This window comes from Muscardinus avellanarius (genome assembly GCF_963383645.1).
Source record: "Muscardinus avellanarius genome assembly, chromosome: 10".
Taxonomy (NCBI): domain Eukaryota; kingdom Metazoa; phylum Chordata; class Mammalia; order Rodentia; family Gliridae; genus Muscardinus; species Muscardinus avellanarius.
The window spans coordinates 66,181,403-66,289,131 of NC_137796.1; the positions used below are offsets into that span (position 1 = coordinate 66,181,403).

General features: G+C 49.5%; 6 protein-coding genes across 10 annotated transcripts in view; 2 read left to right on the forward strand and 4 right to left on the reverse strand.

Annotated features, from left to right (window-relative positions):
- HSPBP1 (HSPA (Hsp70) binding protein 1) overlaps window positions 1-5,264 on the reverse strand; it is a gene marked incomplete at both ends in the record, with an annotated part of 19,372 nt that extends 14,108 nt beyond the window's left edge. The window contains 3 exons of one of the 2 annotated variants that reach the window (XM_080704526.1): window positions 524-728; window positions 4,511-4,811; window positions 5,139-5,264. In XM_080704526.1, the coding sequence (XP_080560652.1) occupies window positions 524-728; window positions 4,511-4,714 (409 nt within the window). Of the gene's footprint in view, window positions 1-523; window positions 729-4,510; window positions 4,853-5,138 lie in introns of those variants that run through there. The other variant, XM_080704525.1, reaches the window with a different exon arrangement.
- A 6,239-nt stretch (window positions 5,265-11,503) lies between these two features.
- Window positions 11,504-46,502, forward strand: BRSK1 (BR serine/threonine kinase 1; the record flags this gene model as incomplete). The annotated part of the gene is made up of 19 exons (XM_080704517.1): window positions 11,504-12,084; window positions 15,030-15,124; window positions 15,219-15,304; window positions 16,938-17,078; window positions 21,588-21,704; window positions 21,820-21,853; window positions 21,940-22,008; window positions 29,416-29,562; window positions 30,024-30,055; window positions 30,329-30,499; window positions 32,136-32,233; window positions 32,429-32,588; window positions 32,817-32,877; window positions 33,253-33,622; window positions 34,309-34,357; window positions 34,440-34,563; window positions 35,840-36,038; window positions 41,844-41,933; window positions 46,345-46,502. Exons 1-19 carry the CDS (start codon window positions 11,949-11,951, stop codon window positions 46,500-46,502), a joined length of 2,337 nt encoding a protein of 778 aa, XP_080560643.1. The 5' UTR covers window positions 11,504-11,948.
- Window positions 46,503-47,271: 769 nt separating this feature from the next.
- Window positions 47,272-58,980, reverse strand: TMEM150B (transmembrane protein 150B; the record flags this gene model as incomplete). The annotated part of the gene is made up of 6 exons (XM_080704528.1): window positions 47,272-47,480; window positions 52,931-53,114; window positions 57,829-57,956; window positions 58,240-58,307; window positions 58,392-58,451; window positions 58,913-58,980. 6 exons carry the CDS (start codon window positions 58,978-58,980, stop codon window positions 47,272-47,274), a joined length of 717 nt encoding a protein of 238 aa, XP_080560654.1.
- A 26,423-nt stretch (window positions 58,981-85,403) lies between these two features.
- Window positions 85,404-89,637, forward strand: KMT5C (lysine methyltransferase 5C; the record flags this gene model as incomplete). Of its 4 annotated transcripts, none has more annotated exons than XM_080704521.1 (8): window positions 85,404-85,513; window positions 85,643-85,826; window positions 86,171-86,280; window positions 86,473-86,636; window positions 86,739-86,758; window positions 88,484-88,620; window positions 88,743-88,927; window positions 89,135-89,637. In XM_080704521.1, 8 exons carry the CDS (start codon window positions 85,404-85,406, stop codon window positions 89,635-89,637), a joined length of 1,413 nt encoding a protein of 470 aa, XP_080560647.1. The 4 variants fall into 4 exon arrangements, with proteins under 4 accessions (XP_080560647.1, XP_080560648.1, XP_080560649.1 ...); XM_080704522.1 differs by having other exon boundaries at window positions 85,661-85,826; XM_080704523.1 differs by having other exon boundaries at window positions 85,661-85,826; window positions 88,743-88,924.
- A 4,908-nt stretch (window positions 89,638-94,545) lies between these two features.
- On the reverse strand, window positions 94,546-95,631 carry COX6B2 (cytochrome c oxidase subunit 6B2; the record flags this gene model as incomplete). Its single annotated transcript, XM_080704533.1, has 3 exons — window positions 94,546-94,599; window positions 94,687-94,787; window positions 95,520-95,631. 3 exons carry the CDS (start codon window positions 95,629-95,631, stop codon window positions 94,546-94,548), a joined length of 267 nt encoding a protein of 88 aa, XP_080560659.1.
- A 545-nt stretch (window positions 95,632-96,176) lies between these two features.
- Window positions 96,177-105,087, reverse strand: GARIN5B (golgi associated RAB2 interactor family member 5B; the record flags this gene model as incomplete). Its single annotated transcript, XM_080703750.1, has 9 exons — window positions 96,177-96,221; window positions 96,311-96,399; window positions 99,771-101,469; window positions 102,059-102,254; window positions 102,345-102,448; window positions 102,533-102,619; window positions 104,105-104,363; window positions 104,438-104,592; window positions 104,938-105,087. The coding sequence occupies 9 exons, from the start codon at window positions 105,085-105,087 to the stop codon at window positions 96,177-96,179; spliced, it is 2,784 nt and encodes a 927-aa protein (XP_080559876.1).
- Window positions 105,088-107,729: the final 2,642 nt, after the last annotated feature.

Genomic DNA, 107,729 nt, shown 5'->3' on the forward strand with positions numbered 1-107,729 from the left:
AACTACTTTATTGAGGATCTCAGCAACTTAGTGAGACCCTGCTTTCAAATAAAATATTTGGAATATAAATATTTAAAATATAAAATAGGTCTGGGAGTATAGCCTGGAGGTAGAAAGCCTCTGGGTTCCACCCCCAGTACCACCAGAAAAAGTTGCCAAGGCTGGTTTTGAACCTCCAATCCTCCTGCCTCGGCCTCCCCAAGTACAGGGATTACAGGTACCACCATGCCCAGCTTTTCTGGAATACTTTCTCCAGAGATAATCTCATGACTCGCACCCCTACTTCAGGTCTTTGACCAAATGTCAACCCTTGGGGAGGCGTTCCCTCACCACTCAACCCCAAACTGCCTCTCCTCTCGGAAGTAGCAGTCGATGCTGGCAGAGAAGGAAAAAAATGACCAATAGAGGGGAAAGGCTGGAGGTGGGGCGGGGCCATCGGTGTGAACCTGGAGAGGACGACAAGGACTGAACTGTTGGGCTGTGAGCAGACAGGAAGCCCTGGGAGAGACGTGCGTTTGGTTACCTGTGGCATTATCCATGTTCTCACACAGGTCAGCCAGCAGCTCCAGGGCCCCCTCCCGCTCTTGCTGGTCAGTGGCCAGTTCGGCTTCAGCGGCCGCGGAAGGTGTAGGCTGGGACAGCACTCGGAGGCAGCTCTTCATCTGCTCCACCTCCTCCCGCTGGCCCCGGAAGGCAGCAGACATGGCCTCCTGCAACCACTGCCGTCTCTAGGGATAGGGTGGGGAGAAAAGCAGCTGTCTATCAGTAACCAACTAGGGAGTAACAGCATTCGTAAAGTCAGCCAGCATGTGAGGGCCAACAGTTCCTTCCATCAGTAAATATCTACAGCATCTTTCTTATTCACAGACCCTTTTCTGGACACTAGGGACTTGCTCCTATGCCAAACAGGCAGAAACTCCTCCCCACCCCCAGGGAACAAGGGGTCTTGTTCTGGTGGGGGAGCAGATAAGAGAGAAAATAAGCAAAGCATATTGTGTGTGATATGGTGGTAGGACAAGCAGCGGCACAATGGTGTTAAGGTTAAACAGTGGAGAATCAGCCGGGTGTGGTGCGCACACTTGTAATCCCCACGCTTGGGAGGCTGAGACAGGATCGCACAGGTTCTAAGCCAGCCTCAGCTACTTAGTGAGGCTCTCAGCAACTTAGTGAGACCCTGTTTCCAAATAAAATATAAAATAGGTCTGGGAGTATAGCCCAGAGGTAGAAAGCCTCTGGGTTTCACCTCCAGTACCACCAAAAATAAAAATAAAAATAGAAAAAAAAATATACAGTTGGAGAATCAGGAGATCCGAGTTGGGGGCTGTAAAATTAAATGGGGTGAGCTGGGCGTAGTGACACACACTCATAATCCCAGCATTCAGGAGGCTGAAACCGGAGGATCGTGGTACTTAGTGAGGCCCTCCACAACTTAGTGAGACCCTGTTCCAAAATAAAGAATAAAAAATAGGGCAGGAAGTATAGCTCGGAGATCGAATGCCCCTGGGTTCCATTCCCAAACCCACAAAAAAATTATTTTAAAAATTAATTAATGCCGGGCATGGTGGCGCACGCTTGTAATCCCCGCGCTTGGGAGGCAGAGAAAGGAGGATCGCGCAGGTTCGAAGCCAGCCGCGCGCGCTGGCTTAGGAGACCCTGTTTCCAAATACAAAATGTAAAAAGAGGTCTGGGAGTGTAGCCCGGAGGTAGAAGGGCTTCCAGGAACCCCAGTACCACCAAAAAAAAAAAAAAAAATTAATTAATGGGGCAGTCTCGGGGAGGCCATATGTGAGTTAAGTAGGTATTTGAGAAAAGAATAGTCCAAGCAAAGGGAACGGCCAGGAGGCCTACATGGCTGATGCAGAGTGAGCAAGGGGGAAGGGACAGGTGAGAAGAGACAGATAAGAAGATCGGGCTGGGTCCTGTGGTCAGTTGTGAAAACCTGAGACTTAGCCAGGCGTGGTGGTGCACGCTTGTAATCCCAGCATTTGGGAGGCTGAGACTGAAGGATCGCAGTTCGCAGACAGCCTCAGCTACTTAGTGAGGCCCTTTGCAACTCAGTGAGACCCTGTTTCAAATTAAAAATAAAAAATAGGGCAGGGGATGTAGCTCGAAGGTCAAATGCCCCTGGGTTCCATCCCCAGACCCATTTAAAAAAAAAAAAAAAAACTGAGACTTCATCATGAATAAGGGTGGGGCAGCTGCCACAGGGCTCTGAGCAGAGGGGTGGGGAGAGCAGTGAGGGGAGGCAGGGACAGGGCAGGAAGTCTTGGGAGTCTAAGGTGGTGATGTGGGAAAGGGAGAAGGTGAAGAGAAAGAGCAGGGTGGGAGTGCTGGAGAGGTGAGAAAGTCAGATCCTGGACTTATTTAGAAAAGAGACAGCCAGGCATGGTGGCACATGCCTGTAATCCAGTACTTGGGAGGCTGAGACAAAAGGATGGCAGGTTTAAAGCCACCCTCGGCAACTTAGTAAGACCCTGTTTCCAAATCAAAAATAGGGCTGGGGTGTAGCTCAGAGGTAGGATGCCCCTGGGTTCAATCCCCAGTACCACACACACACACACACACACACACACACACACACACACACACAAGGAGACAATATGATTAGCTGAGATGTGGGGTTCAAGAGAGAGGAGACCAGGAGGATGCCAGGGTTTCTGTCTTGAGCAATGAGACAGGAAGGGGCAGGCACGGCAGGTTTGGAGTGAGAGCAGCAAAGATGAGAATTTACTCTGCAACCTAACTGCTACGTTTAAAGGCTCTATTACACATCCAGGGAAATTACTGAACAGGCTGCCTAAAGTTCAGAATGGAGGTCCAGCTTAGACAAATTTCTCAACCCCAACTCTGCTGACACTCTGACCTGGATGCTTCTATATGGTGGGGGCTGTCCTGCATACTACTGGGTGTTGCACAGGGTCCGGCACCTGCGAGATGCCAGCAGCTCCCTCCTCCCAGTTGTGAAAACCAAGAATGTCTCCAACCTTTGACAACTATCCCTTGGGGAGACAGCCCATTGGAAAGCCACTGGCTCAAGATATAAATCTGAGAGTTCTCAGGCCTAAGCTTCAACACAACATCACAAAAGAGAGTATGGATGAGAGAAGAGAGCCCAGGACTGGTCCTGCATGCTCCATCATTATGAGGCTGGGGAATGAGGAAGAACCAACAAAGGAGTAAGAGGAAGGTTGGTTAGTGAAGATGAAAACCAGGAGACTATGTCATCCTGAAAATCAAACGAAGGAAGATTCAAGGAGAAGGACATAACCAACTGCTTTTATTAGGTCAAGCGGGATAAGAGCTGAGAATATTTAATTTTTTTGGGGGGGTGGGGCAAGCCCTGAGTTAAATATTCATAAGAGGGCTCTGTAGTCACAGTCTTAGATAAAACTTATAATCTTTCTGTGCCCGTTTCCCACCTTATTGTCATAAAGGCTCCATAGCACAATGCAAAAGGATTACCACAAAGTTCTATATACAGTAATTGCCAATTAAACATTACATGTAATAAATATTGCTAACAGTCTTCAAAACAGTTCTACGGGGTGTTACTGTTATCCACAATTCACAGATGAGAAAACAGTGACCAGAAAGGGTGTGACTTGCCCAAGGCAAGGTCACACAGTGGCCACTGACAGAAATTAAATCAAACTGCAATATTGCCCATATATATGTGTATGTTCATACATACATATACATACACACACACATATGTGTAGCATGGTGCACAGCCCTACTTAAAACAGAACCTCAGGACCACCCTAACAAGTACTGTTATTAAGCCAGGAGTGATGGCACATGCCATCTAATACTTGGGAGGCTGGGACAGGAAGACTGCAGATTTGAGGTCAGCTTCAGCAACCTACCCAGACTGTTTCAAAACCAAAAAATAGGGCTGATGATGTGGCTCAGTGATAGGGCATTTGCCCTACATGCACAAGGTCTTGGGTTCAACTCCCAGTATCAAAAAACAAAAGACAAAACCAAAAAATAAAAAAGGACTGGGGTTGCAGCTTGGAGGTAGAATGCACTTAGGTTCAATGTTCAATCCCAAGTACCCTTCTAAAAAGAAAAAAAAAAAAAAAAAGAGCTGTTATTCTTCTTAACATCAACAATTTGCAAATAAATGAATAAAAGTTTAGAAAGATTAAGTAATATATCCAAGTATACCCAAGGTCACACAGCTGGACAATGCTGAATCCAGGTCTTTCAAGCCCTGGATAGTCCTCCTTATTCTTTTTCTTTAAAAAAAGAAAGAAAGAAAGAAAAATCAGGAGGCTATTCTACATCCCAGAACACTGCAGGGAAACAAGGATCTGTCCCCTCAGACACTTGACATCTGACCTTCAGCCTATGGCTACTCTATCAAGCACAAAAATGTCTATATGTCTCCATATCTGGGCTCCTGCCCCCACATCCTGGAAGACCCCAGCTTCTAGCTTAAGCCACACTTTTCAAAACACCTTGTCCCCAGTTGCCTTAACCCACTCCTTGGGTCCCCATACTTTACCTCTTCACTCATGGGTTCCGGAGGGGGGTCTGGCTCCTCAGATCCCGCGGTGATGGCCATCTGCAGCAGCCCTTGGAGGTTGCGTGGGGGCCGGGGATTGCCTGAGCCCCCCGCGGAGGAGCCACTGCCCCCTGACGAGCAACCCTGGGACGCCGGGGGCAGCGCCAGGGGGAGACGACTGCTCCCTGAGCCTTTGTCTGCCATTGACCTCTTGTGAAGAAGGGAACAATATGTTGGGGGGAGAGGGTGGTCACCGCTGAGGCAGCTCTGGCGTCCTGGTGGGTCGATTCCTGGGGGTCTGCTGAGAAGGTGGCATTTTAGGGGAGCTCGACGCCACTTCATGACCCCAAACCACTCTACCTCACCCCCTAAACCAAAGCCCGCTTTCCTTCCTTCATACCAACAAGACCCTTCCCCAAAGCCAAAAGCCCCTCCTTCCTCCCCAGCAACAGGCCCCACCCACTCTCTCTGGCAACAAATCCCCTCCCCCATCTCCACTGCATGCGTTCCCGTCTCTTAGCAACCTCACTGCTGGTCTCCACTGCACTTAGCTGACCCTTCGTTCTCCTTAGCAACAAGTACCCTCCCTCTTCTCCAAAGAGGGGCGCCACGGCGAGGCAGATCTCACCTTCCCGAGCCTCGAGTTGCCGCCACGCCTAAAGACAGAGTCGCCCGCACCTGATTCTGCTGGGCGCGGCCATCTTGACCGGAAATACGCACAGTCACACCCGGAAGTGCCCGACGCACCCACCGAACTTCGCGTCCTAGAGGCTGAAGCCGCTTGCCCGGCTCTCTGCCCTTTCCCTAGTCAGATACCGCATCCGGCCCCGCCCCCGCAGCCAGGCCACGCCTTCGTGTGGGCCCGCCCCTTTTATTCGCGCTCCTGGCCTCAGCCCCGCCCCTCCGGCCCAGTTTGCAAACCTAAGCCCCGCCCCTCCGGCCCAGTTTAAGTCCCGCCTCCTCATCCTTATTGCAAACTCCACCCATGCGCGGCGTAGGCCCCGCCCACGCCCATGTTTCCCGCCCCTCTTCTAGGCCTTTCGGCCTCTCCCAGTTAAGCCCCGCCTCTTACCCGAGACCCGCCTCAGAGCCGGACTTATCAGAGGCACCTGCGGAGCCTCGCCCTCCATAGGCCACGCCCCTTCGTTGTTCATTGTGTGGTTGGTCCCTGGAGCTCTGCCAGGTTGGCGCCTAGTCCCCCAAATCTGATTTTTTAAAATCGTATACAGTGCTGGGAATGGAACTCCAAATGCTAGGCAAACACTGTACCACTGTGCTGCATCCCCAGCCCTTTTTATTTTATTTTGCGACAGAGCACTACCAGGGTGCCCCAGCTAGCCTGGAACATGAGATCCTCCTGCCTCAGTCTTCACAGTATCTGGCATTATACGTGTGTACCACCGTGTCCACCCCCAAATCTGATTTACGCTCGACCTGTGCAGTCTTCGGCCCAGCCCCATGCCCTTCTTGGCCTAAGTGTTCTCATCTATCAAATGGGGCTGAAGTGTGGACCTCTCTTATCATTCCTCATGGGCTCTTCCCCGTGGCCTGCCAGGTGGAAAGGAGGCCCAAAGCCAGAAGAAAAATGCCCCAGAACCTGAGTCAAGATTCAGAGAGCCAAGGAAATGGGGTTGTTTAGGAGGCCCTACACCTTTGTGCACCAGATGTGGCCCTAGTTGTGTTCTAGGATGGTATTTTCCTTGGGCTGGGCTTAAAGGAACCACAGTTGGTCAACTTCAGGTGGGCCCCAGTCACAGAGATACAGCGTATCTGCTAGCCTTGGGTTGTGCAGAGGGATATTTTGGGCAGAGATGAAAAGAGCAAGCAGGCCAGGCATGTGTGATGCTCCTACCTGTGTCGTGTAGATAGAGAGTCTGAGCTTATGGATAGTCTATTTTATTCATTTCCTATTACACTAACAAATTACCCAAAACTAGGAGTTTGTATGGGTTTTTTTGTTTGTTGTTTTGTTTTGTTTTTCTGTACTGGGGTTGGAACCCAGGGGCATTCTACCTCCGAGCTCCACCTCAGCCCTAGTTTTTACTCTTTATTTTGAAACAGGGTCTCACTGAGTTAGGGCCTCACTAAGTAGCTGAGGCTGTCCGCGAACCGTGATCCTCCTGTCTCAGCCTCCTGAATGCCGGGATTACAAGCATGCGCCACCACGCCTGACTCTAAAACTTGGAGTCTTAAAACAACACACATTTATTATCTTGCCATTCTGGGGACAGAAGTCCAAAAATGAGTGTCTGTGGGCTGAAATCAAGGCACTGGCAGAATTTCTTCTGGAGGATACTGGGAAGAATCTGTTTTTCTTGCCTTTTCCAGCCTCTAAAAAGCACCTTAACCCTTTAGCTTGTGGCTACATCACTCCTGCTTCTGCTTTCATCTTCTCATCTATTTCTCTGATTCTGACCCTTCTTTATCCCTCCTTTTTTTTTTTTTTTTCCGGGTCTGGGGATGGAACCCAGGGGCATTTGACCTCCGAGCTACACCTCCTGTCCTGCCCTATTTTGTATTCTTTATTTTAAAACCAAGTCTCACTGAGTTGCAGAGGGCCTCACTAAGTAGCTAAGGCTGTCTGCGAACCGCGATCCTCAGGTCTCAGCCTCCCGAATTCTGGGATTACAAGTGTGCGCCACCATGTCCGGCTTCTTTATCCCTCTTACTAGGACCTGTGACAACAACCAAGATACTTTCCCAGTCTCAAGATCTGTACGTCAACTGGGCATGGTGGCCCACATCGTAATCCTAGTACTGGGAAGGGGGAGACTGGTTCAAAGCCAGTCTTAGCAACTTAGTGAAGCTCTCAGCAAAGCAGTGAGACCCCGTTTCAAAATAAAAAATAAAATAGGGCTGGGAGTGTAGCTTGGAGGCAGAATGTCCCTGAGTTCAATTCCCAGTACCACACAGGCACACAAAAAAAACCTGTAACTCAGTTACATCTGCAAAGTTTCTTTTGCTGTATATGATGATGTTGTTGACAGGTCCTGAGAATTAGGGCATCGGTTTAAAGGTCTATGTGTATGTATGTATATGTGTGTGTGTGTGTATATATATATATATATATATATATATATATATATATATATATATAATTATGTGTGATATAAACATACATTAACATATAATCATTTATGATATATGTGAACATATAAATACTATGCTGGTGACCTAGTTGAAAGCTCATGTATCATGTATCCTATAAAAAGCCTTGGGCTGTGTGTGTGTGTGTGTGTGTGTGTGTGTGGTACTGGGGGTGGAACCCAAAGGGTTTCTACCTCCAGGCTATACTCCCAGCCCTATTTTACATTTTATTTGGAAACAGGGTCTCACTAAGTTGTTGAGAGCCTCACTAAGTAGCTGAGGCTGGCTTCAAACCTGTGTGATCCTTCTCTCTCAGCCTCCCAAGTGTGGGGATTACAAGCGTGCGCCAACACACCTGGCTTAAGCCTTGGGCTTTAAAACGAACTACAAGGCTGGGCTTGGTGGAGAACACCTATAATCCCAGTACTTGGGCGGCTGAGACAGGAGGACCACAGGTTAGAGGACAGCCTCAGCAAGTAGTGGGATTCTCATCAACCTAGTGAAACCCTATATCAAAATAAAAATAAAGGCCGGACGTGATGGTGCGTGCTTGTAATCCCAGTACTTGGGAGGCTGAGACAAGAGAATCACAGGTTCACAGCCAGCCTCTGCTACTTAGTGAGGCCCTCCAAAACTTAGTGAGACCCTGTTTTAAAATAAAGAATAAAAAATAGGGCTGGTGGTGTAGCTCAGAGTTAGAATGCCCCTGGGTTCTATCCCCAGTATCACAAAAAATAAAGAATAAAAATAAAAATAAAAATAAGCTGGGCATGGTGGTGCATGCTTATAATTCCAGTACTTGGGAAGCTGAGATAGGAGGATCACAGGTTCTTGACCAACCTCAGCTACTTAGTGAGGCCCTCTGCAACTTAGTGAGATACTGTTTCAGAAATAAAGAATTAAATAGGGCTGAGGGTATAGCTAGGAAGTAGAATGCCCCTGAGTTCAATCTCTGGTGCCACAAAAAATAAAATTAAAATTAAATACATACATACATACATACATACATACAATAGGGCTGGAGATAAAATGCCCCCATGTGCAATTCCCAGTACCACCCACAGAGACACACAAAAAATGACCTATAGGAGTGTGATTGTGAGAACATATATTTCCTTCTGTAGTGAAAAGGGGCCCTGCAAGCCGGGCGTGGCGGCGCATGCTTGTAATTGCAGCATTTGGGAGACTGAGATCAGAGGATCATAGTTTGCAGACAGCCTCAGCTACTTAGTGAGGCCCTCTGCAACTCAGTGTGACCCGGTTTCAAAATAAAGAATAAAAAATAGGGCAGGGGGTGTAGCTCAGAGGTCGAATGCCCCTGGGTTCCATCTCCAGACCCGCAAAAAAAAAAAAAAAAAAAATAGGACAGGGAGCCCAGCGTGGTGGCACACACTTGTAATCCCAGGGCTTGGGAGGCTGAGACAGGAGAATCACACAGGTTTCAAAGCCAGCTTCAGCTACTTAGTGAGGCTCTTGGCAACTTAGTGAAGACCCTGTTTCCAAATAAAGTATAAATAGGTTTGGGAGTATAGCTCAGAGGTTGAATGCCCCTGGGTTCCATCCCCAGAACTGAGAAAGAAAGAAAGAAAGAAAGAAAGAAAGAAAGAAAGAAAGAAAGAAAGAAAGAAAGAAAGAAAGAAAGAAAGGGCCCTGCTAAAACTTATAGAATACCAGGCATAATCCAGAAACTATGGTCCTCCTGCTTCAAAAGCCCTATAGACCTGCTTCCTCATCTCATCCCCCCTCCCTTCTCACTCCTTGCTGGCCACACTGGCCTCTTTAATGTCCCTACAGCATCCCAGGTACACTCCTGCCTCAGGAACTTTACACTTGCTGTTTCCTCTGCCTAACCTGCTCTTGGCCCTTTATTTATGTGGTTCATTTAGCTTTCTGGTTGCCTTATCTAAAATCATTCCCCACTCAACAGACACTTCCTTACTCCTCTCCTGTACTAGTCACTCTTCAGCACAGATCATGGCTGTCTGACATGTCCAAGGACTATTTCGCTTTTATTTATATTATTGATTAGCCTCCCCAGTCATGGAGAATGGAAGCTCTAAAGGGCAGGGATTTTTTTATCAGTTTAGTTCCCTACCATATCCTTACCAACTGGAACAGTGTCTGGCTTAGATTTGGCACTTAATAAAGACTCATGGAATGAAGGTAGTTGAATAGAGTTGGGAATCTCAGAGGAAACTAAAGGCTCATGGGTACACTCTATAAAGAACTTAGGGTTGCTTTTGTTTGTGTGTTTTGTTTTGTTTGCGGTACAGGGAATGGAACCCAGCAGCATTCTACCTTCAAGCTGCACCCCAGCCCTATTTTTTATTCTTTATTTTGAAACAGGGTCTCACTGAGTTGCAGAGGACCTCACTAAGTAGCTGAGGCTGTTCGCGAACCCCAATGCTCCTTTGCCAGCCTCCCAAATGCTGGGATTACAAGCGTGCGCCACCACACCCAGCAGATTTAGGGTTTAAATGGATGCATAATAACTTTTGGTGCCTGTCATAGAGGAGTCTGTGGATTATGTGGAAATGTAAAGAAGCATTGTGGATTGAGCACAGATCTGTGGATATGCCCAGTGGGTATTTATGGATTATACTGGGGGCCACAGAAAGGTTCATGGGCTGAGCATGGTGGCACATCTGTAATCCCAGTACTTGAGAAGCTGGGACAGGAGAATCAAATGTTTGAGACCAATGCACACTAACTTAAACAGACCCTTTTGTTTTAGAATTTAAAATAACATAGAGTTTTTTTTTTTGTTTTGTTTTGTTTTGTTTTGTTGGCGGGTCTGGGGATGGAACCCAGGGGCATTTGACCTCCAAGCTACACCCTCTGCCCTATTTTTTATCCTTAATTTTGAAACTGGGTCTCACTGAGTTGCAGAGGGCCTCACTAAGTAGCTGAGGCTGTCTGCGAACCGCGATCCTCCAGGTCTCAGCCTCCCGAATGCTGGGATTACAAGCATGCGCCACCACGCCCGGCTAACATAGGGTTTGGAATATAGCTCTGTAGGAGAATGCTCCTGGGTTCAATCTCCAGTACCTTAAAACATCCCCCCCCCCCGTGGGGGGAAAAATTCTATGGCAAGCACAGAACGCATAAGAATGCATATATATGAGATTCTGAAAGTTTCTCTGTTAGAGTAGGAGAATCTGAAATTACACTGGGCTTCGGGTAGATATGAGGCCTCAATGCTGGTGGAGACTCACCCAAGAAGATTGGGCGGATGAGCTCAGGGGATCTGGGAAAACAAAGATAAGTCTTGGGTCAAGCAACCCCCAAAATTCTTTCCCTTCTCTGCCTCCAACTCCCAAATCCTCTGCCCCTCAGTCTGTCTCCATCTGTCCCCAGCATGGGTCCATCCACCTCCGTGTATCTTCTTGGTTCCCTAGCAGTCCTCACATGTATCCCTCTCTTTGTCTCTCTCTGCATTTCTGGCTTGCGATCCAACTCCATTTCTCCACCTCTCCTTCCCATCTCTGCCTGCCGCCACCCCCCCCCCCCGCCTCTCAACAGCATTCACCTTCTCCCAGTCTCTATGCCCTTCCTGCTCACCACTTCTCTTCTGTCTGTGCCCCTGTCTCCGATGCCCCCCCTTCACCCCCACCTATGGTAGTCTGCATCTCGCTGGCCATATCAGTCTTTATCGGTCTTCTTCTTTGTGTATCTCCACCTCTGCCTCTATCTGTTGACTCTGGATCTCTCTCCATCCTTCCCTCTATCCTCTCTCCTGCATCCCTGCTCCTCCAGCATCCCTCTTCTCCAGCATCCCTCTCCTCCCGCATCCTCCACCCCTCCCAGCATCTTCCTACCTCCTCCCTCCAGCTCCCGGACCCGCCCCTCGCCACCCCCTCCCCCCTCCGAAAGGGTTAACTTTGGGGAAGGGCCCGGAGTCCCCGGATGGTGATGTCAGCGTGCCGGAGAGAAAGGACGAGGTGGCGGGGGGAGGCGGAGAGGAGGAGGAGGCGGAGGAGAGAGGGCGCGTGGGGGGGCGGGGGGGACCTCGGCCTGCAGCATCCGCCGGCCCGCACTTCAGACCCCCCCGGTAGGGGGAGGCGCAGGAAGGGGGGGGCCGGCCAGGGACGTGCTGGGGAGGGGGGGCCGTGCAGCCCCCCCGGGCCATGCTGACTCCCGGGGCCTGACCCCCCCTGGGCCAGCCCCCCCTCCCCCAGCTCTGCGGCCCGCCGACTGGGGGGCCCAGCCTAGCCCCCTGGGGACCCCCGGAGAGGTGGGGAATAGCCGGGGGGGCCGGGACGGAGCTGTCGCCGGCCCCCACCGGAGGAACGGGGCGACCGGCCGCAGGGGGGCCGGCCGGGGGGCCGGTCGGGCTGGGACCAAGGGCACCATGTCGTCCGGGGCCAAGGAGGGTGGTGGGGGCTCACCCGCCTACCACCTCCCCCACCCCCACCCCCACCCACCCCAGCACGCCCAATATGTGGGCCCCTATCGGCTGGAGAAGACGCTGGGCAAAGGACAGACAGGTGAGCCTAGCGGGCGGGGACACCTGGGGCGGGGGCAGGGTGCAGGTAGGGGCAGAGGGAGGGACCTCAGGTATTTAAAGGCCAGGGGCCGGCTTCCGAGCCTCTGGGGCCCTCAGAGAGGAGGGACTTGGTGTCCAGACTTGCCAGTCCATAGAATGGATCGGGTGGGGACTCAGACTCTGGGGGCCTGGAGGAGCTGAGGTCCAGGGCCTGGACTCGGGTTTGGGGAAGGAGGAGGGGTCTGGACTCCTGGATCCATGGAATTTAGGGTCCAAACGCTCCAGCCCCACTGGGGCAGGGTTTGGAGGGGCTCCAGGGCACGTGGGCAAGGAAGTGGTTGCAGGCATGGGGCTGGCTGGTTCTGGAGCTCCAGCCGGTAGGTGCTGCAGTACCGGCGCAGGGCGGGTGGAGGTGCGTCCATCCTGGGGAGCCTCTGCCCTCCTGGTTCCCTCTGGCCTGGACTGCCTGTGCCCTGGGCCGGAGGTTGAAGTGACAAGAGGCATGGGGTTTGCTTCCGTCTTCCTGTCTCTGATATACCGCTCAGTATAGAAATGGGATAGAGAGGTGGGCTGTAGGGGGCACACTTTCCAGGAGTGGCCCTGGAAAGAGGGGGTCATCCTTGGCTGTTGCTAAGCACTGGCTGCTGCCCGCAGTCTCCTTCCTGCTGGATGGATAGTGGATGGAAGTGAGCCCTAGTGTCCCAGGGTAGTGGGTCCAGGGTCCTTGTGAAACTGAGGTCCAGGGCCCAATATAGGCAGAGAAGGAGGTCAGAACCCCAGATCCCCAGCGCTAAGAGTGTGAAGGTTGCTGACCTGAATTCCAGAGCCCTTGAGGGAGGAAAGAGGGGTCAGGAGCCTGGACACCTGGTCTGAAGGAGGAGGGGCCAGGCCTGGACTTTGGGCTCTGAGGGAGGAGGGCTGGGACCTGGACCCCTGGGGTCAAAGGGAGGAATAGCTGGGGCCTGGACTCCTGAGTTTGAGGGAGAATGGCTGAGGACTAAACTGGGGTCTGCACACCTGAATCATGGGAGGAGGTACAAGGTCATGATTCCGGGGGCTTTAGTCCTAGAGTTAAGTATTCTGGGCTGGAGCTGAACATACTCTTGGAGTTGGCATGATTCAAACTATGTCTACTATTAAAGGATCATAAAAAGCCAGGCATAGTGGCCACACTTTTGCCACCCTAGTACTTGGGAGGCTGAGACAGGAGGATCACAGGTTTGCAGCCAGCCTCAGCTACTTAGTGAGGCCCTGTTTTAAAATAAAGAATAAAAAAATATTACTAGATGGTGTAGCTCAGAGATTGAATGCCCCTGGGCTCAATCACCAGTAACACACACACACACACACACACACACACATAGTATAAAAGAAAATTGAAAGCCAGGTGTGGTGACACACGCCTGTGATTCCAGTACGTAGAAGGCTGAGACAAGATGAATGCAGGAGGCCAGCCTCAAAAATTGAGTGAGGCCCTTCCCAGCTTAGTGAGACATGTGTCAAAATAATAAAAAATAATGCCGGGCGTGATGGCGCACGCTTGTAATCCCCGCACTTGGGAGGATGAGACAGGAGGATCACACAGGTTCGAAGCCAGCCTCAGCTACTTAGTGAGGCTCTGAGCAACTTAGTGAGACCCTGTTTCCAAATAAAGTATAAAATAGGTCTGGGAGTGTAGCCTGGAGGTGGAAAGCCCTTGGGTTCCACCCCCAGTACCACCACCAAAAAAAATTTTTTTTAATTTAAAAATAAAAAATAAATAGGGGTTGGGGTTGTATCTCAGAGGTGGAATGCCACTAGGTTCACTCCCCAATACCAAAAAATCATAATAATAAATAAAAGACAAAGTGCTAGCAGAATAGTTCAGAAGTAGAATGCTCCTGGGTTCAATCCACGGTACCACAGAAAAAAGAGAGACAGACAGAAAGAGGGAGACAGAATTAGGGATCGAGATTTAGGAGAGATAAAGGAGTAGGGGAAAGGGAAATACTAGATTTTATTCTTTGTGAAAAGTATGGCCTTTAAAGATTTCTTTTTTAAGTATGGCCTTCAAAGACCATATATATATATATATATATATATATATATATATATATATATATATATATACTAGGATTGAACCCAGAGGCATTCTACTACTGAGTTACCTCCCTGGTCCAATTTTTTATTTTATTTCTTATTTGGAAACAGTCTCACTAGGTTGCTGAGAGTCTCGCTAAATTGCTGGGGTTGGCTTTGAACCTGCAATCCTCCTGTCTCAACCTCCCAAGTACTGAGATTACAAACATGCACCACCGTGCTCAACATCAAAGACACGAAAGTCAAATAATTCAAGGAAGTGTTTGTTGAGTTGAGAGCTAGAGAGGTTTGATGGGGGAAAGAAAACAGTGGAGACAGTGGAGGAAGGAAATATGGAAGGGTGAACTTAAGCAGGCAGACCAGGAGGACAGAGATTGAGGGTGAGAATCTAGGGGAGGCTGGTGGAGGGGTTGGGCAGATGGGGGACAATCAGAAAGGAATTAGCCAGAAGGGAGGTGGCTGGAGTGCATTTTGTGGAAATGGTGGCTGTCAGCCCCCAAGAGTTCAGATGAAGGTGACTCTCACTACTGTCAAATATCCCTCAGGGGAAGGAGAGGAAAACAAAGTGGAAAAGGAGAACTTAGAAGCTGGAGAGAACACCCTTCAGGAGAACACCCCACATTTTCTTTCATTTTGTAATACTGGGGATGGAACCCATGGGCTTTCAACCTCCGGGCTACGCCCCTATACCTATTTCATATTTTATTTGGAAACAGAGTCTCGCTAAGTTGCTGAGAGCCTCACTAAGTAGCTGAAGCTGACTTCGAACCCGTGCGATCCTCCTGTCTCAGCCTCCCAAGTACTGGAATTACAAGCGTGCACCACCATGCCCAGCTAACACCCCACATTTTCAACCTACTTCCCCAGGGCTGGTTAAACTCGGGATCCACTGCATCACCGGTCAGAAGGTCGCCATCAAGATTGTAAACCGGGAGAAGTTGTCAGAGTCGGTGCTGATGAAGGTGGGTGTAGGTTTGGGTGTGGTGGGGGACCCTTCGGGGCTGGAGGCAGGCAGGGAGGCCCTGCTGACCTGTCACTGCATCCCTGGCCCTTCAGGTGGAACGGGAGATTGCCATCCTGAAACTCATTGAGCACCCACACGTCCTCAAGCTTCACGACGTCTACGAGAACAAGAAATATTTGTAGGTATTTATAGACACCCAGCCCCTTTACCCCAGCCTCCCTCCCCAAGTTACCAGGGTGAGAATTTTCCAGAAACAGGGCCTAGAAGGGGACTGGGGACACTCAAGCTCTCAAGCTGGACTACCCAGGGCCCAATCACTACTACACAGGAACACCCCGCAGCACGCACACACATGACCCTCGTGGTTCCCATGCTGTCTTGGGGTTGATGCCAGAAAGAGGACAGCCAGGCCTGAGTGTCGAGGGCTGGGGAGGGCAGAGGCTGAGCCTGCGCTGCTTCACTAACCCTGGCCAATCGCCCTGCTGCACTGCAGGGAACCCTCTATACTGGGCGATCTGGGTGCTCTCACACAAAGCCAGCTTACCAAGAACCCCTCATTTGCTAAGACAGCACTGGTAGCAAAGCCCAAAGGATCTTCCCAAACTCCCACCCTGGAGCATCGGAGGACCCCTCTCCTTCCCTCACAAAACTCCAGGTGCCATGGCTAGACACCCCAACAATGGGCCTCCTTGGGAATTCTAAGTCAGTATCTCAAAGTCGATTACCCCCCAGAAAGGATGGGGATAGGGTCCAGCTGTCCAGGCTCCAGAGAATGGGCTTCTTTGTCCAGATGCTAGTGGCCCAAAGGACAGCTGGGTTGGGCAGCAGGAGCGGGGACAGACATCCTGTATCCACCACCCAATGCCCAGGATAAAGTGTTGCCCACATCCATCCAGATGCTGAAGTAGGTTTCCCCAGACAGGAAGCCATCTGGCCCCAAGAGCTCATGGGAATTGTCATTCTTAGGCTCCCCAGGTGTGGAGGTGGGGACAGGCCATTGTCTCCACAGGTGCAGTTATCACCCTGGCTCCACTCTCAGTGTTGGGAGGGAGAACCTTCAGAGTTTGTACTTCACACTGGAATCTCAAGTGTCCAAGAGCTCCGAGAAACCCGAGCTTTTGTTTTTGAGGAGCTGAAGGGAGTGTAAATCTGCTAGAGTCCAATGGGATTTGGAGTCTGTAGGCTTCAGGTGGCTGATGAGAATAGGGACTCTCTGCGTCCCAGAGGTTCATGGGAGTTGAGCGTTGTTAACCTCGCATGGTAGATGGGAGTGGTAGTCTCCCAGTGGTGCACACTGCAGTCATTAATTGCCCAAGAACAAATGAGGATTGGGGTTTCTTCTACTCAGAGACTTGTGGCTTTCCAGATGCTAATGGGAGTGGAGTCTTTATTTCCCAGGGATCTCTGACCTCCAGGTACCAATGGGGTTGCCTTATCTCCTGGAACAACCAAGAGTCAAAATGTTTATAAAGTTGACTTGAGAGTCTCAGCTGCCCAGGGGCAATGGAAATTGAGTTTTGGCTTCCTAAAGATTGATGGAAATTCAAATCTCTTTTCTCCCAGAAATCCATGAGAATTGGAGTCACTTTCTCCCAGGGACTCATGGAAAACTGGACTGTCTTTTTCCCAGAGAATCATGAAAATTGGAGTGTACTTCTCCAGGGACTCATGGGATTTAGGAGTCTCTACTTCCCAGGGACTCAGAAGAACTGGGGTTTTCTGCCTTGTGGGGGATCAATATAAGAGGGAGAACAGGTCCTTTGGTCCACCACGTGCCCCTTCCAGCCCTCTGTCCCCTTCATATCTTTTAGGTACCTGGTTCTGGAGCATGTCTCTGGAGGGGAGCTGTTCGACTACCTGGTAAAGAAGGGGAGACTGACACCCAAGGAGGCCCGGAAGTTCTTCCGCCAGATAGTGTCGGCCCTGGATTTCTGCCATAGTTACTCCATATGGTGAGGGGGAGCTTGAGGGGGAGTCTGGGCTGAGAGTGGCCCAGGAGGCTCTTGGCAGGCTGAGTTTAGAAGCCAGTGTGGTCAACCCCAAGACAAACCATTTACCCTTTTTTAATTTCTTGAGATAGTAAGGCCCTCTGCAACTTAGTGAGACCCTGTTTCAAAATAAAGAGTAAAATAGGGCTTAAAGAGTAAAATAGCTTGGAGGTAAAATGCCCCTGGGTTCCATCGCCAGTACCCCCCAAACATACACACACAAATATGTATGAAGTATAATTAAAATTATAATATATACTATATAATATAAAATATATGATATAACAATTAAATATATATGCATATATAATGAACCATAAAACCATAAAGTTCACCTGTTTTTTTGTTTAGTTTTGTTTTGTTCTTGTGGTACTGGGGATGGAACCCAGGGGCCTTCTACCTCCAGGCAACACTCCCAGACATATTTTATATATATATATATATTTTTTTTAATATATAATATATATATTATATATATATTTTATTTTTTTTTTTTATTTTTTTTTAAACAGGGTCTCTTAAGCCAGCTGAGGCTGGCTTTGAACCTGCGTGAGCCTCCTGTCTCAGCCACCCAAGTGGGGAGATTACAAGCGTGCCACCATGCCTGGCTTTTTAAAAATTTTTATTTGGAAACAGTATCTCACAAAGTTGCAGAGGGCTTTCCTAAGTTACTGAGACTGGCCATGAACCTGTGATCCTCCTGGTTCAATCTCCCAAGCATTGGGAATACAAGTGGACAACCTTAGCTACTTAGTGAGGCCCTTCACACACACACACACAAAGTGGTGTGCACCACCACACCCAGCTAAAAATCTTTTTTTTAAAATTTTGGTGGTACTGGGGGTGGGACCCAGGGGATTTTCTACCTCCAGGTTATACTCCCAGACCTATTTTTATATTTTATTTGGAAACGGTCTCACTAAGTAGCTGAGGCTGGCTTTGAACCTGTGCGATCCTCCTGTCTTAGCCTCCCAAGCGCTGTGATTACAAGTGTGTGCCACCACACCCAGCTAAAATTTAAATCTTTTTTTTTTTTTTTTTTTTCTTGGCAGTACTGGGGATGGAACCCAGGGGCATTCTACCTCTGAGCTATACCCCCAGCCCAACTTTTTTTATTCTTAATTTTGAAACAGGGTCTCACTGAGTTGCAAAGGTCCTCACTAAGTAGCTGAGGCTGTCCACAAACCCGGATCCTCCTGTTTCAGTCTCCCAAAAGCTGGGATTATAAGCGTGTGCCAACACGCCCGGCTTTAGAATTTATATTCTTGATGACAAACTCATTTTTTTTGTTTGTTTGTTTTTTGGGTTTTTTGTTTGTTTGTTTTTGGTGGTACTGGGGTTCCTGGAAACCCTTCTACCTCTGGGCTACACTCCCAAACCTATTTTTATACTTTTTTATTTGGAAACAGGGTCTCTTAAGCCAGCACGGCTGGCTTTGAACCTGCGCAATCATCCTTGTCTCTGCCTCCCAAGCGCAGGGATTACAAGCATGAGCCACCACGCCCGGCTGAACTCTAGTTTTTACTTTTTTTTAAACAGTTCATTTTTTTTTTTAATTCAAGAAATCCTTTTATTTTCAATACTGGGGGTAGAACCCAGAGGCATTCTGCCTCCGAGCTATACCCCCAGCCCTGTTTTTATTTATTTATTATTTATTTATTTATTTATTTATTTATTTATTTATTTGTGGGTCTAGGGATGGAGCGCAGGGACATTCAACTTTACAGGAAAAGATAATCTCCTCAAATGGGCATTTTCCCCAATCTACACCCCCCTGCCCTGCTTTTTATTCTTTATTTTGAAGCAGGGTCTCACTAAGTTGCAGAGGGCCTCACTAAGTAGCTGAGGCTGGCGGAGAACCATGATCCCCTGGCCTCAGCCTCCGGATGCTGGGATTACAAACCTGCACCACCATGCTCGGCAGGTCATTTCAATCTTCAGCACTTCCCTATTGACAGGACAGTCTCAGAAACCCTGACATTGAGAATTCTGGCCTCTAGGGGGAGATAGTCAGTGTATTTAACAGTCAGTCTGACCCAGTTACTGGGCCTCCAAATAGGAACTGCAGAATCCTGCAGCCCTGGTGCCGGGTGTGGTAGCACACGCCTGTAATCCCACGACTTGGGAATTGAAGACAGGAGGATAGCAGGCTCAAGACCAGCCTCAGTAATTTAGACCCTGTTACAAAATAAAAGATAAAAAGGGCTAGAGGGTAGCCAGGCATAGTGGCATATGCTCGTAATCCCAATACTTGGGAGGCTGAGACAGGAGGATTGCAGGTTCGCAGGCAGCCTCAGCTACTATTAGTGAGGCCCTCTGCAACTTAGTGAGACCCTGTTTTAAAATTAAGAATATTAAAAAAAAAAATAGAACTGGGGGTTGTAGCTCAAAGGCAGAATGCCCCTGGATCCTATCCCCAGTACTGCAAAAAAAAAAAAAAAAAAAAAAAACCTGCTCAATATTAGCACTGCTTACTCCAAAGTATCTTGCTTTGTACCTACTCAAATATTGTGGATAAAATGATAGTGATGTCTGTGTTTACTGGCAAAGTAATCCCAGCAAGAGTAGGAATATGGCTGAGCGTGGTGGCGCACGCTTGTAATCCCAGCATTCGGGAGGCTGAGACTGGAGGATCGCGGTTCGCGAACAGCCTCAGCTACTTAGTGAGCCCCTTTGCAACTCAGTGAGACCCTGTTTCAAAATAAAAGAATAAAAAATGGGCAAGGGGTGTAGTTTGGAGGTCAAATGCCTCTGGGTTCCAACCCCAGACCCACACACACACAAAAAAAGAGTAGGAATATGTACGGACATGAGCGACATAAGATTTGCCCAGTGGTGATGATGATGGGGGATGGAAGATGGACACATGGGGGTTCTTTAGACTTTGGGGCATGTTTGTGATTGTCATAAAATGGCGTCATAGCTGGACATAGTGGTTGGTGCATGACACACCTGTGACCTCAATACTTGGGAGGCTGAGACAGTAGAAACACAGATTGGAGGCCATGCAATAATTTTTTTTTCTTTGTACTGCTGGAGATGGAACCCAGGGGCATTCTGCCTCCAAGCTACACCCCCAGCCCTATTTTTATTTCTTTTTTATTTCTTTTTTGTGTGTGTGTGGTACTGGGGTTCCTGGAAGCCCTTCTACCTCCGGGCTACACTCCCAGACCTATTTTATGCTTTTTAAATTTGGAAACAGGGTCTCTTAAGCCAGCACGGCTGGCTTCAAACCTGCGCGATCCTTCTGTCTCCGCCTCGCAAGCACGGGGATTACAAGCGTGCGCCACCACATCTGGCAGCCCTATTTTTTATTCTTTATTTTGAAACAGGGTCTCACTGAGTTGCAAAGAGCCTCACTAAGTAGTAACTGAGGCCGTCCACAAACTGCGATTCTCCTGTCTCAGCCTCCCAAATGTTAGGATTACAAGCATGCACCACCACATCCGGCTCCAATTTTTTATTCTTTTTTTTTTTTGTGTGTGTGTGGTACTGGGGGTGGAACCCAGGGACTTTTCTACCTCCGGGCTATACTCCTAGACCTATTTTATATTTTATTTGGAAACAAGGTCCACTAAGTTGCTGAGAGCCTCACTAAGTAGCTGAGGCTGGTTTTGAACCTGTGAGATCCTCCTGTCTCAGTCTCCCAAGTGCTGGGATAACAAGCGTGCACCACCACACCCGGGTTCAATTTTTTATTCTTTATTGTGAAACAGGGTTTCACTAAATTGCAGAGAAGGGCCTCACTAAGTAACTGAGGCTGGCCACAAACCTGGATTCTCCTGCCTCAGCCTCCCAAGTACTGGGATTACAAGCGTGTGCCACCATGCCCAGCTCCGTGCAATAATTTAACAAGACCCTGTTTTAGAATAAAAAGGACTGGGGGTGGAACTCAGTGGTAGAATGCCCCTGAGTTCATTCTCCTGAGCCACACAAAAAAAAAGTGGGGAGGGGAGAACATAAAAAGGTGCCAGAGCCAGGTATGGTGGCACAGTGGCACATACCTATGATCTCAGTAGTTGGGAGGATAAAACAAGAGGATCGCAGGTTGGAGGCCAGCCTCAGCAACATAGATCCAAAGTAAAAAATGAAAAGGTCTGGGTGTGTAGCTCACAGGCAGAATGCCCCTGGGTTCAACCCCGGTACCACAAAAATAAATAAATAAGCCAGGCATAGTGGCTCACATTTGTAATCTCAGCATTTGGGAGGCTGAGACAGGAGGATCTGGCTTCGCAGACAGCCTCAGCTACTCAGTGAGGCCCTTTGCAACTCGGTGAGACCAAGTTTCCAAAATAAAGAATAAAAAATAGGGCTGGGAGTGCCGCTCGGAGATAGAATGCCTCTGGGTTCCATCCACAGTACCGCAAATAAATAAATAAATAAATATCCTGAAGTATCCCACCCTGAGAGCTAGTGAGCAGAGTCTGGGCTTCCCTGGAGGCAGCGGAAGCTGAGCTCCACTGCCCCTCTCAGCCACAGAGACCTGAAGCCGGAGAATTTGCTGTTGGATGAGAAGAACAACATCCGAATCGCAGACTTCGGCATGGCGTCCCTGCAGGTGGGCGACAGCCTCCTGGAGACCAGTTGCGGGTAAGTGGAGGCCCAGCCTCCCAGGTCCTGGGCAGGGGTCAGCAGCTAGCTGGAGCTCACATCTCTCTCTCCCTCTCTCTCTCTCTCTCTCTCTCTCTCTCTCTCTCTCTCTCAGGTCTCCCCACTATGCCTGTCCAGAGGTGATCAAGGTGAGTGCGGGCAGGAGGGCGGGGAGGGGACCGTAGGCCACAGCGGCAGAGATGACGTCCTAAGGTTCCCGCTTTCTCCCTTCTAGGGGGAAAAGTACGACGGCCGCCGGGCAGACATGTGGAGCTGTGGCGTCATCCTCTTTGCCCTGCTCGTGGTAAGGCATCCCTTGCTGCTCCTGTCCCATTTCCAGAACATTCTGGCCCAGTGGGGGCACAGAACCCCTCACCCCTGCGGGTCTTCTCCCAAATATTTAACCCGTGTTGGGAAGGTATCACGTTAATCAGAAGACCAAGGCCCCCTAGCACCTGCCGTATGCTAAAGCCAGCCTTCCAGTCAGAGGTCTGAGACCGTTGAGGGAAGTCCCCAGAAGGGATAGGGCACCTAGGGGCACCTGGAGGGCTTGGGACAATAGCTGTTTTCCAGCCAGTTCTTGGTATTGCAATATTGTAGTAATTGACATAACTGGGCCGGGGATGGGGGAATCAGCCTGGATCCTACCACAGGGCCTTTACGCCTGCTCTTCTCTCAGCCTAGAACACTCTCTCATTTACTGCTAGTTCTGTTACTCACCTGGGGAATGTGCAGACTTCATTAAACTGTTGATTCCTTTTTTTTTTTTTTTTTTTTTTTGGTGATACTAGGGATGGGACCCAGGAGCATTCTACCCCCAAGCTACATCCTCAGTCCTATTTTTTTTTCTTTCTTTCTTTCTTTCTTTCTTTCTTTCTTTCTTTCTTTCTTTCTTTTTTTCTTTCTTTCTTTCTTTTGTTCTTTCTCTCTCTCTCTCTTTCCCTTTCTTTCTTTCTTTCTTTCTTTCTTTCTTTCTTTCTTTCTTTCTTTCTTTCTTGTGGTACTAGGGGTGGAACCCAGGGGCTTTTCTACCTCGGGGCTATACTCCCAAACCTATTTTATACTTTATTTGGAAACAGGGTCTCTCTAAGTTGCTGAGAGCCTCCCTCAGTAGTTGAGGCTGGCTTTGAACCTGTGCCATCCTCCTGCCTCAGCCTCCCAAGCTCAGGGATTAGAAGTGCGCCACCACGCCCAGCCTTATTTTTTATTCTGAAACAGGGTCTCACTGAGTTGCAAAGGGCCTCATCTGAGGCTGTCCTTGAATCACGCTCCTCCTGTCTCAGCCTCCCAAATGCTGGGATTACAAGCGTGCTCCACCACGCCTGGCCCTGACTCCATTATCACTTCTCCTGGACGCGTCTCTCGGCCTCCCTCTTTCCTCTCTGTGAGGTCAGATCTCCCTATGGTGGGCAGCCCTCTTCCTGGCAACTCTCAGAGCTGTCACTGTGCATTTCGTTGGGTAATTCCCGGAGCAGTGCCTCCCTTCCCTTCTCTAGCAGAAGCTCCCTGAGGTCAGGGCCCGTGTCAGGGACCTTTTGCCTTTGTTTTTGGTACTGGAGATTGAACCCAGGACCCTTCTACCTCCAAGCTACACCCCCACCCTTTTCATTTTTTCATTTTGAAACAGGATCTTGCTAAGTTGCTGAAGCTGTTCTTGAATCTGCTATTCTCCTGTCTCAGCCTCCCAAGCAGTGGGACTGCAGACGTAGGCTCCCATACCTGGCTTGTCTTGGTATGTTTTGTTCTGTTTTTTGGCTCATCTCTGTAACTCTGGGGCTGGCACATTCTAAGCCCCAGTGTAGCATGAATAAAAATAAATAAATATTTTTCAAAAGCCCTTGACTTCAATTCCCAGTACCAAAAAAAAGTAAATTAATAAATAAGCAACTTACACTCTCTCGGTACTGTTCAGAACACATTACCTCTCTAGAGAGGGCCCATGAGCACACAGCTGAATAGTGGCAGGCCTGGTCTACCCCGCCCTCCCTCTCCTTTCCTTCCTTCACTAGGGATGGAACTTGGGGGCATTCGACCTCCAAGATACACTCCCAGCCCCAGTTTTTATTCTTTATTTTGAAATAGGGTCTCACTGAGTTGCAAAGGGCCTCACTAAGTAGCCGAGGCTGGCTGCAAACCTGGATCTTCCTGTCTCAGCCTCCTGAATGCTGGGATTACAAGTGTGTGCCACCATGCCTGGATTATTATTTTTGAAATAGGGTCTCCCTAAGTTGCTGAGGCTGGCTGCACACCAACAACTTTGGTGAGACCCAATAAAAAGGGCTGGGTTGTTGAAGCGGGCCTCAAATCTGTGATCCTCACTTCTCACCCTCCCAAGTACTGGGATTACAGACATGTGCCACCACTCTGGTCTCCTAACTACTATGCTTTGTGACCAACACTAAGGTAAAAGAGGCCACTCGGGCACTGCCAGCCCGAGGCTCAGAGCCTATGGAGAGCTCAGCAGAGGCACTAAGGAGGTCACGGAGGACATCCCGGACCTCAGCCTTCTGTAGTCAGTGGTGAGAAGCAAGTTCAAATCCTTGCTTCTACTTAGTAAAACCCTGTTTCAAATTAAAAAATAAAATAGGAGAGCCTTGCATGGTGGAGCATGCTTGTAATCCCAGCATTTGGGAGACTGAGACCGGAGGATGGTGGTTCATAGATAGCCTCAGCTACTTATGAGGCCCTTTGCAACTCTGTGAGAACCTGTTGGAAATAAGAATAAAAAATAGGGATGGGGGTGTAGCTTTGAGGTAGAATGCCCCTGGGTTCCATCCACAGGACTGTAAAAAATAATAATAATAATTAAATGTTGCACAGTAAGCCTTTGGAGCAGTGCCTAGTAATTATTACTAGTAGTTTATTTTCATCACAGCTGCCCTCATTATTCACAGATTGCATATTGGCAAATTCACCTCCAAGTTTTTTTTTTGTTTTTTTTTTACGGGTCTGGGGATGGAACCCAGGGGTACTTGACCTCTGAGCTATACCCACTGCCCTATTTTTATTCTTTATTTTAAAACAGGGTCTCACTGAGTTGTAGAGGGCCTCACTAAGTAGCTGAGGCTGTTCGCGAACCGTGATCCTCCGGTCTCAGCCTTCTGAATGGTGGGATTACAAGCGTGCGCCACCACACCCGGCTTTCTCAAGTTTTAACTATAACCCAAAAGCGATACTGGAGGGGCTTTTACAGCCATTGGTAGGCGGGGCAGAGTAGAAACTGGAGTTGCCCAACCAAGGTACAAGTTACCTGCGGAGGCCACATCAGGCCACTTCTGCCTTATTTCAGCTCTTACCCTCCAAACAGAGTCCTTTCTGCAGCCTGTATGATTTTATTCTTTCATTTTGAAACAGGCTCTCACTAAGTAGCTGAGGCTGGCCACCAACCTGCAATTCTCCTGTCTCAGTCTCCCAAGTATGGGGATTACAAGAGTGCACCACAAAAAAATAAAAATAAAATTATCTGGGTATGGTGGGTGCATGCCTGTGATCTCAGTACTTGGGAACCTGAGATAGGAGGATCACAAATACAAGGACAGCCTCAGCAACTTAGAAAGACCCTGTTTCCAAACAAAAAATAAAATCAGGCTGGGAGTGTAGCTAGAAGGTAGAAGGTTCCTGAGTTCCTGGGATCCCTAGCACCAACCACGAAAAAATTAAATAAATAAATAAATAAATAACTTTTATTTATTTATTTGGTATTAGAGGTTAAACCCAGAGGCTTTCTACCTCTGGACTACACCCCAAACCTTTCTCTTCTTTTCTTATCTTTTCTTTCTTTCCTTTCTTCCTTCCTTCCTTTCTGTCTTGTTTTTGTGTTTGTCTGGATCTAGACATTGAACCCAGCGGCATTCTACCTCCAAGCTACACCCCCAGCCCTATTTTATTTTTATTTTAAAACATACTCTCACTAAGTTGCAGAGGGCCTCACTTAATTAGCTGAGGCTAGCAGTGAACCTTCGATCCCCAGTCTCAGCCTCCCAAGTACTGGGATTACAAGGGTACACCACCATGCCCATTACACCCCAAGCCCTTCTTACTTATTATTTATTAATTAATTAATTTATTTATTTATACTGAATATTGAACTCAGAAGCTTTCTACCTCCAAGCAATGCCTACAGCCCTTTTTATTTTTTATTTATTTATTTTTCTGGTGCTAGGGATGGAACCCAGGGGCATTCTACCTCTGAACTACACCTCATCCCTATTTTATTTTATTTTATTTTATTTTATTTTATTTTATTTTATTTTATTTTATTTTATTTTATTTTTTGTGGTACTGGGGATGGAACCCAGGGGCATTCTATCTCTGAGCTACACTCCCAGCCCTATTTTATTCTTTATTTTGAAACAGGGTCTTACTAAGTTGCAGATAGCCTCAACAAGTAGCTGAGGCTAGCAGTGAATCTGTGATCCTCCTGTTTCAGTCTCCCAAGTATTAGGATTACAAACATGCACCATCACACCCGGTTTTTTATTTTTATTTGTCTATTACTTATTTTTATTTTTTGGTGATACTGGGGATTGAACCCAAGGGCATTCTACCTCTGAGCTACACCCCCAACCCTATTCTTTATTCTTTATTTTGAAACAGAGTCTCACTACGTTGCAGAGGGCCTCACTAAGTAGCTGAGGCTGGCCATGAACCCATGATCCTCCTGTCTCGGCCTCCCAAGTACTGGGATTACAAGCGTGCACCACCATACCTGGCTTTTTATTTTTTGTTTTGAAATAGGGTCTTACTAGGCTGCTGAGGCTGATCTTGAAACTATTATCTTTTTTTTTTTTTTTTTTTGTGGTACTGGGGTTCCTGGAAGCTCTTCTACCTCCGGGCTACACTCCCAGACCTATTTTTACATTTTTTATTTGGAAACAGGGTCTCCTAAGCCAGCGCGCGCAGCTGGCTTCGAACCTGCGCGATCCTCCTGTCTCTGCCTCCCAAGCGTGGGGATTACAAGCGTGCGCCACCACGCCCGGCCGAAACTATTATCTTTTTATGTCAGTTGCTCAAGTACTGGGATTACAATGTGTGTATGTTCCCATGTCTGTCTTTCTCGTATTTATGTAAATTTTTTTTGTATGTGTTTGGGTCTAGGAATGGAACACAGGGACATTCAACCTCCGAGCTATACCCCCAGCCCTGTTTTTTATTCTTTATTTTGAAACAGGGTCTCACTGAGTTGCAGAGGGCCTCACTAAGTAGTTGAGGCTGTCCACGAACCGCCATGCTCTAGTCTCAGCCTCCCAAATGCTGGGGTTACAAGCATATGCCAACACGCCTGGCTAAGTTTTTTTATTTGGGTACTAGGGATTGAACTCAAAGGCATTTTACCTCAGAGCTACACCCCAGGCTTTATTTATTTATTTATTTATTTATGTATTTATTTACTTATTTATGCAGTACTAGATATTGAGCCTAGGAGCATTCTCCCCGCCCCCCCCAGCTACACCCCCAGCCCTATTTTTAATTTATTTTGAAACAGGGTTTTATTTTTAATTTATTTTGAAACTAAGTTTCTGACAGCCTCACTAAGTAGCTAAGGCCGGCTGCAAACCTGTGATCCTCCAGTCTCAGCCTCCCAAGTACTGGGATTATCCACCACATTCAGCTCATTTTTATTTTTTGTTTTGAAACAGGGTCTTGCTAGTCTCACTAAGGTGCTAAGGCTAGTCTTGAACCTGCAATCCTCCTGTCTCAGCTTCTCAGGTACTGGGATTACAGATGTGCACCATCATACCCAGCTCCCTTGTTATATATTTATTATTTGTTTGTTTCTTTGTTTAAGTACTAGGATGGAACCCAGAGGATTCTACCTCTGAGCTATACCTTAGACTTTTTTTTTTTTTTTTTTTTTTTTTGCAGTACTGGGTATGGAACCCAGGAGCATTCTACCTCTGAGTGACACCCAGCCCTATTTTTTATTCTTTATTTGAAACAGGGTCTCACTGAGTGGCAGAGGGCCTCACTAAGTAGCTTAGGCTGTCTGTGAACCATGATCCTCCCATCTCAGCCTCCCGAATGCTGGGATTACAAGCTTGCGCCACCACGCCCGGCCACTCTGAAGATTTTAGAAACAGTCCTTGGGTGCCTCTCCCTAGTTTCTAGAGGATCCTGTAGATGCACAGCTCCAAGCACTGCATCTGTGGTCACGTGACTCCTCTCTGTCTCTCTCTGCGAAGACACTGGTTATGGGACCAAGGGCTCAGCCTCATTCGGGTCTCTTCTCCAGTGATCCCCCCCCCCCCCCGTGAGAAACCTCACTCACCCCCCTGTCATTAAGCAGTCATTTGCCCATTCACCTGCCGTCTCCTCGTCTGCAGGGTGAGCTGTAGAAGTGCAAGGGCTTGTTTTATTCACTACGGGATCCTTGACCCATACAGTCTACCTTCCCATGAATGAAAAAAGTTTATCCTTCCCAAAATGGTCTAGGAGAAACCTGTATTTAGAAATGGTCTTGCAACCCAGACTCTTTATTTTATTTTATTATTATTTTTTTTTTTTTGCTGGGCTGGGGATGGAATCCAGGGGCATTCAACCTCTGAGCTGCACCCCCTGCCCTATTTTTTATTCTTTATTTTGAAACAGGGTCTCACTGAGTTGTGGAGTACCTACCTCACTAAGTAGCTGAGGCTGTCCTCTAACCCGGATCATCCTGTCTCAGCCTCCCAAATGCTGGGATTACAAGTGTGCACCACCACCCCGGGCTCAACCCAGACTCTTAGGCACCCGGCCAAGTTGTCTTTTTCAAATCCCTCCTCTGCCACTTACACACTAGGTGGCCTTGGACAGTCTATAAGATTGAAGAATGCAGTGTGCCCCATTAGCATAGAAACACGCCGAGATCCATAATAAGTCTTACGGATATCTTTATTCGTGGGAGATTGGTCTCCAACCCCCGCGTGGCCGTGGGCCGGCTGGTGGCGGGCGGGAGAATGCCTCCCTCCCTCTCGGGATCCTCTCTGAACTCTGCACTGAACTCTCTTCTTCTGGACCGGGAGGCCTGGTCCCCTCTGGAATTGCAGAGCTCCACCTCCTAGCTTCCGGCCCTGCCCCCTGTGGGGCAGGGGGGGGCGACTCACACCTTACACAGTCCACCAATCCTCTCTGTGCTTCAGTTCCCTACCCATAAAGTGGGAATAGGAAGACTCCCGCATTGCACTGGTGGTGACGGTGAAATGTGTCAACGTGTGTGGAGCATTTAGCAGCTCACCTGGTGAGCAGAGCACCCTGGCACATACCTGTAATCCCAGTACTTGGGAGGCTGAGACAGGAGGATTGAAAGTTCAAGGCCAGCCTGGGCAGTTTAGAGAGACCTTGTTTCAAAACAAAAATAAAAAGGGCAGGGGGAAGCCTGGTGTGGTGGTGCACGCTTATAATCCCAGTACTTGGGAGGCTGAGCCAGGAGGCACCCAGGCTCCCAGCCTGCCTCAGCAATTTAGCTAGGCTCTCAGCAACTTAGCAAGACCTTGTTTCAAAATAAAACAGGGCTGGGCCTGTAGCTCAGAGATAAGAGTGATCCTGGGTTCATTTCCCAGTGCAACAAAGGGTGGGGGTGGGGGCTGGTGATGTAGCTGGGAGGTAAAAAATGCCTCTGGGGTCAATCCCTAGTAACACACACACACACACACACACACACACACACACACACACTCTCACTCGCCTGGCAGATCGTAAGCTCTGTAAGGGGGCCTGGTTATTTGTTGCGCAGGGGGCTCTGCCCTTCGATGACGACAACCTACGCCAGCTTCTGGAGAAGGTGAAACGGGGTGTCTTCCACATGCCCCACTTCATTCCTCCAGACTGCCAGAGCCTGCTGAGAGGGATGATCGAAGTGGAGCCCGAAAAAAGGCTTAGTGTGAGTTCGGGGTACCGAATTTAGGGCCCAGTGGGGGATAAGACAGCCTCTAGGGGAATCTTGGAGAGGGGTTTCCAGTACCTGCCTATCAATCCCTGGTGTGAAAGATTCGCAGCCTGAGGGCTGGCAAAACCTGCCTCCCAAATCGGGGAGAATCCACTTAAAGTTTGGACTTCGGAGCCCCAGGCAGCAAAAGGGCGCGTGCGTGGACTGGCCCAGCTGCATCAAGGTGGGGGGGGGGGTGCTGGATAGGATAACATTGCGCATGCGGGAACCTGTAGGGCTGCGGACGCTCGGTGAGTTTCGCTCGGCAGCCGCTAGGGGGAGACATGCTACGTCATTCTGCCCCTGGTTTGCATCCCAATGGTTGGGATCTCCCAGAGCCATCCCAATCGATTTTAATTGCGCGCCTACTGTGTGCATACTACCTCAATTCTTCTCTCTGATTCCTCCCTCAACAGCTGGAGCAAATTCAGAAACATCCTTGGTACCTGTGAGTAAGGGGAACTGTATAGTTGGGTCCCTGCGGGCAGAAAGGGTAGGGACCAAAGCAGAGGAGGCTGGGAGGTGGGGGACTAGGACTTCTGGGTCCTGGGGGAGGAGGACACAGCTGGAGAAAAGGCAGAATACAGAATACCTGGGCCAAAGGGAGGAGGGCCTGGGGACCCAGATTCTTGGGACCCTAAAAGAAGAGCAGGCTGGAGCCCGAGATTCTGAATCTAGGATGAAGAAAGCGCCATCACGAATTCTTTCTCAACCTCTCCAGAGGGGGGAAACACGAGCCGGACCCATGCTTGGAGCCAGCCCCAGGCCGCAGGGTAGCCATGCGAAGCCTGCCTTCCAATGGAGAGCTGGACCCCGATGTCCTGGAGAGCATGGCGTCTCTGGGCTGCTTCAGGGACCGCGAGCGGCTACACCGCGAGCTGCGAAGCGAAGAGTAAGCCCCGCACCACCCCTGGCCACAAGTACCTGGTCCAGGTGGAGCGAGCTCCAGCAGTTCCCCTGACAGCCGACAGGAGGCGCGTGGCGCCAGAGAGCACTAGAAGGGGCATGGCTTACAGCTCGCTGGTGCGAGCAGAGGGACCAGCCTGGGAAGGTGTCAATAGATAATGAACAGGACAGGCTTAGGTGATGCCTCCTAAACCGAGTGTGGTGGTGCATGCTTGTAATCCCAGTATGTGGGAGGCTGAGACAAGAGGGTCTCAGGTTTGCGGCCAAACTCAGCAACTTGTGAGGCCTTCCGCAACTTAGTGAGACCCTGTTTCAAAATAAGGAATAAAGCCGGGCGTGGTGGCGCACGCTGGTAATCCTCACACTTGGGAGGCTAAGACAGGAGGATTGCGTAGGAGGATCGCGTAGGTTCGATGCCAGCCTCGCTGGCTTAAGAGACCCTGTATCCAAATTTAAAAAAATATAAAATAGGTCTGGGAGTGTAGCCCGGAGGTAGAAGGGTTTCCAGGAACCCCAGTACCACCAAAAAAAAAAAAAAAAAAGGAATAAAATAGGGCTAGGGGTCTATAGCTCAGAGGTAGAATGCCCCTGGTTTCAATCCTTAGTACCAAAGGAAAATAAAGAGAAAAAAAAAAAAAAGGAGCTTCCATATGTAGTACTTGCAAGTACTTAGTAAGTGCCCAAGTGTTAAATGGTGTCGTTATTGATTAAAATGAAGCTTCAGAGCCTGGCTAGTCCTCATCCCTGTACTTGGGAGGCTGAGACAGGAAGATTGCAAGTTGCGGCCAGCCTCAGCCACTTGGGCCCTCTGCAACTTAGTGAGAACTTGTTTCAAAATAAAGAATAAAAAAATAGGGCTGGAGCTGGGCATGGTGGCACACGACTGTAATCCCAGCATTCTGGAGGCTGAGACTGGAGGACTGTGGTTCACCGACAGCCTCAGCCACTTGGGCCCTCGGCAGCTTAGTGACACCCTGTTTCAAAATAAAGAATAAAAAATAGGGCAGGGAGTGTAGCCCAGAGGTTGAATGCCCCTGGGTTCCATCCCTAGACCTGCAAAAAAAAAGAATAAAAAATAGAGCTGGGAGTATAGCTCAGAGGTCGAATGCCCCAGGGTTGTATCCCCAGTACCAAAAAAAAAACAAAGAACAAAAACAAAAAACAAAGCTTCAGAACCATAAGAAACCAAACATAAGTATTTTTCTAGAAATTGATACCAGAGGCAGAAATTCTGTCTGGGACTGAACTCCAAAGGCCACAGCAAGCCAGGAGTGGTGGAGTGCTCCAGTACTTGGGAGGCTGAGACAGAAGGATCACAGGTTCAGCAGCTTAGCAAGGCCCTCAGCAAGTTAGACCCTGTTAAAATAGAAAGGGCCAGAGGTGTAGCTTGGAGATAGAATGTTCCTAAGTTCAGTCCTCAGTACCGAAAGAAAGAAAGAAAGAAAGAAAGAAAGAAAGAAAGAAAGAAAGAAAGAAAGAAAGAAAGAAAGAAAGAAAGGAAGAAAGAAAGAAAGAAAGAAAGAAAGCCGGCCACAGCAGCAGGAAGCAGATGAGACCTCCTCCTGGCACTAATTTCTGATCTCTGTCCTCTCTAACCCTTCCCTTTCTCCTCCCTATTTTAGGGAAAACCAAGAAAAGATGATATATTACCTGCTTTTGGATCGAAAAGAGCGGTACCCTAGCTGTGAAGATCAGGACTTGCCTCCCCGGAATGATGTTGGTGAGAAGCCCAGACCCCAGTATTCCCAGGGAGCAGCAGGTGCTACAGATCCTGAGCCTGGGTTTAGACAGCTGGACATTTATCAGAACCCTTCTCTGTCCTGAGCCTCAGTTTTTTCTGTCTGTGCAGTTGTATGAATGTTGTGTATGGATGGGCAAATACAGATTCTGATTGAGTTGAAACTCTGGCCCTCAGACCCGCCACGGAAGCGTGTGGATTCCCCCATGCTGAGCCGGCACGGGAAGCGGAGACCAGAGCGCAAGTCCATGGAAGTTCTGAGCATCACAGATGCCGGGGGTGGTGGCTCACCTGTGCCCACCCGACGGGCCTTGGAAATGGCCCAGCACAGCCAGAGGTGGGAGCGTCTATACCCTCCAGGAGGACCCTGGGCCCCTGGTGTGAAAGTAGTATAGAGTCTGGCCCTCATGCCACCTGAGATGGACTGTGTGCTGGGGACAAGTCATCTCCCCTCTCTGGGCCTCGTTCTTCATCTGGAAGACCTAAGTGAGAAGATTTCTGGGCCTTTTGCAGCCCTCCCGGCTTTAATTTTTTTTTTTCTTTTTTTAATTTATCCTGGAAACAGATCCCGAAGTGTCAGTGGAGCCTCCACCGGTCTCTCCTCTAGCCCACTAAGCAGCCCAAGGGTAAGTCCAGGTCTCCAGAGCATTAAGAGGGGTTGGAGATGAGCAGAAGCAACTGTAATTCCCATCAGACTGCAAGGCCAAAGACCCAAAATTTTATGAGAGTTCGTCCTTGCATTTCCTTGCTTAAGAATTGAGCTTTCAGTGCATCTGAGGGGCTCACCTATTTAAGCAGAAGTAACTGGGCGCCTATTAAATGCCAAGTTATGCCCGGGCTTGGGTTATTGTCAGGAATCCCAAGCTCTGGGCAAGGGACTGAGTGGAATACAAGTCCCAGTGTGCGTCGGGGCTGGCCCAAGCAGGTGTGCATGAGCCGCGTTCCTGGAGCCTCCTGGGAGTTGTAGTCTGTCTTCATCGCCCCCTCCCTCTCCTCTGCAGAGTCCAGTCTTTTCCTTCTCGCCAGAACCTGGAACTGGAGATGAGGCCCGAGGAGGGGGCTCCCCGACTTCCAAAACTCAGACGCTGCCTTCTCGGGGCCCCAGGGGTGGGGGCGCCGGGGAGCAGCCCCCGCCCCCCAGTGCCCGCTCCACACCCCTCCCCGGACCTCCAGGCTCCCCGCGATCCTCTGGGGGCACCCCCTTGCACTCACCCCTGCACACGCCCCGAGCCAGCCCTACAGGGACCCCAGGGACGACGCCGCCCCCCAGCCCTGGCGGTGGCGTTGGGGGAGCTGCCTGGAGGAGTCGTCTCAACTCTATCCGAAACAGCTTTCTGGGCTCCCCTCGCTTCCACCGGCGCAAGATGCAGGGTAAGGGTCTCTGGGGGCGCCAACTACTGACTCTTAATGTGGGGAGGGCATTGAGGGCAGAACAGGTAGCCCTCCGGGAGACATCCCCTCTACCACCTAAACTCCAGGTAGAAAGGATGCGGGCTTCCCACATTGAAATAGAAGCTCGAGTTCCCAATAAAAGGTGCAGGTGCTGGGGAAAGAGGAAACCAGCATACACTGTAACCCCATACTTGGGAGGCTGACAGGTGGATCGAAGGTTTGAGGCTAGCCTCAGCAATTTAGCAAGACCCTGTTTCAAAATAAAATAAAAAGAGCTGGGGATGTAGCTCAGATGTAGCACAACCCTGGTTCAACCTCCAGTGCCAGTACCAAAAATAAAATAAATAATACAATAATAAAATATATATATATATATATATATATATATATATATATATATATATATATATATGAGGCCAGCCTCCAGCTCCGGAAGAGGAACCCACCTGGTGAACACGCCCCTTTGTGCTTTGGGCCACCTCCCCATTGGTCCTGACCCCCTGGTCGTAGCCTACCCAGGGAATCCTTCCTGGGAGGATGAGGCAGGTTGGGGATTTAGGCTGAGAGAGGAATTGGCCTCCCCTGGGGTCTGGAACTGTCTGGAAGCAGGTGACTGCTGGTAATGGATGGTGAACAAGTATTGACCGTGTTCTCCGCCCTTACAGTCCCCACCGCTGAGGAGATGTCCAGTTTGACGCCAGAATCCTCCCCAGAGTGAGTCGAACAGGGAAGGGAAGGGCGGGATGTAGGAAAGTCCTCCCTCGGCACCCTCCTCCTACTCTCTCCTCCCATGCAGGCTGGCCAAACGCTCCTGGTTCGGGAACTTCATCTCCTTGGACAAAGAAGAACAAATATTCCTCGTGCTAAAGGACAAACCTCTCAGCAGCATCAAAGCGGACATTGTCCATGCCTTCCTGTCGGTGAGCGGCCTGGGCCCGTGGGCCCTGGCTGCCACAGAGCTTCAGGTCCTAGGGGCTCACCACCCTGGCACTGGCCTGACTTCTTCTGGGACTCATGGGTTTTGTGGTTTTCAAGCCAGAGTTGGGTTTGGTCAGTGTGAAGCAGGGAGACAGGAAGGATTATTGGATTCAGAGACCTGGAGATGGTGACCCATGATCCCCAATGACAACTTCCCACGTAGCAGTGGAGAATGAGTTGCTAGTCTGAGATGGCAAAAGAAGCTACTCTTTCCAGTAGATTTTAGTGCAGCCTGCTGCTGGACCTGTGGGTCTATGGGGCTGATGATATTAAGAATTTCTGAACCAGGTGTGATGGTACACACTTGTAATCCCACTACTTGGGAGGCTGAGGCAGAAGATAGCAGGTTTGAAGCCACTGCAACTTAGCAAAACCCTGTTTCCAAGTAAGAAATAAAAAAAAATTTAAAAATTGAGCTGATAGTATAACTTGGAGGTAGAATGCCTCTGGGTTCAATCTCCAATACCACACACACACACACAAAAAAAAAAAAAAAAAAAAAAAGGAAAAAAGAATTTTTGAAGCTGGGCATGGTGGTACATACCTATAATTCCAGTTCTTGGAAAGCTGAGACAGAAGGCTTTTTTTTTTTTTTTTTTTTTTTGGTGATACTGGGGATAGAACCCTTCTACTTCCGGGCTACACTCCCAGACCTATTTTATATATTTTTTTGGAAACAAGGTCTCTTAAGCCAGCAAGGGGCTTCGAACCTATGCGATCCTCCTGTCTCCGCCTCCCAAGCTTGGGGATTACAAGAGTGTGCCACCACGCCTGGCAGGATCACACTTTTGAGGCCAGCCTTAGCAACCTAGTGAGACTCTCAGCAACCTAGTGAGACCCTGTTTCAAAATAAATAAAAAGGGCTGAGATGTAATCTAGAGGTAGAATGCCCCTGGGTTTGATTCCAATATCCCCTTCCCTTCCCCGCAAAAAAAAAGTTTCTGAGATGTGTGGAGGGAAGAAAACATGAGTTTTATGCGATCCTGAGTCCTGGGGCTGTGGCACAAATATCAGAGTCTTCATAAAGATGGTATTCAGTTATTCAGCCACTCCTCTGACACTTTATTATAAGGCAGAGGAAACCACAAGCCCCAGCAGACAATGGGGCCTCCTATTTCTGTTAGTCCTTCCCCCAGTGGTTGATGGGACTTGTAGTTCCTTGAGCAGAGCTGGCCATCCAATCCTAGACTCACTCCGTATTGTGTCCTTAATTTTCAGATACCCAGCCTGAGTCACAGTGTGCTGTCACAGACCAGCTTTAGGGCTGAGTACAAGGCCAGCGGCGGCCCCTCCGTCTTCCAGAAGCCTGTCCGCTTCCAGGTGGACATCAGCTCCTCTGAGGGCCCAGAACCCTCCCCACGACGGGATGGTAGCAGTGGAGGTGGTATCTACTCCGTCACCTTCACCCTCATTTCCGGTGAGTCTTTCTCTACCAAACTCCTGCCAACCCAGTGTTTGGGATTTTTTGAGATTCCCAACATAGGCAGCAAGCATAGTGGCCCAGAGGGATAGCAAGAGGGAGACAGAGATGGCCCTCAGCAGTTACTGTCTCCATGAGCCCCTTTCATTCATTTATTCATTTATTCATTCAGTGTGTGTGTGTGTGTGTGTGTGTGTGTGTGTGTGTGTGTGTGTTATTGGAGATGGAACCTAGGGGCATTCTACCTCTGAGCTGCAGCCCCAGCCCCATTTTATTCTTTTGAAACAAGGTCTCACTAAGTTGCAGAGGGCCTCACTAAGTAGCTGAGGCTGGCTGCAAACTTGTGATCCTCCTGTCTCAGCCTCCCAAGTACTAGGATGACAAGCATGTGTGGTGCCCTCTTTGAATAAGCCCCTTTCTCACACAGACCTTAGGTCCTTTCCTTCCCCATTTCCCCCATGGGGTATTTACAATGTAAATAATGAACAAATTGTTTTGTGGAAGTTTCCAAGAAGCCTCTGAGGTATCAGTAACCTCCCATTTTACAAAGAGGAAAATTGAGTCCTAGAGAGATTAGTTGGACTTGACCACAGCCACATGGTAAGCTATGGCAGAGCTGGGGCCCGATCTAGACCTCCTGACTTCATAGGACACAGCAGAGCTCTTCCTGCTAGTTTAAGGTGATCTACTGGGATTGCACATACTTGTAATCTCAGTACTTGAGAGGCTGAGACAGGAGGATCACAGGTTCGAGTCTAGCCTCAGCTACTTAGTGAGGTCCTCTGCAACTTAGTGAGACCCTGTTTCAAAATAACGAATAAAAATTAGAGCTGGAGGTGTAGTTAATTAGTAAAATGTCCCTCGGTTCAATCCCTAGTACTGAAAGAACATAAAAAATTCTAGGTCAGAGCCAGGTGTGGTGGCCCACACTTATAATCCCAGTACTTGGGAGGCTAAGACAGAAGTATCACAAGTTCAGAACCAGCTTCAGCAACTTAATGAGACTCTCAGTAACTTAGCGAGACCTAGTTTCCAAATAATGGTAGTGTAGCTTGGAATTAAAAGTGCCCCTGAATTCAATCCCAATAGCACACACACACATACAAAAAGATTCTAGATGACAGGAGCAAAGACAAAGCATGCTGTCCTCCAATATCAACCCCCCCACTCAGAGCAGACATCACCAGTCAATCACACTGTCACCACTTCTTCCTTCCAAGGTCAACTGCATCCTCAGGAACTTTAATTCCAGGCAGCCATGACCAATCAATACCTGGCAGCAGAGATGAAAACCATACAAAAGCTTTGCTTTCCATTCTATTTGGTTCCTGAGTCCTCACAGCAGGATTAGATACTGAAGAATACTGAAGAATATCTGTTTCCTTCCCTTATTATCAATTTTTTTTTTTTTTTTTTTTTGTACTAGGGGTTAAATTGCCAGGGCCATTCTATACCCAGCCTTTTTTTTTTTTTTTTTTTTTTTTCGGGACTGGGGATGGAACCCAGGGGCATTCATTCTACCTCCGAGCTACACCCCTCAGCTCTATTTTTTTTTCCTTTTTTTTTTTTTTTTTTTTTTTTTGTGGTACTGGGGGTGGGACCCAGGGGCTTTCTGCCTCCAGGCTATACTCCCAGACCTATTTTATACTTTATTTGTAAACAGGGTCTCACTAAGTTGCTGAGAGCCTCACTAAGTAGCTGAGGCTGGCTTTGAACCTGTGCGATCCTCCTCTCTCAGCCTCCCAAGCTCGGGGATTACAAGCGTGCGCCACCACGCCCAGCTTTTATTCCTTATTTTGAAACAGGGTCTCACTAAGTTGCCAAGGGCTTCACTAAGTAGCTGAGGCTGGCTGTAAACCCGATCCTCCAGTCTCAGCCTCCCAAATGCTGGGATTACAAGAATGCACCACCACGCCCACCCGGCTATTTTTTTTTTTTAATATGTGTGGTACTGGGGGGTGGAACCCAGGGGCTTTTCTACCTCCAGGCTATACTCCCAGACCTATTTTTTTTTATATTTTATTTAGAAATGGGTCTCACTAAGTTGCTGAGAGCCTCACTAAGTAGCTAAAGCTGGCTTCGAGCCTGTGCTTTCTCCTGTCTCAGCCTCCCAAGCGCGGGGATTAAAAGCGTGCGCCACCATGTCTGGCTATTTTTTGTTTTTTTGAAACATGGTCTCACTAGGTGGCTGAGAGTCTTCCTAAACTGCTGAGGCTTTCCTCAAACCTGAGCTCCTCCTGTCTCAGCCTCCCCAAAACTTGAGATTATAAGTGTGCAGTGTGCGCCACCATTATTCCTGGCTCACTCTTATCCCTTTTTATACTGTGTGTGTGTGTGTGTGTGTGTGTGTGTGTGTGTGAGTGAGACAGACAGACAGACAGACAGACAGACAGACACTGGGGATTGAACCCAGGGGCATGCTACTTCTGAATACACCCCAGCCATTTTTGTGCCTGTGTGTGGTACTGGGGATAGAACCTGGGAGCATTTTACCTACAAGCTATACCCCCGGCCCTATTTTTATTTATTTATTTTTTAACCAGGGATTGAAACCAGGGCATTTTACTTCTAAGCTATCCCCAGCACTTTTTTTTTTTTTTTTTTTTTTTTTGGTGGCACTGGGGATGGAACCCAGGGACATTCTACCTCTGAGCGACACCTCCAGCCCTGTTTTTTTTTTTTTGGGGGGGGGGGTCGAAGTATGGAACCCAGGGGCATTCGGCCTCCGAGCTATACCCCCTGCCCTATTTTTTTTTTATTCTTTATTTGAAACAGGGTCTCACTGAGTTGCAAAGGGCCTCATTAAGTAGCTGAGGCTGTTCACGAACCATGATCCTCCTATCTCAGCCTCCCAAATGCTGGGATTACAAGCATGCACCACCAAGCCTGGCTCTCAGCACTATTTTTTATTGTTTATTTTGAAACAGGGTCTCACTGAGTTGCAGAGGGCCTGAGGCTGGCCATGAACCCAGATCCTTCTGTAATCAGCCTCCTAAGTACTGGAATCACAAGTGTGCACCACCACGCTCAGTTCATTCTTTATTTTGAAACAGGTCTTGTTCAGTTGCTGAGGACCTCGCGGAGTTATTGAGGCTAGACTCAAATCTTCAGTTCTCCTGTTTTAGCGTCCCAAAATCTGGGATTGTAGGTGTGTGCCACCACACCCAATACTTGTCACAGATTTTTATAGCACAGCCAGAAGATGAGCTGGTTCTAGCAGTTTCTAGATCAGGCTGTAGTATAACACTGGGGTTTTGTAAAACCAAAAACAATTAGAGTGCTGGGTACAGTGCACACCTGTAATCCCAGCCCTAACTAGGCTGAGACAGGAAAAAGGTCCAATTTAGCAAGACCCTGTTTCAAAACTAAAAAAAGAATTAGAGCTCTTTTAATTATTTTTTTCCCCTTTAAGACTAATATGGAACCAGGTGTGGTGGTGCACACTTGTAATCCCAGTACTTGGGAGGCTGAGACAGGAAAATAGAAGGTTTGCAGCCAGCCTCAGCTACTTAGTGAGGTCCTCTGCAACTTAGTGAGACCCTGTTTCAAAATAAAGAATAAAAATAGGGCGGGGGCCAGGCATGGTGGCGCATGCTTGTGATCCCAGCATTTGGGAGGCTGATAGTGGAGGATCACGGTTTGTGGACAGCCTCAGCTACTTAGTGAGGCCCTCCGAAACTCAGTGAGACCCTGTTTCAAAATAAAGAATAAAAATTGGGCAGGGGGTGTAGCTTGGAGGTCAAATCAAATGCCTCTGCGTTCCATCCCCAGACCCTCAAAAAAAAAAAAAAAAAAAAAATAGGGCTGGGGCCAGGCGTGGTCACGCACGCTTGTAATCCCAGCACTTGGGAGGCTGAGATAGGAGGTTCATGGTTCACGGACAGCCTCAGCTACTACTTAGTGAGGCTCTCTCCAACTCAGTGAGACCCTGTTTCAAAATAAAGAGAATAAAACATAGGACTGAGGGTGTAGCTCGGAGGTAGAATTCCCTTGGTTTCCATCCCCAGTACCGAAAAAAAAAAAAAGTAGGGCTGGGATGTAGCTTGGAGGGAGAATGGCCATGGCTTCCATCCCTAATACCCAACCCCCCATAAAAGACTAATATCTGAGCTGGGTATGGTGGTGCACACCTGTAATCCTAGGGTTTGGGAAGCTGAGACAGAAGGATCAAAGGTTCATGACCAGCCTCAGCAATTTAGAGAGCCCTCAGCAACTTAGTGAGACCCTGTTTCAAAATAAAAAATAAAATAGGGCTGGGAGTGTTGCTCAGAAGTTGAGCACCCCTGGGTTTAATCCCCAGTACCCCCCCCACAAACACACTTCTAATAATAAATAGACCTGTCTCCATATTAAGTATTTTTTCTCCCACTTATATTTCTTACATTCTTGGCTTTTTGTAGCATTAACCAGCAAAAAATAAGCAACAGAACCAACATCTGTTGTTAAGTTGAAGCAGTCTGAGTTTGAAAGCGTTTTTTTTTTTTTGGTGGTGGTCTGAGGATGGAACCCAGGGGCATTTGGCCTCCGAACTACACCCCCTGCCCTATTTTTTATCCTTTATTTTGAAACCGGGTCTCACTGAGTTGCAGAGGGCCTAAGTAGCTGAGGCTGTCCGCGAACCGCGATCCTCCGGTCTCAGCCTCCCGAATGCTGGGATTACAAGCGTGTGCCACCACGCCCGGCTTGAAAGTGTTTCTTAAATAGCAAAGTGGAAGCCGGGTGGGGCAGTGCCAGAGCTAGCCGGCAAAAGTACGGGTTCTGAAGAGGGGCGTGAGGATGAAGAATTTTTAATTTTAACGTGGGGGAGCCGCCAGCCTTCTATGTCTACTGGCCAACCCCTGTCCTTGGGTCAATATTTCCTACGGGTCGATGACTATGCCTGGGTCAGTATTCTCTATTGCGCTGACGCTCCTGGCCGGCACCTACTTCTGGGTCAATCTCATCTTTATTGCGCCCACACCAGGTTTGTTTTTCCAGAGGTATTTATACAGTCATAGGTCAATCAATATCCTCATGCTACCACCACCAGAATACAATAAAGACCAATACAAAACACATACATTACAGATAGGTTAATCAGTACCCTCGTGTCATCACCTTCTGATCCTCTCCCCAAACCTTGTTGACTCTGGGTGAAGGACAGTCAGCTGAGTCAGAGACACTTATCTAAGGGAAAGCCTTAATGGCTCCCCACATGGCAGCACACACCTGTAATCCCAGTACTTGGGAGGCTAAAACAGGAGGATTGCAGGTTCAAGCACAGCCTCAGCAAGTAGTGAGACTCTCATTAAAGAATAGGGCTGGGTTGTAGCTCAGAGGTAGAATGCCCAGGGTACAATACAAGTACCAAAAAAAAAAAAAAAAAGCCAGTCTCAGCAACTTTGTGAGACTCTATTTCAAAATTTAAAAAGGCCAGATGTTGTGGCGCACACCTGTAATCCCTGTACTTGGGAGGCTGAGACAGAAGGATCACAAGTTTGAGGACAGCCTCAGCAAGTAGTGAGACAGACTTTCATCAGCTTAGTGAGACCGTTTTCAAATAAATAAAATTGGGCTAGGAGAAATAAAATCAGGTTGGTGGTATAGCTGGAAAGTAGAATGCCCCTGGGTTTGATCCCCAGTACCAAAAAAAAAAAATCAAGGCGGGTACTCCTTGCAAACCATGGTGTGACACCGGTCTCAGGAGAGCAGAGGAAATCTGGGCTCCCAGGAGGAGAGTCTTGGTTGGTGGAGGAGCCGGGGTTTGCAGGCCTTCCCTGCCTCCATCCTCGAGCCAGTGTGTCCTTCTGCTTGCCCCTCCAGGTCCCAGCCGTCGTTTCAAACGAGTGGTGGAAACCATCCAGGCACAGCTACTAAGCACTCACGACCAGCCCTCCGTGCAGGCCCTGGCAGGTGCGTGGCAGGGGCTATGGGTGGCGGGCAGACGTCTAGGGTGGCTAGGTGCCCTCTGCGTGGGGAAGCCAGGCCCACCTGGGGATCTCCTTGTCCCTCACCCTGCTGAAGCCTTACCTGCAGGGCTGTGAGCAAGATCACCAAGAGGCAGGGCCTGAAGGGGGCCCCTGGCAATCTGGAGAATGGCCTCCAGAGGGGTCTGTGTGAGCAAGGTGGGCTCTGCGTTGAGGGAAGTGGACCATCTGGCCAACAGAGGTCCTGGACCTCTGCTCTGGAGAATAATGACCAGCCACCCTGGTTAGCCTGGGACTAAGGGGGAGGTTTCTGGAATATACATCTTTTAGTCTAAAACTGGGACAAATTGGTTGTCCTCTTTGAGGGGCTCAGATGGCACTGCCATTCAAGGCCTGCTGGTTCCCTAGCAACCGGCAGCAGAGCAGAGGCCAAGCTTCAGCAAGATTTGTTGCCAAAGTGTCTTACTCCGTTCGAGCTGTGATAAGAAAATGCCGTAAACTGGGTGACATTGAAACAACAGAAATTTATTCTTCCCAGTCTAGCTGGAAGTCTGAGACAGAGGCACCGGCAGATTCAGTGTCCGGCTAGGCTGTCTCCTGGTCCACAGGTGGCACCTTTGTGCTGCGTCTTCACTGGTAGAAAGGGCGAGGGAGCTCTCTCAAGGCCCTCTCTCCTTTTTATTTATTTATTTATTTATTTATTTATTTATTTATTTATTTATTTTTTCCCTGTAGTACAGGGAATTGAACCCAGGGCATTCTACCACTGAGCCACACACCAAGTCCTACTTTGTTATTATTTTATTTAGAAACAGGATCTCACTAAGTTGGGGAGGGCCTCACTAAGTTGCTGAGACTGGCTGCAAACCTGTGATCCTCCTGTCTCAGCCTCCCAAGTACTGGGATTATTTTATTTATTTATTTATTTTGTGTGTGGGGGTGGTACTGGTGATGGAGCCCAGGGCGTTCTACCTTTAAGATACACCCCTAGCCCTGTTTTTTTTTTTGTTATTTATTTATTTATTTATTTATTTATTTATTTATTTTGGCAGGACTGGGGATGAAACTGAGGATCATTCTACCTCCAAGCTACACCCCAGTCCTATTTTTTTTTTTTTTTTTTGTGGTACCAGGGATAGAACCCAGGGTCACTGTACCTCCAAGCTACACCCCAAGCCCTATTTTTGAGTCTTTTTTATTTTTATTTATTTATTTTTGTGGTATTGGGGATGGAACCCAGGGGCTTTTCTACATCCGGGCTATACTCCCAGACCTATTTTATACTTTACTAAGCTGCTGAGAGCCTCACTAAGTAACTGAGGCTGGCTTCAAACCTGCATGATCCTCCTGTCTCCGCCTCCCAAGCGTGGGGATTACCATCTTGTGCCACCACACCCAGCTTTATTCTTTATTTTGAAACCGGGTCTCACTGAGTTGCAGAGGCATTCTACCTTCAAGATACCCCTAGCCCTATTTTTTTTAGTCTTTATTTTGAAACAGGGTTTCACTGAGTTACAAAGGACCTCATTAAGGAGCTGAGGCTATCCGCAAACCACTATCCTCCGGTCACCGCCTCCTGAATGCTGGAATTACAAGCGTACTCCACCAGTCCCGGCCTCAATTTTTTTTTTTTTTTTTTTTTTTTGGTGGCACTAGGTGTAGAACCCAGAGGCTTTCTACCTCCGGGCTATACTCCCAGACCTTTTTTAAAATATTTTATTTGGAAACAGGGTCTCACTAAGTTGCTGAAAGCCTCACTAAGTAGCTGAGGCTGGCTTCGAACCCATGTGATCCTCCTGTCTCAGCCTCCCAAGCGCGGGGATTACAAGCATGTGCCACCACACCTGCAGTTCTTTTAATTTTGAAACAGGGCCTTACTAAATCCTCCTGTCTCAGCTTCCCAAGTACTGAGATTACAACCATGCGATACCACACCTATCTCCAGTTTTCATTTTGAAACAGGGTCTCATGAAGTTTCTGAGGATTTCCCTAAATTGCTGAGGCTAGTCTCAAACCTACGATCCTCCTATCTCAGCCTCAGGAGTATTGGAATGTAGGCTATCCTGCCCTTGGAAAAGTTGTTTTTTTGTTTTGTTTTGTTTCTTTCTTTTTTTTTTTTTTTTTTTTTTTTTTTTTTGTGGTACTGAGGGTGGAACCCAGAGGCTTTCTACCTCCGGGCTATACGCCCAGACCCATTTTTATATTTTATTTAGAAATAGGGTCTCACTAAGTTGCTGAGAGCCTCACTAAGTAGCTGAGGCTGGCTTCGAACCTGTGTGATCCTCCTGTCTCAGCCTCCCAAGTGCGGGGATTACAAGCGTGCGCCACCATGCCCGGCTTGTTTTGTTTTTTTAAGGACTCATGTGACTAAATTAGACCTACCCAGATAATCTGAGATAATTTCCCCACCTAAGGTCCTTAACTTTAGTCATAGCACCTGGCATGAGGATGTGGACATCTTTGGAGTTGTTATCATTCAGCCTCCAGCCCTCCAGGGGACACCTGGCAGCGTCTGGAGACAATTTTTACTTGTCTCAACTGGGAGGGCAGAGAACACTCCTGGCATCTTACAGGCAGAGTTCAGGGATGCTGAGAAATTTACTGTAAGTCACAGGACACCCCTCACAACAAAGGGTTATACTGACTCCAAATGTCAATAGTGTCCAGGTGAGAAGCCCTGTTTTCCCTTATGGTTGCTAGGGGCAATCAGAAAGCAAATTAGGAGCTGGGCATGATGGCGCACATTTGTAATCCCAGCATTTGGGAGGCTGAGACCGGAGAATCACAGTTCGCGGACAGCCTCACCTACTTAGTGAGGCCCTCCGCAACTCAGTGAGACCCTGTTTCAAAAATAAAGAATAAAAAATTGGGCAGGGGGTATAGCTCGGAGGTTGATGCCTCTGGGTTCCATCCCATAAAAAAGGGCTGGGCATGGTGGTGTACGCTTGTAATCCCAGCATTTGGGAGGCTGAGACAGGAGGATTGAACAGGTTCAAAGCCAGACTCAGCTATTTAGTGAAGCCCTCTGCAACTCAGTGAGAGAGACCTTGTTTCAAAATAAAAATTAGGGCTGGGGGTGTAGCTCAGAGGTAGAATGCCCCTGGGTTCCATCCTTAGTATCACACACACACAAAAAAAGTCAAAACACAAAATAAAGAATAAAAAAAATAGGGCTGAGGATGTCACTCAGAGGTAGAATGCCCCTAGGTTCCATCCCCAGTACCGCAAAAAATAAAAATAAATAAATAAAACAAAAATTAAAAAGGGCTGGGCGTGGTGGCACACACTTGAAATCCTAGTACTTGGGAGGGTGAGACAGGAAGAGCACAGGTCCGTGGACAGTCTCAGCTATTTAGTGAGGCCCTCTGCAACTTAGTGAGACCCTGTTTTAAAACAAAGAATAAAATAGGACTGGAGGTGTACTTCGGAGGTAAAATGCCTCTGGGTTCAATCCCTAGTACCACCAAAAAAAAAAAAAAAAAGAAAAAGAAAAAGAAAAAGAAAGAAAGAAAAAGGGCTGGGGGTGTAGCTTAGTGGTAGAGCATCCCTGAGTTTAACCTAAGTGCCACCAAAAATAAAGTATGGGTACCTTGAAGCAGAGCCATACCGGTTGTTACAGCACTGAGCCAGCCAACAGCCTTCCTCCCACCAGCACTGAGCATCTCTTAGAGGGGCCTGGTCTACATCAGGGGATTCAGGCAATGCTTTCCCCTCCCCTTGGAAATCACTGGACAACCATTTGGCACCCAAGGGTCTCCACCAAAGTCCCTGAGAGCAAGTAGCCTCAGTCTGGGGAAGTCAAGCCCCATGGGAGGACAGAGGTCAGGCAGGCCCAACGGGGGCCCTGAGACCCCAAACAACACACAGTTGGCTCCTCTGGGCCCCATTTCCATGGAATCAGTGAAAAGTAGGGGTGACATCTGACTGTGTGCCATCTCTGCCCCCCCACAAGCTGTCCCTGAGAACTTCCTGAAGTCAGGCCAGCCCAGGTCTCAATAACTTGGCCAGTTTCTAAAGCTACATGGGCTACAGAGGTCTAGGGTGCCTCCCCACCTAGGGAAGCCAGGCCTGTTGGTAGGGCACGTGGCCCCTGGCAGAAACCTATTTAGCCTCTCCTGCCGGACGTGGTGGTACGTGCCTGTAATCCTAGTACTTGGGAGGCTGAGACAAGTCTGAGGCCAATCTCAGCTATTTACTGAGAACCTGCTTCAAAAAGAAAACAAATTTTAAGGGGCTGTGGGTGTAGCTCAGAGGTAGAATGTTCCTGGACTCAAGCCCTGCTACCTAAAAAAATAGATTTGGCCAAAGTTTGGGGCTCACTGAAACCAACTGATAGGAATTCCAGCCTTGCACTTGGCAGGCTAAAAGCCCACACGAAACCTTTTTCTCCCTCACAGATGAGAAGAATGGGGCTCAGCCCCGGCCTGCTGGTACCCCACCCCGAAGCCTGCAGCCCCCACCTGGCCGCCCAGACCCTGAGCTGAGCAGCTCTCCCCGCCGATGCCCCCCCAAGGACAAGAAGCTCTTGGCCACCAATGGGGCCCCTTTGCCCTGACCCCAGGGGGCCGGGGAAGGAGGGGAGTCCCCTCCACCCCCCTTCCCTGCCCCCCCAACTGTGAATCTGTAAATAAGGCCCAAGGAGTATGTTGGGAGGGGAGGGATACAAAAACCGGCCTTACCCTGCAGGGATAGGGACCTAGGGGCCGTGCCCAATGGGGGGAGGTTCTAGGGAGAAAAGGGGGCGGGGAGCTGTTTCTATTTTATTTATTGATTAATTTATTATTTTATTTATTGATCAAACTCTCTGCGGGTCGGGTGGGGGAGGGATGGGAGCTGGTTGGGGTGGCTTAGCAGATCCGGACAGGGCCCTCTGTCCCCCTGTGTCGTCCCCAACTCCCCATTCCCGGGCACCCTCCTCCCCGCTGGCCCTTCAACCTCCCCACCACCTTCTGTACGGATTTGCTCTCCCCGGAAGGAATTCTGGTTTCACGTGATCCTGCCTGCGTCCGTGTCTCTGATTCCGCCGGCGGCAACAACAACAAAATAATAATAAATAGCCTTGATCAGGGACAGCTGGCTGGCCTCGGCCTCTCGATTCCTGGGTGCCTCTGACTGCCGGGCCAGATGGCAGGGACAGGCGGACACCAAGATGCTGGCTGGCGGCTGCTCCAGACCTCCAAACACAAACATCCCCTGGGCTGGAGGATGTGAAGGGTGAGCAGCCGCCAGATGGAGCCAGCTAGAGTGACACCTGATGGCTCATCTTGGGGGACACCAGGGATCAGCCCCATCTTTCATCCTCCATTGGTAAGAGCAAGGCCTCGTCACAGTGGCTGAGACAGCTGGACCTGCAAGGACCCGGGGGAGGCCGGTGGCGGGCTGAGATCCTGCCGTGGCCGAAGGCACAGGACACAGCTGTCCAGGTAGGAAAAATCCACAGTAAAGAGGCCAAAGAGCGTGAAGAGCATCATGGCCACTGCCCACTCGCAGGCGGCAGAGGCAGAACGCAGTCCCTGGGAGTGGAGGACAATCACTTCGCATCAGAGTCAAGGGCCACTCGGCTGCCAAGAAGAATCGGGGACCTGGCTCAGTTGCTGTGTGGCCCAGAGTGGGGCTGAGGCCATCTCTGCATCCTTTTGGGAGCTGTACATCCTGCCCCAGCTCAAGGACACCTTGCTGGCCGCCACCCTCAGCTCCCATTTTCTTATCTGTTCCTCTCAAATGACTTGAGTCCTTGTCACCAATGGCCCCGGTCCATATCTGTCTGAATCCCAGGAATTTTTTCTAGCGTATACTTCCATTAGAATTGTGTCCCCAGTGTCTTAACACATGTTTCTTGTTCCATCGACCTTTCCTGATCCCTAATGGCCTTGCCCTGGAGGGATGCCATAGCTGCCACCTCCATATATGCAGTTGCTTTTTGTTTTTTTGTTTGTTTGTTTTGGTACTAGGCATTGAACCCTGTGGCCGGTCTACCTCTAAGCTCCACCCTCAGCCCGATTTTACTTTATTTTGAAACAGTCTCATTAAGGTGCTGAGGGTCTCACTAAGTTGCTGAAGCTGGCCTTGAACCTGTGATCCTTCTGTCTCAGCCTTCCAAGTACTAGGATTACAAACAGGAGCCACAATACCCAGCTCACAAATGCAGTTCCCTAAACACATTTCCAGACCCTGCCAGCCTCAGGTTGTTTACAACTTTCTCCCAAGCATCCTCTCCCACCCAGTGGTGCCATCCACCACTCCCAAACAGAACCTAATGTCCTCCCCCCCAAATCTCTTCTTTCTGGGTATCCCCATCCCCATGGCAACTCCATCATCCACTGATGTACCCAAGTAGACGCTTGGGAATCCCCCTTGCCTTCCTCCTCTGTCTTGACCAGCTGATCACCTCTAATTCTGCCTTCTCTACCTTCTCTTCTACTCTGCCCCATCCCATCTCTTACTTTCCAGATCCAGCTCCTTAAGACCTTTCCCTAGTCGGGTACAATGGCACAATTTAGTGAAACTCAGCATCTTAGCAAGATGCCGTTTAAATTCAGGAAATTAGCCAGGCATGGTGGCACACGCTTGTAATCCCAGCATTTGGGAGGCTGAGACTGGAGGATCGTGGTTCGCGGACAGCCTCAGCTACTTAGTGAGGCCCTTTGCAACTCAGTGAGACCCTGTTTCAAAATAAAAAATAAAAAATTGGTCAGGGGATGTAGCTTGGAGGTCAAATACCTCTGGGTTCCATCCCCAGACCCGCAAAAAATAAATAAATAAATAAATTCAGGAAATTAGAGCTGGGCGTGGTGGCACCCACTTGTAATCCCAGCATTTAGGAGGCTGAGACAGGAGGATCGTGGTTCACAGACAGCCTCAGCAACTTAGGCCTTTTGCAACTCAACCCTGATTCAAAATAAAGAATAAAATATAGGGCTGGGGATGTCAGTCGGGGGTAGAATGCCCCTGGGTTCCATCCCCGGTACCACCAAAAAAAAAAAAAAAAAGGTTGTTTTTTTTTTCCCCCCGGAAATTAAACTGGGCATGGTGGCACACGCTTGTAATCCCCAAGCTTGGGAGGCAGAGACAGGAGGATCGTGCTGGTTCGAAGCCAGCTGCGCTGGCTTAAGATACCCTGTTTCCAAATAAAAATATAAAATTAGGTCTGGGAGTGTAGCCCAGAGGTGGAAGGGCTTCCAGGAACCCCAGTTTCCAAATATAAAATTAGGTCTGGGAGTGTAGCCCAGAGGTAGAAGGGCTTCCAGGAACCCCAGTACCACCACCACTAAAAAAATATAAAATAAATAAAATAAAAAATAAGCAGACACCGACGTAGTGGCGCACGCTTGTAAACCCAGCAGTTGGGAGGCTGAGAAGGAGGATCGCACAGGTTCAAAGCCAGCCTCAGCTACTTAGGCTCTCAGCAACTTAGTGAGACCCTGTTTCCAAATAAAGTATAAAAAATAGGTCTGGAAGTATAGCTCAGAGGTAGAAAAGCACCTGGGTTCCACCCTCAGTACCACAATAAAATAAAATAAATAAATAGACTAAAAATTAGGGCTGGGGGTATGGCTCAGAGGTTACAATGCCCCTAGGTTTCATCCCTAGTACTGCAAAAAAAATTTCAGGAAATAAAAAAAAGAAGGGTGGGTGTGGCTCAGAGGTAGAACACCCCTGGGTTCAATTACCAGTAACACACACACAGACGCACACACACCTTCTATACCACCAGCCCATGCACCCTCCAAGCACCAGCCTCAGAGCAACAGTTCTTGTTTCCTGGAACTTCTCAAGAGAGTCCCCTCTTCCTTTCATCAACACTAGCTCCAACTTGCCCCTCCTAGATCAGCTTAGACGTTATTTTGTGTGTGCATTTTTTTTTCCCAAGGATTCCTAAGCTCCTCATGTGTCAGGCCATGGGGATACATGGTAAATATGGCTGTCATCATCCCTGACCCTGGGATCTTCCACCAAGGGAGAAATGGGAGCTACCAAATGGAAACTGCTTAGCCCCAGGACTGACCTTGTTCCTTCTCTGCTCACAGCTTTCCATGGCTCCCCATTGCCCAGGTAGGCCTGACCCCTCATCTTGGAGGTCCTCAGTTCTGATCCCACCAGAAGCCTCATTTCCTCCCGTAAGCTTGTTTTTTTTTTTTTTTTTTTTTTTTTTTGTGTGTGTGTGTGTGTGTGGATTGACTCCAGGGGTATTCTATCTCTGAGCTATGTTCCCAGCCCTGTTTTATTTTTTATTTTGAAAAAGAATTTCACTAGGTTGCAGTAGGCCTCACTAAATTGCTGAGACTAGCTTCGATCCTCCTATCACAGCCCCTCAAGTACCAGTATTACAAGTGTGCGCCACCACGCCCACCCGGCCCCTTAGCTTTTTTCTATCTTCTGCAGGATCAAGTTCAGGTTCCCACCAGGTCGCAGAACTAGCTCTGCAGACTTCCAGCCCTTATCATACTCTACTGGCCCTTTATGACCCCTGCCCCAGCCAAACTGGTTATATCAGCCATTAGAGAAAATACTTTTTTTTTTTTTTTTTTTTTTTTTACTAGAGGTTGCACCCAGGAGTGGTCTACCTCTGAGCTATACCCACCAGCCCTGTTTTTTATTCTTTATTTTGAAACAGGGTCTCACTAAGTTGCTGAGGCTGGTGGTGAATCTGCAGTCGTCCCATCTCAGCCTCCCAAGCCCTGGGATTATAAGGCTCTACCACCACGCCTTGCTCAGAAGTTTTTTTAAAGAACCAGGCAGAGCCTGGCATGGTGGCACAAGCTTGTAATCCCAGTACTCGGGAGGCTGAGAGGGGAAGATAGCTCAGGTTTGCAGCCAGCCTCAGCAACTTGTGAGACCCTCCGTAACTTAGTGAGACCCTGTTTCCAAATAAAGAATAAAATACAGCTGGGGGTATAGCTCAAAGGTGGAATGCCCTTGGGTTCCATCTCTAGTACCACCAAAAAAAAAAAAAAAAAAAAAGCCAGTGAGAAGTTGGAGTTACCCAAAACAAGGCTGAGCCGGGTGCGGTGGCGCACGCTTGTAATCCCAGCGCTTGGGAGGCTGAGACAGGAGGATTGCACAGGTTCTAAGCCAGCCTCAGCTACTTAGTGAGGCTCTCAGCAATTTAGTTTCAAAATGTATTAAAAAAAAAATAGGTCTGGTGGGGCGTAGTGACCATGTTTGTAATCCCAGCATTTGGGAGGCTGAGACCGGAGGATCACGGTTCGCGGACAGCCTCAGCTACCTAGAGAGGCCCTCTACAACTCAGTGAGACCCTGTTTCAAATTAAAAAAAAAAAGTAGGGCAGGGAATGTAGCTCAGAGGTCAAATGCCCCTGGGTTCCATCCCCAGACCCACATAAAATAAATAAATAAATAAAAATAGGTCTGGGAGTATAGCCTGGAGGTAGAAAAGCCCCTGGGTTCCACCTACAGTACCACCAAAACAAGGCTGAGGGGGCAGCCCTTCCCATCTATTCCCCGGGATTCCTTGTGCTTTTTTTTTTTTTTTTTTTTTTTTCCTATTGGTGATTGAACCCAGGGGCATTCCGGCTCCCAGCTACGACCCTAACCCTTTTTAACTAAATTGCCGAGGTTGACAAACTTGCAGTACTCAGATCTCAGCCTCCCAATACTGGGTTTACCAGCCTGGGGCCCCACACCCAGTCCACTCTGCTCACTTAATGCCGCCAGCCGGGGTCTCGACTGATTTTCTTCCACCTCCCTGAATGCTGGTGAACCTCTGAGCCTCTCTCCCTCCTCCTCACTCAGGAGACAGTCACTCAAGGTGGTTGCCGCCCCTTCTCTCCCTCAGCGCACTCAGCACTACCTATCACAATTAATCATTATTCTGATAAAGGCAACTCCATTTCCTGGATATGGAAAGAGGCTCAGAGAGTGACTTGACCCACCCAGAGGCCCGCCAGGCTGGTGGACTTCTCGGGTGACTCAGAAATGAGTTGGAGCCAGGAATGGTGAGTATGCCTATAATCCTAGTACTTGGGAGACCGAGATCGGAGGATCACAGGTTCAAGGCCACCCTTAGCAATTTTGCAAGACTCTCTGCAACTTAGCAAGGCCCTGTTTCAAAAAAAAAAAAAAAAAAATAGGGCTGGGGGTATAGCTCAGAGGTAGAAAAATCCTGGGTTCAATTTTTGGCACAGAAAGAAAGAAAGAAAGGAAGGAAGGAAGAAAGAAAGAAAGAGAGAGAGGAAGGAAGGGAGGGGAAGGAAGGAAGGAAGGAGAGAGGAAGGAAGGAAGAAAAGAAGGAAGGTGGAATTGAGTCCCCATGCAGTGATTAACTGGTCATTGTTTAACAGCTGACTTTCCTTGATAGCATTTGACAATTATCGTGGTGTATGTTGTAAAGACTCTCTCCGTGGCTACCACACGCCACTTATGTGAAGTCATTTAACATGGAGTTGGGAAAAGACACGTAAACAGTCTGAGAGCTGCCCTGGCTACCTGCAACCCACCACTGATTCCAAGGACGAAGACCTCCCCCATGGGGCTTAGCCAAGAGGCCCCCTGTCTAAACCTGTTTCCACTCTTCAACACCGACACAATGCCTGGGACAAGGTGGGAGCCCCAAGCCAACTGCTATTAATAGATGGTTCTCCCAAGATTCATTGCCAAGCACCTGCAGATCTAAGCACCTCATGGACCAAAATTCATTGCCAAGCACCTGCATTCTAAGCACCTCATGGACATCGTCCTACGTAGTCCTCACAACCCTGAGCTCTCAGTAACCGCATTTGATAAGAGAGGAAATAGGCACTGAGGATTTAAGAACTGCCCAGCTAATATGTGGAAAAGATGGAGCTCCACCCTGGGCAAGCTGACCTCAAAGTCAGCACTTTCCACTCTGAATCTGTGACCCTGTGGGAGACGGAGGACCCCGGACATGAAGGGACATCTGCAGTGGTACACAGCAAGGGCCCAGGAGGCTGACCCCAGTGCAAACCCACCACCCAGGCCCAGTCCCAGGCACCAATAAGGATACTGGCCACTATGAGGAGGCTGCAGAGGCTACAGAGACTCAGGCGCAGAGGCCCGATCCAGGGCGCCCCGGGCTGGGGCAGGCCCCTCGTCCGCCAGGAGAGAAACAGTTGCAGCCAGAAGTAGAGGTTGCCCAGGATGAAGGCGAGGAAAGCCCCCGCCAGGTGTGTGGGCTTCTGGTTCTTTTCCTGGGAGAAGGGAAAAAGGAAAACTGAGAGAATAACTACGGCAGGGGAAGGGAAATAACACTGCAAGGAGACCTTTGGCCAACCCAGCAGTCTGAGTCTGACAGCTGTCCAATGTAACTGGCTTTTGGCCTAGGTATCTTGGTTGTTGTCAGCTCCATGATAGGGCAGGCATTTAAATCAGTTGTTCATTACCACAGCCTCAAGGCCCAGAATAGTGCTTCACACAAAGCAGATGCTCAGGAAACGTGCGTGGAATAAACATCACATTCTCAAAGGAGGGGGACTGGTATGGCCCCCAAGGAGATAAAAACTGGTTCTTGAAGAGTAAAAATTTTCAGACATTACAATGGTTTGTGTTTAAAGTAAGCCAGGCATGGTGGCACAGGCCTGTAATTCCAATACTTGGGAGGCAGAGACAGGAAAATCATAGATTTGAGGCCAGCCTCAGCAACTTAGTAGGCTCTCAACAACTTAGCAAGACCCTGTTTCAAAATTAAAAAAGAAGCCGGGCCAGGCATGGTGGCGCACACTTGCTATCCCAGCACTTGGGAGGCTGAGACCGGAGGATCGCGATTCGTGGACAGCCTCAGCTACTTAGTGAGGCCCTCTGCAACTCAGTGAGACCCTGTTTCAAATTAAAGAATAAAAAATAGGGCTGGGGGTGTAGCTTGGAGGTCAAATGCCCCTGGGTTCCATCCCCAGATCTGCCAAAAAAAAAAAAAAAAAGAAAAAGAAGAAGAAAAAGAAGCCAGGAGTGATGGCACATGTTTATAATCCCAGTATTTGGGAGGCTGAGACAAAAGGATATGGGTTCACAGCCAGCCTCAGCTACTTAGGCCCTCCGAAACTTAGTGAAAACCTGTTTCAAAATAAAGAATAAAAAAAAAAAAGGTCTGGGGGGGGGTGGTGTACCATGGAGGTAGAATGCCCTTGGGTTCAATTCCTGGTACCGCAAAAAAAAAAAAAAAAAAAAAAAAAAAAAATCAAAGTATTGGTGGTGTAGTTCAGAGGTAGAAGGTCCCTGGGTTCAATGCTCATTACCACTAAATAAATAAATAGAGCTAGGAGCATAGCTCAAAGGTAAAATGCCTCTGTGTTCAATGCCTAGTACTACAAATAAATAAATAAATAAATAATAAATAAATAAAAATATATTTAAAAATTTTAGCTTAAAAATTTCATGCTGGGTGTGGTAGCACACTCGTGTAATCCCAGTACTTGAGAGGCTGAGACAGTATTGTAGGTTTATAGCCAACCTCAGCAATTTAGTGAGGACCTCAGCAATTTAGTGAGACCCTGTTTCTTTTCTTTTTTTTTTTTTTTTGCAGGTCTGGGGATGGAACTCAGGGGCATTCGACCTCCAAGCTACACCCCCTGCACTATTTTTTTTATTCTTTATTTTGAAACAGGGTCTCACTAAGTTGCAGAGGGCCTCACTAAGTAGCTGAGGCTGGCTTTGAACCTGTGCGATCCTCCTGTCTCAGCCTCCCAAGAACTGGGATTACAAGCGTGCGCCACCACACCCAGCTCGAGACCCTGTTTCAAAATCAAGAATAAAACACAAGGCGGGGTGGGTGTAGCTCAGAGTTAGAATGCCCCTGGGTTCCATCCCCAGTACCGAAAGAAAGAAAAAGAAAGAAAGAAAGAGAGAGAGAGAGAGAGAGAGAGAGAGAGAGAGAGAGAGAAAGAAAGAAAGAAAAGGAAGGAAGGAAGGAAGGAAGGAAGGAAGGAAGGAAGGAAGAAAAGAACTGGGTGTAGCTCAGAGGTAAAATGTCTCTGGGTTCCATTAGCAGTAGGACAGAAAAATTTATAGTTGGGGAGATAATTAGGGAAATATTTTTAAGAAAAACTCCTTAGGGTTTATAACCATCTTATTGTACTAACTTGAGGAATGTAGGAATGGATGAATTGCAAATGAGTTGGGGAGATAGCCTCTCATCTGGACATCCGGTGATCTACCTCTAGTTTCCCTTAATTCAGCAAGACAGGCTGGGCATCAGAGACATGACAGTAAAATAAAATAGCAAAATAAACCAGTAAGACTTCTTTTACCACCAGGCATGGTGGAGCACATACTTGTAATCCCAGTACTTTGGAGGCTGAGGCAGGAGGATTGCAGGTTAGAAGCCAACCTCGGCTACTCAGGCCCTCTGCAACCTAGTGAGACCCTGTTTCAAAAATAAAGATTAAGCCAGGCGTGGTGGCTCACGCTTGTAATCCCAGCACTTAGGAGGCTGAGACGGGAGGATTGCACAGGTTCGAAGCCAGCCTCAGCTACTTAGTGAGGCTCTCAACAACTTAGTGAGACCCTGTTTCCAAATAAAATATAAAATAGGTCTGGGAGTATAGCCTGGAGGTAGAAAGCCTCTGGGTTCCACCCCCAGTACCACCACAAAAAAATAAAATAAAATAAAATAAACAAAAATAAAGATTAAGCTGGACATGGTGGCACATGCTTGTAATCCAGCATTCAGGAGGCTGAGACAGGAGGATTGTGGTTCGCGGATAGCCTCAGCTACTTAGTGAGGCCCTTTGCAACTCAGTGAGACTCTATTTCAAGATAAAGAATAAAAAATAGGGATAGGATTAGAGCATGGAGGTACAATGCTCCTGGGTTCCATTCTAGCAACACACACACACACACACACACACACACACACACACACACACACAAATAGGGCGTGCAACTCGAAGGTAGAATGCTCCTGGGCTCAGTTTCCAGTACTACAAATAAAATAATATAAAAATAAAAACTCCAGGAGCTGGGCATGGCGGCACACACTTGTAATCCCAGCATTTGAGAGGCTGAGACTAGAGGACCTCAGTTCACAGCCAGCCTCAGCTACTTAGTAATGCCCTTTGCAACTCAGTTCAACCCTATTTCAAAATAAATAATAAGCCGGGCATGGTGGCACATGCTTGTAATCCCCGTGCTTGGGAGGCTGAGACAGGAGGATCACACGGGTTCAAAGCCAGCCTCAGCTACTTCGTGAGGCTCTCAGCAACTTAGTGAGACCCTGTTTCCAAATAAAATATAAAATAGGTCTGAGAGTATAGCCCAAAGGTAGAAAGCCTCTGGGTTCCACCCCCATTACTGAGGAGATAGAAAGGAAGTAGGCAGATAGGGAAGAGGGCTCCGTAGAAAAAACTCAATTTCCTGAGGGGTGAGGGGCCAAGGTTCAGAGATAAGAAGGACCAAAGCTTCACAAAACCATCTGGTTACTAATCAACAAACCCAGGAGACATCACTGGAGCAAGTCTGACACTTCTGAAAGGAGACTCTTCAAAGGACTTGCAAATACCCTATGCAAATTCTGAGAGCTGCTTCATAGAATTCCCAAAATCCCAAACTCACCACAACCAAACAGAGGACATGCAGACATCTGGCAAAACCCCTAGCGCAGACACCAAATTGGTTTTTTCTCTCTCGGGGACCCCCTCCCCTTTTGAGGAGTCTCTCTCTCTCTCTCTCTCTCTCTCTCTCTCTCTCTCTCTCTCTCTCTCTCTTTCTTTCTCTGTCTCTGTCTCTGTCTCTCCCTCCCTCTCTCTTCTCTTCTCTTCCCTTCCCTTCCCTTCCCTTCCCCCCTCCTCCTCCTCCTCTTCCTCCTCCTCCTCCTCCTCCTCCTCCTCCTCCTCCTCCTCCTCCTCTTCTTCTTCTTCTTCTTCTTCCTCTCTCTTTCTCTTTCTCTCTCTCTCTCTCTCTCTCTCTCTCTCTCTCTCTCTCTCTCGTCGAATTAGCCTTGAGAGAAGGCAGAGTGCAATTGAGGACACGTGACTCTGACTACTCTCGGATAGTGACCTGAAGGCCTCTGCTGGACATCAAGGCCGACCAGGGCCCCTAGGGGTGACCTGCACCTCTTTTCTGGCAGATCGCGTGGGCCCTGGGAGAAAGTAGTTTGCAATTGACGGCACTTGGCTTTGGCGACACTCGGGTAGTGACCTGAAGGCAGCTACTGGACACCAGAGCCCCGACAGCCCCTTTGGGGTGTTCTGCCACTTTCCTATTCCTTTCTGGCAGATCGCGTGGACTCTGAAAGAAAGCAGCTTGTAATCGAAGGCATTCGGCTTGGGCTACTCTCAAGTATTGTCCTGAAGGCAGCTGCTGGACCCCAGAGTTCCGACAGCCCCTTGGGGTGTTCAGCCACCTTCCCCCATTCCCTGCTGCTTCCAATAAACCTTTTACTCCCCTTCCTGCGGTCTGCAGGTGTCATTCTTCGCTCACCGTAGACAAGAACCTGGTAAGGAAACGCCGAGTTTCTTCTCAAGAAACTCCATTTCATCTTTGATGAAACTCCAGGTTTATTCTCAAGAAACCCCCCGTTTCATCTTGGCAACCACGAAGGGACCCCCGTTTCATTACCACCAAAAAAAATAAAGAATAAAAATATGGAGCCGGGGGTGTAGCTCAGAGGTAGAATGCCCCTGGGTTCCATCCCCAGTACCAAAAAAAAAAAAAAAAAAAAAGACAACATAGTGGGTAGGAGATTGGTACAAAATTCTCCAAGCTTCTTGGAGCCTATGAAGTCCTGTAGACAAGGCACTCAATACAGATTAAGGACCTCACCCACCAAGTCATGTGGAACTACAAGTACCAGGAGGCCATGTGAGCTGAGCCCCAGAAACAAGCGATTAAAGTCAAGAGGGATGCTGGGAGTTGTAGTCCAGACTGTGCTGGCCAAACCCGGGCAGGTAGTGAACACCCACTAGGTCTCACCTGGAAGTTGCCTACTATGGAGGTCCCCAGGGCACAGAGGAGCCCCGACCACAGAACCAGCTGGTTCAACCTCGTACCGACGCCCCAGTCCCGGAGCTGGTGATAACGCACAATGCAGATCCAGGCAGCTAGGAGGACAGGGAAGTGGGCAGGAGTCCCAGAAAATCCCAGGTAACCCCAACACAGGTAGTGGTGCAGAGTTCAGCAGGAGACCAGGGCTGGGGCAAGGGGCCAGTTCTTGGATTTGAGGGAAATGGGGATGGAGCCTGTACTCCTGACTCCAAGGGAAGAGGGCTGAGTCTGGACCCTTGGGTCTGAAGGAGGAGGGCTGGGACCTGGATCCCTGAGTCTGAGGGAGGAGGGCTTGACTAGGTGGGCTTTAGTGGAAGAAAAGGGCTGGGAAATATTTACCCATAACAGCTCCCATATTAAGTATCTGGCTGAAGATGCAGCTCTGAGGAGGGTAAGATCCGCAGAAACTACAGAGATAAAGGGTCATCCTGTGGCTCCTGTAAGCCAAAGCCCACCACTTTTCTCCTGCAGGAGCCGTCATCCATAACTACCTGATGTAGGGGAAGCCTTTGCTGAGGTCCACAGTCCTGTTGAACACGGCAATCGCAAAACTGGTGGGAGGGGCACACCAAAGTTAGAGTAAGGGATTTTAAGGACAGCTTTTCTTTCTGTTACATAAGTACTTTATTCTGTTATAAAAATCTGGACTTTTTTTTGGGGGGGGCACTGGGGATGGAACCCAGGGGGCATTCTACCTCTGAGCTATACCCCAGCTCTATTTTTTATTTTGAAACAGGGTCCCCCTGAGTTGCAAGGAGCCTTACTAAGTAGTAGCTAAGGCTGTCCTTGAACTGGGTTCCTCCTGTCTCAGCCTCCTAAATGCTGGGATTACAAGCATGTGCCACCACGCCTGGCAAAATCTGGACTCCTCCCTCAGACTCAGGGGTCCAGACCACAGCCCTCCACCCTCAGATCTAAGAGTCCAGGACCCTGACCCCCCTCCTCTTTACACCTGGGCGTCTAGACCCCCATTCCCTCAGATGCAGGCATTCATCCTGCCTGTAACACTCACATGATCCAGATACCAGTGGTAGCCCAGAGTGCCAGGAAGACCGGCAGAAGGGGCAGGTAGCTGCACATGCTGGTCCTGCAAGGGAAAGAGAGGGGCTGGGGCTGGGGCTGAGGCTGGGGCTGGAACTGTCAACCGCCCTCAGTTTTGCCAGAGAAGCAACCTGTAGGTGTGTGAGATTGTGGCCACCTGCCTCTGAGACCCTATTGGCTCCCAGGCAAACGTAAGGACAGGAGTGTGACTAAACCAGCCCAACTCTTGCTAGGAGCACTTTCCCTATCTTCCCTGTCTCTCCTTTGGTCCTTTGCTCCTAGTTTCTCCAGGTCTTCCCTACCCCTCCCCCACCTCAGGAAGCAGGACCCTCACCTCGCCCAGCCCCCTCCAGGTCCTTCTCCAGCTCCTATTAGGTTCTGGCTGGTGACAGCTGCTGGAAAGAAAGGTTGGGATTCCGGGTGGGGCTAGGGCAGGGCGACATTCACCTTTCCACAAAGGCAAAGTCCAGGCTCCAAGCACCTGGAGGACACTGTTCCTCTGGCTTCGGTCTGACTGGACACTTTCTAAGAAACCTCGCTTTCAAACCACGATTCCTTGCTGGGCATGGTGGCGCACGCTTGTAATCCCAGCATTCAGGAGCCTGAGACCGGAGGATCGCGGTTTGCGGACAGCCTCAACTACTTAGTGAGGCCCTCTGCAACTCAGTCAGACCCTGTTTCAAAATAAAAAATAAAAAATAGGGCAAGGGGTGTAGCTCGGAGGTCAAATGCCCCTGGGTTCCATCCCCAGACCCACAAAAACAAAAACAAAAACAAAAACAAAAACAAAAACAAAAAAATCACAGATTCCTACCTCCTCAGAACCCAGCAGGCAGCCCTCAAACTTCAAGGAGCCCTTAACTTCCTCCAGCTCATGGTTTCAACTTCCAAACTTCCAGTCCTTATCTCCCCCCCAGACCCAGAAATCAGAGCCTCCAGCTCCTGCTTTGGGGACAGATGAATCAAGACCCCCCAACCCTTCTCCTCTTCTAACCCAAGAGTCCATCTGGAGCCACAGTCCCTTCTGGAATACCTGCATTTCTTTTAGTCCTTGAGGTCCAAACTCCCTTACCTGCTTAGGGACAGGAATCCAGTCCCCTGTTTTCTGGGTATAGTTTCTGTTCATGGGATGCTGGGTGTGGGGCTCTGAGGGTCTTCTCCTCCCCCTTGCATTTTCTGCTACACTGGAGTTCCCCAAGAAGACGGACCGTGGGTGGAAAACAGGACCTTAGTTATGAAATCCACATCTGAAGTCCTCACCCAGACAGCAAGTACTTCCTCTTCTTGGGCCATTTCCATCTCTCTTCCACAGGGCAACTCTCAACTTTTTGTGGTTAACTCATGCCTTAGGGTCAGGCCTACTTCTTCTGAGGACCCAAGAGTCCAAGCCCCAGCCCCCTCCCTCAGACCCAGGGATCCAGCCCCAGCCCTCCTCCCTTAGACCCAGGGTTCAGGTCCAGCCCTCCTCCCTTAGACCCAGGGATCCAGGCCCCAGCCCTCCTCCCTCAGATCTAGGTATCCAGATTCAGCCCTCCTCCCTCAGATCCAGAAGTCTACAGCCCAAATCTCCTCTCTTAGCATACCAGTTTTTTATTTTTTAATTTAGGTAAAATTCACATAACACATATTTAACCATTTTATTTTATTTTATTTTATTTTATTTTATTTTATTTTATTTTATTTTGGGTCTGGGGATGGAACCCAGGGACATTCGACCTCCGGGCTACACCCCCTGCCCTATTTTTATTCTTTATTTTGAAACAGGGTCTCACTCAGTTGCTGAGGGCCTCACTTAGTAGCTGAGGCTGCCTGCGAACCGCGTTCCTCCGGTTTCAGCTTCCCGAATGCTGGGATTACAAGTGTGCGCCAGTTTATTTAACCATTTTAAAGTTCACAGTTAGCCGGGTGTGGTGGCACGCACTTGTAATCCCAGCATTTGGGAGGCTGAGTCAGGAGGATTGGGGTTCTCAGACAGCCTCAGCTACTACTTAGTGAGGCCCTTTGCAACTCAGTGAGACCCTGTTTCAAAATAATGACTAAAAAATTGGGCTTGGGGTGTAGCTTAGAGGTAGAATGCTTCTGGGTTCCATCCCCAGTACTGCAATAAAATAAAATAAAACAAAAATAAAATAAAGTTTACAGTTCAGCCAGGCATGGTGGTGCACACCTATAATCCCAGTACTTGAAAGGCTGAGACAGGAAAATTACAGGTTCAAGGTCAACCTCTGAAACGTAGTGACTCTCAGCAACCTAGCAAGATCCTGTTTCAAAACAGAAACTCAAAAAGGGCCAGGTTGGGGATGTAGTTCAGAGGTAGAATGCCTCTGGGTTTAATCCTCAGTACCACACACACATACACACACAAAAAGTTCATGGTTCAGGAGCATTTAGCATGTTTACAGCCAGTGCTACCATCACCTCTATCTAGTTCAGAATTTCTCTGTCACTTCTAAAGGAGCCCGGATCCATGGATCTGTCCTGCAGTCATTACAGGTTTCTCCCTCTCTCTCCCTCTCCCTTTCCTCCTCTTTATTTCTTTTTTTTCTCTTTCTTTTCCTTCCTTCTTCCTTCCTTCCTTCCTTCCTTCCTTCCTTCCTTCCTTCCTTTCTTTCTTTCCTTCTTTTTCTTTCTTTCACAAATGAGGCCATTTATTAACCCAGCATCCTTTATTCTAATACTTCTTGTTAGTAGCGGCCACCTATCCGTCGATTCTGTCAAGATCTCTCTGTCCCTGAGGTCTCCACCTGTGGCCCCCTTTTCCACCTCTCCAGGGCTCAGAGGACCCGGTGGGCTATACTCTTCAAGTCTAAAGTGCTAAAGTATCTGGGCATGACACCATTTCTCTAATGTCCCCCATAGATTTTTTTTTTTTTTTTTTTTTTTTTGGCGGTACTCCAGATGGAACTCAGGGGCATTCTACCTCCGAGCTACACCCCCAGCCCTATTTTTTTATTCTTTATTTTGAAACAGGGTCTCACTGAGTTGCAAAGGGCCTCACTAAGTAGCTGAGGCTGTCTGCAAACATGATCCTCCGGTCTCAGCCTCCCGAATGCTGGGATGACAAGCGTGCGCCACCATGCCCGGCTCCCCCATAGATTTTGTTCATGGAGCCAATCCCAGTGCGACCTCAGAGGTACAGGCACCACGCTGTGGAAGCAGCTCACGTGTAGAACCAGTTCTTCTCTTATGCTCGGCCAACTTGACTGTGTCTACCCATTCGGGGACTTTCAGCTTCCCGGACTTGTTGAGGAAGGCTGCCACAGGGCTCTGATGAACTTCCGTTGGTTTACGTCTTTTACTGTAACTCAGGCATCCTGTGGCCTCCATGTGCCAGCCAGGGGAAGGGAAGGCTGGACTTTGATTTTCTTTTCTTTTCTTTTTTTTTTTTTTTTGGCAGTACTGGAAATGAAACCCAGGGACATTCTACCTCCAAGCTACACCCCCAGCCCTATTTTTATTCTTTATTTTGAAACAGGGTTTCACTGAGTTGCAAAGTTGCCTCAGCTACTCAGTAAGTAGGGAAGCTGCTCACCTGTGTCGACCAGGAACTGGGGACACGCACACAAGGACCTACTTCTGTCAGGTGCGATGGCACACGCTGGTAATCTCAGTACTTAGCAAGGCTCTTAACAATTTAGAGAAACCGTTTCCAAATAAAAAATAAAATAAGCTGGGGTTTTGTTCAGAGGCAGAATGCCCCTGGGTTCAATGCCCAGTACAGAAAAAGAAAAAAGCAGAAAAAGACCCACTTTCTTCAACCTTCTGCAGTTCTCACTAATAATCTATTTAGTCATGAACCAATGAATAGGTTAATCCATTGATAAAGTCAGAGACCTGATGATCTAATCATTTCTCAAAAGTTCTACCTCTTTTTTTTTTTTTTGTAATAGGAAACTTCTTATACCTTCGGGCTATACCCCCAAGCTTTTTATTTTTTATTTGGAAACACAATGTCACACATAGGTTCGAAGCCAGCCTCAGCTACTTAGTGAGGCCTCAGCAACTTAGTGAGACCCTGTTTCCAAATAAAGTATAAAAAACAGGACTGCGGGTGTATCCTGGAGGTAGAAAGCCCCTAGGTTCCATCCCCAGTACCACACACACACACACACACACACACACAAAAAAAAAAAAAAAAAAAAAAAAAAATAGGGTCTTACTGAGTTGCAAAAGGCTTCACTAAGTAGTAGCTGAGGCTGTCCAGGAACCGCGATCCTGCTGGGATTACGAATGTGTGCTACCACGCCCTGATTCAAGACTTTTTTCAAAATAAAAAATATAGCCAGGCATGGTGGCACATACTTGTAATTGCAGTACTTGGGAGGCTGAGACAGGAGGATCACAAGTTTGTGGCCAGCCTCAGCTACTTAGTGAGGCCCTCTACAACTTAGTAAGACCCTACTTCAAAATAAAAAATAAAAAGAGGAGTACTTGGGAGGCTGAGACAGGAGAATCAGAGGTTCAAGGCCAGCCTCAGCTACTTAGTGAGGCTCTCCAAAACTTAGTGAGACCCTGTTTCAAAATAAAGAATAAAGCCGGGTGTGGTGGCACACGCTTGTAATCTCCGCGCTTGGGAGGCTGAGACAGGAGGATCACACAGGTTCGAAGCCAACCTCAGCTACTTAGTGAGGCTCTCAGCAACTTAGTGAGACCCTGTTTCCAAATAAAATATAAAATAGGTCTGGGAGTATCGCCCGGAGGTAGAAAGCCTCTGGATTCCACCCCCAGTACCACCAAAAAGAAAGAAAGAAAGAAAGAAAGAAAGAAAGAAAGAAAGAAAGAAAGAAAGAAAGAGGAAGGAAGGAAGGAAGGAAGGAAGGAAGGAAGGAAGGAAGGGAAGAAAACAGGGCTGGGGGTGTAGCTCAAAGGTAGAATGCCTCCGGGTTCCATCCTCACCCAGTACCACAAAATAAATAATGGCCATAGCTCAGAGTTAGAAAACCCCTGGGCTCAATCCCCAATTCCAGAAAGAAAGGAAGGGAGGGAGAGAGAGAAAAGAAATGAAAAGAGAAAAGAAAAAAAGAGGAAGGGAGGACAGGGTGTGGTAATGAGAGAGCTCAAGGCATAGAGAGGAGGTTGCTAAGTAGCAGTGCTGGCCAGTGTGTGCTCAGCTGGTGTGTAGGGAAGGTCAGGGAATTTCACGGAGGGCCTCATGAGTTACACTTAGAAAGAGGGTGTGTGGCGGTTGGCACGCAGCAAGAAGGCATTCCTGGTAGAGCGGAGGTGGTCCCTGAAACCCAGCCCCGGGAAGTAGAATGCGTTTGTCTGCTGGGTTATAGCGTATAGCACCCACTAGGAAAAGTAGATCAGGACCCACAACCCTCAGATTGCCACACTGGAATTGGACATTATCCTGAGAGTGCAGGGAAAACATGGAAGCTTCTTCAACAGGAGATAGCAGGAGGAGTGACACTGATGATGTGTAGACAGGAAAAGATGATGACCGCGGACACCCTTATAGGTCCAGGCAGTGTTCAGGTTCTCCGTGTGTCCTAGCTAGTTCCCACGAGAGCGCACAGTTGGCATGGCCTTTTTTTTTTTTTTTTAACAGTACACAGTACTGAAACCCAGGGGCATTTTACCTAATAGCTACATCCACAGCCCTATTTTTATTCTCTGCTTTTCTTTCTCCAAGCGACACCCCCAGCCCTATTTTTTATTCTTTATTTTAAAACAGGGTCTCACTGAGTTGTGGAGGGCCTCACTAAGTAGCTGAGGCTGGCTGTGAACCAGATCCTCCTGTCTCAGCCTCCCAATAGCTGGGATTACAAGTGTGCACCACCACACCCAGATTTATTATTTTATTTATTTATTTATTTGTGTGTGTGTGTGTGTGTGTGTGTGTGTGTGTGTGTGTGTGGTTCTGGGGGTGGAACCCAGGGGCTTTTCTATTTCTGGCCTATATTCCCAGACCTATTTTATACTTTATTTGGAAACAGGGTCTAAGTTGCCAAGTACTGGGATTACAAGCGTGCACCACCACGCCCAGTTTATTCTTTTATTTTTGAAATAGGGTCTCACTATGTTGTGAGGGGCCTCATTAAGTAATAGAGGCTGGCTATGAACCTGTGATCCTCCTGTCTCAGCCTCCCAAGTGCTGGGATTATAGGTATTTACCACCGTACCTGGCTGCTGTGGGCTTTTTTTTTTTTTTTTTTTTTTTTGCGGGTCTGGGGATGGAACCCAGGGGCATTCGACCTCCAAGCTACACCCCCTGCCCTATTTTTTATTCTTTACTTTGAAACTGGGTCTCACTGAGTTGCAGAGGGCCTCACTAAGTAGCTGAGGCTGTCCACGAACCGCGATCCTCTGGTCTCAGCCTCCCGAATGCTGGGATTACAGGTGTGCACCACCACACCCGGCCCATTTTTTATTTTTATTTTGAAACAAGGACTTGTTAGGTTGGTGAGAGTCTAATTAAAAGCGTGTGCCACCATAATTGTAATCCCAGCATTTGGGAGGCTGAGACAGATCAAGGTTTGACAGCCTCAGCTACTTAGAGAGGCCATTTGCAACTCAGTGAGACCCTGTTTCAAAATAAAGAATAAAAAATAGGGCTGGGGGTGTAGCTCAGAGGTAGACTGTCCCTGGGTTCCATCTCCAGTACCACCCACAAAAAAAGTGAGCCATTATGTCCAGCTGCTCTGGTATCTGTGTGTGTGTGTGTGTGTGTGTGTGTGTGTGTGTGTTAGTGGAACCCAGGGGCTTTCTACATTTGGGTATACCCCCAGACCTATTTTCTATTTTATTTGGAAACAGGGTCTCACTAAGTTGCTAAGAGCCTCACTCAGCTTCTGAGGCTGGCTTCGAACCTGTGATCTTCTGTCTCAGCCTCCCAAGTACTGGGATTATTACTGTGCGCCACCATGTCCAATCCAGCTGCTTTGGCATCTTCATGGACCAGATTTGCTCTTCCTCATGGAAACAGAATTCCTGGTTGGTTGGTTTGTTTTGTTGTTGTTATTGTGTTGTTGTTTTGGTGGTACTGGGGTTCCTGGAAACCCTTCTACCTCCGAGCTACACTCACAGACCCATTTTTTAAAAAATATATTTCTAATTGGAAACAGGCTCTGATCCTCTTTTCTCCACCTCCCAAGCACGGGGATTACAAGCGTGTGCCACCACTCTCGGGTGTGTGTGTGTGTGTGTGTGTGTGTGTGTGTGTGTGTGTTGCTGGGGATTGGACCCAGGGGCATTCTACCCCCAAGCTACACCCCCAGCCCTACTTTATTTTTATTTTAAAACAGTCTTGAGCTGGGCCTGGTGGCACACATTTGTAATCCTAGTTCTTGGGAGGCTGAGAAGGAGAATCACAAGTCTGTGGCCAGCCTCAACTACTTAGTGAGGCCCTCTGCAACTCAGTGAGACCCTGTTTCAAATATAAAAAAACAAGACTAGAAAATAGGGCTGGGGGTGTAACTCGGAGGTGCAATATCCCTAGGTTCCATCCCCAGTATTTCAATTTTAAAAAAAGGGTCTTTCTAGGTGGATGCAAATCTCACTACTTGCCCAGGCTGTCCTTGAACCCGAGACCCTCCTGTCTCAGCCTCCTAAGTACTAGGATCACAGGTGCCACTAAGCCTGGCTGTGAGACCCTATATCAAAATAAAAAAATAAAAAATGAGGCTTTCAGCCACTTAGCGAGACCCTGTTCTCAAATAAGAAATAAAAATCAAGCCCAGACAGACATGACAGCTCAAAAAATTAGTGAGGCTCTCAGCAACTTAGTGAGACCCTCTTTCCAAATAAATAAATAAATAAATAAATAAATAAATAAATAAATAAATAAGGTTGAGCTTTGAGGTAGAATGCCCTTAGATTCAATTTCCAGTACCACACACACACACACACACACAAAAAGTCATGTGTGGTGGTACATGCCTGTGGTCCCAGTACTTGGGAGGCTGAAACAAGAGAATTAGAGATTCAAGGCCAGCCTTAGCAACTTGGCAAGAACATTAACAACTTAGCAAGACCATTAATTTATTCTATGGTACTGGGGATGGAATCCAGGGGCATTCTTCCCCGAGCTACACCCCGGCCCTATTTTTTATTCTTTATTTTGAAACAGGGTCTCAGTAAGTTGTGGAGGGCCTCATTAAGTAGCTCAGGCTAGTTGTGAACCCACGATCCTCTCATTTCAGCCTCCCAAATGCTGGGATTACAAGGTACACCATCATGCAGAGCTCTTATTTATTTATTTATTTATTTATTTATTTATTTATTTATTTATATTTTTGCAGGTCTAGGGATGGAACCCAGGGGCATTTGGACTCCGAGCTACATCCCCTGCCTATTTTTTATTCTTTATTTTGAAACAGGGCCTCACTAAGTAGCTGAGGCTGTCCATGAACCGTGATTCTCCTGTCTTAGCCTCCCAAACAAGTGTGTGCCACCATGCCCGGCTTTTATTTTTATTTTGAAAGAGTCTTGCTAGGTCGATGAGAGTCTCAATACTTGTTCTCGAACTTGTGCTCCCCCATCTCAGCCTCCCAAATACTGGAATTACAGGTGTACACTACCACTCCCAGCTTTGGCCCAGCTTTTTGTCATGGTCCACCTCTGCCCCTTGCTGGTGATGTGACCTGGTGCAGATGTCTTTATCTTTCTGTGCCTTGGTTTCCTGTGAAATGGAGATAATAAGATGGATAACATCAAAATGGGGCATGGTGGTGAAACGGGGGGTTTCTTCTGAGCCCCCAAGATGAAGCAGAGGGTTTCTTGAGAAGAAACCTGGAGTTTCATCAAAGATGAAACGGAGTTTCTTGAGAAGAAACTTGGCATTTCCTTACCGAGTTCTTGTCTACAGTGAGTGAAGAATGACACCCGCAGACTGCAGGAAGGCAGGGAATAGGGAAAGGTGGCTGAACACCCCAAAGGGGCTGTCAGAACTCTGGGGTCCAGCAGCTGCCTTCAGGACAATACTTGGGAGTAGCCCAAGCCAAATGCCTTCAATTACAGGCTGCTTTCTTCCAGAGTCCATGTGATCAGCCAGAAAGGAGGTGCAGGTCACCCCTAGGGGCCCTGGCCAGCCTTGATGTCCAGCAGAGGCCTTCAGGTCACTACCTGAGAGTTACCCTATCCCCGTGCCCTCAGTTGCACTCCACCTTCTCTCAAGGCTAACACAACCTGCGAGAGAGAAGCTCCTCATAAGGGGAGGGGGGTCCCTGAGAGGGAAAAACCCATTTGGTGGCTGCACTAGGGGTTTTGCCAGATGTCTGCATGTCCTCTGTTTGGTTGTGGTGAGTTTGGGATCCTGGGAATTCTGGGAAACAGCTCTCAGAATTTGCATAGGGTATTTGCAAGTCCTTTGAAGGGTCTCCTTTCAGAAGTGTCAGACTTGCTCCAGTGATGTCTCCTGGGTTTGTTGATTAGTAACGAGATGGTTTTGTGAAGATTTGGTCCTTCTTATCTCTGAACCTTGGCCCCTCGCCCCTCAGGAAATTAGGTTTTTTCTACGGAGGCCTCTTCCCTATCTGCCTATTTCCTTTCTATCCCTTCAGTGGCACACTAGAGGTTAAGACAGGAAAATAGGGGGTTTGAGGACAGCCTCAGCAACTTAGAAAGACCCTGTTTCTTTTTGTTTTCTTTCTTTCTTCTTTCTTTCTTTCTTTCTTTCTTTCTTTCTTTCTTTCTTTCTTTTATAATACTGGGGGTGGAACCCTGGGCATTCTACCTCCAAACTATACCCTCAGCCTTATTTCATTCTTTTATTTTGAAATAAGGTCTCACTGAGTTACAGATAGCCTCACTTAGTTGCTGAGACTGGCTGGAAACCTGAGAGCCTCATGTCTCTACCCCAAGTACACCACGCCAGACTTTAAGAGCCTGTTTCAAAATAAAAAGGTCTAGAGCTGGGCATGGTGGCGCATGTTTGTAATACCAGCACTTGGGAGGCAGAGACAGGAGGATTACACAGGTTCAAAGCAAGCCTCTGCTACTTTTTTTTTTTTTTTTTTGCAGGTCTGGGGATGGAACCCAGAGGCATTCGACCTCCGAGCTACACTCCCTGCCCTATTTTTTTTTTTTAATTCTTTATTTTGAAACCGGGTCTCACTGAGTTGCAAAGGACCTCTCTAAGTAGCTGAGGCTGTCCGCAAACCGTGATCCTCTGGTCTCAGCCTCCTGTAGCCTCTGCTACTTAGTGAGGCTCTCAGCAACTTTGTGAGACCCTGTTTCCAAATAAAATATATAAATAGGTCTGGAAGTATAGCCCAGAGGTAGAAAGCCTCTGGGTTCCACCCCCAGTACCACTAAATACATAAATACATAAATACATAAATACATTTTAAAAAATAGGGCTTGGGGTGTCACTGGGAGGTGGATGCCCCTGGGTTTTATCCCCAGTACCGCAAAAAAAAATTTTTAAAGGTCTAGGAGTATAGCTTGGAGGTAGAATGTACCTGGGTTTAATCCCCAGTACCATATAAGAGAGAGAGGAGAGGAGAGGAGAGGAGAGGAGAGGAGAGGAGAGGAGAGGAGAGGAGAGGAGAGGAGAGGAGAGGAGAGGAGAGAAGAAAGGCAGTTACTTGGAACCCTCAGGGAGCCCATGGGAGGGAGGGACTGACTGTTCAGCCGACCATTCACAGTGTCCCCCTGCCCCAACCCTGTCTGCTGCCTAGCCAATCCTTACACCTCTTTCCAAAGGAAATACAGATGCTAACCTCCTGGTGACCCTAAATAGGACTTTTCCCCAATGCGAGTCTTGATACCCGTACCAGTATTGGAATGGCCTAGAAAGATTTGGGAAAGCTATGATTATTAATATATTTCAAAAATTGGGTGAGGGGCAAATCTGTGCAAGGACTTGGTTTCTGCCTAAAAGCAGGCAACTATTCCAATGTAAATTAACCTAGCTAAAAGCAATTAACCAGTCTATAGGAGAGGAGAACTAGGCCTGTCTCTATCTAAAGACAGATCTTAGTTGAGGAGAACTAGGCCTTTATCTAAAGACAGATCTACATGATTGGATAAGCTAGCTAAGATGGTAGGAGGGGTCGACCTTCACGAAAGGAGAGACCCTGCCACACCTTGTTGGGGGAGGTACCTTACAGGGTAAGGGGAGGTACCTTACAGGGACGTTCACTACGTCAGAATTACGTAAACAAGATGAAGGTCATGGGTATAAAAAGTCCGGTCCACGCGTAATTCCTTTTGGTGTATTCATTTCGAGTCACCCCTCCATGCCAGTCTGGTATGGAGCTGTATTTCTATTTTCTGTATTTCTATCTTTCTAATAAACTTCTTTAAATCTTCAGCAACTGTCCAAGCTATGCATATTTATTCTTAGCTCGGACAAGAACCCGCGGTAATTTTCTGGTTTTGGTCGTTTGGGATTTTGTTATAGGTTGGGGGAAAGTGTGTCCGGGACCCTTGCAGGGGTTCCCGGGGAACAGTTTTCTCAAACCATATTCTCCTAATCCATAACAATACCCATTTCCCTGCACTGGCACAAAGCCAAGCTTGGCTCACTGGGGTCCCCATGGTGCTTTGGTGACATCTCCAGGACACCCCTGAGAGGACTAGGGACACCTGGCCAGTGGGGAACTTGCCACTTAGGAAATTAGACTTCACTCACTTGGCCAAGAGCAGCAGGGGGCCTGAACGCGCGTCTGGAACTCGCCTGCTGAGGGGAAGAGCTACCCTCCATTGTCCTCCATTGTCCTAATGAATGGGAATGTGGTGTGTGTGTGTGTGTGTGTGTGTGTGTGTGTGTGTGTGTGTGTATAGTTTTATTTGTTTGTTTTGTTATGCTGGGGATGAAACCCAGGCCATTCTACCTCTGAGCTACAACCCCAGCCCTATGTGTGCGTGTGTGTGGGGTAGAACCCAGGTGCTTTCTTCCTCCGGGCTACACCCCAGCGCTGTTTTCTATTTTATTCGGAAACAGGGTCTCGCTAAGTTGCTGAGAGGCTCACTAAGTAGCTGAGGCTGGCTTCGAACCTGTGCGATCCTCCTGTCTCAGCCTCCCAAGCGCGGGGATTACAAGCGTGCATTACCATGCCTGGCTTATTCTTTATTTTGAAATAGGGTCTCACTGAGTTGCAAAGGGCCTCACTAAGTAGGTGAGGCTGTCTGCGAACCAGGATCCTCGATCCTCCTGTTTCAGCCTTCAGAATGCTTGGATTACAAGTGAGCACCGTGCTCCGTTGACAATGCACTTTGATACTTAGGAAGCTGCTTCTAATTGGCGATGTGGATTTTTTTTTTTTCCTGAGAGGGAAACCTTCCTCAGTTTAGGACATAGGCATCTAGGGATCTAGTTTTCTTTTTCTTTTTCTCTTCTTTCTTTTTTTCTTCCTTCCTTCCTTCCTTCCTTTTTTTTTTTTTTTTTTTTTTTTGTGGTATCCCAGGGGCATTCTACCCCTCCTTTTTCTTTTTTCTTTGGAAATGGCCTTGCTAAATTGCTGATAGCCTCACTAAGTTGTTGAGGCTGGCCTATAATACTCCTATCTCAGCCTCCTAAGTACTGGAATTATAAGCATTTACTCCTTTTTTTTTTTCCTCAGTACTAGGGATGGAACCCAGGGATATTCTACCTCTGAGCTACACCTCCAGCCCTATTTTATTTTTATTTTTGAAACAGAATGTCCTTTGGTTAATGAGTCTCAATACTTGCTGAGGCTATCATTGAACCTGCGATCCTCCTGTTTAAGCCTCCCAAGTACTAGGATTACAAGTGAGTTCCATTTCACCCAGCTTCCCTTCTCTCTTTTATCCTTGCGGTAAAACACACAACATCTAATTCACCATTACATTTAAAAACAACGCTGAGCCGGGCATGGTGGTGCACACTTGTAATCCCAGTACTTGGGAGGCTGAGACAGGAGGATTGCACAGGTGATCAGCCAGCCTCAGCTACTTAGTGAGGCTCTCCACGATTTAGTGAAACCCTGTTTCAAAACAAAGAATAAACTGGGCGGGCTGGCACACACTTGTAATCCCAGTGAAACGGGGCGGGTGGGGGGGTTCTTGAGAGGAAACCCGGCGAGTTCTTGTCTATGGTGAGCGAAGAATGACACCCCTGCAGACCTCAGGAAGGGGAGTAAAAGGTTTATTGGAAGCATCAGGGAATGGGGGGAGAGTGGCTGAACGCCCCCAAAGGGGCTGGAACTCTGGGTCCAGCAGCTGCCTTCAGGACAATACTTGAGAGTAGCCCATGCTGAATTGCCTTCAGGTGCAGGCTGCTTTCTTCCAGAGTCCACGCGATCTTCTAGAAGGGAAAAGAGAAAAGTGGTCAAACATCCCAAAGGGGCTGGACTCCGGAGTCCAGTAGCTGCCTTCAGGGTCACTACCTGAGTGTCGCCCGAGCCAAGTGCCCATCAATTGCAAACTACTTTCTCCAGAGTCCACGCGATCTGCCAGAAAAGAGGTGCAGGTCACCCCTAGGGGCCTGGCCGGCCATGATGTCCAGCAGAGGCCTTCAGGTCACTACTCAAGAGTCGCCTGAGCCACGTGCCCTCAGATGCACTCTGCCTTCTCTCAGAGCCAACATGATCTGCGAGAGAGAAAACAGCTCCCCAAAAGGGGAGGGGATCCTAAGCGGGGAAAGTCCCCCTTTTGCCATTGAGTAAGGCAAAGGCCTGACCGCTTGCAAGTCCGTTTTGGTTAGGGTGACTTCCAAGGAGAATTCTGGGAAGTAGATCTCAGAATTTGCATAGGGTATTTGCAAGTCCTTGAAGAATCTCCTTTCAGTGAAGTGTCAGCCTTGCTCCTGGGTTTGGGCTCCTGGGTTTGTTGATTAGTAAACTGATGGCTTTGTGAAGCTCTGGTCCTTCTTATCTCTGAGCCTTTGGAGTTTCAGGCATTTGTCGCCCCTCAGGAAACTCAGGAAATTAACTTTTTTCTACCAAGGCCTTTTCCCTATCTGCCTTTTTCCTTTCTATCTCCTCACCAGCATTTGGGAGGCTGAGACAGGAGGATCCCGGTTTGCAGACAGCCTCAGCTACTTAGTGGGGCCCTTTGCAACTCAGTGAGACCCTGTTTCAAAATAAAGATTAAAAGCCAGGCGTGGTGGTGAACGCTTGTAATCCCAGCATTCGGGAGTCTGAGACCAGAGGATTGCAGCTCATGGACAGCCTCAGATACTTAGGAGCCCTCTGCAACTCAGTGAGACCCTGTTTCAAAATAAAGAATAAAAAATAGGGCAGGGGATATATCTCAGAGGCCAAATGCCTGTGGGTTCCATCTCCAGACCCGCAAAAAAAAAAAAAAAAAAAAAAAGAATAAAGCCGGGCGTGGTGGCACATGCTTGTAATCCCAGCATTCAGGAGGCTGAAATCCAGAGGATCACGGTTCGTGGACAACCTCAGCTACTTAGTGAGGCCCTCTGCAACTCAGTGAGACCCAGTTTCAAAATAAAGGATAAAAAGGCAGGGGATATAGCTCGGAGGTCAAATGCCTCTGGGTTCCATCCCCAGACTGGCAAAAAAGAAAGAAAGAAAGAAAGGAAGGAAGGAAGGAAGGAAGGAAGGAATAAAAATAGGGTTGTGGATGAAGCTCAGAGGTAGAATGTAGTAGGTTAAATCCTAGTACCAGCTGGGCGTGGTGGCGCACGCTTGTAATCCCTGTGCTTGGGAGGCTGAGACAGGAGGATCGCACAGGTTCAAAGCCAGCCTCAGCTACTGAGTGAGGCTCTCAGCAACTTAGTGAGACCCTGTTTCTAAATAAAGTATAAAAAATAAGTCTGGGAGTATAGCCCGGAGGTAGAAAAACCCCTGGGTTCCACCCTCAGTACCACAAATAAATAAATAAATCCTCAGTACCGCAAAAAAAAAAGTAAAAGTGCACAACTCTGTGGCATTTAGTACTTGTGCAATGTTACACAACCATTGCCACTATCTAGTTCCAGAATTGCATCATCATCCCAAAAGGAAACTGCACGCCCATTAGCATGATTCCCCACTCTTCCCCCACTGGGCCCCATCTGCCCTCCCCATCCCTGCCTCTGGCAATCAGTAATTTGCTTTCTGTCTCTATGGATTTACCAATTCTAGGTTATTTCATAGAAATGGACTCATACAATGTGTAAAATAGAAATGGACTCATACAAAGTGTGACTTTTGGTGTATGGCTCCCAGCAGCCAGCTTCAAGGTTCATACATTTTATTTTTTGGTACTAGAGGCTGAACCCAAGGGCATTCTACCTCTGAGCTACACCCCCAATCCTGCTTTATTTTATTTTATTTTGTAGTAGAAATTGGACCCAGGGGCATTGTGCTTCCAAGCTACACTCCAGGCCTTTTTTTTTTTTTTTTTTTTTTTTTCAGGTCTGGGGATGGAACCCAGGGGCATTTGACCTCTGAGCTACACCCCCTGCCCTGATTTTTATTCTTTATTTTGAAACAGGGTCTAACTAAGTTTTAGAGGGCCTCACTAAGTACCTGAGGCTGTCCACGAACCACAATCTTCAGGTCTCAGCCTCCCAAATGTTGGGATTACGGAGTGTGCATCACCATGCCCGGTCCTGGCCCTTTTTTTATTTTTTATTTTTATTTATTTATTTATTTATTTTTGTGGTACTGGGGTTCCTGGAAGCCCTTCTATCTCCGGGCTACACTCCCAGACCTATTTTTACATTTTTATTTGGAAACAGGGTCTCCTAAGCCAGCGCACGTGGCTGGCTTCGAACCTGCGCGATCCTCCTGTCTCTGCCTCCCAAGCGCGGGGATTACAAGCGTGCGCCACCACGCCCGGCTTATTTTTTATTTTGAAACAGGGTCTGGCTAAATTCCAGGAGGCTGGCCTCAAACCTGCAATTCTCCTCTCTCAGCTTCCCAAGTATTGGGATTACAGGCATGAGCCACCCACCCAACTTCAGGGTCCATAGACTGGCGAGGTTGGCCTTGAACCTATGAACCTCCTGTCTCAAGCCTCTCAAGTACTAGGATTACAGGCATGCACCAGCGCATCCAGCTAGGTTCCTCCTGGATATGCCACTCAGGTTGTTGCCTCAGCGCTTCCCTCTCGTCCCTGGTGACTCTTACCATGCTTGTGTTCAGCAGCTATGGTCTGCCTGGGCAACGAGGCCAAAAGGCTGAGTGCAAGCTCTGGAATCTGGTGTCTTCTGGGTTAAGGGAGCCAGGTACAGCTTGTTTACAAGCCTCACTTTGCTAATTCTGCAACGTGGGCATAATAACTGTCCCTCCCTCTCAGGGCTGTTTACAAATAGTATGTGTTAAGAGCTTAGTCATAAGGGCTGGGACTGTAGCTGGGTGGTAAAAAAAAAAAACCTTTCCTAGCGTGCATGAGGCTCTGTGTTTGACATCCAGCTAGCTACACGCACACAATAGCTCAGTAACTGGATAAGAAAGATAAATTCCCACGTCTACAGAAGTCATTCAGCTACCGACTGCTGAGCAAGTGACAGTGGTTCTGCTGGTCTCCACACGGCTGGGTGATGACTGTTGGGGTCAGGTGGGCAAATGGATTTCTTGCTCACACCACAGCCAGCTGGTGGCACTCTGAATATTCCTGACATGTGGGAAAAGAACAGATGGTAAATATACTGAGTTTGTGAACAAGGTCCTCTGCTGTGTTTTTCCTTCCCACTTCCAAGAGTCACCCCTCCTACCCTACTTTTGAATCCTTCTGCAGCATGTATCTACATGCAGACCCTGTTTTATGTGTTTTAAAACTTTGTAAAGCCAGACATGGTGGAGCATGCTTGTAAGCCCAGCATTCAGGAGGCTGAGACAGGAGGATCACGGTTTGCTGCCGGCCTCAGCTACTTAGTGAGGCTCTTTGCAACTCAGTGAGACCCTGTTTCAAAATAAAAAATAAAAAGCCGGGCGTGGCGACGCACACTTGTAATCCCAGCATTCGGGAGGCTGAGACCAGAGGATCGCGGTTCACAGACAGCCTCAGCTACTTAGTGAGGCCCTTTGCAACTCACTGAGACCTGGTTTCAAAATAAAGAATTAAAAAAAGGGCAGGAGATGTAGCTTGGAGGTCAAATGCCTCTGTGTTCCATCCCCAGACTCGCTAATAATAATAATAATAATAATAATAATAATAAAGAATAAAAAATAGTGCTGGGAGTGTAGCTCTGATGTAGAATGCTCCTGGGTTCCATTCCCCCGTACCTCCCACACACACACTCAAAAACATTGTAGATAGCATTTCATTGTGTAGATAATTGCATGTAGACACATTGTGCTGGGGGGGGGGTTTGCTGGCCAGGTGCATAAAGGGAGTGCTGGCTGAGCTATTTACACTGGCCTTTGGTGTTGCTGTGTAAAGACACACCATAGCCGGGCCTGGTGGTGCATGCTTATAATCCCTGCGCTTGGGAGGCTGAGACAGGAGGATCGCACAGGTTTGAAGCCAACCTCAGCTACTTAGTGAGGCTCTCAGCAATTTAGTGAGACCCTGTTTCAAAATAAAATAGAAAATAGGTCTGGGAGTATAGCCCGGAGGTAGAAAGCCTCTGGGTTCCACCCCCAGTACCACCAAAAAAAAAAAAAAATGACACGCCACTTCATGTGAGAGACTGGGACCTTTCCTTTTTTCACTGTTATAAACACTGGAGCCTTTATTCTTGTGCTTATTTCTTTGTTCTATGTAAGAGCTTCTCTAGGGTGTTTGCTCCCAAATTGAAGGACTGTGCTTTTTCTTTCTTTTTTTTTTCTTTTTTCTTTTTCTTGCGGTACTAGTGATTGAACCCAGAGGTATACTTTGAGCTACATCCCCAGCCCTATTTTTTATTTTTTATTCTTTATTCTGAAACAAGATCTTATTAAGTGGCAGAGGGCCTTTACTAAGTAGCTGAACCTGGCCTTGAACCTGTGTTCCTCCAGTCTCCACCTCCCAAGTATTGGAATTACAAGCATGCGCCACCACACCCAGTTAGGACTGTGCTTTTAAGATTCAAACATACTAGCTGGGTGTGGTGGCACTTGCTTGTAATCCCCCCCTCCCAACTCTTGGGAGGCTGAGACAGGAGGATCGCACAGGTTCGAAGCCAGCCTCAACTAATTAGTGAGGCTCTCAGCAACTTAGTGAGACCCTGTTTCCAAATAAAATAGAAAATAGGTCTGGGAGGATAGTCCGGAGGTAGGAAACCCCTGGGTTCACAAAATGAAACAGGGCCTCACTAGTCTTGCTAAATTTTTGAGACTGGCCTAGAACCTGCAATCATCCTATCTCAGCTTCCCAGTTACTGGAATTACAGGTGTGCGGCACCACACCCAGCTTTTTCATTATTTATTTATTTTCTGGCACTGGGAAATAAACCCAGGGGCATTCTATCTCCTAGTGTGTGTGTGTTTTGCTGGGGATTGAATATTTATTTATTTATTTATTTATTTATTTATTTATTTTTGCGGGTCTGGGGATGGAACCCAGGGGCATTTAACCTCCGAGTTACATCCCTTGCCCTATTTCTTATTCTTTATTTTGAAACTGGGTCTCACTGAGTTGCAAAGGGCCTCACTAAGTAGCTGAGTCTGTCCGCGAACCGCGATTCTCCGGTCTCAGCCTCCCAAATGCTGGGATTACAAGCGTGTGCCACCACGCACGGTTTATTTTTTTATTTTTTTATGGGTCTAGGGATGGAACCCAGGGGCATTTGCCCTCTGAGCTATAGCCCCTGCCCTATTTTTTATTCTTTGTTTTGAAACAGGGTCTCACTGAGTTGCAGAAGGCTTCACTAAGTTGTCGCGTCCCTAGGGCTCCGGCCCGCAGAGCCCCAAGAAAGAAGACACAAACACCGAGTCTGTTGACGATGCTTCCTCTTTAATGCTTCCCTTTAATGCTTCCCCGGCGTGCCCCTGCGTTCCCCGGCGTTTTTTCTCAATGCGCACAGGAGGCAAATATATCAGTCTCATAACCCCTCCCTCATCACTCCACCAACCCCAAGCTTCCCACAGCTAGGGCATGCGCATTTCTAACCCTCCCATAGGCGGGCTGGTGGTAGCACGAGGCGCTGCATCACTAATCATCCGTAGGACGCCTGATAGGGCTCACTTCACAGGCTCGGGGCACTGCCAGCCTCGTGAGCCTCGTGACTTGGCAACATGCCTAGGCGCTATCTTGAGTCCACACTGGCAACAAGCCTGGGTGCCATCTCGGTCCAGCCGAGTGGGCCCCGACACTAAGTAGCTGAGGCTGTCTGCGAACTGTGATCATCAGGTCTCAGCCTCTCAAATGCTGGGATTAGGACTTCCGGGAAGATGGCGATGGAGAAAAGTGGGGTTTACGAGCCCCACTAACAACCAATCTCTATTACCACAAAATCAGCACCTTTCATAGCCAGAAAACACCATCAGCAGAGAAACAAAAAATGTAATTACAAGGGACAGAGAAAAAGAGGGCTGGAAAAACGAGACACCAGAAAGAAAACAGATCTCAGTGCTGTGGCTGGAGCCATGACGCGGAGCGGCAGGCGCCATCTTCCCTTGCAGCACCAGGCTCCAGAGAGGAGGGGAACTCATAATGGAGCTCAGAACCAGAGAGGAGATAAGCCGGCCTCACGCCCGAGGACGTGACAGCAGCAACCTCACCGGACGGCACCAGATCAATGCACTCAACAGCCCACCAGGCTCCAGAGAGGAGCAGCGGACAGTGAGCCAAGGTGAGCCGCTGTGGAACAGCTGGGCGGGATTCGGCAGGTTTCTTGGCGCAGGGAGCATCTAAAGCTCCCAGAGGCTGGGCTCAGAACACCCTGCAGGGACTCAGAGTGGAGCTCAAAAACAGAAAAGAAATACGCCAGCCTCACGGCCGAGGGCGGTACAGCAGTGCCATATTGCCACCAGCGGAGGCAGCAGCTAATTCACCGAGTCCACTACAGCTCCATCTGCGCACTCAACAACAGTGAGTCAAATTGTGGCCCCTAGAGGAGAAATCCCAGTACTGTACTCCCAGGGACTTGACCCAGTGGGGGAGTGGTGGTGGCAGAGATATCACACCATAGGAGAACGCCCAACCTGTCACCCTCCATGGTCTAAAGCAGCCTCGATTGACTCCCAGGGTCTGAGACTCTGTGATACAACCCAGTAAAGGAGTAGTGGGGACCGAGATACCACAGACTCGAGATCCAGAGCACCTTAAGTGAAGTCGTAGTGACCCAAGGGAAGAACCCAGAGAAGGCACAAACTTACTAAATCATGGGAAAGAGGAATAACAATGGAGCAGTGAATGCCCACAACCCCACAACATCAGAACCCGATAAAACAGAAAATCAGAGATTTCTAGAAGATCAAATCAGGAAAATAACTGTAGAAATAATAGAGGTGTTTCAAAAAGAATTCAGAGAGAGATAAAGAGAGATAAAGGATACAATTAATGAAGTAAAGGCCTCAATTCAAAGTACAAACAACCGATTAGACCACGTGGAGAATAGAATCTCGCTCTTAGAAGATGATCAATCCAAAAATGAATGCATAGTTTCTAATCTTGAAAAAAATATCCAACAGCAGGAATCTGACATTGAAAAAATATGGGCCCATTTTAAGAGAGCTAACCTAAGAATAATTGGAATAGAGGAGGGAAAAGAAGGTGAAACCAAAGGGATCAATAATCTCTTCAAGGAAGTAATAGCAGAAAATTTCCAAACATAGAGCAAGAGGTTGATACACAGGTCCAGGAAACTTATAGAACTCCCTTTAAACAGGATCGGAGAAGAGGATCCCCATGCCACATAATTGTCAAAATGACCAATGTGGAAACCAAGCAGAGAATCTTAAAGGTAATAAAAACAAAGGGCCAAGTGACATTTAGAGGCAAACCAATTAGAATCACTCCAGACTTCCCAAACCAAGTCATGAGAGCCAGAAGGGCTTGGAGTAACATATTCCCAACTCTGAAAAAAAAAACAACTTCCAGCCAAAAATTTCCTAACCAGCAAAACTTTCTATCAAATTAGATGGGGAAATAAGAAGCTTCCACGACAAACAGAACAGAAACTGAAGGAATTTATGTCTTCAAAACCAGCGCTAGAGAAAATACTCAAAGAGATTAACTACAAAGAAGAAATAGGTAACACACACCAGAACCAGAGAAACAAGATTTTCCATCCAACAGACAACTAAGATTGGTTATCTGTGGAGATTCATTATTTATGTTAGTCTTTTACCTATCTCTAAATTGTATTGTTTGCCTTTATTGTTGTTAATTTCTAGGATTTCTAGTTGGAATATTAATATACCCTCAGATATAGCATTTGGAAATATTTTATCCCATTCTATCAGTAACTTTTAACTCTGTTTACATTGTCTTTGGATATACAATATTTTTTTATTTTTTAGGGAGTTTGTTTACACTTTTGTTGCCTGTGCCATTGACATCCTATCCAAGAAATCACTGCCAATTTCAATGTTGTGAGGTTTTATGACCCAGATTTTCTTCTAAAAATTTATAGTCTTAAGATTTATATTTAGGTCTTTTATCTATTTTGAGTTAATATTTGTATATGGTGTTAGGTAAGGGTCCAATTTTATTTTTTTATGTAATTATTATTTTTCAACAATATTTAGTTAAAAGATTATTATTTCCACCACCAAATGTTCGTGGAAACCTTGTCAAAAATAACTTGACAATATATGGAAGAATTTATCTCTAGGCTTTTATTTAATTCCATTGGTTTATATATCTGCCTTTAGAACAGTACTACACTGTTTCAATTACTGTAGCTTTATATGGTTTGAAATCAGAAAATATACATCTTCTAGCTTTGTTCTTCTTCGAGATTGTTTTGGGTATCTAGAGTCCATATTCCATATCAGGATAGATTTTTTTTCTGAAAAATGAATAAATAAATGTATGATAGTTTCACCTAAAAAATATTCTCTGGTAAGAAAGAAAGCAAAAAGAAATATTGAAATGTTACCTTTAAGTCATCAAAAACTTGGTATCAGACAAATGAAACTGTTATGTGAGATTATCATCGTTAATATTGGATAAATTGCTATAAAACTAGGTGTCAACCACTAAGCCAAGCATGGGAAGGAGGGATGGGGAGGGAACAGGGCGGGGATCGGGTAGGGGCTAACTGGGCGATGTGTGCATGTATGTCTACAAAAGTATTTTCTTTATACCATTATTATGTATGAATACAGTACACCAATAAAAAAATAAAATAAATAAAATTCTTACAACTAAAAAAAATAAAAATTAAAAATAAAAACTCCAAAAAAAAAAAATGCTGGGATTACAAATGTGCGCCACCACGACCGGCTTTATTTTTATTTTGAAATAGTGTGTTGTTGGGTTGTTAAGTCTCTCTACTTGCTGAGACTGTCTTTGAACCTTCAATCCTCCTGCTCAACCTCCCAAGTACTGGGATTACAGGCAGGTGACACCATACCTGGTGTCTTTGTCTTGTAGTTGTATTTGTGTGTGTGTGTGTGGGGGGGGGTCTGGGGATGGAACCCAGGGGCATTTTACCTCCAAGCTACACCCCCTGTCCTATTTTTATTCTTTATTTTGAAACAGGGTCTCAGTAAATTGCGGAGGTCCTCACTAAGTAGCTGAGGCCATTAACTGCCATTCTCTGGTCTCAGCCTCCTGAATGCTGGGATTACAAGGGTATGCCACCACGCCCGGCTTTGTCTTATAGTGTTTTTATTTATTTATTTATTTATTTTTTTGGTGGTACTGGGGTTCCTGGAAGCCCTTCTACCTCCGGGCTACACTCCCAGAACTATTTTTACATTTTTTTATATTTGGAAACAGGGTCTCCTAAGCCAGCGCACGCGGCTGGCTTCGAACCTGCGCGAACCTCCTGTCTCTGCCTCCCAAGCGCGGGGATTACAAGGGTGCGCCACCACGCCCGGCCTTATAGTGTTTTTATTTTGTTTGTTTTTGGTGGGTTTTTTTGGTGGCTTTTTTTTTTTTTTTTTTTTTTTTGTGGTAATGTAGTTCTCGGAAGCCATTCTACCTCCGGGCTACATTCCCAGACCTATTTTTTATATTTTTATTTGGAAACAGGGTCTTTTAAACCAGCGCAGCTGGCTTCGAACCTACCCGATCCTCCTGTCTCTGCCTCCCAAGCGCTGGGATTACAAGCCTGCGCCACCACGCCCGGCTTTGTTTTAGTTTTATAGATGGTAATCTGAAGCTCAGAGATCGCAAGCCACTTCCCCGAGGTCACATAGCAATGCAGAAACATTCAGACTCATCTCCATTGGTTGGTCATTAACTCAATGCACATTAACAAAGCATTTATTCTGTGCAATGCATTGTTCTAAGCACTTGGAATATATAGCTATAATAGAAAAAAAAAAAAGACTGCCTGCTCTGAGTGTGGAGTTTATTATTCTGGATGTAATTATGATGAACTGCTAATGATGTTTGCCTCTAGGATTGAAGGGGGTGATCCTAATTAGAGGGGGTTCTCTGGAGGGCATCCCGTGAGTCAGGGCTTGTCCTCAAAGCTCTACTTCTTAGTCTCCCCTGTATCTCACCAGTTCGTATCACATGAAAACCCCACAGAGTTCTTGTATCGATAATAAAGCCTATTTCCAAAGTGAAACGGGGTTACTGGAAGAGTGTAAGGGTGGTCTGGAAGGAAGGGAGAAGCGTCCTTTGTGGCCAGGCAGAGCTGTCAATAAAGTCTGTCGCCTTGGCAACCGCAGGCCTCACAGGGCGGAGCAATGGAGGCGCGCGCTTCTTCTCCACCGGCGGGCTCCGGATTTCTCCCTCTTGCGGTGGAAAAAGAAATAGAATACGGAGGTTAGGAGTCTACATTGACGGGCAAAAGCCTTAGCCAATGGGCGGGTGGGTCTTCCTAAGACCAGCCAATAATATACGAGTTCTGGAGCCGGCAGAGCCCGTCCTCTTTCCACTTGGACCTGGATAACCCGACCCTACCAGAGTTTCTCTGAGAGAGACCGCGCTTTCGTCCAATGAAGGGACTGGCTTCCGGCAGTAACAGAGGAGGCGGGATACGTCTCCATGGTAGTAACTGAAGGACAGGAACTTGAGCCAATGGTAGTAGTTCGCAACGCTTGTAGGCGGGGCGGGTGTGGCGGGGTTTTGTCAGGGCAGTGAAGAGGGGCCGAGAGGGGAGGAGAAGAGTGGGACTCGACCAATGGGAATGGCGCTAGCTCCATAGCAACGATAGAGTGGCGGGGAGGTGACCAATAGGAAGCCAGAGCGTCTGGTGGGGCGGGACCATAGAGCTGAGGGGTGGTGCAGCGACTGTTTCTGACGAGAGCTGGAGGAGGCAGTGGGAGGTGGTGGCGGCGGCAACGCGGGCGCCTGAAGAAGAGGAGAAGCCGGTGAGGGGCGGCGCGGGGCCCGACCTCTGAGCCCCCTCCCGGCCCCTGTCCCGCGCTGCCTTGGCTCCCAGTCGTCCCCCGCCCCCGATGTCCTCTGGCCCTTGCTCACGCCCAGGCGCCCACGTCTCCCGGATCTCGGGCTCCTCGGCGCGCGGCCCCTTCCCCGTGGTTCCACACTCAGGGCCTTTCCCGCACCCCCAGAGCCTTTCCCTGACGCCTCTCTCCCAGTTCTCTCCACCCCAGGGCCCCTTCCGGCCCCCCTCACCTCACAGGCCGCTCCCTCTGATTCCTCTTCCTGCACCCCCCAGGGCCCTCCCGGACCCCTTTCTCAAACCTCAGGCTTCTCCCTGCACCACCACCACCCTGCCTTTCCCTGACTTCTCTCACTCTTCTGTCCTCTCAGATCTTCCTCTAACCCTCCACTTCCCTTTGCCCATATTTCTCACTGCCTACCCAGATCCCTCCCTAGCAAGGATATTCCCCAGGCCCTTCCTTAGGTCCTTGATTCCTGAGCATTCAGGACTTCCCCAAACCCTGTTCTGGATACTCCAGGCTTTCTCGTTCCCCTCTCTAGACCCCAGGCCCTTCTCTGCTTTCCCTGGCCTGCCTGGGATCCCAGGTCTCCTCCAGGCCTTGCTTTGCTTTCTCAGATCCTTCCCAAGCCCCCAGGGCTTTCCTTTTGCTTTTCTGGGTTCCTCCCTGAGCCCCCAGGCCTTCTCCCGGCCCTTTCTGTCTTCCTCATGCTCCTCCCCCTCATCCCCCTCATCCCCCTCATCCCTCCTTGCTCCCTAGGCCCTGTCTGTAGCTCTTCTCTCTAGCACCGGGCCATTATGTTCTGGGCTGTATGTGTGTGTGTGTGTGTTATCCTATACTCTTTTTAATTTTTTTTCGGGTCTGGGGATGGAACCCAGGTGTGTGCGTGTGTGTGTGTGTGTGTGTGTGTGTGTGTGTGTGTGTGTTATCCTATACTCTTTAATTTTTTTTTTCGGGTCTGGGGATGGAACCCAGGTGTGTGTGTGTGTGTGTGTGTGTGTGTTATCCTATACTCTTTAATTTTTTTTTTCGGGTCTGGGGATGGAACCCAGGGGCATTCTACCTCAGATACACCCCCTGCCCTATTTTTTATTCTTTATTTTGAAATCGTGTCTCACTGAGTTGCAAAGGGCCTCACTAAGTAGCTGAGGCTGTCTGTGAACCTCTGGTCTCAGCCTCCAAATGCTGGGATTATAAATGTGCGCCACCACGCCCGGCTTATCCTATACTCTTTATCTTCTGTGTTTTCCGCAGAACTCTCCTGCAGTGGCCCCTCATTTGCCTCAGCCTTCCTGTCTTTTCCAGATCCCTCCTCCAGCTGAAGTAGTTTCTGATGTCTCTGCCCATCCCCCTTTACCGGTTCTCATCTACTCCTCTCCAGAGACACTGATAAGCCTTAGGCTCCATAATATAGTACACAGCAGCAGACCCTTCTTCAGTGATAGGTTTCGTTTCATTTTGTCATTTTCTTAATCGTTTCATTTTTCTGTCCTCGCTCCTTTTTTCCATCATTTTACCTATTCTACCTCTCCACGCTGTTCCCTTTCTCTCCCCTACCCCATTTTTGTCCTTCAGTCCCCTCTTCTCTACAATCCTTGGAGAGGGACCAGGTGCTGGGATCCCTTCTCTAGGCTGCTTGGGGCTTCACCCAGAACCTCTTGACCCCCACCCCCAGGACTGCTGAGGAGGGAAAGGGTAGAGATCAAGGCCCAGTGTAGGGAGGTGAGGCCAAGCTTTCTGCTGACTCCCACCTGCCTCCGGTGGTGCTAAGCAGCTTTGGAGCTATCCCAGACTGCCAATTAATCAGCTTTCCCTAGGCTGATAGAGACTTATGTGCACTTGTACCAGGGGGTTTGCATGTGCCTGGTACACATGCACAGGAGGGTGTGCATATGCAGGACAGGTGTGTGTATTTGGGGGATTTGCAGGCACTGCAGAGAAGGGAATGGGGGTGCTAAGCTGACACTGGGCTGTATTTTTTAGGAGGTTTCCCCACTGTCAGAATACCTGTTGCATCTCGTCTTCCCCCAAAGCCCTGTGAAGTCAGTATTACTTTTTTCCCATTGCCGTTCTACAGATGAGCAGACTGCAGGGCCACCTCAGCATCCCACACAGTTTCTAAGTGGCACTGAGCACACCCCCTCACTGTACTCCTGCTGTGCCCTCAGGCCCCCTGATCTCTGCCAGAGGCAGCATGCTCTGCACAGCACTATGGGCCCAGACAGAGTGACAGCCCGAGAACTTTGTGAGAACGATGACCTAGCCACCAGCCTCGTCCTAGACCCCTACCTTGGCTTCCGCACCCATAAGATGAACATCAGGTGAGGTGACCCAGGGGCAAGGTGGGCCCGGATGGGACCCCTCTTCTTGCACCTTGGCACCCCTCAGCCCATCCTCCCTGCAGCTCCTGGTGGGGTTGGAGGCAGGGCCAAGAAGGCCCTGGGACCCAGGTGTGCCCTCTCCCCCAGCCCGGTGCCCCCCCTGCGGCGACAGCATCACCTGCGCTCAGCGCTGGAAGCTTTCCTGAGGCAGCGGGACCTGGAGGCTGCGTACCGGGCCCTGACGCTGGGAGGCTGGATGGCCCACTACTTCCAGAGCCGGGGCCCGCGGCAGGAGACTGCCCTCAAGACCCACGTGAGGGAGCCCCTCTCTTGCCCTGTGTGTGCCCTCCCCTCTCCTCACCTGGCTTGTAGATGTGTGCTCTAGGTCCCTCGATAGAGCAGCCCCCCCAGGGGTCCTGACAGCCTAGCCCTTGGGACACCTAAGGTGAGGCTTAGAGAATCCTAGGAGAATTAGGATTCCTCTGAGATGGAGTCTGCCTTCTTAACAGAGGAGGACACTGAGGCCCCCTGAGAAGGGGGTGCTGGGCCCCGGACCACATAGCCAGCGAGTCAGTGGCAGAGCAGGCCTATTCCCCAAGAGAGATCCCCCACAGCTGGCCCTGCCCACCTCTTCATCCTGCACCCCACACTCTGCAGGTCTTTCGCTACCTCCGTGCCTTCCTGCCCGAAAGTGGCTTCACCATCCTGCCCTGCACCCGCTACTCCATGGAGACCAACGGGGCCAAGATTGTGTCCACCCGTGCTTGGTAAAGGGCTGCACAGGGAGGCAAGACCCAGTTTCTATGGGGGAGGTGAGGCCCAGAGGGGTGGGGGGTGGGGAGGCAAAGGGACCTGGCAGGTTTGACAAAGACCAGAGCCAATGTGGTGGCCAGCACCATCCCCTGGAGTCTGCCCTCGGGAGGCAGTGCTCAGAGCCTCAGGCCCTGGCCTTTTGGCAGGAAAAAGAATGAAAAGCTGGAGATGCTGGTGGGCTGCATTGCAGAACTGCGGGAGGCGGATGAGGAGCTACTGAGGGCTGGCGAGAATGACTTTAGCATTATGTATTCCACCCGCAAGAGGAGCACACAGCTCTGGCTTGGACCAGCCGCCTTCATCAACCACGGTGAGGGTGGGGCCTGGGGACTACTGTGTCTGGGGAGGGGCAGCCCCACCCTCTCACTTGCTCACCACCTCTCTTCTCTCCTCCTCACCTGACTGGCTCCAGACTGCATACCCAACTGCAAGGTAAGAGCTGCAGACGCCAGGAGGAGTGGGGGTATGGGAAATGAGGGGCTGTGGATAGGGAGGAATGCTGGGGAGTCTCAGAGCGCCCCAAATCATCCCACCTGACCAAGCAGCTTCCTGGCCTGGCAGCCCCTCTGTTTGGCTGCAGCATCCAGAACAGGCAAGAGCAAGGTGTGTATTTCCGAGGCTGTCAGGAGGAGGGCCTTCTGCCTGACCCTTTGAGCAGTCGCTAGAACCCAGGCTGCCAGCTGAAATGCTCTGAAATGGAGCCTGGGTGTGATGGGAAGACAGCTCAGGCCCCTCCCATGAGCATAGCCCCATGTGGATATTTGTGATGACCAGAGAGAACCCTCCCCCTCACACACTAGTGACCAAGGACAAGGACCAAGTACTCCATAGGAAACCCTCCGGGTGGTGGGGCAGGGTGAGAGGGAAGTGCAGCTGACATGACCATTGCTGGGAATCCCTGGGACCGAAAGGGGGCAAGCTCAGACTCCAGGCAGAACTGGGGTTTGAGTCCTGGCTTCATTGCTTAGCCTTGGGTTTCTCCTCTCAGACACCCCTAGGACTGGTGAGGGACACCTGAGACTGCTCTGGTTATGAGTATCAGAGGATCCTGGAATGAGTGACACACAGCCCTCGTCTGGCCATCTAACCCTGCACACAGACAATGGGTGGGGTGGAAAAGCAGAGAGGCACAGGCAAAAGTGGCCAGCTCAGAGATCTGGAACGGCCAGCTTCACAGAGGCAACACCACCACTCTGAGTGTTGAAGGAAATCGACGGCATGAGAGGGCATCCCAGGCAGGACATGCCGTGCCAAGGGGCTGAGGCTCTGCCGAGGCACAGAATGCCCAAGGATGACATGGGCCCAGCCCGGGAACCCTGAGTACTCCTACCAGGGTTCATAATGGAAGAGTGGGTTTCCAGACAGCTATGACAGCTGGCTTGCAGGAGGTTTGGTGGGGAGGGAAGAGGATAGACGCAGCCAGCCGCAGGCAGGCTGATGTGTGACTGAACTTGAGGTGACATGGGGAGGGGTTCCAGGTAGGATGTGGGAGGAGGGAAGGATGAGGACTCAGGAGGTGCTGGCCACTTGGCATGGAGACTGTCAGGCAGGGAGGTATCAAGGGCCACTTTAGACAAGTGTTAGGCTTGAGTGGACAGGTGGGTGGATGGGTGGAAGGGGGCAGATGTTGGTTGTGCCCTCTCCCAGATGGGGAATGCAGAGGCAAGCACAGGTATGGGGGAAGGCTAGGAGGATGAGGAGTCCCATGGGACAGCCACTGGGCAAGTGATCCCCGAGATGGGGATAGAGGAGATGCAGATTGTACTGTAGAATGGACACAGGCCTCCAGGAAGGGAGGCAGCCCTAAGCTGGGGAGCAGGGAGTGGGCAGCCCAGAGGGGAGGGGCTTGCATGTGTCAGAGGGGGTGGAGCTTGGCACCAGCCTCAGAAGCCTGAGGAAGAATGCGGGAGGAAGCAGCAGTCACTGCTGCGAGGAGGTCAGGTTAACTTGTCCTGCAGAGGGGTGGACACCAGCCAGCAGGTAGATTGCAGAGGACAGGCCCTGGGCAGGGTGGCTGCCCGAGAATGGTGTTTCTCAGGGGCTCTGTGGCCCATCCTAGGAAAAGACACTTGGGCTGGGGTGCCTAGCCAGGTCCGGGGAACAAGTCAGCTCCGGCCCTGTGCCCTAGGCTAGGGTGCTGAGCAGGCATGGCCCCAGTTTGTGCCTGCAGATGGGAACACGGCCTGTGTGAAGGTTCTCCGGGACATTGAGCCAGGGGATGAAGTGACATGTTTCTACGGTGATGGCTTCTTCGGTGAGAAGAATGAACACTGTGAATGCTATACCTGCGAAAGGTGGGCACAGGGCGGAGGGCAGGCAGGGCTGGACAGGCCAGCCAGCTGGGAGTCTGGAGTCCCTGAGCACGTCCAACCCCAGCCTTTCCCTTCTCCTTGTCTCCCCCCGCCCTACCTCCCAGGAAAGGCGAAGGAGCCTTCCGACTGAGGCCCAAGGAGCCTGAACTGCTGCCACAGCCCCTGGACAAGTACGAGCTCCGGGAGACCAAGCAGCGGCTGCAGCAGAGCATGGACAGCAGTCGGCAGAACCTACTGGTCCCGCGGGCCTGCAGCCACCTGTCCCCACTGCTCCGGGACCCATTCTGTGGTGAGCACAGGCTGTTGGGACCTTTCCCCACCTGCCTTCTCCTACATCCTGCCTCAATCCCTGACAGGCCTTGCTGTTGAATGCAATTCCTTGTGTTGATTCTTTCTGAAGAGCTTGGTGCAGAACTGTCCCCTTCTTCAGAGAATCTGCTCAGGCCCTGCCAACACAGCCTCTGCTCTCTTCCTCTTTCCCTCTGGATCCCCACAGCCGCCTGCCAGCCCCTGCACCTGCCACCCTGCGGGCCCCACCTAGACAGTTCGCCCCTCTGGCTCCAGTGGCTGCCTCAGCCCCAGCCCCGAGTACGGCCCCGGAAGCGACGACGACGTCCCCGGCCCCATCAGACCCCAGACCCCCCTGTCCTCCGTGCTGCCTACATCTCCCTGCACCGGTGGGGGGGCTGTGGCCCCCACTGCCGCCTACGGGCTGAGGCCGTGGTGGCCCTTGGCCTCCCCGCTCGCACCCACTGGGCCCCTCAGCAGGACTGGCACTGGGCCCGGCGCTATGGGCTGCCTTACGTGGTGCGTGTGGACCTTAGCCGCCTGGCCCCAACCTCACCAGCCACCCCTGCCCGGGCTGGGATCCCAGGCCCTATCCCCGTCCCCATCCCTAAGCAGGCCCTTGCCTTTGCCCCCTTCTCCCCACCCAAGCGCCTGCGGCTGGTGGTCAACCATGGTTCCATTGACCTGGATGTCAAAAGTGATGAGCCATGATGAACTGGGTAGGGAGGCCTAGACCAGGAGAGAGGAGCAGCCTCCTCCTGGGCCCCTCTCCAGAAGGAACCCTTGGGCCTCAGAGAGGGAGCTAGCTGCTCTTTGACCCCAGCACAGCTCTAATCCCGGGAGGGAGTTGGTTAGGACATCCCCGGGGATCTGACCCCTGACTCTCTGTGACTGCTGACCCCTGAGCCACCCTACCCCAGCAGGGAGCCCTGGCCATTTGCTGCCCTCCCACACCCACCTCAGGACTGCAGGAGCCATCCCCGTCCCCTCGGCCCCTTCCTACCCAGGGAGCAAAGCCATTAAGGGGGTAGGGCTGCCCCGTGGTGTCTCCCCAGAAGCCCAGGCCTTGTGAGGAGGTGGAACTGACTTGGGGGTAGCCTCCTAGAGGTTACCCCCTGATGGGGAGGGGTGTGCTCGGCTCTGAGGGAAGGGCAGGATGGGTGGGTGGTATCTGGGGGCGCGTCCTCCTCACCACCCCTGTAGGTCTCAGGGAGGCCGGGTGCGACCTCATCTTTTTCATGGTGCTATCCCTGGTGCTACTGGGGTGTGGGGACTCCCTCCCCTCCACACCAGAATGGGATATGCTAGGGGATTGGAAGCACTTGAACTTTTTTTTTTTTAATTAAAATCTTGTTATAAGCAGTGCCCTTGGAAAGTTATTGTTTCAGTTGATGTTTCAGAGGCTATCAGGACAGCGAGGCTTCAGGCAGGGGTGAGGGGGTGGCCCAGGCTGGAGGTCCATGAGCTATGCTGAAACCTCGGGGAGGGTGAAGGGCAGTCGAATTTGAGGCCTGTGAGGTACCAATGCCCCACCACCCTTCAAACTGTGATTGTAGGAAATGTCTCTGGCCAGGTATAGTGGTACATGCCTATATACTTGGGAGGATCAAAAATTTGAGGACAGCAACTTAGCCAAACTCTCCACAACCTAGCAAGACTGTTTCAAAACAAAAACTAAAAGAGACTGGGAGTGTACTCAGAGGTAGGTAGAATGCCCCTAGGTTCAATCCCCAGTACCCTTCCCAATTTTTTTTTTGTGTGTGTGTGTATGTGTGTGTGTGTGTGTGCGCGCTACTGGAGGTGGAACCCAGAGGCTTTCTACCTCCAGGCTATACTCCCATACCTTTTTTTATATTTTATTTGGAAACAGGGTCTCACTAAGTTGCTGAAAGCCTCACTAAGTAGCTGAGGCTGGCTTCGAACCCATGTGATCCTCCTGTCTCAGCCTCCCAAGCGCAGGGATTACAAGCGTGTGCCACCACGCCCAGCTTTCTAATTTTTTAAATTAAAAAAAAAGTAAATTGGGCATGGTGGTTCGTGCCTATAATTCCAGTACTTGGGAAGTTGAGACAGGAGGATCACAGGTTCGAGACCAGCCTCAGCAACTTAGCAAAACCCTGTTTCAGAATAAAATAATAAGCTGGGTGTGATGGTATATGCTTGTAATCCCAGTACTTGGGAATCTGAAAAAGGAGGATCACAGGTTCATGGCTAGCCTCAGCTACTTAGTGAGACCCTCTTTCAAAATAAAGAATAAAAAATAGGGCTGGGGTTGTAGCTTGGAGTAGAATTCTCCTGGGTTCAATTGCCAGTACCGCAAAATAAACTAAAATAGGGCTGGGTGGCTGGGTGTGGTGGCCCATGCTTGAAATTCCTGAGCTTGGGAGGCTGAGACAGGAGGATCACACAGATTTGAGCTAGCCTCTCTGGCTTAAGAGACCCTGTTTCCAAATAAAATATAAAATAGGTCTGGGAGTGTATCTCGGAGGTAGAAGGATTCCGTCTCCAGTACCACCAAAAAAAAAAAAGGGCTGGGGGTGTAGCTCAGGGACAGAATGCTTCTGGGTTCAACTTTTAGTGCCAAAAAAAAAAAAAAAAAGTAAAAACCAGTGGTTAGAACATTAAAAAGCAATAGCTAGCCGGGCGTGGTGGTGCACACTTGTAATCCCAGCATTCAGGAGGCTGAGACCAGAGAATCGCGGTTCGCGGACAGCCTCAGCTACTTAGGCCCTCTGTAACTTAGTGAGACCCTGTTTCAAAATAAAGAATAAAAAATAGGGCAGGGGGTGTAGCTTGGTGGTCGAATGCTCCTGGGTTCCATCCCCAGACCCACAAAGAATAAAATAAAAACCAATAGCTATCCCTGGCAGTGGTAGAGCATTGGTTAGCATGCTAGAAGCCCTGGGTTTGATCCGCAGCACACACACAATAAAACAGTGGTTCAAAGGTTTCTTGGCCTCGGCACTCTTGCCATTTCCAGTTGGCTCTTTCTGTGGTGGGGGCTGCCCTGTGCAGCCTTCCTGGTCTCTACCCATCCACCTCTCCCCAGTAATAACCAAGAACACCTTCAGATGCTGTCCAGTGTCCCCGTCCCCACGGAGCCAACATCAGCTTGGGCTGGGAGGCACCAGCTGGAATGATGCAGGACAGTCCTGAGCGCTGACACACCTGTGCACTCCATAGGGGTCTCCACATGGGTGCTCAGACACAGGCCTCTGAAGAGGTGCTTGCCAGGGCCCTTCCTTGTATGAAAAGGCACAGGCCCGGGAAGGTAGGTATTCTGCCCAGTGTCTCTTGGATGCGTGTGGACAGAGCCCAGCTGGCCACCTGGGACTGACCCCGGGAACAACAGGGAAGCTTGAGTTGGCGCCGGCCAGCCGGTGGGACTGGGGATCATCCTGGTGGGCTGGGGCTCAGAACCCCAGTGAGGAAGAGTGCCTGTCAGGAGGGCTTTCTGAGGGCTGAAGGGTCAAGTCCTGGGCTGGAAGACCCTGTCATATACTGGGAAGAATGGGACGCTGGGAAGGAAGACAGAGACTGTGATAACCATAAGCAAAAGCAGATGGGAATTGAAGAGAAAATAAGGAAAGCCACCAGTGGAAACCAGGTGCTTATCACAAGTTTATCAGGACTGCTCTCAGCTCAGCAGTTGGGGCCCTTATCACAAGGACTCCCCATTTCAGACCCTGTTTCTCCACTTAGGGTGCTCTCTGGCACTTTATGCTGAGCACAGGTGGACCAGATGCCTCCAGGAACTACAGGACTGCCCTTCTAATCCCTTCCACTGCCCAGCACAGCTATATGCACCAGAATTGGGCTAGCAGCTAGTCCAGACACTGTTTGTGGTGGGAAGAATTATGGACCCAAGAGGGGAGAGGGGAGGAGGAAGGAAGGAGGCCAGCCATGAGGAAGAAAGGGCTCTAGGCTCTGGGCTCTGGGGAGGGTAAGAGGTGGCCATGGCCGCACAGGTGATGGCCCTGTGCTCTGAATACTGCCTGGGTGACCTCGCCAAGTCCACAGACAGCCTTTGGCCCCTTCCAGTGACTCAGAGTTCTTCCCCATGACTTCTCTTCTGGCAACAGTGGCACTTCTATGGCTCTGGGGTGACTACAGGAAAGGGACCAGCTACAGCTCCCTTTCTTGTAGTCACATCCAAGCCCTGTACCTCTGCCCACTCTCAGCCTTTCAGGTCGTGGCCAGAGACAGAGCTAGGAGCCCATGGTCTCAGAGGTGGAACCATCCCCTGGGATGGCTCCTCACATGTGCCCTGGGTGTGGTGGGGTGGGCAACACTGTGGGACTGTGGTGGACAGGTCATCACAGGGCAAGGGTGGGTGGAGCCGGTCCTCCTCTGAGCTCACTCAGCCCTTCCCACCCTGCTTATCCTGATAACGGACCCTAAGCCATCTCACTTTACAGTTGGAGTCACCAGCAAGTAGTCATGACTAGATTAGTCATAGTTACCTTTGAGCCTCAGGGTTAAAGAGGGCCTTAGGAGGCCACCTGCGTCAGGGGTGGGGCCTTAGAAGGTCAGGGGTGGGGTCTTAGGAGGCCACCTTCGTCAGGGGTGGGGCCTTAGAAGGCCACCTGCGTCAGGGGGGGGCGCTCCCCCTCTGAGAGTCACTCCAGGAGGCTTCTAGCCTTGGGCAGCAACAGGTTTCAGGACTAGGACCAGCCTAGAACTCCTGGGATCTGTCAAGGGTCACTCCTTGGCCTGGGGAGAGGCAACAATTCAAGGAACATCTGGAATCCTAATGCACCAGCTCAGTGCTGTGACTGCTGGGTAGGGAAAGAGCAAGGTCCAGGCTCTAAGCATCCTGAAGGAGACATTGGGAGAAACCTAAGTGCCCATGTCAGGAGAGGGACAGAGGACAGGATGCGTGTGCTGGGGTGGAGTCAGGCCTGTTGGCTTAGAGAAAAGAAAGGGAGTCTGCTCCTGCCCTGGGGTTGCTATACTGAAAGGATGGAGATGAGAAGTCCCAGGAACCCCGCTGGGAAAGAGGCTCACAGGAAAGGGCCAGGTGGAGTGGGGCGTGGTGGAAAGGGAGAGGAAGAGAGCAGGGTGAGCAGAGAGGACTGGGTTTAGCCCTGGGGTATGAGGAGGATTCTTCAGGACTGGAGGCTGGTTGGACCAGGATGGGATGGGGCGGAGGCCAGGCAGAGGGCCCAGGCAGGAGGAGAGGAGGCTGAGGTCGCGGGTATAAAGATCTGGTGGCAGGAAGGTGTAGGGATTGAGAAGCAGGACCCTTGGAGCCATCTGGATGGAGAAGTGTCAGGATCTGGGACCTTGGTGGAACCTCGGATGGAACCTTGGCTGGATCGGAGGAGGAGTACCAACGCTTACTCCTGCCTTCCGGCCTCCTCCAGGGAGCTGTATTCCTCCCTCTGCCCCCATTATCAGAAACAACAGTGTTAGGCGCAGGCACGGGGAGAACCCCGGCCCCACCCCCATGAATCACTTGGCCAGGCATTAAGAAACATTAGCAACAACATAACTTTATTTGTGGTTTAGAGCCAGGGGTGGGGCGGGGCTGGTAACCAAGGCCGGGGTTTCTCGAGACGGGAAGGTGGGGCGGAGAGTCTCTGGGGCCGAGGCCTCCGCGAAGCAGCGCTCGGGCAGTCAGATTTTGCCGGCGAATGTCCCTTGCTTGATCTGCTCGTTCCAGCGCTGTACCTGTGGAGGCGGGGAGCTGGGTGCGCGCTCAGCCTCAGCTGCAGCCGTCTGCGCTCCCGTCTGGCGCCCCCGCCCGGGCCCGCTCACCCAGCTGATGGGGCACAGAGAGTGGTACACGCGGAAGTAGTACTCGCAGGGCTGCGTGCTCTTCCCACGGCGGCTCATGTTCTTAATACAGCGGTGGTAATCTGAGGAGTGCAGCAGGGCGGGAGGGGCGGAGTCACACAAGCCACGCCCACCAAGAGCCCCAGCCTGGCCCACCCCTACCTCCCTCGCTCCGCCCCTCCACAGCTCGGGCCCAACCCCTTAGCTCTCAGCCCTGCCCCTCACTGGCCAAGCCCTGCCCCCTGCAGCTTCACACCTGGCACGGCGTGTGTGTGTGTGCGGGGGGGGGGGGGTACTGGGGAGTGAGCCTAGAGGCAGTCTACCTCCGAGCTACACTCCCAGCCCGATTTTTTATTCTTTATTTTGAAACAGGGTCTCACTAAGTTGCGGAGTGCCTCACTAAGTAGCTGAGGCTGGCCTCGAACCCGGATCTTCCTGTCGTTGTCTCCCAAGTACTGGGATTAAAAGCGTGCACTACCACGCCCGCCTTTTTTTTTTTTTTTTTTTTTGAAACAGGGTCCTCTAGGTTGATGAGAGTCTCACTATTGGCTGAAGCTGTCCTCGAACCTGAGATCCTCCTATCTCAGCCTCCCAAGTACTGGGATTACAAGCGGGAGCCGCCACGCCCGGCTCTGGCACTGCCTATGCTGACCAGTCCACGTCCCTCCTGGCTGTGGGCTCCCGACCTACCTTCCGGACTCTTCCCACCCGCCTGAGGTCAGGCCCGCGGGCCCACCTCCCGCCCAACGGTCTCTGCGGGCGTCAGGTGGGCGCCCCCTTCCCACCTCCTCTCTACCTGGCCCCGGGGGTCTCACCCAGGAAGTTCTGGTAGCAGTTACGGGTCTGGTTCTGGTTGGGGAAACGCGGGTCGAAGGGCGGCGTTGTCCATTTGCCCTTGGGGGACTTCTGGCCCTCAAAATCCAGCATCCACGGAGGTGGCAGCTCCTGCGGGGTGGGAGGGAGGCTCGGGAGGGTGCGGGGTCTGTCCCCGCTCTGACCCCCGGCCCCTGAGCCCACCCTGAACCCCACGGTCCTGTCCTCACCAGGCTGAAGTCGACGTTGCCGGACGGCTGTGCTGTGGCTCCTGGGAGGCGTCTCTGGCTTCTGATTCTGGGGGGGGAGGGGGGTCTCCCTCCCTTCTGAGTCTGAGGGGTCCCTCCCAGCCCAGGCTCTAACCCTCCGGCCCATTGGCTGAGACTCCTGGGGCCCCAGCCAATGGGAGCCGCTGGGCTGCGGGGGCCTCTGGAACTCGGGGAGAGACCCCCATCCAGTCTCCAGCCCGAAGCCCACTCTCGAGCCGCGCGCACACACACTCACAGGCAGGACTCTGAGTTTCAAACTCAGGCTTTCTTTTAATCTCTGCAAAATTGAGCTGCTCCGTGGGCTCGCCCCGCCCCCTCCCCAATATATAAATGTATAGATAGCTCTGATCTCTACCGAGAGGGAAAATTCACCCCCCCAACACCACCTTTTCAGCACTCTGCTTTCTGTAGCAGGGTGCACAGCACCCTGGGAGCCTGTGGGGGAAGACCGGAAAGGGGAGGGTAAGGTCCTGGCTTCTAGGACACATCAGGGCTAGGGTCAGAGTCGGGGGTTTCAAGGATACCTGGCCCCTGCTGGGTTCCTCAGGACAGTTTGCCCACCGAGGACGAGTCTCTTGCAACCTGTTATTTAAAGTCCTGGGAAAGATGCCTGCTGCAGAAGAGAGGACCAGAGAGCGGGTTAGGGGACCCTCGGGAGATCCATGCCCAAGGCTCTAAGTATAGAGTGGTGAAATATACGTTATATATAATTTACCACTATCATTTAACATGTACCCTTAAAATATAAAATGTCACTCGGTACAGTCACGATGTGCAGTCACCACCTCTAGTTCCAGAGCGTCCTCATCATTCCTAAAGAAATCCCCAGCCAGGAGTGGTGGTGCACTACGCTTGTAATCCCAGTACTTGGGAGGCTGAGACAGAAGGACCTCGGTTCGAGGATAACCTCAGCTACTAAGGCCCTTGGCAACTCAGTGTGACCCTGTTTCAAAATAAAGAGAATAAAAAATAGGGCTGGGTTCCATCCCCAGTACCGCAAAAAAAAAAAAAAAAAGAAAAAAAAGAAACGCCCAATCCATTAGCTGTCTCTCTCCCTTTATTTCTTCTTTCTTTCTCTCTTTCTTTTCTTTTCTTCCCTTTTTTCTTTTCTTTTCTTTTTCAGTACTAAAGATTAAACCCAGGGCCATTCTACCTCCAAGTTACATCCCAGCCCTATTTTATTCTTTATTTTGAAACACGGTCTCACTGAATTGTAGAAGGCTTCACTAACCTGAGGCTGCATTCCTCCTGTCTCAGCCTCCCAAGTCCCGGGATTTGAAGCATGCACCACCATGCCCAGCTCGCTTCCCAGTCTTGCACATCCTGCCCCTGAGAACTACCAGCCAGGCCACTTTCTGCCTGATGGATTTGACTATTTGAGACATTTTGTGGGGTTCTATACCATGTGACTTTTTTTGGCAGGGGCATTCTGAGCTACACCCCCAACCCTATTTTTTATTCTTTATTTTGAAACAGGGTCTCACTGAGTTGCAGAGGGCCTCACTAAGTAGCTGAGGCTGGCTGTGAACCACGAATCCTTCTAAATGCTGGGATTACAAGCATGCCACACCACGCCCGGCCTTCATTTATTTTATTTTATTTTACTTTATTATTTATTTATTATTTATTTATTTATTTATTTATTTGTGGTACTAGGGGTGGAACCCAGAGGCTTTCTACCTCCGGGCTATACTCCCAGACCTTTTTTTAATATTTTATTTGGAAACAGGGTCTCACTAAGTTGCTGAGAGCCTCACTAAGTAACTGAGGCTGGCTTCAAACCTGTGCGATCCTCCTGTCTCAGCCTCCCAAGGGCAGGGATTACAAGTGTGCACCACCATGCCCGGCTATTTTATTTTATATTATTGTGGGTCTGGGGATAGAACCCAGAGGCATTCAACCTCCAAGCTATACCCCCTGCCCAATGTTTTATTCTTTTTTTTTTTTTTTTTTTGAGGGTCTGGGGATGGAACCCAGGGGCATTTGCCCTCTGAGCTACGCCCCCTGCCCTATTTTTTATTCTTTATTTTGAAACTGGGTCTCACTGAGTTGCAGAAGGCCTCACTAAGTAGCTGAGTCTGTCCGCAAACCACAATCCTCCAGTTTTAGCCTCCCAAATGCTGGGATTACAAGCGTGTGCCACCACGCCCGTCTTTTTTTTTTTTTTTAACAAGGTTTTGCTAAGTTGCTGAGGGTCTCATAAGAAGTGTGTGTGTGTGTGTGTGTGTGTGTGTGTGTGTGTGTGTGTGTGTTTTACTAGGGATTGACCCCTGGGGCATTCTACCTTCCCAGCTACACTCCTAGCCTTATTTTATTTTTATTTTGAAACAGAGCCTCACTAGATTAATGAGAGTTTCACGTGTGTGTGTGTGTGTGTGTGTGTGTGTGTGTGTGTGTGTGTGTGTGATACTGGGGGTGGAACCCAAAGTCTTTCTTCCTCCTGGCTATACTTCCAGACTTATTTTGTACTTTATTTGGAAACAGAGTCTCACTAAGTTGCGGAGAGCCTCACTAAGTAGCTGAGGCTGGCTGAGAACCTGTGCGATCCTCCTGTCTCAGCCTCCCAAGTGCTGGGATTACAGGTGTGCGCCACCACGCCCAGCAGAATTTCACTATTTGCTGAGGCTGTCCTTGCACCTACAGTCATCCCTCTCTCAGCTTCCCAAGTACTGGGACTACAGGCATGCACTACCATACCCAGCTTGTTCCATCATCATCATCATCATCATCATCATCATCATCATCATCATCATCATCATTATTTGCGGTACTGGGGATGGAACCCAAGAGTATTCTACCTCTGAGATACACTCCCAGCCCTATTTTTTTATTCTTTATTATTATTATTATTATTTTGGTGGAACCCAGAGGCTTCCTACCTCCGGGCTATACTCCCAGACCTATTTTATATTTTATTTGGAAACAGGTCTCACTAAATTGCTGAGAGCCTCATTAGGTAGCTGAGGCTGGCTTCAAACCTGTGCGATGCTCCTTTCTCAGCCTCCTAAGTGCAGGGATTACAAGTGTGCGCCACCACGCCCGGTTTATTCTTTATTTTGAAACAGGGTTTCAGTGAGTTGCAAAGGGCCTCACTAAGTAGCTGAGGCTGGCCGCAAAACCGCGATCCTCTGGTCTCAGCCTCCCAAATGCTGGGATTACAAGTGTGGGCCACCACGCCTAGCTATCCCGCTTGTTTCTGATGACTCTCCAGATCACCTCCCCAAAACTGCAGACTCACGTACGTAACTGCCTGCCCTGTGCCTTTCCTGGCCATCTCAGAATTGAGATGTGCAAGATAGAATTCTCACCTTCTCCCTGAAACTTTCTCCACTCATATCACCCATTGCTGCCTCTCTTAGACCCCCAAACCTCCCAGCCATCCTCAGTGTGGCTCCTCAGACATCACACGCTCACTAGCAAGAAAATCTGTTGATTTAGCCTTCATAAAATATCTGCAGAAGCCAGGCACGGTGGCACACGCTTGTAATCCCCGCACTTGGGAGGCTGAGACAGGAGGATCGCGCAGGTTCAAAGCCACCCTCAGCTACTTAGTGAGGCTCTCAGAACATAGTGAGACCCTATTTCCAAATAAAATCTAAAAAATACGTCTGGGAGTATAGCCCGGAGGTAGAAAGGCCCTGGGTTCCACCCCCAGTACCGAAAAAAAAAAAAAAAAAAAAAAGAATTCAAAGCCAGTCTGAGCAACATAGTGAGTCCATCAGTGTAGAAGATCCTGGGCCAAAATAAAAAATAAATAAAATAGGACTGGGGCTATCACTCAAAGGTGGAGTGACTGGGTTCAATTCTAGGAGAGAGAGACAGAGACACGAAGAGAAAGAGAGAGAGAGAGAGAGAGAGAGAGAGAGAGAGAGAGAGAGAGAGAGAAATGAAATGAGGGAATGATGTCTCTACTTTGCAGATGATGGAGTTGACAATAAACATTAGCTACTAGCCTCAAATACCTGTGCAGAGGATGAAAGACACCTCGTTCCTCCTTTGTTATTTCTGCGTTGGTGGCCAGATCCCCCATGCTCTCAATTTCCAGGAGCAAGGGCAGGAGGATTTTCGAGGATGACCCCTCCGTGGCCAGAGGATGCTGATTCGGCAGCCTCATGGGCTCTTGAGACATTCTGGTGGGCTGCTGGGGCATCCTGGCCGAGGCCTCCTTCCTGGAGGGAGGGGCTTCTGGGAGGGGAGACTGCGACAACTCCTCCCACAACGTGGCAGGCAAGGGGATGGGAACCTGGGGGTCACTGACCATCTTCGGGCTCTCAGAGGTTGGTGTGGGGTGAAAGGACGCCTTAGTTGGCCCCACTGGATCCCAGGGTGGATCCCTCTCCGTCCATCGCTGTTTGTTCTCCTTCACCCAGGTGTGAAACTCCGGCTGCCCCCTGACCACCACCGGCGGCCCCTCCAGCAAGGTCAGCTGGCTGGGTCTGAAGGGCAGCGAGGGCTTTGTAGCCATGATGGGTGTCTGGGAAGTCATGGAGAGCCAGGAGGGCAGTGAGACCGCAGGCAGCCTCAAGTGCTGTTCTTTGGAGTTGGCTATGATCATCATCTTGGCCAGGGCAAGCCCCTCCACCGAGAAGGGCCTGCTCTGCTCTTGGCGGGGGCCCTCAATGGCCACCTCCTGGGTCTTGACCCATCTCTTCTGCTGCTCCACCTCCTTGGATTTCATGCATGGCAGGTTGAGCGATATCTCCTCCTTCATCCTGTGGGCCCTGTCCTCCGACTTCCCCCTGCCTGTCAAACCATCCAGGGTAAGCGCTCGGGTTTTGCTAATCAGGACCTCCTCAGATTCCTTCTTTGTTGTGGTGAAAGGCAGCTCCAGCGACTTTGTCTTAACCCTGGTCTCCACCACACTCACCTCCTGGGCACCCACCAACACCACAGTCTCAGGTTTTCCCTCTAACTGGCTTCCCTTAGGCACATCCACTGCAGGAATTTCTGCTGGCAACACATCCAGGTTGGCAGGGGCCTTCCCCCACGAGGGGGGTGGCCTGGGAGCCATCTGGCTTGGGGAAAAAGAGCTCAGAGCCTTCTGGGGCGGGGTAGGTGAGAACAGAGATTCCTTCTTTGGCATAGGGGGAGACAGGGCCATCTTGGGAATAGCAGCTGCAGGTGGAACCTTCTCAGATGGGTGTGGAGGTTTCTGGGGAGGGACAGGGATGGCCAGGGCCTTCCGGGATGAGCCAGGAATGACTGGGGTCTTCCGAGGAATGGTCGACATAGGTGGGGCCCTCCGGGAAGGGCCAAATGGAACGGTGTGCTTCCAGGATCGAGCATGAAGAGCTGGGGCCTTCCGGGACTGAGAAGAGATAGCCGGCACCTTTTGGGACTGGTCCACAATGAATGGCGCTTTCCACAATGATACAGGAAAAAACGGGGCTTTCTGGGAGGGCGGTGGCCCCCGGCCCTGCCGGGAACCTATGTTCTTGATCTTGTCAAGGGTGGGTGGAAAGACGTAGCATGCAGGAGGATAAGATGGGCCCAAGGAGGAAGAAGAGAGAGTGCTGGATTCTGGGTCCATTAGCTTTTCAATGTCTTGCTGCCACAGGAACTTGTCCAGGTGATTGTAGGAGCGGAGGAAGTTAAAATCAGGGTCCTTCTCCGAGATACAGTGTGATGGGGTTTGAATCAAACCTCTCCTGTCTGTGGTCCCCTCAGAATCAGATGTGTAAGGCTATGGATAGAGAGAGGGATGAATGGTCAGAACCAAGGCCAGATGCAGGGGACCAGATCCCCATTCCTCCCCCTCAAGACCAGAGTTCTAGGCCCCAGCCCTCCTTCCTCAGACCCAGGAATCCAGACCCCAGCTGTCCTCCTTCAGACCCAGGATCCAGACCCCAGCCCTCCTCCCTCAGACCCAGGAATCCAGACCCCAGCTGTCCTCCTTCAGACCCAGGATCCAGATCCCAGCCCTCCTCCCTCAGACCCAGGAGTTCAACCCAAGCCCTTCCCCATCAGACCCAGGATCCAGACCCCAGCCCTCCTCCCCCAGACCCAGGGATCCAGACCCCAGCCCTCCTCCCTCAGACCCAGGGGTGCAGACCCCAGCCCTCCTCCCTCAGACCCAGGGATCCAGACCCCAGCCCTCCTCCCCCAGACCCAGGGGCCCAGGCTCCAGCCCTCCTCCCTCAGACCCAGGGACCCAGACCCCAGCCCTCTTCCCTCAGACTAGGGGTCAAGGCCCAGCCCTCCACTCTCAGACCCAGGGGTCCAGGCCTGGCCCCTAGAGTGTTTCTGGCAAAGGGGTGGGATGGGGACTATGCCTCTTTGACGGTGTTGGAAATGATGCTGAAGATGGTCCGGATGCTGATGCTGGCCTTCTCTGATGGGGAGAAAGCAGCCTGAGCCCTCTGAGAATTCACCAGTGGGTCCACATGTGGTAGCAGAGACAGGGGGTCACTCTTACCAGAAACAGGGGTTTGGGAGACAGATCTCTCAGGGAAGACATCTGTGTGGGACCTGTAGGAGCAATATTGTGGGACTTGGTGGCCTCAGGGCCAGAGCCCCCAGCCCCTCTCCCCTACCCCTCAGAGACAAGCCATGGCCCACTTCTTTTCTGCAGAGCTCCTCCTAACACCAGCATGCTCCAGCTGTGACCAGATGAGAGGTATGGAGTCACCCACAGCCTGAGACTTGAATCTGCGCCTGAGGACCTGGCCGTGGCGGGGAAGGACAGTCAGAGGAGGACCAGCTGCCACCCTGTCCCCTGACCCACAGGGGGACCGAGGCTGGCTTACCTTGGCCTTCTTTTGCTTCTGAGTCGTCAGTATCTTATAAGGAAAACTGGGCTCGGCCACTGTGACAGGAGAGAGAGATGGAGAGAGGAGGGTCATGGACCAGAAGGGGGAAACAGGCCCTGAGGGTCAGGGAGGACTCAGACAAGAGAAAGCTGTGACCAGTGGGGAGAGACCTGAGGCATGAAGGAGGGGCTGCGGGAGGGCAGAGTCTGCTCACCTGATCTTCCAATGGAGAGATGGTCCTGTGGACAAGGAGGGGCGTCAGAAGGAGTCCACCCTCATTCATTTGTTCATTCATTCATTCATTCATTCATTCATTTATTCATTTATTTTGTGGTACTGGGAATTGAACCCAGACGTACTCTATCTCCGAGCTTCACCCTTACACTTTTTTTTTTTTTTTTTTGCAGTACTGGAAATGGAACCCAGGGGCATTCTACCCCTGAGCTATACCCCCAGCCCTATTTTTTTTTTATTCTTTATTTTGAAACAGGGTCTCACTGAGTTGCAAAGGGCCTCACTAAGTAGTTGAGGCTGGCTGCAAACTGTGATCCTCTAGTCTCAGCCTCTCGAATGCTGGGATTACAAGCGTGCGCCACCATGCCTGACTCCCTAAACCTTTTTATTTTTATTTTGAAACAGGGTCTCACTAGGTTGCCAAGAGTCTTACTATGTTACTGAAACTGGTCTTGAACTTGTGGTTCTGTCTCAGCCTCCCAAATACTGGGATTATAGGCATGTGCCACGACACCCAGAGGCAGACATTTCCTAGGTGTTTTGTTTTTTGTTTTGTTTTTTTTTGTTTTTTGTTTTTTGTTTTTTGTTTTGTTTTTTTTGTTTTGTTTTGTTTTTTTTGGTGGTACTGGGGTTCCTGGAAGCCCTTCTACCTCCGGGCTACACTCACAGAACTATTTTTATATTGTATTTGGAAACAGGGTCTCTTAAGCCAGCACAGCTGGCTTCGAACCTGCAAGATCCTCCTGTCTCCGCCTCCCAAGCACGGGGATTACAAGTGTGTGCCACCACGCCCGGCCTTTTTGTTTTGTTTTGTTTTGTTTGTTTGTTTTGGTGGTACTAGGGGTGGAACCCAGAGGCTTTCTACCTCCGGGCTATACTCCCAGACCTATTTTATATTTTATTTGGAAACAGGGTCTCACTAAGTAGCCGAGGCTGGCTTCGAACCTGTACGAACCTCCTGTCTCAGCCTCCCAAGCGCAGGGATTACAAGCATGCGCCAACACGCCCGGCTTTTTTTTTTTTTTTAATAATGCTAGAGATTGAACCCAGGCCCTCATGCATGATAGGCAAGCACTCTACCACTAAGCAACATCTCTAGCCACTGGCCCTGGTTTCTACATCTCTATTCCCTACCCAGCCAGCAGACTGGTCCCCAGCCTTCCTTCCTCAGACCCATGCGATCAGACCCCCAGCCCCTCTTCCCTCAAACTAGCAGTGCAGTATTCCAGCCCCTTTCCTGGGGACCCTGGACCTTGTTTTAGGGGGACCCAGTTCCCTGTGGAATCTGTGGCTTCCTGGAGCCTGCTGCCTGAGATCTGCGTATTGGAGTCTCACCTTAAGTTTCCAGGTAGAGGCTGGTGCCGAGGTTAGAGACATGTCCAGGGGGGGTGTGTGCAGGGTCCTGGGGGCCCAGGTGGTGGCAGGCTCCCGAAGCAGGTGGATGAGGCGGATCCAGCGGTCAAACAGAAAGCCCACCTCGTGGATGGGAGCATCCAGCTCCAGGTAGTAGTAGCGGCCGGTGACCAGGCGCAACTTCAGGCGCCAGTTGGACAGGTCGTGGACATAGAGGTGAACAAGGTCTAGCGGGATCATCCTGGGGGAGGCAGAGACAGGCAGCTAGAGCCAGAGGTGGAGGTGGGTTGGGAGGGGGCTGGGGCAGGAGAGTACCTGGTCAGGACGAGGCTGGAGCAGTCTCTGCCCTCTGGGGGCTGAGCAATGAGCAGGATGTCTGGGAGCACCAGGCCTGGCAGAGTGGCGGCCACGCCCATCGTCAGTCGGTTGGTTCTGTGATGAACGAACACGGGGCCTCCTCGATTGGTCACCTGGAGCAGCCAGGGAGAGGGGCTGGGACCACTCCCTCCTCCAACACACCTCTAGCACCCCTAACCTGAATCCCCTTCTCAGCCCACCTCCCGGCAAATCCCCCAGCCCTTTTTCTATTTTTATTTTGAAATGGGGTCTAAGTTGCCGAGGGTCTTGCTAAATTGCTGCAGCTATGCTTGAACCTGCAATCCTCTTGTCTTAGCCTCCCAAGTACTGGGATTACAGGCATGTGCCACCATGCCCAACTCCCATGCCTGGCTCTCAGTCCCTCTTAGACATCTCACCAAGTAATCTTGTACCCCCCTCGCTCCCCTCAGCCCCCCGGGGCACAAGGAGCTGGGGACCTGGACAAAGTTACTCTCGAACATAGGCAGCGGGCGGAGGGGCAGGTACTCGCCCTTCTGGAGGGTCTTCTGCAGCTCCCCCAGAACAGGAACCCACTTTGGGGAGCCCCGGAACAGCTGGGCAGGCTGGGTGTTCCAAAGCCGGTTCATGACGGCTGCAGGAGCAGCAGGTAGGGTATGGATTAGGGACCTAGGACCCAGGTGGGCCCCCACCCCTACCCCAGCCCACTGGCCTTGACCCCTTGGGCTTCACAGGGGACCAGGAGCTCAGCAGTCACAGAGTGGACCTTTCCCAGGGCTGAGAGACTCAGCTGTGGCCATGGCCCTGCAGTGGTGGACAGTTCTGGGCTGGGGGAGGAGCCTTTGGTAGGATGCTTTGTGACCTCACGGGACACACAGGAACTCTTCCTGGGAACCTGCCAGGGGCCCTCCAGGGATATGGCATGGAGTCCTGAGAGCTGTGATAGTCCCTCTCCCAGACCCGAACTTGTGACAGCACAGCCCCCCCCCCCAGGGGTCTGTCAGAATATATATATATATATATATATATATATATATATATATATATATATATTTGTTTGTTTGTTTTGTTCTGGTTTTTTACTTTTTATATTTTGCAGTACTGGGGGGATTGAACCTAGGAGCATTCTACCTCCGAGCTCTACCCCTAGCCCTATTATTTATTCTTTCTTTTGAAACAGGATCTCACTAAGTTGCAGAGAGCCTCACTAAGAAGCTGAGGCTGGCCAAGAACCTGCGATCCTCTTGTCTCTGCCTCCCAAGCACTGGGATTACAAGCGTGTGCCACCATACTCTACTTGGCAAGGTATATTTTTTTATGTGTGTGGCACTGGGGATTAAACCCAGGGGCATTCTACCTCTGAGTTACAACCCCAGCCCTATTTTATTTTATGTTTTATTTTTTGGTGGTACTGGGGATGGAACTCAGAGGCTTTCTATCTCCGGGCTATACTCCCAGACCCATTTTATATTTTTATTTGGAAACAGTGTCTCACTAAGTTGCTGAGAGCCTCACTAAATAGCTGAGGCTGGCTTCAAACCTGCGCGATCCTCCTGTCTCAGCCTCCCAAGCGCGGGGATTACCAGCGTGCGCCACCAAGCCCGGCTTATTTTTTATTTTGAAACATGGCCTTACTAAGTTGTTGAGACTGGCTACGAACCTGTGATCCTCCTGTCTCAGCCTCCCAAATACTGGAATTACAAGTGTGTGCCACTATGTCTGGTTCTATCTGGGTACTGTAAATCAACCATTAATTAATGGGTTTGGTTTTTGTGTGTGTGTGTGTGTGTGTGTGTGTGTGTGTGTAACAGGCAATTGACCCCAGGGGAGTTCTACTTCTGAGCTACACCCCAGACCCTATTTTATTTTAGGTCCCGGGGATTGAAGCCAGGGGCATTCTACCTCTGAGCTACACCCCCAGCCTTCCCTTAAAAACAAAAAACCAGGGTCTAATTAAGTTGCTTAGGGTTTTGCTAAATTGCTGAGGCTGGCCTCGAACCTGCAATCCTCCTGTCTCAGTCTCCCAAAGACTGGGATTACAGGTGTATGCCACACTGGGTATAATCAAAGGGTTTGATTCACAGTCCCACCTCTGCCACTAACCCTTCTCTAGACTCTAGGGGAGACCCCCATCTCTTCATGTCTAGGATGTGGGGCCCATGTCAATAGTCCCTGAACTGTAAAGAGAATGATATCAGCTTTGTGATGAGTTGGACCCAAAGGAGAATCACAATTCTGTGTCTCCAGAGAAGTGTGATCATGAGAACAGAAGGTGCCTGCCTGTCTGAGTCTCCGTTTTCCTCATCTGTAAAATGGGTCCTATTGGAGGATCCAGAGGAAGGGTAGAAGATTGATCCAGGGGCTCAATCAAGGGTCTTTCTTTTTCTGATTTTTTTTTTGGGGGGTGGGTAGGGAAGGCTGGTATTCATCATTCTAAAAATAGTGTTTATTATTATTTTTAAATGTGTCATGCAAAATACAGTCATGATAGAAATTCTGGGAAATACAGACAAGCACAAACAATAAAAGTCACCCGCAATGCCACACCTCTCACTTCCCACCCTGAGACAGTCATTGTCAACATTTTGGTGTATTTCCCCCTCAAGGATTTTTTTTTTTAATCCATATAGAGAGAAAGGGAAATAAAGAACTGGGGTCACACAGTGGTTCTGCAGCTATTCCATGCCACGGGACATCTTCCGAGGTCGCCTGTGACCAGGGGGCATCCTATCCTGTGAGGGCACCACTGTTTATGAACCATCCCCTCGCTTGCTGGACATCCAGGTGGTTTCCAACTTGCCATGGTGAACACTGCCAAAACGAAGGACCTTGTGCTTGCCGCTCTGCCTGGTCCTGAACCGTCAGCCATGGGGTGATCCTCTGGAACCTCCCATCAAATATTTATTGAGTATCTGTGAAATACTGGGCACCGAGGGAGGCCCCGGCCGGGCCTCCACAGAGTTGTCTGAGCCACCAACCAGTCAGTCTTTCCCTTCTCCTACTCTGCAACTGAGGACTTCTCTCTCTTCTGGCCCCAGAGACCCCGGCATCCAGCCCCCAGCCCTCAGAGAAATCACCTCTAAGTAGATATGAATGACAAGTTTAATTCCCCACTCTGTCTCACAATGGTTTCTTACATTTTTGTACAAAAACCCAGGTTTCCTTTTCCCCTCCCTCCCCGCCATAACATAAGAAGTAATTGTTTAATAAATAATATATGCTTCTGCTCAGGCCCAGAGGAGAAGCTGGGAAGACACTGTCGGAAAACTTC